General features: G+C 37.7%; 1 protein-coding gene and 1 non-coding gene across 6 annotated transcripts; one reads left to right on the forward strand and one right to left on the reverse strand.

The window, feature by feature from the left end:
* The first annotated feature begins 28,100 nt into the window (after positions 1-28,100).
* On the forward strand, positions 28,101-28,207 carry LOC116473970 (U6 spliceosomal RNA). The gene has a single exon (XR_004249523.1). It is a non-coding gene; the product is annotated as a U6 spliceosomal RNA (small nuclear RNA).
* Positions 28,208-29,840: 1,633 nt separating this feature from the next.
* Positions 29,841-108,504, reverse strand: SUCO (SUN domain containing ossification factor). Of its 5 annotated transcripts, none has more exons than XR_009214513.1 (25): positions 108,002-108,206; positions 89,881-89,995; positions 87,845-87,955; positions 85,199-85,353; positions 83,775-83,912; positions 83,399-83,549; positions 72,058-72,181; positions 71,025-71,149; positions 70,468-70,535; positions 67,860-67,967; positions 66,196-66,301; positions 64,213-64,233; positions 63,953-64,008; positions 63,384-63,475; positions 62,510-62,575; positions 56,692-56,760; positions 55,823-55,913; positions 51,829-52,995; positions 50,688-50,775; positions 41,579-41,683; positions 39,547-39,701; positions 38,979-39,070; positions 38,615-38,705; positions 32,868-32,923; positions 31,767-31,847 (listed from the first exon to the last, which is right to left on the reverse strand). XR_009214513.1 is itself a non-coding variant. In XM_032160967.2 (24 exons), the coding sequence occupies exons 1-24, from the start codon at positions 108,061-108,063 to the stop codon at positions 31,404-31,406; spliced, it is 3,765 nt and encodes a 1,254-aa protein (XP_032016858.1). In that variant the 5' UTR covers positions 108,064-108,504; the 3' UTR covers positions 29,841-31,403. The 5 variants fall into 5 exon arrangements, 3 of the variants coding, with proteins under 3 accessions (XP_032016858.1, XP_058298598.1, XP_058298599.1); XR_009214514.1 differs by having other exon boundaries at positions 31,772-31,847; positions 32,868-32,920; XM_032160967.2 differs by lacking the exon at positions 38,615-38,705 and having other exon boundaries at positions 29,841-31,847; positions 108,002-108,504.
* Between the last annotated feature and the right edge of the window lie 35,675 nt (positions 108,505-144,179).

A 144,179-nucleotide genomic window follows, 5' to 3' on the forward strand; every position in this document is an offset into this window, starting at 1 on the left:
AGCAAGCACTTCTCTGGCTCCTGTGTCAAGTGTGTGTGTGTGTGTGTGTGTGTGTGTGTGTGTGTGCATGCATGCATGTGTGACCCCCTGCAGATTCCTGCTCCTTCTCCCTGTGCTCAGGTTACTCAGCACCAGACTCAGGGCAGAGGAGGGGGCTGGAGAGAATCACGGGACAGAGAATAAAGACACAGATAAGGACCTAGTAACTGTGGTCACTAAAGCGGTTTCATTTCCCCAACACTGCTTCAGTAGATTCTGTTTCAGCTCCTGCTCCACACACAGGAGGGGGGGCAGCGAGATGGGTGGGACATGGAGGAAGTGGTTAGAGGAGCAACAGGAGATGCTTCCTTTTGCAGAAGGCCTGGGGGCAGAAGCTAGGCACAATGACCTCTCCCTCCAAATATCTCTCCTGCCCAACAGCCCCTTTCTTTGGTTCACAGACACATCTTTTCTGTGTTCTCAATTTTTTCTCAATTTCCTACATCTACATACTGTTTTATTTCTTGGAGGGAAATCCGTGTGTTCAGACATAAGAGTCAGAACTAGAAGTAATTTTAGCACTCAGCCATCTATGCACTCATTCATTCGTTCATTCTGTGTATCTACCACGTGTCCCTCTGCTAGGCATGGACCCTGCCCCCAGGTCTCAACAATGTGATCATCCACCATCACTTCCTCGACATTCAGTTGGAAATCTGAGATGGAACGACCTTCCCAAACTGTACTGGACATCGTGGTTGGCAGCCTGCCATTTCCAATAATGAAATGCCTCAGAGCAAACAAGAAAAGATTAAATATTAAATATGTTTGGTTTAGAGATTTCCTGTGCACAGATGTCGCTCATTCCCTGCCTCATGTTCTCTGTGCTTCATGCATTCAGGGGATGATCGGATCATGGTTGGTGGGCAGCTTCATGCCACAAGGTCAGAGATACTGATAGTTGGTTGACAGTGTTCCAGACACTAAGTGTGGTCCCTACTGGGTCTGAAGATATCCACGTCCTAATGATATCTCTTGTCCTGAAGGAAGGGTTGAACATTATTGTCTCTCAAACTCCCCTTCCTGAATCAAGCAGAAAGTTTTGGGTTGTTTTTTTTTTAACCCGTACAGCATTTAAGCTTCCCCACCTAGAAATATAGGCTATAACTCAGATTATTATGGATTTGCCTATCAGCTAAAAATCAAACTCTTTAGAAAAAAGATAGACTACACTAGAGGGAGAGTATCCAGTGCAAACTATAATATGAAAGAGGAGAAAACTGAGGCCCAGGAAAACAGTGAATTACCCAGGCTCATTCAGTTGTGAGTGGCAGGGCCAGAGTCAAAACCTCCATTCGCCCAGCATCAGTCAAGGCCAGGCACTCACCACAGAAGCACAAACCCTGGCTGCCCTGGAGATAGGAATCAAACAATATGAAAATGTACTTCTATCCAGATAAATCTATGATGTCATTTTGCTCTTAGATAATTGATCTTAGAAACTATACATTTGTCCTCAGCTGGACATAGCATAGCAGAGACTATGCTTCTTGATTCTCTGAACTGAGGGAAAAAAAATGATATTTGCCCTCCTCAAGAAAATATCCAACTTTTTAAAACCTGCTTCTTAAGGCATGAGGAGGGGTCTGGGGAGGGGGAGAACCAATTTCAGGAGTCCAGCCCTTAAAACATGGAGAGAAATGAGTGTTTCTATATGAACACTCTTAAATTTTATTTTATTTTTTTGAGATGGAGTCTCGCTCTGTTGCCCAGGCTGGAGTGCAGTGGCATGATCTCAGCTCACCGGAACCTCCACCTCCTGGGTTCAAGCAATTCTCCTGCTTCAGTCTCCTGAGTAGTTGGGACTACAGGCATGTGCCACCACACCTGGCTGATTTTTTTGTATTTTTAGTACAGACGGGGGTTTCACCATGCTGGTCAGGTTGGTCTTGAACTCCTGACCTCAAAAGATCCACCTTCCTCGGCCTCCCAAAGTGCTGGGATCCCAGTCATGAGCCACCGCGCCTGGCTGAACACTCTTAAACTCACATAGCAGAGTTCTTGTGGAGTGACTGCACTTGGCCATTGTAGTGTAAATTTGCCCTGCAACCATCACCCCATTTTTGCTAACAATTGTCCAATTTTCATTGAGCAACCACCTGTGCTTCCCCCCGTTCGTGGTTCAGTTGCAGCTGGTCCCACTGCTCCAGGCATAAGCACAGAATCCAGCTTGCTTCATTAAAGCCACGAGTCTCGTCAGCCCCATTGACTAGATTATGGATGGTCCAATGCCCCATCTGACTGTTTCTGAGTAGCTCTGGGACCTTTGCTGAAGCTACTGGGAAAGAAGTGCTTTTGCTCTGCTGGGCTTGGCTGGTCATCCACATGGGAGTGTCTACAGATGGCAGAGCTGAAAGATGCACAAAGACAGATTCGTGGATATCACCTGAGTATCTGATTCCAACTGGACCTTAATCTGGGAAATCCATCACTAAATTTTTTACGTTGTAGAAGTCAGAATTTTTTTTTTTTTTCAGTGTAAGCCTATTTGAGTTGGGTTTCTGTCATTTGCAACCAAAAGAGACCTAATATACCTTCAACAAGGACATTGAGTAGATGCTTAAAGAGAATAAGAGTTTCAGTTAAAGGGCAATGAAAACTGCCTAAGTCCTGCCAGCTCCTGAGAAGAGGAAAGGTTAACTTCACCCAAATGGGGGCCCTGGCCCTAAGTAGGGTGCTTTAGTGGGAGAACAGAGCTTACCAGGAGACAAGAGCTCATCCCGGGCTGACCTCTAGTTCCCCACCCACCTAACATTCCACTGAGTTTCAGTGTGAGAATATGAAACTGCTTTTGTTGAGGTTTCACCTCCTCTGACTCCCACAATGCTTTCCAGGTCCCCAGAATATAATTTTGCAATTAGAGGTACCCCTAAATGCCTGAAATTAGAGTTCATCACCACTATGTTTTCTCTCTTGCTAAAACCCAAGTTTCCATCATTTATGATGGACATCCCGATCTCAAAGTCCTTCTTTCCCTGCCTTCATCCAGCACAAACAGGGCACACTTCAGTCCTTTCACAAAACACAGCATTAAGCCTTCATGACTTGCTAGAAATCCTACTTTCTGAGTAGAAGCCTTCATTTCTTATTGTCTCTCCTGGGTGATTTTCTGCTAACCTTCAGTCCCTCTTCCCTCCCTGGAGTTTGGGGGAAGGTCAGTGGTGTAAATTATAGACTGATAAGCCCCTGCAAAGCCAAGCAACCTAATCAACCATTCCACCAATCCTTCCTGAGCACCAGGCACCAGGTACCATTGTGGGGATATAATGAAATGGAAAATATTCCTTGTCCTCAAGGATGTTACACAGCTACCAGTGGTGGAAAGATTGTCTGTAGCTCTCAGACGGTAAAATAGCTATAAAGTCCTTGGGAAGTCTAAGCATAACACGTTTCTGAAGCTCATGCCACGCCGTGTGCTCTACCAACATGACCCAATCTGTTTGAAATGTTTAGGCAATCTGCCTGGAAATCTTCCTAGCACGTGGCCAGTGCAGGTCATCAAGTCACCAGGAGTGGGCAAGGGAATGGTGCAAAGCTAAGAGCTCTTTGGTTCTACCATGGATCATTGAGTTCCTGTGACATAAAGCTCTACACTAACTGCTTCAGGGAGGCAAAGAGGAACAAGTCAGTCTAGGAACCCTGATTGTCCACGGTCAGAAAAACAGCACTGTAGCTGAGAAGTTCTTATGTAACAGTAACTACGTTAAAAAGAGAAAGTGCGAGAAACACTTTAAGAAGACTCCAAATTAGTATTGTGTTAAAGAAGAGAGATGGCATATTTAGACTGGAGAAGGAGGAAAGAACAGAGTTGGGAGCTGAGGAAATATTTCACGGAGAAGGCTGAATTAGACATGGGGCTTAAAGAATTATTATCTCCATTTATTTTAGCTTTATTTTTAAACAAATAACAACAACAAAACCTTTGGGCCCATTTTATTGAAAGTATCATATGAAGCAAATTACCAATTAAAGAGAAATGGTCAATCTGGTAAGTGACCCGAATCCTCGTTGCTAAGTTTGCTGAGAACCCTCTGGGCATTCCTGCCAGCCTGGCTTAGTCTGCTCATGGAGCTGCAACCACAACAGACCATCCTGTTCCACAACCAGCCCTCCCTGAAAAGGCAAGGCACACACATGCTATGCCCTTGGGCGGGTATTTCTCCACAGCCAACCTTCCAGGGCACAAGCTTCACAGGAAGTCACCCGCCGCCCAAGGCTGCTCCTGTCCTCGAGCAGGATTCTACCCTGGTTACTTTCCTTTGGAGAGGCTCTGACATAACGAAAATCAGGGTTTCCAGAGATGAGGCAGATCAGAGACTGATCTGCCCACAGCACTCTGCGGTCTGGGCTCAAGAGCTCAAGCGTTCCAGAATGCAGTGGAACATGTGTGTACTCCACCAAGCAACAGAAATTCAGCCGTCATCTTGTTCCATAGGGCAGCAACATGCAGGGCAGAGGAAGAACCACTCCCAGGTCTTCTAGAAAACCAAGCCGGCCTCAGGCACACTCACAGGGATCTCAGAATGTTAGACAAAGGAGGCTTCACCCACCGGCAGCCCAGGCAGCAGAAGCCAGACAGAACCACAGCACACAGAAAGTCAAAGATACTGAGTAGATATAGAGCAGTGCCAGGAGTAGATTTTAGTGTTTGATTTTTGTCGATTATAAGTGTGCATCCTGTTTATCTGCCTACTGAAATGCATAGAGATAAGTCCCAGCCTGTAGATATAAAGGACGAGTTTCACCTTTTTTCATGCATGAGTGTGTGTATGAATATGCAAACAGAATGAGTGTATTGATGTCTCACAACCAGGTAAAGTTAGCCTGGGTTTCCGTGACTCACTGAAAATGTAAGACAACATTTCACACTCATGAATAACCAGCCCCCAAACCAAAGGACACAAACCATGTCCTTTTACTTGGTTTTCAAATAACCTCATGCATAGTTTTGTGCTTTGAGAGCAGGGGAAATAATCTTTCTTATTGGAAAAGGAAAAGGAAAAAAAACAGAGGGCAGGAGAATTCTTCTCCCACCAAGCAGCTCCTTCCTTGAAGATCTTTCCAAAGAGACTGTTCCTTTAGTCAACAAATATCCATGAAAATTTAAGAATACGCAGAAACCCTCAATTTACTCACTATCTAGTGGAGGATATGGAAAAGTAACTATAAACTTAAAAAAACAGTTATAACCATATGGTAAGAGTAGACACAAGTACCTTACAAGCAAGGAGGGTGGTCATCAATTTCATACTTGCAGGATCACAGGTGTCAGAGGTTGTGACCCTCAAGCTAGGCCCCCAGGTGATATGATAGGTAGAAGGCAGTTAAGCTGAAAGGAAAAAGAGTCATTCAAGGCAGATAGGAGAGGATGAAAAGAGAGCAAGATATGTTGTGCAACCTGCCAGCTAGGGTTCACCTGGCTTTATTTTTCTCTATGGTACTTAGTGCCATCTGATATTTTACACAATTCTTTGTTTATTGTCTATCTCCAACTACAGTGTAAGCCCCCTGAGGACAGGGACTTTGTTTTGCTCTCTGCTACATCCCCAGAACATAGAACAGACTTGGTACGTAGGAGGAATTAATAAATACTTGCTGAATGCACAAATGTTAGAGAGGAGTGAGAAATGAGGCTGGACTGCCAGGCAAGGTAGGCCCCGCAGGTCATGAGGGCCTTGTGTGCTGTGCTAATGTGTGTGGATGTTACCTTGGAGATCTAGAACAGTGTTCACAAGCTAGCAGCCCACAAGCTAAACACAGAAGTGTTTTGTTTGACCAGTATCAGGTTTTTCATATTAAGATATTTTGCATAAAAACCCAGGTTACCAAATTTCCTTTAAAAATTCAGAGGATGCAGTAACAAGGGGCCTGTAGTCTCGTAAGGCAAAGTCAGCTGGTGCTGAGCAGTAAGTGCCCCTTTAATAACACCTGTGTTCTTCAGTCCAGCACAGTCTGCCCCAGCCCCAGTTGTCTTGCATCAGGCCTTCCTCGCTCATAATCATCTGCCAGTTCTATGTAGATAAATGAGTTTGCAACCTCTAGCCTAGGTTCAGAATGTCTGGTTTAAAAATTCCACCATGATAATGAGTCTCCAAAACACCCCCCCACAATGAGTCATGCCTTCCAGTGTATTTATGCCCTCCCACAGTGAATGTGAGCTGCTCCTGTGTAACTAATAGAATGCAAAGGAAGTGACGCTGTGGGGCTTCCAAGGATAGCTCATGGGAAGGCAGACATCACACAAGAAGTCTGACTATCCTGAGGCCTCCATGCTGTGAGGAAGTCCAAGCTAACAATCTGGAGACACCACGCAGAGAAAGAGAGTGAGATGCCCTGCCAGTCCCCAAGGGTTCAAGCCATCCCATCTGAGACGCCAGATATGGGAAACCCATCTTGGACACCCAGGCCAGAAGCCATCTACCTGCAACCATTCACAACCATATGGGAGACCCCAAGAGAGAATTACTCAGCTGAGCCCATTCAATCCACAGAACCATGATAAATAATAGTAAATTGATTTAAACCACTTCCTTTTTGGTAGATCATTACACAGCAATAGATTACCAAAACACCTACATTACCATTTATGAACTGTGTGGTCTTCTGCAAATTATTCAGCATTTTAAGCTTAAATTTCCTCATCTTTCAAGTAAGGATCATAATATCACTGCCCACAGAGTTTTTTGAAATTAATGAATGAGATCATGAATAGAATGTACTTAGCTGTGAAGCTAGAACAAATATGATCGATGAATTAGAAGTGCTCAATAATGGTTAATCATTATTTTACTTTGAGTCTCATTATTATTGTTATTGAAGTTTGTCTAGTGAGTAGCACATCTCAAAACCAGCATGCAGAAAAGGAAGAAGAGGGGAGAAGAGGCTAGGAAGATCAATCTCAAGGAGGGTATCCAGGAGAAGACAGTTCTCAGTGTGGTGGGTATGACTTGATATCCCAGACTCCAGAGAGCCTGGCAATTGTCTATTTCACCCATTTTGGTGCTCTGTAGTAAGCATTCTGGAAGCTCCTATAAAGTCACAATTCATTAATTTGTAACTTATTAAAAATATTTATACAGCACAGATTATATATGTCAGGCATTGTACTAGGTGCTGGGGATACCAGTGAACAAAGATCCCTGCCTTCATGCAGCTTACATTCTAATGTTTATCAAACAAATAAAGAAGTAAAATAGAAAGTATGGCAGATGGTGCTAAGTGATAGATGCAGGAGGAAGATAAGGGGGAGTGTCCCTGAAGAATCTCTAACTGGCCTATGCACTGGGAGAACAGGGTGGGGACCCCGGGGAAGTTCCTGCCATTTGCAGTGGGGAGGAGCCTGGCCTCTTCAGCTCCTGTGTGTGGCCTAGAATCAGTCTGTGAGGTGGGGGCCTGTTAGCAAGAACCCTTCTTGCTTTGCTGGGAGCTTTTTTTTTTTCTTTTTTCCTTCTCGCCCAATAAATTCTGTTCCCCTCACCCAATGCGTCCGCATGCCTAACTTTTCGTGGTTATGTGACAAGGATCCGGTTTTAGCAGAATGAAGGAGCAAAGTTCTGCAAATAAGTACAATTAAAAAATAAATAAATAAATAAATAAGGGCGATAATGAGTGTGGGGTGAAGGAAACTGGATTGTAATTGTAAGTCAAGGACGTCTTCCCTGCTCATGGTGGAAAATGAAAGCAGTATCTGGGTGGGGAGGGACCATCACTTAGGCATATAGAAGGATCCAAACATATAATGGAGCTCATACTGTTATACCTAGTGATTATCAGTGACACTAATGGATATATATGTTTTCTCCCAATGATTCTATAAGGCAAATGTCGTATGTTATTCTTAATTTACTCAGTCACTTTTTTATCCTATTGTGCTGTATTTCTCTTTAAGCAATTTTAAATTCTTTTTGGAAGAGGCAAGACAATGTATTAATCAAGTGAAATTGGATTAAGTAATAAACAATTCCATAATCTCATCAGTTTAACATAACAATAACATATGCCTGACATATACAATCCGTGCTATATGAATATTTTTAATATTATAAATCAATAAATTGTGATTTGATAGGAGCTTTCAGAATCTTTAGTACAGAACACCAAAATGAAGTAAATAGCTAGTTCTCTGCCTTCCTGGAGTTTGGTATATCAAGTCATACCCACCACAGTGAGAACTGTCTTCTCCTGGAAACCCTCCTTGAGGTTGATCTGTCTATCACAAACATTAACAATAGTGTATTTTTTGTTCACACCAAGTCCATACTGGGTGGGCTCAACAGTGCCTTCATTTAGGGACCCTGACCAGCTGAGGCTCCACCGTCTACATTGCCAATCACTGCAGCAGAGAGAAGGAAAGATGGAAAATTGGCATCAGCTCTTTAATGCTTCTCCTGGAAGGGACAAAAGTCTTCACCTCTGCTCACATTTTATTGACTAGAGCAGGACATAGGTGTGATCATCCTCAATGCCTAAATGGAAAAAAAAAAGATATTGATGAATAGCTTAATGTCTATCTTTTTTATTTTGTTTATTTATTTTTGAGATGGAGTCTCACTCTGTTGCCCAGGCTGGAGTTCAATGGTGTGATCTCGGCTCACTGCAACTTCCGCCTCCTGGGTTCAAGCAATTCTCCTGCCTCAGCCTCCCAAGTAGCTGGGATTACCGGCACCCGCCACCATGCCCAGATAATTTTTGTATTTTTAGTAGAGATGGAGTTTCACCATGTTGGTCAGGGTAGTCTAGAATTCCTGACCTCAGGTGATCCACCCACCTCGCATCCCAAAGTGCTGGGATTACAGGTGTGAGCCACCACGCCCGGCCTAGTTTATCCTAGGTGGATAAGTGAATAAACAGAGATGATAGATAATAATAAATGATAGATAATTGATAGAAAGATATATGATTGGATAGATAAAAGAAAGGGAAACTGAGTCTTAGAAATGGTAGATAATTTGTCCACAATCATACAGTCTGTAAGTAGCTGAGTCAAGATCAGAACACAGATCTGTCTGGATTTCAAACTGGTCGTAGTGACAGAGTTCGTGGACTCCATAATGCTGAACAGAGTTCCTTGATACCAGGTTAGACGTTAGAAAATAAATGTGCCTTTCTGACTGTGTTAGGTTTATCTTTGAATTTTGTTTTCATGAAGCACGGTTTGAAGAACTCTTGCCCTTTTTTTTCATTAAATTAAAACCCTATCATTATTCAACTACTCTAGAGAGTACCTCACCCAGGTGAGACTGAATGTTCCACGAGAGCATAGTTTGAGAATTGCCATAATTAAAGCCTCACTCCGAAGCATTTTCCAACACCAACAGCTGGATTCTCCAAACATCAACTGGGTGTCCAACAATTCTATTCAATTTTGACACTAACTGCCCAGAGTTAGTGCAGACTGCACAGCTTAAGGGCCCAGTGCCACAAGACTATCCCTACTTCAGATGCCAGTCACAAGCCCTAGACCTCTTGTACTTCTGGCCAACCGGTTGTCAATTGGGGGCTCCTATGATCCCCTCTTCAGGTTCAATAATTTGCTCAAATGGCTTATAAACCTCAAGGAAACACTTTTCTTATGTTTGCCAGTTTATTATCATTTTACAAAGGATACTAACGAACAGCCAGATAACGAGGTTCATAGAGTGAGGTTCAGAAGGGCCTCCAGGGCAGGAGCTTCTGTCTCCATAGAGCTGGACTGTACCACCATCCTGGCACGTGGAAGGTTTTACCAGCCCAGAAGCTCTGCAAACCCTGTCATTTAGTGGTTTTCCAGTATTTAGGCATAATTGATTAAATCATAGGCCACTGGTGTTTAGCTCAGTCTCTAGTCCCTTTCCCCACTCCAGAGGTCTGGAGGTGGGGCTAGAATTTCAAACCCTCTCTGTATTTGTCTTCCTTGTGACCAGCCTCCATCCTGAAGCTACCTTAGTGTCCCGGAGCCACCAGTCATCATTAGCATACAAAAGACATTCTTATTACTCTGGATATTCCAAGGGTTATAGGAGCTTGTGCCAGGCAGGAACTAGGAAAAGACCAAAAATTTTTTAAAAATTGTATCACATTCACCATGCTCAGACTAATTTTATTCCAGAATATTTAGAACTTATAGCTCTGAATGGAGAGACAGTAAGCAGCTTTCAAGAAATGGATAATAGAAGGAATGTGAGACATCGGAAAGAAACAATCATCCTCAGTATTTTATTTTATTTTATTTTATTTATTATTATTTTTTTGCAACAGAGTCTTGCTCTGTCGCCCAGGCTGGAGTGCAGTGGCTTGAACTCTGCTCACTGCAACCTCCACCTCCTGGGTTCAAGCAATTCTCCTGCCTCAATCTCCCAAGTAGCTGGGACTACAGGCGCCTACCACCGTACCCAGCTATTTTTTTTTTTTTTTTTGTATTTTTAGTAGAGACGGGATTTTACCATGTTGGCCAGCCTGGTCTCGAACTCCTGACCTCGGGTGATCCACCCACCTCTGCCTCCCAAAGTGCTGGGATTACAGTTGTGAGCCACCGCACCCAGCATCCTCAGTATTTTAGAAGTTGTTCAACTGAATAGATTCTGGAAATGACTAAAACTTAGCATCAATATTTGAATGAGTTTTAATAGATAGTGTGTTCACATCTTCAATGTGGAGTCCTGATAAGTAAGCAACAAGGAAGAAGGGGCCCCAGGTGGGGGAAGGCCCCAAGTGGGGAAGAACAACGAACAATTGTTCTAAGAGCTGGCTAATCACGCCTGTAATCCCAGCACTTTGGGAGGCTGAGGCAGGTGGATCACAAGGTCAGGAGATCGAGACCATCCTGGCCAATATGGTGAAACCCCGTCTCTATTAAAATATAAAAAGTAGCTGGGTGTGGTGGTGCGTGCCTGTAATCCCAGGTACTCAGGAGACTGAGGCAGGAGAATCACTTGGACCTGGGAGTGGAGTTTGCAGTGAGCCAGTATCACGCCACTGCACTCCAGCCTGGTGACGGAGCAAGACTCCATCTCAAACAAACAAACAAACAAACAAAAAAACGCTAATCACAAACAACAGGATTAGTGCCCTTGTAAGAAGAGGCCAGCTAGCTAGCTCTATTTCTGTCATATGTGGTCACAGCAAGAAGCCAGCCATCTATAGACCAGAACTCAACCCTGCTGACACCCTGATCTCAGACTTCCAACCTTCAGAATTGTGAGAAGTAAATGTTTGCTGTTTAAGCCACCCAGTTTATGGTACCTTGTTATAGCACCCTGAGCTAGACATTACCTTTCTAAAATGAAAACATTTTAAAATTCTGAAACACATTTGTTCCCACAGGCTTGAATCAGAAACAGTGACCTAGATTATTATAATCTTTTCCATTGATGGAATTTTCCAGATATTTTGCCCACTGAACCAGCTTGAGAACTGTTATTCTATTCCTTGTAATGATGCCTTTCTTACCTTCCCAGGCTGATATGGGACATGATTATTCTTCCTGCTGTCTGTTATCAGTGAATTATGTCACTTTTCCTGTGTCCTTCTCTCTTATTTATCTTCCTCTATTAAAACACTGTACTCTTTTAGTTTTACCATCTGTGGACGGCTTAAATGTTAGATAGCTCAGTGGAGGGTCAATGTGACGACTCTTGCATCTGCACCCAGATCTTTCTCCAGAATCCAGGATGAATCAGGTCACATGAACGAATTGAAGATGGTAAATGTGGAGGAATTTATTGCCAATAAAAGTGCCTCTCAGTGGGATGGCGAACTGGAAAGGGGATGGAGTGGGAAGGTAGTCTTCTCCTGGAGTTCAGCCGTCCCCAGCCAAACTCTTCTCCAAGGTCCCACTGTCAAGCTGTTCCTCTGAAGTCAAGCTGCTTCTCTCCAATGTTCGGCTGCTTCTCTTCTCTCCTTCTCTGCCACTCTGCCATTCTGCCAGTGGAGCCTGGGTTTTTTATGAGTACAGGATGGGGAGCAAGGTGGGCCAGGTTGGTTTTAGAAAAGGCAGCATTCAGGGGGGAAATGAGGAATAGATGTTCTCACTTTGGGCAGCAGGTCCAGGCTTGAGGGTGGGGTTTTGCCAGGGACCCCACCCTTTTCTGCCTAGTATTTCTCTAGTGTTGCCTCCTGTCTGTATCAGTGTCACTCTTCTGTGTTCCTGCATAAAACTTCCCACTCCTGGACAAGTTCTGTTTGTATCTGAGCTAGTATAGAAATGTGGGCCTCTGAGGATGTTGGCTTCCCATTTCTTCCTCATTGAATCCTTTGTGACTTATTGCCAGAATTTTGAAAACAGCCAGATTAAAAAAAAAAAAAAGTCTCTAGTGTGATTTTTGCTGTGTCCTGCAGGTCTCTCTTTAGGGATATGTGATGCAACACCAAAGGGAGGCCTAATCGGTGTTTTTCTCTCACCCTCCATTCCCCTACCAAAAAAGGAAGCAAGATCTTGAAACACATTGTATTAAACTAGGGGTTTTAAGCCTGTTTGGGAGTGAAAGAGCCTTTCCTTAAATTGATGAAAGACTCCAAGAAAGATAAGACTTTTGGAAAAAACTTCTACAAAAATAAGAACAAATGGAAACGTTTGCAAAGAATTTCAAGTTTCTCAGATACTCTCTGCTTAGCCCAGATTAAGATCTTCCATTCTAGACTGCTGATTCTCAAAGAGGCCCTTGTAACAGTAAGAGAAATCTAACGTAACTGACTCCGTCTTGTTTCTAACCTCACAAGCTGACTGCCTTTGCTCATCCCTGCATGTAGGCCAAGCTAACTATGGCAGGAATTTAGTTTATAGTTCAAAGCAAGGATGAAAATAGTCCCTTTCCAAAACTAAGCTTCCAAGGAGATAAGGAGGGTGTATGCACAAGTAACAATGTTATGCCAAGATTTATAGGAGCACTGTGACCTGAACAAAGACAAATAACTTTTGCAACCTCCTTGGACTCCAGCAGATGCTCGGGTGTCTGTGGTCACGAGTCACCTCCTGACTTTAACGTCCCCTTGTTCCCCCTTCCCCAACATAAAAAGAAGCTTGAGATGTATGCCTTTTAAGATGGTTCTTTAGGATATTAGTCCATCTTCTTGGCTTGCTGGGTCTCCAAAATAATAAGTAAATAAAGTCTCCTAAAAAAATAAAGTCTCTTTCCTTGCCCCAACACATTGTCTCTTGACTAACTGGCTGTCATGCGGTGAGCAATACCAGCTTTGGATGCGACTACACCCTGAGAGGTTCCTCAGATCCCTGGGCAGTTATGTTCAAATTCTATACTACATTCCCCTCCCACGCTGAGACACAGACCTGGCACCATCATCTGGGAAACCTTTCCAATAACGAGAAATGGATTCAACATGTGTCCTCAGTCTCATGTTACTCAAGGGAAATAATTCCCCTGGGTGGGCTACACCTTTCATCTGAAATCTTTTTTCTATAAGAGACAGTTACCATGGAAGAGGGAAATTGTCCGGAGATAAATACCTATCAGGATGAATCTTGTCCTTGATTCAGACTTTTGAACTTAAGCTCCCTGGTCACTTGTATCTTTAGTTTCCTCCTTGTCAATTATTAAATGATTTAAAACTAAGATCTTCTCATATTTACTTTGGATTTTTTCTATGTGCTCTATGGAGAAAAGCAATGAAGCAAGAGAGGAAGTGACTCACTTCTCTCCACTCCTTACCCAAAAGAAATTTAAAATTCCTAGGGTACCCATAGATTTTAGGAACAGAAGTTAATTCGGTCGATTAGCCCAGAATACAACCAATAAGGATCCCATAAGGATCCACGACCACAGCCAAAGACTGCTCCCCTCGCCATCATCTCAATTATAAGCCATCATCTCAAACATGGACACAGGGAAGGCTAGAGAGTAATTGGAAGCCTCATACCTACCAAACCCCATGAGCAGAAAAACTCAAGATGGTGGCTCAGAAATTACATCTTCGTATGCTGAGAGAAAGCCAAGAAGAGATATAAAAATCTGATGACTTTCACCTTAGAAAAGAAGCTGAAACCCATTTGGTCAATGACCAATTGTCACTATGAAGCTCACTGCATTTTATGCCTCTGAGCTTCTACAGACTCTTTCTGGAAAAAAAATGTCCTCCTGTTGCCTACTCCTAACTCCTACCCATCCCTGACAATGTTCCTCACCACTGTTTCTGTCACCTGGTAAACTCCTGCTTGTTTTTCAAGACATGCCTCAAGAGGCAGTTTCTCTGTGAAACCTGCCCTCCCCTGGTGGAATTATACCCTTCTTGTTCCTATAGTTTTAATCATATCACTGCTAGAGCATTTAAACATGATATTATAGTAGTGGCTATTTGTTTGCATTTCTTGGTCCACTCTCCTCACTAGATTATAAGTTCCTGAGATTAGGGACTGTGTTTTATCCATGTCACATAACACCTAAAACAGCTCTGCCTGAAGCGCCAGCATTTGGTCAAGGTGAAGCTTCAAAACTGCAAATGCAGATATTAGGTTGGTGCAAAAGTGATTGCGGTTTTTCCATTGAAAGTAATGGCAAAAACTGCAATTACTTTTTCACCAACCTAATATTAATATTTCAGACAAAGATCTCCAATAATTTATTGATTATGACTTTTAGCTGAATTATGCATATCTTTTGGCATTAGTCGAGGGCTTCAATTTTTCAGGAACCTCTCAGTTCTAATCAGGAGGAGAGACAGATAAGTAAATTGTCGTTATAATGATAGTATGATTAAATGTTAGAATAGAGGCATTTTGGGGATGATGAAGATAGCTAGAACATTTTTTTCTAAATGTGTATTTAGTCTTTGTCTGAAAGTTATGAGATTTTTTTCCTGAAAGGCGTGTGTGTGCACAAACGTGTGTGTGTCCATGTGGACTTGTCCACACAGCACTCACAGGAGATGGAAGCAGGCCCAGGTAAAGCAGGAGGGCAGGTAGTCCTGACCTCCCTTCTCAGGCCATCATGAAGGAAAATGGAGAAGGCTTGAAACAGTCCAGCATGACCTGAACTGGGCCTCCTGCTCCCCAACCCCCAACTCAGTGGGGGGAATGTATTATTGGGAGAATGTATTATTGGACTATGAGGATTTTAAAGGAGTGAGTTGAGCTGCTGAGGAAAAGTTTTGAAATGGGTCAAGCAATAAAAGATTTTCTCAGGCCCTTTTTTGAACTCAGGGCACTAAATCAGTTGCAAATGATTTGGCAGTTACTAGGCCCCACAGAGATTCCCAGGACCTATAAAACACAGTGAAAGCCACATGATTACAAACATGGGGAGAAATTAGCTCACCTAAATACCAGTGGAAGTTTGTACATCTGTAACTCCTATTACATGAGGCATGAAATGTATAAACAATTAATGTTCTTCAGTGGAAATTCTAGGGACAATAAATCATTTAATCACATTTTATTTAAGGAATTATCTTTTACTTATGTTACTACTCTTCATTAAAAATTACAGAATGGAATTCATAACCACTTCCATACAAATTCGTGACCACTTTTCAAAAATGAATTAACTGATAATCTCTGTCAGAAATGACAGTCCATGGATCAGTTTGCAGAGTCACCATAAGACTGACTAAATCTAATTAGCACCAAACGCAAAGAGGTTTACTAAATGTTCACAAATAGCCAGCAGAGACGGCTCTAAATTGATCTAGACCATAGAAAAGAAAATTAGCACTCTAAAATGCCCCGTTCTATTTATCTGATACAATTGTAACTAGGCAGACAACAATGTGCTTCAGCTAGCCTCCGATAGGCAATGTGGCCCTGTGGCAAATATTTTAGTTACTGCTGAGCAACTTGATAAGCTCAGTTGCTCTGGGACACAAAGACATATGGACCTGAGCTGACAAAGCACCTGTGAGTGGTGTTCTGGGGTTTTAGGGGGAGATCAGAGACTCTAAGGGTAAAGAGAGCCACAGCTTCCGTTCTCTGCTGTGTTCATAGTTGTTATTTTTAAATCAAGCCTCTTTGATCTGATGTATATTAGCATCTCATGCTCCCTCAAATCAATATTCTGTTTCATGTGGGGATTTTGAGTCATTTTTGTACTTTCTGTTTTAAACTTCCATAAACCCCAATAAATAAGAATTCTGATTGCCTACTCCTGGGGTGGGAAGACTTTTCTTTACTGTGAATATAAATCCTGTTCATTTCTCCTGATTGATGCCTGGACTTTAGAACTTGACAGTATAGAGACTTCCTGACCCCTTAAGGCTGAGAGCTGTGGCAGACTCTGCCTAATCAATAGTGTTCATAAAGTATTTATTTTGCCTCATGGAACAAAGCACCTCTTTGAAAGAACTTTTATATTCCTATCTGATGACTACATGCTATATGTATTCTCAGCACCTTTCCCCTAAATTGGACATTGTTTCTTAAAACTTCCTGTTTATCTTAAAGAACACTCTTTAGACTTCCAATTTCCTGGACTAAATCATTTTTAAAAAAATTTTTTTCCATTAAGAAATTTGGTACCCATAATCTGTTCAAAGATCATTATGACTTTTTTCCAAAGTTCTATTAAAAAGTATGCTTTGGGAGGTTTTTGGCTAATGTTTTTTAAAAGTACACTCAGAGGACAGATACTAAGTGCAGCATTCTGTCCCAAATAGGTATCAAAAGTATAAAGTTAATGCATTTCTGAGTTCTAGGTCTCACCAGGCTGTGACTACAAAATAAGGACTTTATGGGACAAGTTCCACTGGCTTAATGCCAGAAATTGGTGCTTCTGCAAAGCGTCCCACCTTCTGAATTCCTCAGTCATCAGATAGGAATATAAAAGTTCTTTCAAAGAGGAAATTCCTCAGAGGGCTGTCCCAGATATTCTCAGATAGCGTCCCGTCATGTCTCCACCAGGAGGTGTTACAGCACGGTGGTTCAGGGCTTGGGCGCTGAGGTCAGACAAATGGGGTTTGGATCCCACCTCTTTCACTTCTTAACTTTGTTACCTCATTATGTTTCAGTTTACCTATTTTTAAACTGAGACAACAACAGCATATATATACATATGTGTGTGTGTGTGTGTGTGTGTGTGTTGTTAAATAGGAGAATACACATACAGTGCTTTAGCATTGTCTCAGCACACAGTACTACTTCTGTCAGATGGGAGGCTTTTGGCTGCAAGAAACACAAAACCCAACTGAGGATGGCTTAAACATAATAAGGATCTATTCTTCCATTTAACAAGGAGTCTCAAGGTGGAGTGGCTCCAGGATGGCTTGATTCAGTGACTCAGTAATGTCATAAGGCACTTCTTTTGCCACTCTGCAGTCTTCACCACGTCAACCTTCCTCAGACAGGCTTCTGTCATACGTGAGAGATTTACACATATCATCCAGACAAGAAATTGTCCAGAAAGGGAAAAAGGTCCATCTTTTACTACAGCTTGCTTTATAAAGAGTGAAGAAACCTTTCTCAAAAACATGCTTCTCCACAGAATTCTCTACTTATCATTGGCTAGAATTGTACCACAGGCCCATGCCTAAGACAATCACTGGTAAGGAGAATAGATTTACAGTGATTGACATAAATCAACCAAGATTTACCCCGATGTAGGAATAAGATCACTTCCCCCAGGAATATGTGCCCCCTGACGTTGGGAGAAAAAGCAACACAGGGGACTGGTATCTGAATCCCACCTGGAAAATGTAAAAGTTGAGAGAGAGGCTTGCTTACTACTCTGATGGCATAGACAGTTTGCTATCATGTTGGAATTGGACAGCATTCCTAGAGTTAGTGGGCCAAGAATGCATGTTTTCTGGAGACAAAATATAAATGGCACATGAGAGCCATTTGGCAGAGATTGGATTGGGTGCATGAAGGAGCAATAAGGACACAGCAGAAAGAAACTAGAGGTATTGCTGGATCCTTGGAGCTGGGTAAGAATATCTGATAAGCCAGAGACTAGTATTTCATCCATATCAAGGGAACATAGGTGAGAAAATCTGAGTAAGAGAGTTCATGAGGAAACCCTCAAGAGTATCCATGAAGGAAAAATTCATTTTTAAATGTCTGCTAGACAGAAAGACATGAGCCTCCAGAGAGCCTGAAGCCATCTTATGACAGCACAAGTCAAATTGGAATCCTCTTGCTCCCTTTACTTCTCTTTTCTTCTACTCCAATTCTGGAGGTATCTGAAACTTCAGTGAGCAAGCGAGAGGACAAAGAGTGGACAAAGAAGCAAGAAGATGTCAGCCATACTCACCCAGGTGTCGAATCTGCCTCAGGTCTTAACCTGGGAACAGCAGAGTAGCTCTAAATCATGAAACAGAAAGTTTAGGTTTTATCTCGGATTGCATATTCATTTTTTTCTTTTCTTGAGATGGATTTTCGCTCTGTCACCCAGGCTGGAGTGAAGTGGCGCAATCTCGGCTCACCGCAACTTCTGCCCCTGGGTTCAAGCAATTCTCTTGCCTCAGCCTCCCGAGTTGCTGGGATTATAGGTGCCCGGCTAATTTTTTCATATTTTTAGTAGTGGTTTCACCATATTGGCCAGGCTGGTCTCGAACTCCTGACCTCAGGTGATCCACCCACCTCGGCCTCTCAAAGTGCTAGGATTACAGGCATGAGCCACCATGCCTTGCCTGGGACTGCATATTCTAAAAGGTAATTTGAGACTGCTTCGTAACTTACAGTGAGTGCCCAGAGCAATAATGAGGTCCACCTAATTTTTTCTCTAGAAGCAAAGGCAGAATTATTAAAAGTAACTGCAGTTTTTGCCATTACTTTCAATGTATACATATATGTATATTATATATACATTACTATATATTATTAAATATATAGTAATTAATTTTATAGAATATTACTTTTAATTGCAAAAACCATAATTAAGTTTGCCCCAACCTATTACTATATATAATTAAATATATATAGTAATTATATACTATGTATATTTAAATATTACAATGTTACTACATATACATATTACATATATATACTATAAAATATATACTATAATACACATATTACATATATGTGTATATATTACTATATAATTAAATATAGTAATTAAATATATACTATATATTTACATATTACTATATATTACATATATGTATATATACACTATAAAATATATACCATATATACATATTACATATGTGTATACCTACTAGTATATATAGACATATGTATAAATATATACTATATATAAATAAATATAGTATATAATTAAATTATATATACATATATACTATAATTATACTATATATAATTACATATATGTATACATAACTAAATATATAGTATATAATTAAAATAAATTATAAGTTATGCAGATATATAGATTTAATTATATATAGCAATATATAATTAAATTAAATGTATAATTAAATATATCATATTAATATAGTTTACATTGATATTAAAATGATAAATTATATATTATAAAATAATTATTATATATTATAGAATAATAATAAATAATTATATATTATGGAATTGTATATCATTAAATATATGTATAGTTATATATAACTAAGAATGGCAGATATATATGTATTACTATATATTTAACATATGTAATAACTATTTACAGATGTATACATATGTATATTCATATAAACAGGTAATTAAACGCAATAATTAAAACAGCATTGGCAAAGAAAAAGATACAAAGATCAATGGAACAGAAAAGGAAATCCTGAAGCCTGAGACATAAAAATAGGAACGATAAGCATAGGAAGTGGGTGAATAGAGAGTAGAGGTTCTGGAATTGAACCTTGAGGCAGTCCAATATGAAAAGAGATGAGAACAAGGGACCAAAAAGGAGTCGCCATTGTTGTATAAGGGAAACTGCAGTGTCCTGGAAGTCAAGTAAAAAGGGTGTTGCAGCAAGGGAATGATCAGCTAAGTTAAATGCTGCTGATGGGTCAAGTAAGATGAGAACTGAGAACTCTTCACTGGTTTTAGTAACATAAGATCACTGATGCTCTTGACAAGGGCAGTTTCAGTAGCGGTGAGACTGATGGCCTGATTGGGGTGAGTTCAGGAAAAAATGTTGGCCGGGCGCGGTGGCTCACGCCTGTAATCCCAGCACTTTGGGAGGCCGAGGTGGGCAGATCACGAGGTCAGGAGATCGAGACCACGGTGAAATCCCGTCTCTACCAAAAAAGTACAAAAAATTAGCCGGGCGTGGTGGCAGGCGCCTGTAGTCCCAGCTACTCGGGAGGCTGAGGCAGGAGAATGGCGTGAACCTGGGAGGCGGAGCTTGCAGTGAGCTGAGATTGTGCCACTGCGCTCCAGCCTGGGCGAAAGAGTGAGACTCTGTCTCCAAAAAAAAAAAAAAAAAAAAAAAAAAGTTAAGAAATCAATGGTGAGGGCTACCATCTCTTTTGAGGAGTTTTGCTATAAAATGGAGCAGAGAAATAGGCAGTAGCTGGTGGGAAAAGTGGAATCAAAGGGTTCATAATGGGCGGAAGTAACAGCATATTAGTATGCTGATTAGAGAGACCTATTTGAAGGGAAAAAAAGATGCTGCAGGAGAGAACAAAATGAGGCAATGTCCTCAGACAGGTTAAATGAAGAATGAAATTGAGGACTAAACTCTGACATGTTTTTCCTATCTTGCCAAATTCCTACCTAAGGGACCTGGGGAGTCACACGCTGCAGGCCATAAAGTCTCATCAGAGGGGTTTTATTTAACCCAGTAGTAGGTGGCCTGCTTTCCAACCTGGCTCTGGCATTACATCACATTACAAGGAAAGAAATCAAAATGTTTTAACCCCAATTATATTTTCTTGTCATATCTTGAAATTGCCCTGCAAAGTTGTCTCTTGTGGGAAAAATCTACATTCTGTAGAGAATCTGTTTTTGCTTTTTTTCCAGATCCAGGAGATAATTAACTAAAAGTCAGACACCTTTTAGGTTCAATAGAAAACATTTTACAACCTATTATCTCTGAAGCCTGCTAACTAAAATCTTCCTCTGCACAATAAAACTTTGTTCTCCACAATTCTTTATCTTAGCCCAAACATTTCCTTTCTATTGATCTCAGGTCCTTAGACAAACTCAACCAATTGTCAACCAGAAAATTTTAAAATTTACCTGTGGCCTGGAAGCTCCTGCTTTGAGTAGTCCTTCCTTTCTGAACCAAACTAATGTATATCTTGGATGTATTTGATGTCTCATGTCTCTCCAAATTATGTAAAATTGGACTGTGCCCTAATCACCTTGGGCACATGTTCTCAGGACCTCCTGAGGGCTGTGTCACCGGCCAAGGTAAGTCATATTTGGCTCAGAAAAAATCTCTTCAAATATTTTACATAGTTGGACTCTTTTTTGTTGACACAATCTAGTTCACAAGTAGAGCATTGGCGTCCAGGAGACAGCTACAGGAGCAAAGACAGATAATATGAACAGAAGTTGGTAGGTGGGAGCTTGTGAGAAGATCTTTAATTACTTCTGCATTTTCTCAGTGAAATAGGAAGGTCATCAGCTGACAGTAGGAACAGGGAGATGTGTGTGTTTTGAGGAGAAAGTTTGAAATAGTTCAGGAGAATCAATAAATGCACTAGAAAAATGTAGTAAAATTGCCAGCTGCAGTAAGGGCCTACTTGAGATAACTGTCATGAATTGATGTGAGAAGAGTCATGGCAATTCTCCCTGGTCATCTTGAGCTTTGTGAACAGAAGTGTGCAGCAGCAGAAAGCAGGATTTAACCAAGATTTTGCTTTTCTCAGCAATATATCAAGACAAGAGATAGCAAGGTAGTTGAAAATATATGAAAAAGAGCAGTTTTAAGGACTGACCATGGAATTCAATCTGGGTAAGAAGAGTAAGGACTTCAAGGGAATGAGGGAGGGTGCAAAAGTGGTATTGTAGGACTTTCCTTAGTTCAGCTAAAAATGGGGTCCTTGTCACATGACCATGAGAGATTAGGCTCGCAGACACATTGAAGGGTGAGAAAAATGGAATTTACTGGGTGAAAAGGAAAAAAAGGGAAACAGGGACTCTCAGCAAAGCAAGAGTCCTGCTACCCAGTTTCCCACCTCACAGATTCAACCCCATGTTCCACCTCAGAACAGGAGAAGCCCGTCTCCTCCCTACAGCAAAGGGCATGAACTTCTGTGGCTCCACCTCATTCTCCCAGTTCACAAGCTGGTTGGAGTTTCTCTGGGGACCCCTTTATACTTGGCTGTTTCATTCCTCTCTCTAAAGAAACATATCCAAGTGTCTTTAGAATAAGGATAAGGACAAAGACCAATCCTAACTGCTTCCTGCTGACAGGGGGCACTGTTTTGGGGAAAATGACAGTCAGCACTCCCTCAGAGACCTAAAGGTTCTCAGCAGAAGGGGCCATCATCCAAGGCTCCAGTTGCATGACTGTTTGGAGTTTGATGACCTGAAGGCAAGAAGAGACAAACCAGGTCATTAGAAAACATGTATTAAAATGAGAAAAGCTGGGGGTAAGGACAGCTCAAAAATCCCGAGGACTTTTACCATTTTGCCAGCATGTTGGGCTCCTGGGTTCCCTTCCCCTGAGCACAATCCTAAGCCAACCAGTTTAAGGTTTGGGAAATTAACTTTTCCCAGTTCGGAGGATGCATCCAAGGGGAGTGTCCCATAGTATGGAGACACAATTACCTATCAGTGAAGAGAGGACAGAGGAGGAAAAAAGAAGAAGGTGTTTTTTTCAAAGGAGATTCAGGATGCATTTGAAAGGGATACAGACTGAAGATGAATGGCTACCCATCTAGAAAGAGGGGAGCAGGCATCCCTTGTTATGAGAAGTCAGGGACCCCAAACAGAGGGACCAGCTGAAGCTGTGGCAGAAGAACATAAATTGTGAAGATTTCTTGGACATTTATCACTTCCCAAAATTAATACTTTTATAATTTCTTATGCCTGTCTTTACTGCAGTCTCTGAACATAAGTTGTGAAGATTTCATGGACATTTATCACTTCCCCAAACAATACTCTTTATAATTTTTTTATGCCTGTCTTTAATCTCTTAATCCCATCATCTTCGTAAGCTGAGGATGTATGTCACCTCAGGACCCTGTGATGATTGAGTTAACTGTACAAATTGTTTGTAAAACATGTGTGTTTGAACAATATGAAATCAGTGCACCCTGAAAAAGAACAGAATAACAACGATTTTTCAGGGAACAAGGAAAGATAACCATAAGGTCTGACTGCCTGCAAGGTCGGGCAGAATAGAGCCATATTTTTCTTCTCACAGAGAGCCTATAGATGGACGTGTGAGTAGGAGAAATATCACTAAATTCTTTTCCCAGCAAGGAATATTAATAATTGATAACCCTAGGGAAGGAATGCATTCCCAGGGGTAGGTTATAAATGACCACTCTGGGAATGTCTGTCTTACGCAGTTGAGATAAGGGATGAAATATGCCCTGGTCTCCTGCAGTGCCCTCAGGCTTACTAGGATTGGGATATTCCAGCCTGGTGAATTCTAGTCAGACAGGTTGTCTACTCTCAAACCCTGTTTCCTGTTAAGATGTTTATCAAGACAATGCGTGTCCAGTGGGACATGGACCCTCATCAGTAATTCTAATTTCACCCTTGCTTTGTGATCTTGCTCTGCTCTTTTGCCTTGTGATCTTTTATTGCCCTTTGAAGCATGTGATCTCTGTGACCCACTCCCTATTCGTACACCCCTCCCCTTTTGAAATCCCTAATAAAAACTTTCTGGTTTTGCAGCTTGGGGTCGCCATCACAGTCCTACCAATATGTGATGGCACCCCCGGAGGCCCAGCTGTAAAATTTCTCTCTTTCTCTTCATTTCTCAGACCAGCCGACTCTTACGGAAAATAGAAAAGAATCTATGTTGAAATATTGGGGGCTGGTTCCCCCGATAATCCCTGGTTCCTCTCTCTTCCTAGCAGATACTCAAGGTACGTGAGGGAGAGTAGGAAGAACATCCTCTTTCTTTCTCTGTCCTTGCAGCCCCAAGTCCCAGTGACCTTGGCAGGTGCCATGATGAGTGCCAAATGGCTTATACCCATGAAGCAGGGAGGGCCTAGAGAATAGAAATTATCTGCTCTTACCTATGTCTCTTTCCCCCTGCTGTCAGTAGCCTTGGCATTCCCTAGACCTCATTTTTGCCAGTGATACTAGCATGACCTTTACCTGTGAAACAGGAGGCTTGTCTTAATCAGCAGGAATCAGCCATGCTCGCCTGTGCTCTGCCTTTTAATTTCCATTAACATCTGCCTCTGGATCACTTAGATCCAGTTTTCTTTCCTAGGTATCCAAAGCTTAGAATTGACAAAATTTTTTGGGACAAAATTATGGGTCTTGGTGGGGTTGGGGGGTGGTGCATGGACTTCTTATCAATAAACCGAACGCTAAGGTGAAACTGTGGAACTGAGTCTTCCTCCAACAAGGAAGAGAAAAGGATGTCTTGTGACACATTCAGATGACTGGTAGCTAGTTATGCTTGCTAAGATTTGGGTGCATGGTGCTTGGCTTTGGTTAGCTCCCTTAGTCTTACTTTCCCAAAAGGAAACCTCTGAGTGATGGACATCCTATTTATTCCCAACACCTGGCAGCATTTGCAGGATAATTGCTCAAAACTAGAATATTGATCCAGACTTCTACATTACCCATCCCTTTTGTTCTTTCTGAGCTGCAGCAGGAGATTGCTGGTTGGTTCACAGGAGCAAGGAGGGTTAGTCTAAAATGTAGGCGAAAACCTAAAAACAACTAATGAGCTTATAATTTAATGACAAATGTATGAGTTTTGAAACATAATTTATCTCTCTCCAGTCCTCATTTTTGTTAAAAAAAAATCATGGTAGGACTGAATTATTTGCAATAGATTTTAATCTTATACTTGGCCTGATTACTTGCATAAAGTGCAACAAGAATAATTATTTCTACACAGGACTTTTGGATTGGCTTTGATGGAACTCTATTCTGCAAGGAATCTCAGATAAGACCTTTTAAAGTCAAGCCCAGCCAGGGGTTTGTATTCCCAAACACCTGTTAGTTGGGTGATCCTCTCCTCTTAAGGTCCCAAGATAAACTTGGAGCTCCTAGGCCTGTTAGAAAGTGACATTCTTTATGGACCACAGGTCAGGAACCCTGTAGAGAGACTGTGTAGATGAGTGTATGAGGCCAGTTTTTTCCCCAAGGGGCTGTTATCAGCTCTGCAAGTCAGGCTTGATTCCTTAAAGGGAAGCATACACTTCCAGTCAAAGCATTGGTAAAACAACCAGTTTCTCCAATTGCATCCTATTGCAAAAGAAAAATGGATTCTTATTGCGCTGATCCAAACAACTATATTGCCATAAATTAAGAATACTCACAGATGGTTTCCAAATTCTAGAAGAACCACGAAGAGAGAAACAAACATGCTCCAAATTTTGTTCACAGGAGTATACCTTACTCAATTATTAATGGCCATAAATAGTTCAAAGTAAGTTTCCTCAACTCTGAAAAACAAAACAAAGATCAGCAACATTTCAAGCCAAAGTAAAAAAGATTTGCTTCAGTTCCCTGAGTTCAGTCCATTTAGTTATTGATTTGCTTGATATTCATGAACATTTCAGCTCTTCATGAGTCCTGTACATTTTTCATTTATTCCAATGTCACAGTCTCCAAAGTTATCAAAAACCTGTGTTTGGGGTCACCTGTCTATAGTTCTATAGCTTATTATAAACTGTCTTTTGAAAAAGATTAGAACAAAACAACAATTGTCTATGAATAACAAAATGTCCAGGGTAGTTACAGTTAGAAACATGATTGACAAAGAAGTTTGGTTATCTCCATGGTTTACAATAACTTAACATAATCTTAATTATGATTGATAGCATATACTTAGACATTAGAATTTTAGGAATCTCATACGGTTTTGGAACATATATTAGTATCATTCACCAAAATATAACCTGAAGAAGATTGAACATCCTTTTGTCAATCCCATGTACCTAAACATGTAAAATAATCCTGTTTACCTCTCTTTTCTGAACACTCCAGAGGCCCTCTGATACATCCAAAAAGCCAGGTGTCAGGAAAGAAAATTTTGAAACTGAAGTTTGATTTTAAGAAGCCTGTTAAATATGTTAGCAGTTTAAAACACCTGATGTTATGAAATAGAATAGGAGTTGGGGATGGAATATGGATCCAGAAAAAAGAATGTTACAAGTCATGTGAGGCTTCTTGTGGTTATAAAATTAACAAGAATCTAAGACATGAAATTCACCTTAATGGTTTTGAGGCACAGAGTTGGCAAGACTTTATACTGGGCAGTAGAAAGGGGTGGCAACATCTTTGCAGGAGCTCTGCAGAGCTCTGGGATGCCCTACTGACCCTCATGATGACAAAACTGAGGGGTGGTCTTTCTCAGAGTATACTGGACTCACAACTCCCTACTGACCTTTCAAATGGTGGTGATGATGGAGAAAGGCTGGAGATGATGGAAGTCTTACACCAAGCATAATGAGCTCCTTTCTTGACCTCTGCTGATAGATGTACAGAAACCAAGGATCAGAACCCTAAGCATCTGAAAACTGATGGCTTATATTTAGTGTGTACTATGCCAGGTATATGACAGTTATTAGCACTCTTGATCCTCAAGGCAACCCTTTGAAATAGGTGCACTTATCTTCATTTACAGGTGAGAAACCTCAGGTTTAATGAGACTGTGATTTATCCAATGCCGTACCCAGTAAGAGGTGGATAGCAAATATGAAAACAGGCAGTCTGATTTTAAAGCACTTTCTTTTGAGACAGGGTCTCACTCTGTTGCCTAGGCTGGAGTGCAGTGGTACAATCACAGCTCACTGCAACCTCAAACTCCTGGGCTCAAGTGGTCCTCCTGCTTCAGCCTCCTGAATAGCTAGGACAACAGGCACGGACCACCATGCTCAGCTTATTTATTTATTTATTTATTTATTTATTTATTTATTTACAGAGTCTCACTCTGTTGCCCACCATGCCCAGCTTTTATTTATTTAGAGACAGTCTTGCTCTGTTGCCCAGGCTGGAGTGCAGTGGCACGATCTTGGCTCACTGCAACCTCCACTTCCCAGGTTCAAGCAATTCTCCTGCCTCAGCCTCCCGAGTAGCTGGGATTACAGGTGCATGCCACCATGCCTGGCTAATATTTGTATTTTTTTTAGTAGAGATGGAGTTTCACCATGTTGGCCAGGCTGGTCTTGAACTCCTGACCTTGTGATCCACCCACCTCAGCCTCCCAAATGCTGGGATTACAGGCATGAGCCACCATGCCCGGCCATGCCCAGCTTATTTTTAAAAAACTTTTTGTGGAGATGGGGTCTTGATATGTTGTCTAGGCTAGTCTTGAACTCCCAGCCTCAAGTGATCCTCCCATCTTGGCCTCCCAACGTGCTGGGAATACAAGTATGAGCCACTGTGCCCAGTCAGCACCTGCTCTTAAACTGTGTAATATACCATTTCCCTGGGGAGCTGGCTATTTTAAACTATCCTGGGATTAAAACTTGCTCTTTATTCACTTTTTAAAAAATCATCAATACTTATGTTTGCTCAAAAGTCTTTACAAGTGTTATAAGGCATTTGTTTGGGTTTTAGTATTTGGTGATCTGTCAAAAAATATGACGCAGATGTGGTAGCCCAGGCTATATGACTTCAAAATAGCAGTAATAAATTCTGTTGTAAGCAAATATTTGAAAGATTATTTTTTTTTGAGGTGGAGTTTTGTTCTTGTCACCCATGCTGGAGTGCAGTGGTGCGATCTCAGCTCACTGCAACCTCCGCCTCCTGGGTTCAAGGGATTCTCCCACCTCAGCCTCCCGAGTAGCTGGGATTACAGGTGTGCACCACCACACTTGGCTAATTTTTCTATTTTTAGTACAGATGGGGTTTCACCATGTTTGCAAAGCTAGTCTCGAACTCCTGACCTCAAATGATCCACCTGCCTCAGCCTCCCAAAATGCTGGGATTATAGGCGTGAGCCACCACACCCAGCCTGAAAGATTAATTTTTAAAGTAATAGATTAAGTGGAGTGTAATGCAGAGGTTATTGCTCCAACAGGATATTTTAAAGAATGTGTTAATTATAAATACTCGTGGATTGGGATAAAATTTCAGTGACAACATCAACACATCACTCAGAAAAAGCTCTTCCTGCTCACTTGGGCAGCTCATCCAGCTCACTTGGGCAGCTCATCCACTAAAACTGGGATGATTCAGAGAAAGTAAGTATGGACCTTGCACAAGGACAGTATTCAAAGTCAGGAAGTAGTCAATTTTTTTTAGACACTAAATAGACAATACAACCAAATGAACCTTGAATGGACCCTGGACCAAAATAAACAAATGAGGGCAACTGAAGAAATCTGACTATAAACTGTGTATTAGATATTATGGAGTTATTTTCTTACATATTATACAGGTATTATGGTCACATAAGTGAATGTCCTTACTTTAGGAAAAAATATGCTACAGTATTTAGGGGCAAAGGGTCATAATGTCCCAACTTGCTTACAAATGGCTCACCAAAAAATGTGTTTCTTTATATATATATACATAACACACATACATATCTGTATACATACATGTATACATATAACACACATATACATATAAAACACATACACATAAAGAAAACTAAAAAGATTAGCAATTGGTGAATCTGGGCAAAGGTACATGGTGTTCAACTTAACTACAGATTTGAAAATTTTAAATCAATCAGTTGAAGAAAAGCAGTATTTCTAAGTTGTCCTGTTGTGTGATTTTGAATAGACTTATCCAATTACATTAACAAATATAAGCTTATATCTATCTCATGTTCATGCCTACGTTTGTATATCCAAACTGAGGACACATCTAAAAATGGAAAAATAAGCAGCAAGGTAAGGGAAGCACAGTAACTGGAGACAGAATCAAAAATGGTTGCCGCTGGGAAGCAAGAAATCTTTGGTGGAGAAAGGTGGGTGGTACTGGTAGTGTGTGTGTGTGTGTGTGTGTGTGTGTGTGTGTGTGTGTGTGTGTGGTGTGTGTGTGTGTGTGTGTGTGTGTGTGTGTGTGTGTGTGTGTGTGTAATGGTACAGAATAGAGAACTGTTTTCTGTTCTTTATAAGCCTTATAAAACTAATTTCTCAAATTATATGTATGCATAACTTTTTTTTTTGAGACAGTCTCACTCTGTCACCCACGCTGGAGTGCAGTGGTACAATCTCAGCTCACTGCAACCTCTGCCTCCCAGGTTCAAGCAATTCTCCTGCCTCAGCTTCCTGAGTAGCTGGGACTACAGGCATGTGCTACCATGCCCGGCTACTTTTTTTTTTATTTTTATTAGTGACAGGTTTTCACCATGTTGGTCAGGCTGGTCTCGAACTCCTCAAATGATCCCCCTGCCTCGGCCTCCCAAAGTGTTAGGATTATAGGCGTGAGCCACAACTTTAATGTTTTTAAAAATTCAATTAAAAGAATTGTTTTACTTTGCATCCTTGTCCTTACCAATCCCCTAGTTTCCTTTTATTTCATACTGTTTTAATGCTTTACTTAACATTAGAAGAAACAAAACGAGGTTGATCATCAGGGAACACTAAAAATCCCACTGGATAAATATCTATATATTTTTTGCTTAATAGGCACAAATACATTTTCCCTTCTTAAGTTTTTTTTCTCATGTAGTTATGTGAGAGAGGAAAAAATAAACCCCATGTTGCAAAATGTTATGCTGTATTTAGATATGAAAAACTGAAATTTTGATAGTATAGGGAGTAAAATGTTTATGTAAAAGTACCATCATTTTGTAGTTGGCTGAAATGTGATCAAATTGAATGGAATGCTGCTATATTTAGCTTTAAAAGTGGCAAAAACTTAAATCTCTGCTCAAAGATTAATTTCTGAGTTCTCTTTTAAAAGACAGAAGAGCCAGTAATTAATAAAGACAAGTGTTCAGATTTATTTGGAAATTCACAGTTTCTAATGGCACTACAGCTCCGTAGTTACATATTGAAAATTCTCTTCCCATAACACACAGATCACATAATTTCTCACTGTATCTCTGCTCTCATCTGGACCCTCTTTTCAAGGGGCTTCTATAAAATCAGGCCCTCTTGCTCTGAATAGCTAATTGTGCAGACAGGAAAGAAATTTAAATCTTCTAAAACACGCTGTTAACCTAAAGCAGCAACTTAAACAAAGAAGGCTTTAAATAAATCACATTACAAACAATACCCAAGAAAGGTATTAGACAGGTTTAAAAAGTTATTACTACTAAAAGTGCTCAATAAGTTATAACTTAAACATTACAACACAAAATGGTCAATTCTCTCCCTTTCAAAAAGAAACATGTTCCACTTTCATTCATTACTGCACAATCACACTAAGAAATCATTTTATTCAAATACAGTTGCTGCCAATTATTTTTTAAAGATAAAAAAAAAGACAGAGACATAGACATCACATATGTATTACCTCTGCACATTTGTAGCCAATACAAAGCAAACATCAAGGAATAATAATCCCTTTAGACTTAACCAATTAGATTAAGCTTGACAAACTCAGTAACTGGATCTGTGCGTATGTACGCAGGCAGTGATTATATCATGAGACTTGTACTAATTGGCCAAACCTTCGTATTTTATATTCATACTAATAAAAACAGTGAAAGTTTGGAGGATTAGTGTTTATTGTGTATGTTTAAAATGTAAGCTAAAGAAAACCTTCACAAATGGTCGTGTTTAAAAGGTGAATTTGTCAAAAATTTGTTTGCATATGTCAGTTGTTTGCAAAAAAAGATCCTGTAGGGTTTTTTCCTCATTGAGTTAGTAACTAAGTAAGAAGTAATCCAGTCTGATAAGTGAAAATAACAAGAGCATCACCATCTACCTAACAGAACAGACTTAAAAATTCCATTAAGTGTTCATTTCCAGTGAGTTTGTTACACAAAGATCCAGTTGGCAAGTCTTTAGGATCTTTAGACTGTCTGACCCATACTGCTGAGCTTCAGGCACAGACCCCCTCAAAGCATCGTAGTGTTTGCAGCTTCAAAAACCTAACAAAGTTATAAAAGAAATCAAATAACAGAAAAAGTTATCCCTCCTCTTCCAGTGGCATTATAAATAGACAAAAGGCACATAAATATGGGAAGGTGCAAGAAATAGGAACAAAGCTAAAGGAAGAGGTTTAGGCTTTCATTCCTATCCCACCTAAGGAACTGGGCTTCCAAATTACTTTTGTCCCAGTAATTAATCTTGTGAAAAAACATCTTTATAAAATGTCTACCATTGTCCTTATAGGAAGTGATCAGCTTTGTAAAACTGTAGCTCATTAACCAAGATTGACACAATCCCATCTACTTTTTAAAAAGGCAGAAACCATAATTTCTGAATGCCTTTCCCATTAATATTTTCTCCCTCCCCCAAACCCTTCAAATACCAGACTGTTCTTCAAAGAACAACAACAAAAAAAGTCTTCAGTATGAAAAGTTCAATTAATTTTAGATATGTCCCGAGACTGCTGTAACACCAAATGTTCCCACGGTGATCTCTTTGTTTCCTTTGATTATGTCATGCAGGCTCGGCAATGATCCCGACTTAGTCTGTATTAGAGTTTTTATCAATTTTCCTTGGTCTTGGACTTTAGATCGCCTTCGTTTTAAAGCCCTCTTCTCAGTTTTTGTCTTTTGAGACTGTCCATTGCACAGACTTGTGCAAGCTGAAATGCCACAAAAATAGGACTCTTCTGACTGTGATGAAGTTTCTGAGCTTCCTTCAGATGGAGGACCTTTATAAGAAGAGTGATAAACTTCTCCCATATTAGAAAAATCTCTCTGGTTCGTAAAGGGCTTTCTTCCTTTTATGTCTCCGTTGGCTATGGGGTGCAATGGTTCTGCAGGCTTTATGGTCTCAATTTTTTCAATTTTGTACTTGCAGCGCTTCTTCTACAACACAAGTAAAAGAAAAGTTAGTAATGATACTTCCCATAGTAACCTTATCAAACACCTAGAGAGCTGAGCTAATAGAGAAGTGCCACCTCCTGGTGAAAAGTAAAACAGTATTATAAACAGCACAGAACACATACATTGTTATGTTCTATATAGATACTACCATCACCTTCCCATTTTGTAAATACTACTGAATCAAAACTCTTTAAATTGCTTACCTGCTATCTATGAATATAGGTTTAGGGAGTGATACTAATATCTGAATACCTACTAACTGCCAGATAGCATACAGGTTGCTTTCATGTATTATGGCAGCTATTAACCCTGAAAGGTCGGTATTTTATCCTTGATTCTTAAATGAGAAAAGCAAGGTTCAGATGTTTGGTTCTTTGCCCAGGTAACAATGTAGTAAGCAGCCAGGTTGAGAATGAATCTTAGGCTATTTGCCTACAAAGCTCAAGTTCTTTCACCTAGACGAAATTACTACTAACTAAAATTAGTATAACTTAATTTGAAAGGCAAAATGAAAAAGCAAAGACTTTGAAGCCAAAAAATCCTAAGTACATTCTGAGTTGCTGTTTTCTCATTAAAAAAAAAAAAAAAAGAGGATAACATCATCTTCAGGTTGTGGTGAGGATTAGAGGAATGGTGCATGCTCTGTGCTTGGCATGCATTTGGTAATAAATAATGACAATCATCCAAGGATCAACAAATGCTTTTTGTGAAGGGTCAGACAGTAAATAATTTAGGCTTTGCAGGTCACACATTTTCTCTCTTGCATGCTGTTCTGTTTCATTACTCTTTAAAAATGAGAAAACCTATCTGCTCATGGCCCATATGGCCTGTGGGTCACAGCTTGCTGACCTCTGTTAATATTTATTTACAACATTATCATGATAGAAAATAAACATTCCGTTAAGGACTACTTAAAGGTAATAACCTTAAACCTTTCAACTTCTTTTCTTCATTTATTATCACAAAACATAGCAATAAACTTAAAAAGAAATAAACAATTACCTTCTTTTCTGGAGAAAACTTGAGGGGTTCTACAATGTACAAATCATTTGGGTCTACTGTAAGTAAAAAAAAAAAAAGCAGATGTAAAATGTAAAGTGGATTTGGTGGATTTGCTATAATTAAACACTGAAATAAGAAAAATCATTCCTTATTATCCTCTAGTAATAGAACCAATGAATTTGTATCAGGTTAACTATATATTTATGTATTTTAAATTAGTAAGCAAAAAGAGGCAAGATGGAAGATTATATAATTCCTATACCCGACTGGTCATCTTCAAATAACTATACTTCCTTAAGTTGTTAACTAGCAGCTGGTTATCAACCAATACAATAAGGATCTTTCTTTGGGCCCAGTCTCACTCTTTTACCTGATAAGAAAAGTAACATTCCTGGGTAAGCTCACACCAAACCTGCACATCATTTGAATATTTCCCTAAAAGACTAGCCTCTAAACTGTGTCACAAAGGTAGATTAACAATGTGCAACAAGTAGTCGTGACCATGTTTGGAAGCCAGTTAGAGAAATAAACACAAAAAGAGATCCAAGATATTTTTCTCTGTTTATTACTATGATCAAAACTATGAAATCCAAATCTAAAAACAGCTTGAACATGCAATAAATATCACTAAGCAATAATGAATGAACACTTCTGGCATAGTGAGTAAATTAGATTTATTAGTTTTAGCCTAAAGTTTCTAAGGTTTCATTACTCTAAGCAGATTCAAGATATATCCCTACCCCACCCTGACACTGACAAAATAGACACACATTTTTTTTTTTTAATTTATTATTATACTTTAGGTTTTAGGGTACATATGCACAATGTGCAGGTTTGTTACATATGTATCCATGTGCCACGTTGATTTCCTGCACCCATTAACTCGATAGACACACATTTTTAAAAGACAGGCTATGAGACTTTAGTCCTATTCAATTCACTAAACAATTTAAGGTCTGACAGAGACAAAAGCTTACACATAGCAAATTCACTATAGAAGCTCTACACATTTGGGAAATTTATTACTACAATTCAACCAATTATAATTTTTTACATTATATTTCAGAGATTTATTGAAAAAGTCATCAAATATATGAAAATATCAAAACATCCCTCTAAACAGTCATTTCTATCAGATTACTAATCTTAATTTACTTTCTTTAAAAATGATGTCTATTTCTAGAAACAGTTATGTTATTCAGATCAACCTCTACAATGAAAGCAACTAAGTAATGATAGTTTGTTTTTTTAAAAAAAATCACTAAAAGCATTGAAAAGCTGCCAAGAAAGTAATCCCTAGGCTAAAACTGAAAGAAAAGTGGGAACCTGGACAGTCAAGTGGAAGACAAAAGTCATTTTTGCCCTGAAAACATTTGCCAACACAAGAATATATGAACTTTGGTTCTGATGGTATCGTAAGGGAATGGATCAGAAATCAGGTCCTAGGGCCCACCCAAAGTTTAGTGTAATAAGATACCATCTCCCTGTGTACAGTAAACTGAGACTCCAAAGGACTATATCCTCAGGGAAAGAATGAAGCCATGCATGAACTTGCAGTCCAAATTATCATCACCTGGTGGCCCAACAAACCACAAGTCATGAATGTAAGGTATTACACAAATGTAACACACATACAAATTCCGTCTCAAATAAGAACCTATATTCTAGGCCTCAAATTATCCCTACAAATAACTTTGCAAAGAGAAAAAGTAGCACACAAAGACACAACACACCCTGAGTAAGAGCTTACAAAGACAATGAACAGACTCCCCAAAATTTAAGATATTAGATTTATCAAGCACAAACTATAAAGACAATTATGCTTAATATGTCTAGAAAATAAGCTTGAAAATATCTGCAGGAAACATATAACAAGGAAAATACAGACCTGGATTATTAAAAAATACAAAAAGAACTCCTGGAAATGGAAAAAATAACTGAAATTGAAAACCCAATGAATAAATTTAGTAACAGTAAGACTGCTGGCCTGGAAGCACATCAGAAGATATCATCCAAAATACAGCATAAAAAGTCAAAAAGGTGGAATGTTTACAAGACAGGGAAGATACACGGAGAAGTAATATGTTTAATTAAATATGAGAATCTAAAAGAGACTGGGGCACAGGGAATATCTGAGAGGAAAAAATAATGGTTGAGAATTTCTCAATATCAATAAAAGAAATCTACAAATCCAGAGCTCCAAAGAGCCTCACGAATCTCAAAATGATAACGAAAAAGAAGAGGAGAATATTTCAGTTTTAACTAATGACAAATGAAAGCTCTGAAGAATAAAAAAATTAGTAAATGTGGGGTAAATTTAAATGAACATTAAGTGTAAAAAGAAATACCTTGCTGAGTTAAAATTAAGCAGAAAGAATAGAATTAAAATATACAAGAACAGTAACATAAATAGGGCTTGGGACAAATAAGAGTTTTAAGATCTATGTATTGTTCAGGAGAAGATACAAGTATTGATGAACCTGAGACTTTGGCAAACATTAATACTTGTGACCTCTAGGGTAACTAGAACAGAACCAGTACACAACTTCCAACATAATGGCAGTAAAAGGGAATATTTACTTCCTCCCCAATAAAAAATCTTAATGAAAGCATGGAAGGGGAAAAAAAAGAAAAAATAAAAAGGGATACGCCTATCTAATTTTTATAACCCTTACATACCAAAATCCAACATGAGAAAATATTACATGCCAATCTTATTCATATAGATGCAAAATTCTTAAATATCTAACAAAATTATGTAGAAATAATATATACAATACAAAATTCACACACATATATCATGACCAACTGGTATTAAAAATGCAATATAAGTTTAACATTAGAAAATCAAATATAATTCATGTTTATAACATTAAAAATGGAAATATAATATAAAAAATCTATAAAATACCTATGACAATAGGTAACACATAATGACAAAATACATAATAAAAAATCCACATAACATCTATGACAAATATAATCTTAGCAGTAAAACACTGTAAGCTTTCCCTTTGGAACAAGGCAAAGATGCCTGCCAATCACTTTTATTTAACATTGCTGAAAACGCAAGCTAACACAGTTAAGAAAGCAAAGGAAATAAAAGCTCTAAGGACTGCAAAGGAAAAAACAAAACTGTCTTTGTTCTCAGTATATGTACCTGTATTCATTGAAAATCCAAAATAATCTGCAAGTGAACTAGTAAAACGACATTGCTTATATAGAAAGCTCACCCTAAAATTCACATAAAATCTCAAGGGACCTCAAATAAGGAAAATAATTTTAAAAAGAATGAAGTTAGATAACAAACACTTCCAGACTTCAAAACACATTACAAAGGTATAGTAATCAAAGTGGTAGAGTACTGGCATAAACACAGACAAATACACCAATGGCACAAAATAAAGAACACAGAGATAAGCCCTCATGTACATGGTCAACTCATTTTTAAGAAGGGTGCCAAGACCACTCAATGGGAAAAGGACAGTCTCTTCAACAAATGGTGCTGGAAAAACTGAATATTCACATTCAAAAGAATGAAACTGGACCCTTATCTTATACTATACACAAAAATTAACACAAAATAGATTAAAGACATAAATCTATGAAAGTCTTAGAAGAAAACAGGGGAAAAGCTTCATGACCTTGAACTTGACAATGATTTCTTGGATATGACCCAAAAGTACAGGCAACAAAAACGCAATAGACAAATGGGACTTCGTTGAACTTAAAAACTGTACATCCAAGGACACAATCAAAACAGTGAAAAAGCAACCTAAAGGATGAAAGAAAATATTCGTAAATCATATTATCTAATGGGGGTTATAATCTAGAATGGAGGTTATAAAGAATTCCCTGAACTTAAAAACAAAAAAATCAAACAATCCAACTAAAAAATGAGCAAAGAGATAGTTGTATACCCCTGAACAGCACTACTCACACAACAGCCAAGAGGGGAAGCAATCCAAATGTCCACTTACAGATGAATGGATAATGGAAATGAGGTATATAAATACAATGGATGGAATATTATTCACCCTTTAATAGGAGTAAAATTCTGTCACATGCTATAATACAGATGAACTTTGAGGACATTATGTTGAGTGAAATAAGCCAATCACAGAAAGACAAATAGTGTATGAGTCCACTTATATGGGGTATCTGAAGTAGTTGAATTCACAGAAACAGAAAATAGAATAGTGGTTGCCAGGGACTGAGGGAGGGAGAAAAGCGGAATTGGTTAATGGATACAGACTTCAGGTTTGCAAGACGAAAACATTCGGAAGATCTGTTTCACAACAATGTAAATATACTTACTACTAATGAACTGTGCACTTAAAAACTGTTAAAATGATAAATTTTATGTGCTTTTTATCACAATAAGAAAAAGACATGGTCTCTCCCACAGAGCTTAGAAGTGAAAATAAGGCAAGTATAAATAGGTAAAATCAAAGCATACTATGATAAATGCCATAACAAGAGAACTTATCAAACAATAGAAGAAATAAATGAATTAACTATTGGTAGAATCAGGACTAAAGTCAATCTCCTACTACTCTACTCAACTTTCTTTACTGGTAAAGATACACCAAGATGACACTGTTGTTTAAAACAGAAGTAATTCTATTATCAGGTGCAAAAAGCTACTCTGTTTGGACCTAAAAAATTGGATGAAGAGAAGAGAAATAGTAAGATAGTCATGACATCACTTAAGACTAGAAATGCTGAGAAGTAAAAATCTAACGTATTTCCTAATTCCATGGGTATACCTCAAATAAGGAATGTTTAGAATATGGAGTAACTGTAACTCTCAAATGCAGCTGATAGAAGGGCAAATTCATATAACAGTGTGGAAAACTGTATGACAGTATTTACTAAAGCTGAACACACACATACCCTATGATCCACCAATCCCATTTCCAGTGTATACCCAACAGAAATGCACAGGTGTTTACCAAAAGTATGTAACAACCTCAAAATGAAAATAATCTAAATGTAAATGAATAATGTACAGTATACCTATATAATGGAATACTATAAGGAACGAAAATAAACAAATGACTATAGTCAATGGCATGGTGAATCTCACAATGGTTAGACATCAAAATACTGGCTACTCTGGGAAAGGATGGGCAGTGACTAAAAGAGCACAAGGAAGTTTTTGAGATGCTAATGTTCTACTTCTTCATATAGGTGTTATTTGCACAGCTACTGTATTCAGTTTGTGAAAATTCATTATGTTTTACATATAATTATACTTAAATTAAAAATTTCATGTATAAAAAGACATATCAACCAAAAGAAAAAGAAAAAAGCAAGGAAGAAGAGATTTACTAGCTTTAAGTAAACACACGTAATGGGTTAAGTCTGTAAAGTTTTGTGATAATAATAAACCAGTGAAGCCCAGGAATGATTACTTGAATAATTTAATCAATTGAAACATGCTACTCAGTTACTAAATCCTACAACCAACGATTATTAAGAAAGCACTCCTAAATAAAATATGTAATTAATTTAGTTATGTTAATATTAGTATGAAAACAAATTTCTAATTCTATTAATATGCATTAATTACAAGATACTGAAATAGGAATATATCCACTCAGTACACATCCATTCATTTAAATGTAAGTATTTATTTAGTGTTAGACAATGGAACCTAATTATAGGTTCTGGGGCTAAAAGAGACCAGATTTTTGTTCAGAAAGTGCCTCATAGTCCTAAACTAGAGACAAAAGGGGTCCTACCTGTGTAAGAAGAGGAGGCAGAAAAGCACAGGATGCTATGGGAGCACATTCAGGTTTTCCATATCTGTTGAACTTTCTCAAACATCCCTTTCTAAAAAGAAATACTTCTAAACAGGAGCATGTGCAAACAAAGCTACCAACTGCTAATTAAACTAAGCCCCCCTCCCTACCCTCTGGGCTTTTAGGAACAAAGACAGATATAAAATGCGAAAATCATAAAGTGGCTTTGACACAGCACAAAAACAAAGGCTACTTGCATCCATTTTTTGTTGCAGATGGTCATGAACACAACACTGACATTATATTTATGCCAGAAGCTAGTTCCATGTTTATATATACATATTATATATCCACAAAAATCTACCTTCTTTGCCAGTTAACTGTAGAGACTTGGATCTCATGAGTGGGAATGAAGTTCTTCTTTTCAAATTCATATCATCATAGGAAGAGAAACACCTAACACATTAAGAAAAATACATATTGGTTACAATGAGTAAAGTACATATAGTTTACTCTTTTGTTGAGGCTACACAGAGGTTATTGAGAGCTGTACATACCACATGGGACTAATTCTAACACTCCAGTTATTGCTAATACAGGTGAAAAAAAAATTTAGAGATCTTTGTCTACAAGGTACTGTATTAAAATATGTATTCTCTTCTTCCTTTGAATTCTACACTTAAGCATCCTTCTCAACCAAATATTTCAGGGGTTTCATGCACTTACTATTAGTGTTTTCTCTATTATAGTCTACCGGACCAGGTTAGGCATAGGACCATCTTACTATCAAATGATGTTTTTAATGTTTTGGTTTCAAGATAATCATATAGGGAAAGAAATTACCTCAGTCTCCCTTTATTTGCTTAAAATTTCTCAAAAATATATAAAGCATAGTAAAAAAATAAAATTGTGAAATATAATGCTGACATTACCTTTTAGGGCTTGGATACTGATTACTTTTAGGAAGTTTTGAAATATAATCTCCATCAAATTGAGAAGTATTTCGACAACGCTGCATACAAAGCATCAGTCCCAAGACAACACAAAGAACCAAAGATATGACAAGATAGCTTTGTCGATCTGAAACCTGAGATGAGAAGAGGGTTAAATAATAATCACAGGAAATCATATTAGGAAAAATATAAGGGTATCTAAAATTCAAAGGACCAATCATTTTAAGTATTTTGTTAATGTGCTTCAAAGACCAGAAATGCAGGGCATGCTCTTTGAAAATAAACCATGACATTAAAAAAAAAAAAATTCTTTGCAGCATTCCAATTCTTTCTATAGGAGTGAAACCTATGGAAAAGTTTTAGAAATAAAACAACAAATATATTTACACCTTGATCTATCTCACCAATTGTTAACATTTTGTGACACTTGGTTTGTCTTTCCATTTACACTATCTCCTCCTCAGAGAGAAAAAATAATTGTGCCTTTACCCAGTCTTTCCCATCTTATAAAATGAACTATCAACCACCCAGTTATGTAAGCCCAAAACTTAGAGATCAACCTTAATTTCTCAAGGCTTATCTTTCTACAACTTACAAATATTCTGAATTCCATAAGTTTACACTATTCTCCACTCTTAAAATCCTACTCTAAGTCAACACCACCTCATCCAGGCTACTGAAATTACTTTTTCTTTTTTTTTTTTTTTTTGAGACAGAGCCTTGCTCTGTTGCCCAGGCTGGAATGCAGTGGTGTGACCTTGGCCTACTGCAACCTCCACCTCCTAGGTTCAAGTAATTCTCCTGCCTTGGCCTCCCAAGTTGCTGGGATTACGGGCACATGCCACCACACCGGCTAATTTTCTTGTATTTTTAGAAGAGATGGCGTTTCATCATGTTGGTGAGGCTGGTCTCCACCTCCTGACCTCGAGTGATCTGACCGCCCGGGCCTTCCAAAGCGCTGGGATTACAGGCAAAAGCCATCATGCCTGGCCTGCAATTACGTTTTAATTGGTTTCCTGTCTGCTTCTGCTCCTGCTGTTCCCCAACAGGCAATTCTCCACAGAGCAACAAATGGAGAGTTTCTCAAAGTGCTAAGCATTAATGACATGACCATATCACTTCTTAATACTTTCCAATGATACAATGATTCAAATAAAATTCAAACTCTAAATTGTCTATGAAGTCCTACATGACCAGGCCTCTGCCAATATCTTGAACCCATTTCTCAGCTTCACTTTTCTCACTCACTCTGCTCCAGCCATACCAGCTTGCTTTCTGCTCTCAAACACATTACACTGTTTCTACTCTCCAGTCCTTTGCCCTAGCTCTGCTAGAAACAGGTTTGTTATCATTCCAGGCAATGTGTGGCTGCTAACTGCTCTTGAGTACTTAGTTGTAATACCACCTCCTCAGATAAGCCTTCCAAGATCACTCTAACCAAAGCAGCATCCCTTACTGCCACCACCCTACGCACACACACACATTTAATTTTCTTCATAGTACGTATCACTAGGAGAAATTATCATCTATTTATTTATTTACTAAATGTATTCTATCCCTCCCCCACGTCATAAACCCTGTGAGGCCAGGGACTATTAACTACCATATGCCACAACCTAGGAGTGTACAGCTCACACTTCGCATACACTAGATGCTCAATAAAAAGTTTTTAAATCAATGAAATTTTTGCTTTGTTAAGGAACTTTATAAGCCTTTTTGAATTGAAAATGAAGTATGTGTTGCTACTATCAATGTTTACAAAAGGCCTGCTAGAAGTTTTATGCCTATATTATAGGTATGGCCTAAATTATGAAAGCTATATTTTACAAAAGACTATGATAATATATTTTCAAAACTTAAAAATGCCATACTCTGGTTTTTGAAAAAGTTCACTACAAATGACAATTTTGTTTGGTCAAAGTTTTAGGTACCATGTTCATGTTAACAAGCCTGGCTTTATGACAACCTCTATACATGCACTGGGTCTCACAATACCAGCAATAACAATTACCTCCCGTTTCAATTCTGCTACTGTTGCTGATAAATTTGAAACAAGCTGTGTCATGTTGGTCAGCTGTGCCTGTAGCAACTGGATGGCTTCAGTTTGCCGCTGATCCTATGATAAAGGAATTTATTTTTTTTAATATTAACTACAAACTATTAACGTTATAAATTGAAGTCAAATAATCTAAAAAAAACCATTAAGTTATTCCAAAACAAATGTATTAATAGGAATCTCAATGAGTAAGTAAACTTTGAACAGAAATTTTAGAAATAAGCAAAACACTTGAAGTATTTGGGACTGTGTCTAAACCTCCCCAACAAGAATTATTATTTATTTATTTTTGCCACTCACTGCTACAATGTGAAATAGTGTATAACAGAATTTGACAAAATTACTTTTCAAATTAACATGTGTTCCATATATAAAAACTAGCATATAACCAGAAGTATTTAAAAAGTCAGTGTTTTTAAAGCAAAGCAGTTGGCACAAAGACAAATTGAAAATTTTCTGAAGAATGTTTTTGGTTATAAAGTAGGCTCAAAACCAAGTTTTAAAAATTTCCTTCATAGCATATTATGTTGGAACTTAGGATAGTACATAGTGAAATATCCATAATTGTTCATCCAACCAATGGTAAAATATCACCAATGAAAGAAATGCATCAAAAATGCCTATCTTTCCATTTATTTTAAGTAGCACTGAATTTTAGAAACTTTTATAATCAAAAAAGATGTCTTATTTATAATATAGTTTGTATGCATACTTTAGGGAATTCTACATCACAATCATAGTTACAACCCTGTATTAGGGAGACTTTAACTGAAAAATTGAACTTTTTTTTTTTTTTGAGACGGAGTCTCGCTCTGTCACCCAGGCTGGAGTGCAGTGGCAAAATCTCAGCTCACTGCAAGCTCCGCCTCCTGGGTTCATGGCATTCTCCTGCCTCAGCCTCCCGAGTAGCTGGGACTACAGGCGCCTGCCACTATGCCTGGCTAATTATTTGTATTTTTAGTAGAGACGGGGTTTCACCATGTTAGCCAGGATGGTCGAAAATTTGAACTTTTAATAAAGTTAGGGAGGAGGAAACGAGGGCAGTCAAGGAAATCTAAAATTCTTTTAGGACCCTATATGAAATATCTACATAACTATTTATTATTCTAGACCTAAGTTTTTCATATTTTCATTCAAAAAACTCTTTAAAAATGCTGTGTACCTGTGTGTGTGTGGGGGTGGTGTATAAAACCGTAACAAAATATTTCACTTACTTCCCTTACTGTGATCCACTATGGTACTTTCTATCCTACTTCATCTTTCCAAAATGCTAAATGTGACGTTTTAAATTGTTTCTTTTGAATCCTGACTTACATTTGACTCTGATAAATTCAAGACAGTTATAAACATTTAAAGGACAAACTATTAAAGTTAGTAAGTTAATTAACACTTCTAATCAGGATTAACTTCCAATACTATTAATATACAACATTGTTGAAAAGTACTTACATAAGTCTTTGAGATACAAGACATAGATGTTACATATCAGCAAAGAGAAAATACAGAGGAAGGGGCATTCGTATTCAAACTAATGAAAGCTAAATAACACACTGTGTTCATGAGTCAGAAGCCTTAATATTAAGATGACAATTATGCAAATTAATCTATAAATTCATCAACACAATCCCAATCAAGATTCAATTTTTTTTTTTGGTAGAGATTAACAAGCTGAGCCTAAAATCCATACAGAAATGCAAAAAACTACTACAGCCAAAACAATCTTGTAAAAGAATAAAATTGGAGGACTTAACATTACCTGACTAAAAATGTTAACATAAAGCTACAACAAACATAACATTGTGTTATTACCTTAAAGATAGACAAGCAGATCAATAGAACAAAAGCACAGAAACAGACCTACATATATATGGTTAACTGATTTTTATCAAATGTACAAAGGAAATTCTGTGGAGAAAGGAGACTCATTCCAACAAATGATTCTAGAACAAATGGATGTCTATATGCTTTGCTCTTCTGACTCTGACTTTCCAAAAAGAACTTTGATCCATACCCTGTAACACATAAAAGTTAACTCAAAATGAATCATGGGCCTAATACAAAACTAAAACTATTAAGCTTCTAGAAAAAACAAAGGAAAAAATCTTTGTGATTTTGCGTTAGGCAAAGATTTCATAGGGCAAAGAGAAAACTGATACATTGGGCTTCAACAAATCAAAAACTTCCTGCTCTTCAAACCACACTGTAAAGAGAATAAGAAAACAAGTAATGGATGGGGAGAAAATATTCACAAAGCGTATCTCCAATTTATAACGCGCCACGAACAGGAGAGTAAGATGCGCCTAACAAAACTCTGCAGTATAAGGCCTCCTCACTTCACCATCCCCGAGTCCCAAACAACCTTCTAGAAAAGTGTAAAATTTCTTTATTATGTGATAACACACACATCACACTAGAGGTGCAATACTGAAATAGTTCCCTTAAAATCAACATGATAGGGGAATGGTCATAATTACCAGTCCTATTGTACCACTATATGGCTCTAGCCAAGAGATAGGGGGAAAAAAAAAAGGTATGACAATCAAAAAGAAGAAACAAAGCTGTTCTTACTTGCAGTCAATAAGATTATCTACATTAAAAAAATACACACAAAAAAAGTTTTAGAGTTTAACAAAGTTGCAGGAAAGTCCTCTATGTTTTTATTTAATACATACACACAATGTACTATGAATAATGCTCAAGAAAACTTTCTCAGAAGGTTCCAAGATGGCCGAATAGGAACAGCTCCAGTCTACAGCTCCCAGCATCAGCGACGCAGAAGACGGGTGATTTCTGCATTACCAACTGAGGTACTGGGTTCATCTCACTGGGGCTTGTTGGACACTGGGTGCAGCCCATGGAGTGTGAGCTGAAGCAGGGGGGGGGGCATCGCCATACCCCGGAAGTGCAAGGGGTCGGGGAATTCCCTTTCCTAGCCAAGGGAAGCCATGACAGACGGTACCTGGAAAATCGAGACACTCCCACCCTAATACTGTGCTTTTCCAACGGTCTTAGCAAACAGCACACCAGGAGATTATATCCCGCGCCTGGCTCGGAGGGTCCCATGCCCACAGAGCCTCGCTCACTGCTAGCACAGCAGTCTGAGGTTGAACTGCAAGGCAGCAGCGAGGCTAGGGGAGGGGCATCTGCCATTGCTGAGGCTTGAGTAGGTAAACAAAGCGGCCAGGAAGCTTGAACTGGGTGGAGCCCACTGCAGCTCAAGGAGGCCTGCGTCCTCTGTAGACTCCATCTCTGGGGGCAGGACATAGCTGAACAAAAGGCAGCAGAAATTTCTGCAGACTTAAACGTCCCTGTCTGACAGCTTTGAAGAGAGTAGTGGTTCTCCCAGCACGGAGTTTGAGATCTGAGAGCGGACAGACTGCCTCCTCAAGTGGGTCCCTGACCCCTGTGTAGCCTAACTGGGAGGCACCTTGCAGTAGGGGCCGACTGACACCTCATATGGCCAGGTGTACCTCTGAGACAAAGCTTTCAGAGGAAGGATCAGGCAGCAACATTTGCCGTTCTGCAATATTTGCTGTTCTGCAGCCTCCGCTGGTGATACCCAGGCAAACAGGGTTTGGAGTGGACCTCCAGCAAACTCCAACAGACCTGCAGCTGAGGGTCCTGACTGTGAGAAAGAAAAGTACCAAACAGGAAGGACATCCCACCAAAACCCCTTCTGTATGTTACCATCATCAAAGACCAAAGGAAGATAAAACCACAAAGATGGGGAGAAACCAGAGCAGAAAAGCTGAAAAAACAAAAAATCAGAGCGCCTCTTCTCCTCCAAAGGAACACAGCTCCTCGCCAGAAACGGAACAAAGCTGGACGGAGAATGACTTTGACAAGTACACAGAAGTAGACTTCAGACGATTGGTAATAACAAACTTCTCTGAGCTAAAGGAGGATGTTCGAACCCATCACAAAGAAGCTAAAAATCTTGAAAAAAGATTAGACAAATGGCTAACTAGAATAAACAGCATAGAGAAGACGTTAATTGACCTGATGGAGCTGAAAACCATGGCACGAGAACTATGTGACTCATGCAGCACAAGCTTCAGCAGACAATTCAATCAAGTGGAAGAAAGGGTATCAGTGATTGAAGATCAAATGATTGAAATGAAGCAAGAAGAGAAGTTTACAGAAAAAAAGAGTAAAAAGAAATGAACAAGGACTCCCAAGAAATATGGGCCTATGTGAAAAGACCAAATCTACGTTTGAATGGTGTACCTGAAAGTGACGGGGAAAATGGAACCAAGTTGGAAAACACTCTGCAAGGCATTATCCACGAGAACTTCCCCAATCTAGCAAGGCAGACCAACATTCAAATTCAGGAATTACACAGAACACCACAAAGATACTCCTCCAGCAGAGCAACTCCAAGACACATAATTGTCAGATTCACCAAAGTCGAAATGAAGGAAAAAATTTTAAGGGCGGCCAGAGAGAAAGGTCGGGTTACCCACAAAGGGAAGCCCATCAGACTAACAGCTGATCTCTTGGCAGAACTATACAAGTCAGAAGAGAGTAGGGGCCAATATTCAACATTCTTAAAGAAAAGAATTTTCAACCCAGAACTTCATATCCAGCCAAACTAAGCTTCATAAGTGAAGGAGAAATAAAATCCTTTACAGACAAGCAAATGTGAGATTTTGTCACCACCAGGCCTGCCTTACAAGAGCTCCTGAAGGAAGCATTAAAAGTGGAAAGGAACGATTGGTACCAGCCACTGCAAAAACATGCCAAATTGTAAAGACCATCGAGGCTAGGAAGAAACTGCACCAACTAACGAGCAAAATAACCAGCTAACATCATAATGACAGGATCAAATTCACATATAACAATATTAACCTTAAATGTGAATGGGCTAAATGCTCCAATTAAAAGACAAAGACTGGCAAATTGGATAACAAGTCAAGACCCATCAGTGTGCTGTATTCAGGAGACCCATCTCACGTGCAGAGACACACACAGGCTCAAAATAAAGGGATGGAGGAAGATCTGCCAAACAAATGGAAAACAAAAAAAAAGCAGGGGTACAATCATAGTCTCTGATAAAACAGACTTTAAACCAACAAAGATCAAAAGAGACAAAGAAGGCCATTACATAATGGTAAAGGGATCAATTCAACAAGAAGAGCTAACTATCCTAAATACATATATGCACCCAATACAGGAGCACCCAGATTCATGAAGCAAGTCCTAAGAGACCTACAATGTACAATGAGATTCAGACTTCCATACAATAATAATGGGAGACTTTAACACCCCACTGTCAACATTAGACAGATCAACAAGACAGAAAGTTAACAACGATATCCAGGACTTGAACTCAGCTCTGCACTGAGCCAACTTAACAGACATCTACAGGACTCTCCACTCTAAATCAACAAAATATACATTCTTCTCAGCACCACAAAATTATTCCAAAATTGACCACATAGCTGGAAGTAAAGCACTCCTCAGCAAATGTAAAAGAACAGAAATTATAACAAACTGGCTCTCAGACCACAGTGCAATCAAATTAGAACTCAGGATTAAGAAACTCACTCAAAGCCACTCAACTACATGGAAACTGAACAATCTGCTCCTGAATGACTACTGGGTACATAATGAAATGAAGGCAGAAATAAAGATGTTCTTTGAAACCAATGAGAACAAAGACACAACATACCAGAATCTCTGGGACACATTTAAAGCAGTGTGTAGAGGGAAATTTATAGCACTAAATGCCCACAAGAGAAAGCAGAAAAGATCTAAAATTGACACCCTAACATCACAATTAAAAGAACTAGAGAAGCAAGAGCAAATCATTCAAAAGCTAGCAGAAGGCAAGAAATAACTAAAATCAGAGCAGAACTGAAGGAGACAGAGACACAAAAAACCCTTCAAAAAAAAAATCAATGAATCCAGGAGCTGGTTTTTTGAAAAGATCAACAAAATTGATAGACCACTAGCAAGACTAATAAAGAAGAAAAGAGAGAAGAATCAAATAGACACAATAAAAAATGATAAAGGGGATATCACCAACAATCCCACATAAATACAAACTATCATCAGAGAATACTATAAACACCTCTATGCAAATAAACTAGAAAATCCAGAAGAAATGGATAAATTCCTGGACACATACACCCTCCCAAGACTAAACCAGGAAGAAGTTGAATCCCTGAATAGACCAATAACAGGCTCTGAAATTGAGGCAATAATTAATAGCCTACCAACTAAAAAGAGTCCAGGACCAGATAGATTCACAGACGAATTTCACCAGAGGTACAAAGAGGAGCTGGTACCATTCCTTCTGAAATTATTCCAAACAATAGAAAAAGAGGGAATCCTCCCTAACTCATTTCATGAGGACAGCATCATTCTGATACCAAAGCCTGGCGGAGACACAACAAAAAAAGAGAATTTTAGACCAATATCCCTGATGAACATCGATGCAAAAATCCTCAATAAAATACTGGCAAACCGAATCCAGCAGCACATCAAAAAGCTTACCCACCATGATCAAGTTGGCTTCATCCCTGGGATGCAAGGCTGGTTCAACACGTGGAAATCAATGAATGTAATCCATCATATAAACAGAACCAAAGACAAAAATCACATGATTAACTCAACAGATGCAGAAAAGGCCTTTGACAAAATTCAACAGCCCTTCATGCTAAAAATCTCTCAATTAACTAGGTATTGATGGGATGTAGCTCAAAATAATAAGAGCTATCTATGACAAACCCACAGCCAATATCATACTGAATGGACAAAAACTGGAAGCATTCCCTTTGAAAACTGGCACAAGACAGGGATGCCCTCTCTCACCCCTCCTATTCAACATAGTCCTGGAAGTTCTGGCCAGAGCAATCATGCAGTAGAAAGAAATAAAGGTTATTCAATTAGAAAAAGAGGAAGTCAAATTGCCCCTGTTTGCAGATAACATGACTGTATATTTAGAAAACCCCACTGTCTCAGCCCAAAATCTCCTTAAGCTGATAAGCAACTTCAGCAAAGTCTCAGGATACAAAATCAACATGCAAAAATCACAAGCATTCCTATACACCAATAACAGACAGAGAGCCAAACCATGAGCAAACCCCCATTCACAACTGCTTCAAAGAGAATAAAATACCTAGGAATCCAACTTACAAGGGATGTGAAGGAACTCTTCAAGAACTACAAACCACTGCTGAACGAAATAAAGGAAGACACAAACAAATGGAAGAACATCCCGTGTTCATGGATAGAAAGAACCAATATCGTGAAAATGGCCATATTGCTCAAGGTAATTTATAGATTCAATGCCATCCCCATCACGCTACCAATGATTTTCTTCACGGAACTGGAAAAAACTACTTTAAAGTTCATACGGAACCAAAAAAGAGCTCACATTGCCAAGTCAATCCTAAGCAAAAAGAACAAAGCTGGAGGCATCATGCTACCTGACTTCAAACTATACTACAAGGTTACAGTAACCAAAACAGCATGGTAATGGTACCAAAACAGAGATATAGACCAATGGAACAGAACAGAACCCTCAGAAATAATACCACACATCTACAACCATCTGATCTTTGACAAACCTGACAAAAACAAGAAATGGGGAAATGATTCCCTATTTAATAAATGGTGCTGGGAAAACTGGCTAGCCATATGTAGAAAGCTGAAACTGGATCCCTTCTTTACACCTTATACAAAAATTAATTCAAGATGGATTAAAGACTTATATGTTAGACCTAAAACCATAAAAACTCTAAAAGAAAACCTAGGCAATACCATTCAGGACACAGGCATGGGCAAGGACTTCATGACTAAAACACCAAAAGCAATGGCAACAAAAGCTAAAATTGACAAATGGGGTCTAATTATACTAAAGAGCTTCTGCACAGCAAAAGAAACTACCATCAGAGTGAAAAGGCAACCTACAGAATGGGAGAAAATTTTTGCAATCTACCCATCTGACAAAGGGCTAATATCCAGAATCTATGAAGAACTTAAATTTACAAGAAAAAATCAAACAACTCCATCAAAGAGTAGGTGAAGGATATGAACAGACACTTCTCAAAAGAAGACATTTATGCAGCCAACAGACACATAAGAAAATGCTCATCATCACTGGCCATCAGAGAAATGCAAATCAAAACCACAATGAGATACCATCTCACACCAGTTAGAATGGCCATCATTAAAAAGTCAGGAAACAACAGGTGCTGGAGAGGATGTGGAGAAATAGGAACACTGTTACACTGCTGGTTGGACTGTAAACTAGTTCAAGCATTGTGGAAGACAGCGTGGCGATTCCTCAGAGATCTAGAACTAGAAATACCATTTGACCCAGCAATCCCATTACTGGGTATATACCCAAAGGATTATAAATCATGCTGCTATAAAGACACATGCACACATATGTTTATTGTGGCACTGTTCACAATAGCAAAGACTTGGAACCAACCCAAATGTCTAACAATGATAGACTGGATTAAGAAAATGTGGCACATATACACCATGCAATACTATGCAGCCATAAAAAATGATGAGTTCATGTCCTTTGTAGGGACATGGATGAAGCTGGAAACCATCATTCTGAGCAAACTATTGCAAGGATAGAAAACCAAACACTGCATGTTCTCACTCATAGGTGGGAACTGAACAATGAGAATACTTGGACACAGGGTGAGGAACATCACACTCCGGGGCCTGTTGTGGGGTGGGGGGAGGGGGGAGGGATAGCATTAGGAGATATACCTAATATAAATGACTAGTTAATGGGTACAGCAGCAGCACACCAATATGGCACATGTATACATATGTAACAAACCTGCACGTTGTGCACATGTACCCTAGAACTTAAAAGTATAATTTAAAAAAATTAAATAAATCTTTCTCTAGAGACGATAATGATGCTAATAGCTATGTAACTTTCCAAACATGACATCAAATTAATATAACAGGCTTAAACACCAGCCAGCAGGGGGATAAAGTGAAACTACAATACTTATCCTTTACCAGTGAGATCCTACAGAATTCAGTCGAAATTTATATAAAAAGTAAATAAGGGATGTAGAAGACCAACCTGCTCCTCTGCTATTCTTGAAGTATTCTGAAGTTTCACAATTGTTTTATTGAAAGCCTTTTGCATTTCTTCCATTTGTTTTCGGTACCTATGGAGTAAGAATTGGTTTAAATCAGCTTTAATTTCTTACTTATTCCACTTAGTAATGGAAACATACTTCTGATTTTGATATATGAGACAAATCTGTTTTTCTTAAAGTGATTCTTATTCAGGCCTATGCAATACAATTCTATTTATCTTCTGCTATGTAAAATTTAGTAATTTCTGTGGTTCCCTTGGGATGCAGATGGAGGTAGGGAAAAGTAAGAGCAGGTATGGGGTAGCTAAGTGGGCATGTCACACATGAACACACACACACACGATTAGCCAATTAATTCTATGTATGGATTAGAAAAATCTCCTACTTCAGATATAAGACTGCCTTGGTGACACCTTACTAGTGGCATTTCAATTTAAGAGATGTAAGAAAAGGTGGTGTTTCAGGAACTCTGGACACTTGTGCCTAGATGTTTGCAAAACGTTGGTAAAGAAGCCCTAAGGACAGACAATGGACACACAAAGGATAAAAAAAAGAGTAAACAGGTTTAAAAAGCCAGGCCTGGTGTCTTAATGAATTGGCACTGTCTCTGGCACTTAAAAGCAGAAATTATTACAACTAGAACTAGGATGCCGAGACCTGTTTAAAAGAGAGCAAACTGCAAATGTGCCCAATCATCCAGCTCAGTCCATCCCTGTCTTCACTTATCTAAACTCTTAAGTGATATCTGGTCAAATTCCACTAAAAGCTTTAAGGTCTATATACAATCATTTTTTTCCATGAGCCCTCTGGGAATCAAGCAGAAAAAATGGCTAAAGTTTAGCAACAGAAAAAAGGTGAAAGTGAGTATAGATAATTCAAACTTGTTGCCAGCCTAATAAAAGTGTTTTGTCACTGGAAAGTACTTTTAAAATTAAAAACAAAAAATCAATTCATAAGTCACTGATCAGCATTCAAGTAGCTTTCTTTCTCTCTCTCGCTAAATTGTGCTTACCTCTATTATATCATGAGATAATTAAATCCTCTCCTGTAATCACAGGTCATACTCTATGCTGCTTAACTCACTGTGTGAAGCTGACTGTGCTAATTAATAATAAAGCTTACCTTTGGCTAAGCTCCTCCAGATAGCGACCACTGAGAGACATGTTAACTTCTAAGGCTTTAATACGATTATTAAGTCTCATAAATACTGACTCCTTTTGGTTTGATCCATGTACAAGATTTCCATTAGCATATCCTAGATCTGTAGAATTTTGCAATTCAGCATAAAAATCTGTAGCTGTCCTCTGTAACCCTCTCAAAAGGGCATCTTCTGGAGACTGTTCTTCTTCTTTTACTTCAGGTAATGAAGAAGAATCCACAACAGAAATCAAAGTTTGCTTTGCTGTGTCAGCTATATTCATTTTGGCTTCCCCATCTTCATTGTCGGGTACAGTGGCTGTATTTATTGGTGGCACTATTGTTTCAGACAGCTTTGTGAAAATTTGCATGGAGTTCACATCTTCTTTTATAATATTATCCATTAACTCATTAACTTTATTTGTTTCATAGGTAATAGATGGTTTCTCTATAGAACTAAAGCTCTCAGATTTTTGTTGTGCTTCATTATCGCTCTCAACAGAACTGTCTTGGGGAATTACTTGTGATGGTATATGTCCTGCCTCATATTCAACAGACTCAGATACTTCTATTTTAGGCAAGGGATTGCTTTCTGGGGTAATATCTAAAAGAAGAGACTGAGAAAGAGTTTGAGAATGGCTTGGTTCAAGTTCAACTGCATCTACAGTGTGATTCACCAAGTCATCTTGGTGCATACTACTACTTAAATCACCCAGAACAACAGTTTCAGCTTCCCTTTCTATATTCTTATTTTCCAATTCTCCACTCAGAGGTTGAAATACTGAAACATCTACTGATTCTGCAGGAAACAGTAAGGGTGGTTGAGCTGACACAAGATAATCTTTTCCTTTACTCAAAGCAGTTCGGCTGCGTTGCCGATAAAGAGCAACTCTAACTGAACACCATTTATATATGTATTCCGAAAAACTAGAAATACAACAAATTGTGGTCAGTTCACTGCAAAATATTTGTGTCTCTGACTCAAACCAGGGTGATGATTCATCTTCCTGTTCACCGCTGCCCAGAAGGGTCACTGTAGATGGACTTGCCTCCTCTTCCTCCTCTTGAACTAACTGTACAATGGGACTCTCTTTTGGAGTATCTGGTGTTGACGGCTCCATGTCATGTGTGTGTACTTCAGTGATTACATACCTAGAAATACATATATCATAATTATAAATCACTTACTTAGAAGTCTAAAGTTGAAATATGTTAAAGAAAAATAAATATCTATACAGAAGATAAAAGGTTGGAAATATAGAAGAAATTTAAGTTGTTTTTGGATAAATGTTTCACCTACAAAACATTTTTATTATAAAAACAAATACTGCTCAGAAATGATAACAGAAATACTATGTATCAAGTGACTAGCCAGATGACTCAAACCACCATATTTACCATATCAAACTTGCTTTCTTTTAATCTGTTTAAGAATTGTTTCTAAGTGAATACTTCCATTCACTGAATGTAGTGTTCCTTTCCTCTCATAAATATTCACTGAATCTTTACAAGCTTCACTATCCCTTACACATCAGAAATTAAGCCAACTAAGAGCTAGCTTAATAAGCTAGCTTAAATAAGGTCCAGAGCTAAAACTAGAATCTAGGATTCTTAATATTTATGAGTGCACTTTGTACTTGAATACCCTATTTTCAAAAGGCAGCTAGGTTTCTCAAACTTAATTTTTCTAAGAATGATTTGAGGAACTCCAATGCAGCATTACACACACACGCACACACACACCTACACACATAGGATTATCTACTTTAAGGACAAGAAACGTATCTCCCTTCCTAAAATAATTTTGCTATAATCTAGGCTAATCTTCTATTATTAAAAGCCAAATACCTAACCACTTTAATAACAATTCTGGCTTCTGATATGCTAATAGTGCTGCTATTAAACTACGAGTGCCACTATTAATATTCTATCCCATTTTGAGGCTTTGGAGTATGCATGTGGCATACAGGAGAGTGGGGGGATGAAGCTTATGGGGACAGTGTTATAAATTATAATGCTTGTGATTCCTTCCAAGATAAAGACAGTTAATTACTGGGTGTAGCCTTATACATAAAAGGTCCAATATGAAAAAAATATGGTAATTTAAATACCAAAAATAATTATGCTTAAACACACATTTTCCCATTCTGAAAAATTACTAAGCATGCCAGGAAATGTCTTCAAATAAAGACTAATGTCACAATAGCAGACAGAAGAAAGTAATAAAATAGTATCTATGAGGTGGACTTTCATTTTGGTAGCAAAACAGTAAATGGACCAAATTAAAACATAATTAGACTACACTTCGGTAAATAAAAAGATATTTATAGCCATATATATTTAGTCTCTAATAATATTTCTTACATATTCAGATAATATATTGCTTTTCTACCAAATAATTTATGACAGTAAAAACAAGTAATGTCTGAAGAAGGGGAGAAAGAAAAATTAAATTGAGTTTGGTAAAAAATACTGAATATAGATGTTATATCCCATCTATACACACTGTAATCAGAAATATACTTTAAAATTTTTTTTCTCAAATTCACATGGCAAAACCTACTAAAACCTAGGAAAAGAAAACAAGTCGGCTTTCCATAACTTTAACAGTGACATCCTATCATGGATTCCTTCATTTTCACATATTTGCTTCAAAAGATTGCTTCAAAAGCATTAAAAAGAATTTAAGACAAACATGAAGAAATACTGAATAAGAAATTATGCAAACATATCTATTAAAAATACGGAAAAATAAAAACTGCTACATTAGCCTGTGACTATAGCTTTCAAGAAATATTCCTATCTACTTGTGCATATATGTGTATGAAAGTGTGTACCTATATATAAAAAACCAAATTAGTTTTATTTAGTTTTGAAACATATGACACAGCCTGTTGTTAACTGAAGAAACCTAGTTACAAAATCAGGAACAGCAATCACAGCTCCACATAATTAGAAACACCAAGAATGTCTCTATCCCCAATAGATTTCTTAGGTCCTTTTAGGAATCAATAACACATATGCTATATTTTCTAATTACCCAATAAATATCTCCAGTAACTTTCAGGATTAACACAGGATAATATAATTTTCTCACTATGCTTTTCAAAGCATCAAAATCTCATTTTTGAAATAGTATAGTTCTCATGAGTTGCAGTTCAAAGCATACCCACTGCAGGTCTCATTACATACTATCTTGAACTAAGTGGTTCGTATTCAAATATCTTATACTCTTTAAGTAGAGTTGTTCTAAGATAAAGGACTTGCAAAGTTTTGTAGGGAGTGTATTTAATGAAATATACATAAATTAAGTCTACAATAACTACCTGATTATCCAAATCATTATAAGCTTATTATTTATTATAGGTAAGAAGTAGAGGTACCAACAAAAGTAACCACCTCTGGCAGAAAAGACAAAAAATGAGTATATATTATATCTATTACCTATTTAGATACATCCCTGCCCAAAGTGTCCCCACTGCAACCTGGGGAAAGGCCTACATGATTCAGAGAAATGGAACAGTTAAGAGCTTGCTGTGTGGCAAACACATTATTCAAGAACCACTGGTCTAGGTATTTTGGTAGCTTTCTAGGGATACCACAGATCAATGCTTTTAAACTTGAACTTAATAAAAAAAGGGCGGGGCCTTTAAAATTTGTCCTCAAGCCTATACCTGCAGAGTAAGGTCAATTATTTGCAATATGGAAAAGAGTCACTGTTGTGAATAATGAAAGTAATATATAATACCCCGCCCCCCGCAAAAAAAAGTTTGATCTGAATTATATTCCCAGTATGCATACACACTAATGGGAAAAAGCAACTCAAAGATTTTCTAAGTGGCCACAGAATGCTATCCTATGATTCAGAGCTCTCTATAGGTAATCATTTCACACACAAATCACAAGTTCCTTTTTTTATACTAATATACTTATCTCTCCATTGCAATAAAATTCTATTTAATATCACATTATAACTTACTCAGGAGATGGAACAGGAGTTGAAACAGGAGTTGATTCAGGCATTTTAGGTGCAGCTGTGGCAGTGGCATTCTCAGATATACTTTTATTTCCTATTTTAAGGAAGATGCCCAATGTTGAGTTCAATTTTAAAAGCTGTACCATGAAAATATTTTACTAAAACAAATTTCTTGGAAGAGAAGAAAGCCAAATAGGTTTGCTACTGCAGATTTTTTCTTAAAAAAAAATCAAAGTTCTTTTAGGAAGAAATGATCATATAAGATCACAACAAGTAATATATATCGTTTCTCAATTTCTCAGATAATTAAAGCAAGTCAGATGACTATGAATGTTGTGTAACCTTACGTGATTAATATGCCTTCTAGATACTGAAAGAGTTGTTACAGAGAATGAGAGGAAATAAATGAGTCATTTTAAGTGTTCACTTGGATCTAAGCATTTTTTAAAAAACAAAAAGGCAAGACTGTTTCTTCTTGCCAAAAATATTGTTATTTGCCATTCTCTAAGGAAAAGATGGCTTTCTAAATCAAGTAGCTATTTAACACATAAAAGAATAACATACTTAAAGTACCATTAGGACATCAAAATCTCGGTAAAGAGATAAGGAATAAAATCATTGCTATTAATATTAGAGCTAGGAGAAGTCAAAAGGCAAATTCATAAGTTTTATATAGACAGTATTCTTTTACAAAACAGAACTTGTGAAATTCAAATAAACAATGAATAATAAAGATTGGTAAGTTCCTCTGAATTATTTCTATATTTCTAAATGTAAACAATCAAATTTTCTTAACTCATTACTTGATTTTCCTACATATAAGGACCCCTGGAGTACCAGCTATTTAAAAGACCCATAAAATGATTAGGTACCTTCTGTCAGGTCTTCAGTTTTTGCTCCCAGAATATTAGCGGCAATATTCACCATATTTAGAATGGCATCTGAAACAAAATTCAATCAGAAAAAGTACCAAATACCTAAATATTCTAATATAAATTAATATCAGATAGTCAAAAAATCATTTAGAATGATCTTTTTCATTTTTTGACTGGTTACTTTTGTATTCACCTCACAACTAAAGTCCAATATAGGACACAAATAAATTTTAGCCAAAAGTGTAAAGCATGTATCTAAATTTTTATGTTCAAAAGGAATTTTATATTTAAATATCCTTTTCTCTTTGGAGACGGAGTCTTGCTCTGTTGCCCAGGCTGGAGTGCAGTGGTGCAATCTCGGCTCACTGCAACAACCTCTGCCTCCCAGGTTCAAGCAATTCCTCTGCCTCAGCCTCCCGAGTAGCTGGGACTACAGGCACATGCCGCCACATCCAGCTAATTTTTTGTATTTTAGTAGAGACAGGGTTTCACTGTGTTGCCCAGGCTGCTCTCGAACTCCTGAGCTCAGGAAATCTGCCCACCGCAGCCTCTCAAAGTGCTAGGATTACAGCCATGAGCCACGGCGCCTGGCCTTAAATATACTTTTCTTGTAAAACTTCCTTAGACACTTTACCAAAACACTGTCTTCAGCATATTATAAATTCAATATAACTCAACATACAGTCTGTACTGGGACAGGAAAAAAAATGTGATAACCAAAATTCTTATTTTACAGAAAAACCTATTTTTCTTTAAAAATTCTCTACAGTTTAAAATTTTAAAAAAGTGTAAAAAAGCAAATGCTTTTACTACATTATGTGATTATCACAGGTAAAAACAAAACAGAGATTATCCAAAAGAAGCAGAAAATATTTTCAACGATTAGCCTATCATATCTATGGTAATATGGTTAAATTCTAAATTGATATTGCATAGAATCAAAGATGACTTTAAAAAACTCATTGGCCCAAACAGCAACCTTTTTAAATCATAAAGCATACAAATTCTTCAGTTAACTGGTTGGGGACAGGTATGGGGCAGATTAATGAAGTCAAGGTCATAAAACAAAGTGTTGTAAAAAGCAATTTGCATACCTGCTAACCCTGCTTCTCTTTTGAAGGAGGATATTTACATGAAAAAAGTGGTACAAACCTCAGTATCTACAGATATATTTATACATGAGCATAAGAAAATATCAGAACTCCATAAAAAATTGGTACTGGGAATAGAAGACCTTCCTTCCAGTAACGTGATGTAATTTCAAGTGAAATTAACTTTCATTCCCAGTCTAACCTTTGAAATTCCACTAAAATTTAATTCTTTGGTATCAGATACTCCTACTATTAAAATACTAAGATCTGGCAGGGGCTACATATTAATCATCATACATTATTTCTGTCTTAATCTCCCTTCCTAAAGCGATCCAGAGTATTCATCACATTTCCAATAAAAACCAGAGATGTGAAAAGTAGAAAAGGATCTAAGAGAGAAAAATCTACATCAGGAAGGTTGCAAGTAAACCAAAGACTGCTGCCTGGAGCTCATCCTGTAAATACATGCTTTAGGATGGGAGAAAGTAGTAGCATATGTCAAACTGCTTTAAAGTGATAGCTAGGAATCAGCTATAATGTTGATCTTCAAGAAATTATGAGTGTATACGCTGAAAGTCAACAAAGCAGTGGTACTTTGTTTCTAATCATTACTGTAACACACAAAGGCTCGATATTTGCCATTTTAAAATGTTTAAGTAACATTTTTAATATTGCCCTTTGACCTGGCAAACTGATAAACAGAAGTGGCCTTGATTCTTACTTAAGCTAAAGAGATGCTACGGTATGAGATAACAAAAATGGAAACTCCGTATTCCCTCATAAACCAAGATGAAGTCTGGAATGGAAACTGTTATTTCCTCATACACCCTTTATAATGCCAACCAATACTCCAATATTATTTATGATCCCCCACCTACACTGCCACCTACAGTCAAAACTGACTGCTTCACAAAACTCAAATTGTGCCATCAACAGTTTATATACTTTGTGTTTCAAAGTGAGATCTTATATGAGATTTCAAATTTTTTGACATTCATTATTAAATAATTCAAGAAGATAATGTGTTAATCTGTGTAAAGAAAGTAGCTTTACAGTATTATTTCTGAACCTAAATTTTAACACCAGTACCTACAATAAAGAAGATCCTTCTATTTACCCTTTTAAAATATTATTTATTATCATCATTTCAGGAAACTTGGTAACAAAAGCAAAATTTAGCAAATTTCTTCTCAGCCCATTTAACCTAAAATAATTTTCCCATGTTTACAGAACATTGCCTAATGTATCTTTTTTGTCTTTTGAGAGAAAGCAGAATTGTGAATATTCTATTCTATTTTCAATTTGTATCCAAACACGTGATAGTTTGATAGTTTGTATACACCATGATTATCTGGCCATTAAAAAACTTTCAGAATAGACTAAAATAACATCTTTGAATATAATTGCCAAACTAGAGATAAAAATCCCTAATTTCTCCTGGATTAGTCAACTTTTAAATTTTTGAATTGGGCAACTTATCCATCCCACCTCATTCCTTTAGGAATAAAATGCTCCTAATATTTGGTCCTAAAGACCAAACATCTCCATATTATTTACTCAGTCTTCAGTGCTCCAATGGCTCTTTTTGATAAAGAAAACAAACATTTGTCCAGGCTGCTGAAGTTGAAGAGTTTATATGATACAACAGAAGATAAACCAACAAAAAAAGACTTCCTCCTATGTATACTATCTCTGAAGCATGCCCACATTTTCTAGGAAAATGGTCCATTCTAGGATCTACTTTTTTCCACAAAAAATACTTGACTTAAAAAGTAAAAACTACATTTTCTCTTAAACATGCACATGCACCTATCTCCCTTTAGCAGATACGGTGATTTTAACAGAAACAAAAACCACATTATTTAAGAGCAAAGGCAGACCTGCACCAATATCAAAGTAGGCAGAGAGGTCTGGCAAATTCACATGACAAAGAATAAGAAAATCAGAGTGATATGGAGAAATCTTGTTGATGTAAAAGATTTAAATGTTTTAGTTCAAGAATGTAAACAAAAGAATCAGGAAGGCATACACACAAAGCCAAGAATGCTGCTCTAAGATAACAGCTTCTCCCTTTTCAGCAGTTAAGTAAATTATATAATATCAAGAATGTTTAAATATGCAATGTGCATGCTCTTTGACATCCAACTCTCAGCACAGACAAAGTATTGTGGTGACATATTTCCTATAACTACTAACTACTTCAGATCAAAAAGAAAAAGGAGTTTCTATTAAGATTAAAGACAAAGAATTCTAGCTTGTGGATACTATGTGCACATTAAAAACAAGAAAAAAACTAGCTTCAAAATGGGCTAATTTCAAGCTAATTTAGAAAGCAGTGATGATTATAGTCAAACTCAAGACATTCTTGTGAAAAAGACCAGTTCTTTGAATCAGAACTACTGAAGTTCTAATTCCACTTTATTATTTACTTCTTCAAGTTATACCACCTTGGAGGCTATAGCTAATTCAGTCCCAAACTTCAGAGAAGAGTAGAAGGACACAGATACAGAAGGCAGCAGTGTTAGGCCAAGTCTATAAAGTTTTATGACAATAAAGTCTTATCACTCAGCTCTTACTACCTCTCTTGTTCTAAAACTTCAGGTGGTGGAGATCATTTTAAATCTCATTTTAGAGACTCAGCTGACATCCTCCCACCCATCTTATCTCACTGTATAAATTATTTCAATACCTAGAACACTGGAAGATAACCTTGCCCTCCCAGAAATCTGTAAAAGGAAAATTAAGTGATATACCTTCAAGGAGAAAGATCCAAACAGAAGTATCTAAACAAGATTCTATGTTTAATTAATTGATATACTGATCAGAGACATGAATACAAACAGGGAAATGTCTTCCCCTGATATATGATTAGGTTTTTGTTTTCTTGTTTTTTTTTTTTTTTGAGACAGAGTCTCACTCTGTCCCCCAGGCTGGAGTGCAGTAGTGCGATCTCAACTCACAGCAACCTCCGCCTCCCGGGTTCAAGCGATTCCCCTGCCTCAGCCTCCGGAGTAGCTGGGATTATAGGCACACGCCACCATGCTTGGCTAATTTTTGTATTTTTAGTAGAGACAGGGTTTCACCATGTTGGCCAGGCTGGTCTCAAACTCCTGACCTCAGGTCATCCGCCTATCTCGGCCTCCCAAAATACTGGGATTACAAGCATGAGCCACTGTGCCTGGCCTATGGTTAGGTTTTAATGGCATCTAGAAGTTAACCACATAGGAAGATACACCAAGAAAATCCAGAATGTCAACACACTTTTCCTTTATCTGAAACTACAGTAAGACATTATTTCCTTAAGGTGTCCTCTTTTTTCCAGTACCTACCAGAAGCTAGAGATCTTTTAGTCCAGGGCCGTTTTCTGACCCCATAAAATAACGATGCTTCCTCAGAGCTAATTCAACATTACTGAGCTACATAAATGGCAGAATAATGACCACTATGTAACATATAAAATGCAAATTAAGGGAAACAAAAACATTAATATTCAGACAGATATGACATTTCTTTCACTCCTAAAAAATTACATCACATAGCAGTGAATAAGACTTATTTTTATATCAATAACTAGATAGCTAGGAATCCTATTTAAAAGTAATCACCAATATCTAGAAAGTCAGAAGCCTAGCAATAAAGTAAAACAAAATATACTGAACTGATATGTAATAAAGTTGAATATTACTTTGTAATCATGGAAGATTTTCCTTCTACAGGTATTTTTAACACTCTTTTTCCCACCCCCTAAAAAGTCCACTGAAGTCTATACTCTTCTATGGAGGGGGAAAAAGGCAAGGAAGGCAGGAAGAGAAAGAAAAGAAAGGAAAGAAAGAAAAGGCTAGAAGGAGAGATGAAAGAGGTAGTTTTAACTCTATATACTGTGGCTACACAAAATATCAACCTAAGTATTTAGACTACTGGTTGAATAGCTAAAAAACTTACAAAGTCAATGTTCACAGACGGTGGAATTCAAGCAATTCAATTCACTAAGAGCAAAAAGTAACAAGCGCACACAACTAGTCTTCTATTTTACTAAGATTTGTTTTTATTAAAAATTCGATTAATAATTTTCAAATAAAAAGAAAACTATTTCTAGTTAATTTTACATTTTTCAGAAATAATCAAAAACATCATTGAAATATACCTACACAGAATCTAACCATGAAAAATAAAGTGTCAGTCAGGTAATGGTCTTTCAGTAGTCTCCTTAGTGAGCCTACCACTAGGTTGGGATTCTATTTTGGAATAACAACGAACTAAATCACTAGTATATCTTATTCATTGTTTCTTAGTTTACAAAGAGTATATTATTACTAGTATTCTTATTGGTATTCATTATCATGGTAGGAGCACCCTTTTATATTTTGTAACTAAATGGCAAACTAACCATATCCATAGATTAACTGTGGTATGACTGTTTTAATAATTCTTTCCCCAAGAAAATCCATAGCCCTTTCTTCACTATAAGGAATCTGCCCCAAAATGTGAGCGCCTAATTAGAGTAGAAGAAACACCTTTATTACAATTGCATTTGTCTCTCTCCTCTTTCTTTTCATATATTCTTATCGCATTTCTATAAAAATGCTTTTCAAAAGACAGTATCTTTTATTTCAACTCAAAGTTCGACACTGGGAGAATTCTCCTCAACCATACCATGACAAAATGTCCATGTGTGTCAGAATGAAAAAGTAGTAGACCGAATAGAAAATCCTCAAAATACTTACTTGTAGCAGAACCAAGGAGATTTTTTGAGGATTTATCCTCTCCAGTATTATAATCCAGTGGATAATCTGTTTAAAAAAGAAAATAAAAGTAATTATGCTGAGATCTAGCTCCAATGATAACATATTTAAAAGCTCAAATTATGTCCTGTCAAAGTCAGCTGACATTTAAAACATTTTATAATAAATATGAATCATATATCTAAAACATGTTCACAAAAGGCATGTAAGATTAAGAAACCATTTAACAAACAAATATAAATCAAGGAAAATAACTGTAATGCTTACCAAAATTTTAACCACATTTATAAGACTTTTTAATTCAAGCTTTCAATATACTTTACCAACTCTTAAGTCAATGTCTTCATTTCACTCTTGAGAAAATTTAGATTGTTCAAACAATAGTTTAAGACGTCTTAAAATAAGGACTTAAAGAGGAAATGGAGAGTGTCATAAAACTTTCCTCTAACTCTTTAGAGTCACAGGATTTCTCAATGGCTCACAGGAGGCCAAAATGTGCTTGCTCTTAGGCTCATGGGAGATCACAGGCATTAAAGCTCATTTCTACTATTTCAGTATCTTGTGAGTTTAACAGATTTTTGGCCCTGGCATAGGGATACAATCATAATTTATACCATTAATGTTATAGAAGGGAGTTTCAGTTACAAATAAGTGATAGATAAGCTTGGAAAGCAATACAAACACAAAGCAATCATATTAGAAAACAGATTTAAGTTGATTAGAGTTAAAAACAACAAAACAAAAGCCTGAAGACAACAGTCATATTGATTTAAGTAATCTATACTCCCCCATTACTATTCGATTTTTAAAAAGTAAAAAACATATACCTAACAGTCATCTGTTTGATGTCACTTACCATAGTCCTCATCAAATAGTTCCTGGCGTTCTGAGTGATACTGGGAATCGGCAATTTCTTCATATTCTTCCACCATGCTAGTGCCAAATACCCTATCAACAACAATTTCATTAAAGACTTCCAAAACAAAACACTCGTTAAGACTAATCTCTTCACAATAAATGACAAACATCAACTTTGGTCATATTTTGAGGGCCACTGGCTTTTGGACTCAAAAATAATGGCTGCTCCTTACATTTAAGTCATCTACTGTTTCAATTAAAATGTAAAACTAATCTATTTAAGGCATTTAAATGGATGAGTTTTTATATCAGTCTAAAATGTTTCTGTGTATTATCATCATAGCAAAATAGCAAGCAAGTTAAAACAAATATACAAAATGAGGTTTATTTTTAAAAGAGGATACTTTGACATTTTTCCAAAATGCATTCAGAAGAAAGTTTTCATAGTTTTTATTTCTATGGTATTAACTCACGTAAGAGAAAATTATTTATTCACTTTAAATATATCGAAAATTTTGTATATCAATTTTTTAAAAAGCACTCAATAAATCTTTTGTTCTACATTACCTGATAAGGCTTAATGGACAAAAGTGCTCTGATCCAAAATGTGATAGCAACTCAACCTAAAGAACAAAAGCACATAAAATGGGAAGCCAGCAGAGAGCATGTAAGATTATCTAACAATATACTCAGTTTTTTCATTATAACATTTCTAAACATTTCTATAAAGTCCTTATTTTCCCCAAAATCAATACTTGTAAAGTTTTTGTAATGCATTAATATGCCATGCTCTGTTATTTAATAGTGCAAAAGAGAAGGTTGCTAACCTTTATGTACTTGATGAACATCTGAAGCAAGAGAAAGGAAAAGAAAAATCAGTTCCAAAGTCGAGACATCATGCAATAAGCAACTTTAAATATTTGTAAATTATGTTGTGTAAAGTATAGAAAGTAACGTCATGTGATGGATAACACTGTAGTATTCTTAATTCCTTGCAGAAATAAAAGCAATGATTTAAATTTTTGCCATCACAACCTGAGAGTATAATCTAAATGATTGCAATGAAATAAATTAACTTTAAGGTTATAAATTAACTAATCTACAAGCCATTGCTGTTATTTTATATAGCTGTTAGATGGAAAGCATTCTAAAAGCAATTAATAAACAGTATCTGGAAACAATCTTTTACTTTAAGTATTACAGACATGTATCAAGTATATATCCATATATGAATTTATATATTGATACATATGCACATATACATATATATTCTACACATATACATATTAACAGTCCATTATGAAATGATATTTATACTTGTATATTATATACAACTTATTTCAGGGAAAGTATCAATTTCTGGTATGCTATGTTATTTCAAGTACAACTTACAGAAGTGGAAGATATATACCAACTGGCCTTTCAAATGTATGCTATTAAAAAGTAGTAGATTTGGGTGCAGTTATTTTAAGATAAGGAACATCCAGGTAAAAAACTTATATAACATTATTACTATAAAATGAAAATCAGAAAGTAATTTTTCTCTGCTTTTCATGAGCTGTAAGTAAATGTTTCTTGCTTTTAGACTAAATTCTACCAAAGAGGGTTTTTTATAAAACTAATATTTAAAATGCTGTATAGTCTCCCACCATAAAAGGAACAAGGTGGAAAGTTTTATAAGGCATTTTTTATGTTTCCAATAAAATATCCTTCCATTATTAACAAACTAGATGGTACAAGGAGTAATTTTCTAAATTATTTCATTTGAGTTGTCTTACTTGCAAAATACAATTTTATCACCTAGCAAATGATTTTTAACGTTTTTGCCTCTTCAGAGTAAAGAAAGTGTACTGTATAAAAAATTAAGTAATTGTTTCAGTACTCATTTTAAAAGGAATTGAAAACGTTCCTTAATTTTTTTGAATAATTTTGAATTATTAACTGAGAATATCAACTTTATTTTAAAAATAGAATTTAGCATTTTTATACTGAGATTAAGAATACTACAAGTTTACCTATTTATATAAGTCAATTTAAAACATGCTTTAAAAAGAGACGGTAAAATCACAGAAGACAAATTAGGTAGCTATAAGTTCTCACATTTAAAGAAGAAAGGATAGAAATTAGAACTGCTGCCATTCCAAAAATGTCATAATATTAATTCAATAGTACTTCAAGGTATGGCTACAATTTTAAAGAAAAAAAAGAGGGAAGGAAGGAGTAAGAACTTTCCCTATTTTGTTTAACCCAATTCAAAAGTGATCATTTTACTTGATTAGTTCGTAGAAGCAGCAGTGGAAATACAGAACATCAGTGTTTAAAACTCTATTTTATTTGCAACTGGTACTTGGACACAGAATATTTCATTTGGCTATACAAAGACAAAAGCTGTAACAATGCCAAATAAGTGGACATTAAAGATGAAATGATCTAAGAATCAGAGCCTAATAAGAAATTACACCTGCTTTAAAGACTTCAGTGACCAGCAATGGTTTCAGTTTCAAAATAGAAAGAAATATACTATGAAGATGACATTTTGCATAAAGACTCAAAAAACTTAAATAGTTATAATTTGGAATTTTATCAGGGCCATAAATAACAAAAAACTGGCCTAGGCTTCCAGCAATGCAAAAGGGAATGTAGCAATATTTGACTCATGAAATAATATACCCAAGTAAGAATTATCTACTAAGTGGTATAGTGTAGTCTATTTCTTAACTTTTCTGATTTCTAAAAAGATGAGGTGTATAAAGTGTGAATAACATGTATATTTTCATTATAGAACATAGTCCTCTATGTGTAAACATTACCTTGACATATTTTGCATACATCTGTTCATCTAAAGGGAAACTCTGTACATTCCGCTCATCTCTACCATGAAAAGTACCCAGCTTAATCCACTTATTTGTTGGATATCTAAAAAATATAAGAAATGTTCTTTTTTAAAAATTATAAACCTCATATTGAGAGGTTCTATCATATTTTCAAAATATAATTTTTTTCCTTTCCAGGTGAACACACTGACTTAACAGTTTAATACATAAATACATACATTTAATACATTTTCTTTTCCAACTGAACTGACGGGTTTCTCTTTACCAGGAAAGAATGCCTTGAAAAATCACACCATTAACAAAAAGTAAGACCAGTACCACTTCTTGGGGTTTGGGAAGAGGTTTTATAACAGAAAATCACCAAGAGACTGCCTTGGAAGAAGGTGGCACAGCTCTTCACATACTGACATGTGTGTAATAATGTAAAGTATAAATACAAGTACTGGTGGAAAGAGAATGGGAAGAAAAAATTTTTAAAACCACATCTGAGTTTGACGTATCAGTTCCCCTTTAAAGGAGACTTTAGTATTTAATATAAAAGTCTAACCTTTAAAGGAGACTTTAGTATTTAATACAAAAGTCTGAAACTATTATATCTGTTTACTGAAACATTATAAGAACTCCTCAAAATAATGAGCCCTCTCGCCACATTAAAAAAATACACTTTATCAGAGCTATGTATGTCTATTTGACATATAAGAAAATTGCAGCTGAGAGAAAAAGAAGTGAACTGAGCAAGGGTAGTGGCAGAATAACAGAATTCTCAAGAGGTCTTGAGAACCAATTTCAAAAACTGTATATATGCAATGCTGAGTGTGAGGTGGAGGAAGAAACATCAAGGAAAACCCTTAATGATCAATGACAAAATAACAGTTCCATAAACAAACAGCATCCTACATGGCATATCGTGGACACTCAAAAAGCATTTATGAAATGATTTAACACCTCTGTTGAACAAAAAATAATGTGTACACATTAAAAATGATATGTGTAAAAGACAAAAGAGTATTTCCAGGATGTAAAAGTATGTATTTTTATAGAATTAATAAATAAGTGCATAGTAAAGACTGGAAGAAATATATTGAAATGCTAATAAGGGCTATCTCTGGTTGACAAAATGCAGTTCTATTCCAAATTCCTCACAACATGTTTATTTCTTTTATAATCACACATGTACAAAAAAAGTTTTAGAATATATTTTAATAAAAATATACTTCATAATATAAAATAAAGCACCTACACATGTATGTTTTTGATAACTTCTAAAAGAAATGTTTAGAAGAAGGACAGCATAATGACTGAAAGTGAGGACTTTGAAGTCAGAGTTGTAGTTCTGAATCTTGGTTCTCAAACTCACAAGTCATGTGACCTGGGCAAGCTACTTAATCTCCCCTTTTCTGTTTCCGCACATTATAAGAGAATAGTATCATATGGTTATGTTTAAAGCATATGAGCTAATGAAGGTAAAAGGTAAGTGATTAACAAAAGCCTACAATACAGTCGTATTATTGTTGTTATTACAAACTGACCTTTAAAAAATAAATGGACTGAAGTCAAAACAGTGACCCACTTTTTTGTTTTTGTTTTTTTTTTTTTCAAAGATCTAACATAGACCCTAAGGAAACAGCTTTAGAATTTACCTGTCACTGATAGAAACCAGAAAATCTTTAGGAGTAGAAGAAAATAATTCATAATTTGCAATATCAAGCTGTTTTACTTGAATTGGTTCACAAAGTTCAATAACAAACCTTCAAAAAGAACAAAAGACAATTACTTAAACCAATCAAAATAACAGTTCATATTAAATATGACATTAACAGTTTCCATAAATTAGACTACCATTAAAAGTTACACATTAAAATGTTAAGAGGAGGGTATGTAGCCTTAGTTGTCTATAAGAAGCATCTTTATATACTTCCCAAAGGATACCATTAGTGGGGGGAAAAAAACCTGTAAATAAAACAATATTGATTTTGCTCCATCATGTTTTTTTAAAAATTCTTTTTTGCCACATTTTCTTAATCCAGTCTATCATTGTTGGACATTTGGGTTGGTTTCAAGTCTTTGCTATTGTGAATAGTGCCGCAATAAACATACGTGTGCATGTGTCTTTATAGCAGCATGATTTATAGTCCTTTGGGTATATACCCAGTAATGGGATGGCTGGGTCAAATGGTATTTCTAGTTCTAGATCCCTGAGGAATCGCCACACTGACTTCCACAATGGTTGAACTAGTTTACAGTCCCACCAACAGTGTAAAAGTGTTCCTATTTCTCCACATCCTATCCAGCACCTGTTGTTTCCTGACTTTTTAATGATCGCCATTCTAACTGGTGTGAGATGGTATCTCATTGTGGTTTTGATTTGCATTTCTCTGATGGCCAGTGATGATGAGCGTTTTTTCATGTGTTTTTTGGCTGCATAAATGTCTTCTTTTGAGAAATGTCTGTTCATGTCCTTTGCCCACTTTTTGATGGGGTTGTTTTTTTCTTGTAAATTTGTTTGAGTTCACTGTAGATTCTGGATATTAGACCTTTGTCAGATGAGTGGGTTGCGAAAATTTTCTCCCATGGAATACTATGCAGCCATAAAAAATGATGAGTTCATGTCCTTTGTAGGGACATAGATGAAACTGGAAACCATCATTCTCAGTAAACTATCGCAAGGCCAAAAAGCAAACACCGCATGTTCTCACTCATAGGTGGGAAGTGAACAATGAGAACACATGGACACAGGAAGGGGAACATCACACTCCAGGGACTGTTGTGGGGTGGGGATGGGGGGAGGGACAGCATTAGGAGATATACCTAATGCTAAATGACGAGTTAATGGGTGCAGCACACCAACATGGCACATGGATACATATGTAACAAACCTGCACATTGTGCACATGTACCCTAAAACTTAAAAGTATAATAATTTTTAAAAAAAATTAAAAAAAAAACAAAAAAAATTCTTTTTTTAGATAACATTCATTCTTGGAGAAGGGATGACTTTCTTAAGAACAGACAGTGATAGTGTGAAATGACTAGTCTAGAGGATAGTTTGGCATATACATTGTCTTAAAAAGTTATCATAGTCTTCGATTTAGTTCTTAGAAATTTATCTTAAGGATTCAAGGCTTCAGATGTCCACCTTTGTACATATATTTTGCTATATCGAAGCACACACAGTCTATAAGGGCAGGGGGGAAAATCAACTTAAATATTTAGCAAAGAGAATTAATAAATTATGGTTCATCCAGACAATGAAATACTAAGCAGCCATTAAAACTGGTACCAAAATCTATCATTTCATTTACATAAAAAATCTAGAGACTGTAAACTAATTTATAGTAACAGAAAGCAGATCTGTAATTGCTGTGGGGGAAGAGAGTTTGAGAGAAATTACAAAGAGGTATGATGAAACTTTTGGGAATGATGGATATGGTTGTTATCTTTATTGTGGTGATGGCTTCACAGATACATAAATGTCAAAACTTACCAAATTATACACTTTGACATGTAGTTTATTGTGCATGCAATTTACTGTATGTCAACTATACCCCAATAAAGCTGTCTTTTTTTAAATGATGCTAAGATTTACATTTATTAACATGGAAAGATGCCAAAAATATTGCTGCTTAGGAAAAAATTAAAAGTATGGTTCCATGTGCATAATATAAAACTGTATATAGCACGGAATTGGGGGAAAATACTCATGACATCTAACACTCTGGGTATACATAGCACTGGATGGCCTACTTATAGATAAATGAATGCTCCAGGCTTATGTTCCACCCCTACTCTCATTGTATCTTTCTTCTTGTAATATCTAACAGTCACCCAGAAGAAACATATTCCTTTTTAGCACTGCCCCCTTATTCTTACAGTTCCTGAATACCTCTGCCTCATTCATCTGCCACTTCCTATTAATTCTTCAAGATTCAGCTCAGGAATTACCTCTTCCAGGAAGCCTTCTCTCATCTCCTCTTGCAGTTACGCATCATCACTCTTTCAATAACACTCTTTCAACAGTACTTTTTATACCATTTCATAATTGTTTAACCAGATCTGCCATTTTTTGCTTTTTGTGACCTCCTCAAAAGGAAAGGAAGGCATTTTGTCCTCAGTTTTGCATAGTATCAGTACTAATCAATCATAAAAGCTTATTAAATATTATATAAATTAATCTAACCCTAATGTAAAAGCTTAACATAATATGCATATATATGTAGAATGTACTTTTTAAAATTGTATATTACTCACCAAATTTTAGTGCTGCAAGGATTCAACATATAAAGATCCATATTTTCTATAAGAATAGCAGATGTGCTCTATTTTAAAAAGAGGAAAGGAAACAAATTACTTAAGGAATAATGAAGAAAGTATTTATTTTAACTTTAAAGTTTTCTGGGACTTCTGTATTTTTAGATCTTAAGTACACCTAAGACTTTAAAACACTCACTTGGGAAAAAAGCATAAAAGTGGCTAAGATTCACCATTCCCGGCAACAGCATTAAATTAGTGTTACAATGATACATTTAAAATTCAATGCCTGTTACTTTAAAGAAAAAATAATATTTTAGTTATTTCCTTTTTAAAATTTCATACGGGTTTTAAAAGTTAAAAAATGCAGGGTAAAATATATTGGCCAATATAAATAAGAATTCATACAAGATAATGTTTTGAAAAGCATATTCTGCTTTTATTAGTGAATAACGAAAATATCCCACATTAAAATATAGTTCCCAGTAAACAAATGCCTATATTTTAAACAGTCGTTAATTTCCTATATATAAAAAATTTTATATTTAAGCACCTACCTTGGCTTCTGGATTAGCTGCTAGAATTTTGGCACCACATTCTACTGAGGCATAATTATTTCGATTTTTCTGGACCTTTTTGGTGGCATGTGAACCTCCATTAGAAGATGCATGCATTGACTGACCTGCAGACAAACCTTATTATAAATATATATATATATATTTGATGGTTATGACTGAAAATACCTCTAGCAACACTGATCTCAATAGCAATAAGCTGTCTTCTAGAAAAGAATAGGTTTTAACACTTGAGAGAATATTTTAAAAATTCATAAAAAAATCAAAGTGCTCCACCTCAATAGGTTTAAAATATCCCCCAAAACCAAATTAACTACAAAATTCTACATTACTTATGTCTAAGTAATATAACTCAGAAAATGAAGCTTGTCCATGAGAATCAAAGCTTTCTGTATTTATATCTATTATAAACATCTATTAAGGATGTATTTTTTAAATTATTTTATTGGTTTTTTTTTTTTAAGCTCTGGGGTACACGCACAAGACGTGCAGGTTTGTTATATAGGTAAACATGTGCCATGGTGGTGTGCTGCACCTAACAACCCATCACACAGGGAATAAATTAACTATAATTTTAGTCACCCTCCTCTCCCTCATAACATAAGCAAGCTTTTCTTTAGGTATGTTCTTGAAACATCATATGTAAAACACCTTTTGGTAAGTTAAAGAATATTTTAAACCCAAGGATTTTATGCAAGTTCTTTCTGAGTTCCATATGAATTTTAAAATAGTTTCCATGCCTCAATTTTCCTTGTATTGTGATGAAAATCACTGCTATGCCTTATTTTATGCTCACTTAATAATTTACAAGAATAGATTTTAATTAAAACTAAAACTGTATGTAATTATATACAGGTATATGATATATGGATGGATCAACAGCAACTTGGTTTCACCTTTAAAAAGTTTTCAAAAGTAAGTTTTATTTTGTTTTACCAATCAAAAAAAGGAAGCATATTAAAACTACACCATAAACTTAAAAAAAAAAGTTTAAAGAACTCAAATACTTCCTTACTTTTTTCTTTTTCTACTTCCATAACTTTCTTCTTCCATTCATCAAATGTTGGTATATCTTCTGGATCTTTGGGACTTGCTACTGATGTAGGGTCAATGTCTCCTGGTTTTGTATAATCAGAGCTCTGAAAGAAACACCAAAAAATAAGAAGACTTCAACTTTCAAATAATACAAATAAATTTTAGAAATAAATACAAATGTTTCTGTTAAACTAAAGTTCCAATTTATAATGAATGATTATATTTTGAAAAAATAAAAAACGTAAAAAGAAAGGTTTTGGTTTACTTAAAAGTTGAATTTCTCTTGAGATAATTTAAACATTCTATTTAGGATGTGTTCCTTCACTTGTTAGTGATATAAGCATAGGTCGTTGAAAAAAATAATTATATAAAACCCTAAAGCAAACAATTACTCATATATAGCCTGTACAAATGAATAAATTGTATACTTGCCATGCATCCACCCTAAAATATAAGTTAATATATCCATTAAAGGAAGCTAAATAATTTTAGATGTTTTAATATTATTTCCACAATATCCTTAAAAAGACATACTGTGTACACAAAAATTTTAAGGCAAATTAAAAAATCTAAATGTGAAAAAACAAAACTTTACATTTTAGAAGAAAATTTAAAAATCTTTATAAATCATGTTAACAAGATGCAGAATGCATAAATCATTTTTAAAAGCTGATACATTTGGCTAGGTTAACCATAAACAACATGGAAGAATAAGTCACACACTGACAGAAGTATCTGCAATACATTCAGTCAACAAAGAATTATTATCAAGTATAAAGAGTATCAGCAAATCAAATAAGGGGATGGGGTGGGTGGGAAGCAAAGAATAAAATCAATAAATTTGCAAAAAGAAACACAATTTCAGTAATAATCATGGAATCCAAATGAAAGCCTGAGATACCATATAAATCAGTGGTCCACAACCTTTCTGAAATCAGGGACCAGTTTCATGGAAAACAATTTTCCCATGGATGGGGCAGGGAGATGGTTTTGGGATGAAACTGTTCCATCTTAGATCATAAGGCATTAGATTCTCATAAGGAGTGCACAACCTAGATCCCTCATATGTGCAATTCACAATAGGGTTTGCACTCATATAAGATTCTAATGCCACCACTGATATGACAGGAGGCAGAATTCAGGCAATAATGCTTGCTTACCCCCCGCTCACCACCTGTAGTGCAGCCTGGTTCCTAACAGGCCATGGACTGGTGCTGGTCTGTGGCCTGGGGGTTGGGGCATGCTGACATAAATTATACAAATCTAATGGACTTTAAAGTGTGATAGTCTGTGGCCAAGTGTGAAATATCTGTTGAGCCAAGAGAAATCTATGCTAAAAGGAGTTTAAAATTTAACAATATTAAGATGTGCATAATCCCTAAATACACCCCATGTATAAATCTAAGTGAAAACACTCATGTGTGTCCAAAAGATATGCATACAAATATTCATTAGAGCATTGCTTTTAATACCAAAAATAATAACCTAAATATCCACTAAATGAGGAATGGATGAACTGCAGTAGTCACTATACACAGAGCAGTGGAAACAATGAACAAATCTCAAAAACAATGTTGAATAAAATGTTACTTAAGGCAAGAACGTCATTTATATTAAACTATGCCATATAATAATATATATTGTTTATACTTATTTGAAAAGCTCTAAAACTAAACAAAAACAACACTAAATTCAAGACAGTGGTTATATTTGAAGACAAGAGAAGGAATACTGGGGAAGGGCACAGAATGCTGTGACTTCTGTTCCTCTTAAACTGAATAATGAATACACAGACATTTATTCCATTAATGAATAATTTCTGTATTCCTAAAACAAAGTTTGGATGTGTTCATTAACACTATCTTGAGAAGTGTACAAAATCTATTAGGAAACTCTGGTAAACAATACAAGTCTCATTTAGTTTATATTTGCTACATAAGAGCATGCTTTTGAGCACTAACATGAAATATCCATAACTTCTGGGACTATTTCTTTTTTTCTTCAAAAGAAGTAGAGCCATTTCCAAATCTCCCTTTAGGAAGACAGCAATTTGGTCCCCACCCAACTTCCATCTTAGAGTGTGTTACAGAACAAGTTGATTTACTAAATGAAGTGTATGGCTATTTAAAACAATACATGGCAGAAAAAGATAAAAGAGCTAGTATTACCACTAATTTAATTTTTTCAATTAGATAATAAAAATCTAGTTTGAATATAAGGAAGGAGACAGGACTCAACTGACTCCGGAGGCAGGGCTCTGACACCGAACCATATGGATGAACACATAAAACAGGTCAGGAGCACTTTCCATAAGACATGACCACCAGCATGCCTTGTCAGTTTAGCATTGCCATGGCAACACCTGGAAGTTACCACCCCTTTCCATGATAAGGATCCAGCAACCTGGAAGTTACCACCATTTTCCTAGAAATTTCTGCATAAACCACCCCTTAATTTGCATATAATTAAAAGTGGGTATAAATATGACTGCAGAACTGCCTCTAAGTTGCTACTGTAGGCACCCTGCCTGTGGGGTAGCCCTGTTCCTCAAAGAGCAGTACTTCTGCTGCTGCTGTATACAGTCACTTCAATAAAAGTTGCTGTTTAACACCACCAGCTTGCCCTTGAATTCTTTCCTAGGTGAAGCGAAGAACCCTCCTGGGCTAAGCCCCAATTTGGGGGCTTCCTTGTCCTGAACCATCTGGTGACCACGAAGGGATGAAGAAAGCAAAGATGGCAGCGACTGGAGGAGAGGCAAGATGATGCAACAGCAGAGATGGAGAGAAGGTGATTGGCAAGAGCCAATGGGAGATGGCAGTCAGAGAAACAGTGAGAAAACAGCAAGGGACAACAAGAGACAGCAGTTAACAAGACAGCAAGAGATGGCAGTGGGTAAGATGGGCAGAGAGGTAACTAAGCAGAGCTGTAACACCTGAGCTCTAACACTAATCAAAGGCTCTTTTGAGAGCCATCATTTTCCCTGGCAGATAGCACAGCTGAGCAGACGAGCAAGTGGCCATAGTGCCACTGCCTCATATGGGACCCACTGCTCTGACAGGCAGCCCAGTAGGTTACCAGCCCCTGTGCTAGCCCCTCCCACTGCAGCAGCTGAGCCCACTCTAGATGAGGGAACCTGGAGAGACCTTCACTCAAATCCCATGTGGAAGATCAGTCACATTTTGGCTTCTGTGGATGGGTGTGTCCCCTCTACCACCCCCCATAATATCAGGTAAGCTAGGGAATAAAAGCCTTTGGCTAAGTGGTCAGTTAAAAGTCCCCATCGTTAGTGTGCCCTGAAACACATCCTGAGCACCTCTTCCACTGGTCCTTGCCCTTCTATTTCATTATTCCACCAGTCATTTCATTTTCAATCCTAAAATGTGTGCAGTCTTATTGTTTGCTTTTAACTTTCTGTTAACTGTGTGTGGGCAATTGTTTAAGGTGGGACACTTAGTTGTGAGAGGTTCCCCCAGTGTGTTGACTCTGGGACACCAGAGTCACATTCTGTGACCTCAACTCAGTCGTGGGACACTGTTGGCTGCACCCGGGGTGCACTAGTGTTTTTGGCATTGGTGAGGGGACCCTCATTGGCTGAAATGCAGGCACTCTGGGTTTTCAGCATTGGTATTATAGACTGCACCCCAGATGCGCTGGGGTTTTTGGCATTGACATTCCCTTTAGGACTGTGGGTTATAGCCCCTTTCCCTAGGGGAATATTAGTCTTGCCCCTTTCTGTCCTAAAGTTAGAAGTATTATTTTCCTAACAGCCAGTTGCAACCCCTTCTTGGGAGCTGTGTTATAACTGCTTTGCTTGTAACTGCCCCTCTTGGTCAAAGGAATTGGGAGTTCACAGGCTCCTGACCTCAAATGGACAGCCATCTACAGCAGTCAACAAGTGGCTACCTATTTACTCAGTGTCTCCGCTACCAGGTAGGTTCTCCAGCAAGTCAGGGCCTCTGAGGTCTCCCCTTTGGCAACCTTTTCCTAGGTAAATTACTTATGTGCATAGGCTTTAAAATGATTAAAATGGCATGAGAATAGAAAGAACAGAACAGAATAGAATAGGATTGAGCTTATTGTACGGTATAAAATCTAAAAATGGTAAAATGGTTCTCATCTATAAAATTCTGATGTCTGGTAGGCAGTTCAGGATTTCTTGCTAGGTTTACATAAATGTGCTAAAGAAATGTATTTTTTATTGGGAAAAAAGTTTTGTTTAATTTGGAAGTTACTAAAAGGGAAGTTCAAAATATAAGGAAACCATTAGGTAGAAAAGAGAGACATAAAGAATGTTATGGATACAAAATGTTTTCTCTTTGTTTTGCAAAGGATATAAAAAAAGAGTAATTTCATATGAGGGAGAAATCTTACATAGTAAATCCTTGTCCTAAAGTAAAATGTCTGGTTATTCAAGAAAGAGGTAGTACAGGACAACATATTAGTCCATTCTCACACTGCTATAAAGAACAACCTGAGATTGGGTAATTTACGAAAAAAAAAAGGTTTAACTGACTCACAGTTCTGCAGGCTGTACAGGAAACACAGTTGAGGAGGCCTCAGCAAATTTACAATCATGGTGGAAGAGTGAAGGGGAAGCAAGCACCTTCTACACAAGGTGGCGCAGGAGGAAGAGAATGAAGGGGGAAGTGCAACACACTTTTAAACAACCAGATCACGTGAGAACTCATTCATTACCAAGGCCCTGGGCAGCTCCACCCCTGTGGTTCTGCAGGGTAGAGCTCCCATAATGGCTTTCAGGAGCTGGTGTTGAGTGCCTGCAACTTTTCAAGGTGCACGGTGCAAGCAGTTGGTGGATCTAACATTCTGGGGTCTGGAGGATGGTGGCCCTCTTCTTACAGCTCCACTAGGCAGTGCCCCAGTGGGGATGCTGGGGGTTGGGGGTTCCCACCCCATATTTCCCCTCTGCACTGCCCTTGTAGAGGTTCTCCATGAGGGCTCTGTCCCTGCAGCAGACTTCTGCCTGGACATCCAGACATTTCCATACATCCTCTGAAATCTAGGCAGAAGTCCCCAAACCTCAACTCATGCCCTTTTTGCACTCATAGGCCCAATACCACACGGAAGCTGCAAAGGCTTAGGGCTTGCACCCTTTGAAGCAATGGCCTGATCTGTACCTTTGCCCCTTTCAACCACAGCTGAAGCTGGAGCAGCTGAGATGCAGCGTGCCATGTCCCGAGGCTGCACAGAGCAGCAGGACCCTGGACCTGGCCCATGCAACCATTTTTCCCTCTTAAGCCTCCTGGCCTGTGATGGGAGGGGCTGCCATGAAGGTGTCTGAAATGCCCTAAAAGCATTTCCCCCACTTTCTTGGCTATTAACATTTGGCTCCTCTTTACTTATGCAAATTTCTGCAGGCTTGAATCCCTCCCCAGTAAATGGGTTTTTCTTTTCTACCACATAGTCAGGCTGCAAATTTTCCAAACTTTTATACTCTGCTTCCCTTTTAAATATAAGTTCCAGTTTTAGGCCATTTCTTTGTTAATGCAAATGAGCACAGGCTTTTAGAAGTAGCCAAGCCACATCTTGAATACTTTACTGCTTGGAAATTTCTTCTGCCAGATACCCTAAATCATCTCTCTCAAGTTCAAAGTTCCACAGATCCTTAAAGCAGAGGCACAATGCCACCAGGCTCTTTGCTAAATCACAGCAAGAGGCGCCTCTGCTCAAATTCCCAATGAGTTCCTCATCTCCATCTGAAACCACCTCAGCCTGAATTTCACTGTGCGTATCACTATCAGTATTCTGGTCAAAACCATTCTACAAGTCTCTAGGAAGTTCCAAACTTTCTGTTATCTTCCTGTCTTCTGAGCCCTCCAAACTGTCCAACCTCTGCCCATTTCCCAGTTCCAAAGTCACCTCCATATTTTCAAGTGTCTTTTTAACAATGCCCTACTTCTCTGGTACCAATTTTCTGTATTAGTCTGTTCTCACACTGCTATAAAGAACTACTTGAAACTGGGTGTTTTACGAAGAAAAGAGGTTTAATTTCTAATTGACTCACAGTTTCTTAGGTTGTACGGGAAGCATGGTTGGGGAGGGCTCAGGAAACTTACAATCACAGCAGAAGGGCAAAGGGGAAGCAAGTACCTTCTTTACATAGCAGTGCAGGAGGAAGAGAGTGAAAGGGTAAGCACTACACACTTTTAAACTAGATCTCGTGAGAAGTCACTCACTGTCACAAGAACAGCAAGGGGAAATTCCACCCCCACAATTCAATCACCTCCCATCTGGCCGCTCCTCTAACATGTGGGGATTACAACTCAACATGAGATTTGGGTGGGGACACAGAGCTAAACCACATCAGACAAGTAAGAAAATTCAAGCATGTTGCAGAGGGTCTGTGTTATGTCATGACAAGGTTCATAAAGGAGACTTTTATAAAATAAATTTTGTGTATGATTAAACTTGGTATAATTAAAAGGAAATTGTTTACAACACACTTTCTAAAGAATGGTGTAACCGGGTGTACTGGCTCACACCTGTAATCCCAGCACTTTGGGAGGCTGAGGTGGGTGGATCACGAGGTCAAGAAATCGAGACCATATTGGCCATGGCCAACATGGTGAAACCCCGTCTCTACTAAAAATACAAAAATTAGCTGGGCATGGTGGTGCACGCCTGTAGTCCCAGCTACGGGAGGCTGAGGCAAGAGAATCACTTGAACCCAGGAGGCGGAGGTTGCAGTGAGCAGAGATCACACCACTGCACTCCAGATTGGCAACAGAACAAGATTCCGTCTCAAAAAAAAAGAATGGTCTACATGTTAAAACCCAATTTTCTTAAAATGTGAATTTGCTAAATTACCAGAAATTTTGCTTTTCAATCTTGTAATCTATTCTTTTGAAAGCTTCTCATATTCATTTAACTCTTTTAGCTTTTTTTGTCAGCTCCTGTGAGTTTTTCTCCTCCAACTACAACTGCCGTCGTGGCCTGAGGCTAAAATGTTTAGTCTTAGAGAGAGGTCAGTGGGAGCAGTGTTTTCTTCCAGTATAGCTTAATTCTATGGTGGTGTTTTTTTATTGATGTGTAACTTATTTTGGCTTTTGGTTTTGACTCTTATATTGCTTAGAAGTGTTTAGGGGACTGGTAGGTGCCTGCCCAAATCCATTCCCTTTGGCCAGGAAGGGAGCATCTGTTCAGTCTGTTGGGGGGTTATGGATTTTGATTTTTGTTTTGTATTCCTCCTTGTTGTCAGAAGGTGTTGGATGCGATGTTTATGGCAAAGATTTTATTTTCTCCTGTGCCGATGCTGAGATAGTATGCTGCCTGCCCCAGGTCAATTGTGTCCCTTGGTGGGAACCCTGTGGCCAGGGGACTTGGAGTCAGGGGACTTGTAGCCAGGGGATGTTCTGGGCCAGACAAGAGTAGAGGTGAGTGGGTACTCATTGGTCCTTGAACCCTTTTGAGCAGTGGGGGAGCAAAATAGCGTAATACTTCTTTTCGATCACTTTAGACAACCTCCTAGGAAACACTCTCTTGTCCTTGTTGGGTGTAGAGGCCATGCCAAGGCCCAACCACAGACATCATGTTGTCACTATTAATCTTGTTTGCTCTCCCAATTACCCTGAGCTAGTGTGGGTAGAAACATAATTCTACAGTAAATATTTCAAAAATTGTAGCATCAGGGCACCACCTTCATGGTTGCTAGATTCATCATCAACATCCCCAGGATAAAGATTTCAATCTTCTGGCTTATCCAAAAAATCTCACAAACATTCCCCACAGACCTCCTAACTAACCACAGCAATCCTGAAATACCCAAACCCTTACTTGATAAGTGGAACGAACTCCCCCCACTGAACAAAATCCACCTGAACCTCCCCACCATTACCTGGACCTGGGAAGTTGGGTATGTATACCTCCAGTGCACTCATGATCCTACCTTCTGCACCTTTTATGTTAATGACACTAAAGCAGAAGTTTCCCTGCAATGCTCTGAATACAACTCTAGCTGCAAAGATACCAATGCTGCACTGAGGTAAATGGGATTCCACTTGAAAGCAAGGAGACCATATATGGTGGCTTCTCCTGGATTAGAATATACAGGGGAAAAACAACTATCTAGTCTGGGAAGGTGGCTGTGCCACCCTCTTTCAGAAAACAAAGATTGTTCAACCACCCCCATTAGAATGGGGGAAAGTATCTCTATAGACTCAAGTTGGCAACAAAGAATAAAGATCACACCCCATAGTCTCCATTTGTGCCCCAATTCAGCTCATTTTTCTTTGTGGCCATGAATGGGAAGAAGTCACACCCCATAAACTGCTGACTCCCCAGGTAGTCATCTGTTTTTTGTTTTTTAATTCTGAATAGTTAAAAGTCAACATCTGCTCTTTTAGGAGTAGCTTTCTCTTATGTATCAAAACTTGGAACTGAGGTGAATATATGTTAGCCACTCTTGCCCCTTCAGGGGTCACGGTCATAATAACACCAGAAGTAAATGAGCAATAGGATTAATTCTGGTAGGAATCAGGGCAGCAGTACCCTTGGATGGCTTTGCTTAAAGTGAACCCTAAACAACTTGACTCAAACCCTAGAATCCTTAGCCACCAACACAGGTCATGCACTAAAGAGAATTCAAGAGTCCCTAGACTCTTTGGCAAATGTATTTCTCAGTAACAGACTAGCATTGGACTATTTACTAGCTGAACAAGGTAGAGTATGTGTAGTTATTGATAAATCCTGCTGCACATATATGAACAACTTCAGACAGGTTGAGATTAACATTCAAAAGATCTATGAGTAAACTACCTGATTACAGATATAACCAGGGCACGTACTGCAACTATATCTGGTCAACTATCAAAAGTGCCTTTGCAAGTCTCAACTGGCTTTTACCTACCTCTTCTAGGACCTTTGAAGGCTGTCTTGATACTAATTTTTGGTCCTTGCTTGTTTAACCTCTTAGTAAAGTTTTGTCTTAGATTACGACAGTTCCAGGTAAAGACAATGTTAGCACAAGGCTTCCAACTCATCCTGTCTCTGGGCCCGTTATCAGTTATCCAGAGATTTTCACTTATCTGGTGCTAGACAGGGCCTACACTGTAAACTCAGCAGGAAGCAGTTACAGAAGATGGATCTCTGTCCTTGTGCAGCCTTCTTAAGATTAAGGAGGAGTATCCAATCTCTGAGGGGAGAATGAGGTAGGGAGGTGGGATTCAATTCTGGAGGCAGGTCTTGGACATCAGATCAAATTGAGCTAAAACAGGTCCCAGACGGAAGCAAATTTCTGTAAGCCAAGCCCACCAATGTGCTACGTCTGTTTACCACTGCCACAGCAACACCTGGAAGTTATCACCTCTTTCCGTGGCAACACCCAAAAGTTACCACCCCTTCCCATAACAACTGCCTGACAACCCAGAAGTTACCACTTTTTCCTAGAAATTGCTGCATAAACTACCCTTTAATTTGCATATAATTAAAACTGTATATAAGCATGACTGCAGAACTGCTTCTGAGCTGCTACTCTGGGCACAGTGCTTATGGGGTAGCCCTACTCCACAAAGAGCAGTACCTCTGCTGCTGCTGCTGTACACTGCCGCTTCAATTAAAGTCGCTGTTTAATACCACTGGCTTGCCCTTGAATTCTTTCCTGGGCTAAGCCAAGACCCCCCCCCCCCCCACCCGCCCCCCACCCCCCGCTAAGCACTAATTTTGGAGCTTGCCTGTCCTGCATCAGATACATTGAGAAAATAAACAAGAAACATACACTTATAAAAATTTACCTAGCTGAGATACTAACAAAGTAAAGCTCAAATACAAAAATTGCAACAAAAAGAACATACATTTACCCTTTGAAGCCCAGCCAAAGAAATCACTATATCCTCCTAGCAACAAATAAGAGACCAAATACAATAAAAATCACTTTGTATTGCACTGTCTATAAACGATACAATAAAATCAGTTTGTAAACATTCTCTGTTTAAGTACCGCAATCAGTGTCTCACAGATCCTTGAAATAAGAGGCTAGCACAAGGCATCAGAAAGCAAATTCTCTCCCACTCACACAAACTTAACGGGGCAGAGTTATTCTGAAGTGGATACTACATAAAACTACTGGCTATTACTCATAATGTGCTCATTATCTGCCATGATTTTTCTGGGATACTAATTCATTTAGAAAGTAATTAATACAGTTAATTAAAATTCTACTCTTTTGCCGATTAGCATAGACTCACAAACAGTTTAAGTCTCTTAGATAATAAAGAAATTTCAGTCTGCTAAGAAGAACAAGCAAATCTAGGACAAAGTTAGCTGCCATGCTTGAATTTTACATTTGACATTATTATAAATACCTTCAAAGATGTGTTTTAATGTTTGTCTAATTTTATTCATGGATATGATTATCTGACAACTCAACTTTAACATATGCGTGATTTGGTATCACTGAGAAAAGTAGTTCCTTCAAGATGTTAGACTATGAAATGCTGAGCTCCTATATTTGTAAGAAACATCATCAGAACAGTTGGTCCCGTGATAGTGAAAGTCTCCAGAATGAAGTTTAGTCGTTAAGTGAAGATTCACTGAAAATACGTGAAAAAGAAAGCAGAGAACAAAAGATCCCCAAATTAAAGAGGAATAAATATGGATGTGGTAGTCAGCACACTGAACCACTCTTGGACCCTATTTATTTTTGTTTTTGTTAAATTTATGGATATACTTCATCTCTGTAACTTAGTTACTGCTTACCTGAGGGAAGTTTAAATTGCTGTGTTGATACTACTTCAAGAAATTCTACAATACATGAAGTCAAGGTAGAACTCAGAAGGAGAAAAGAAAGTAAAACTGTTCCACTGTGATAAGCCCTGTCTTAATTATAAGAATCACACTCTAAAATATAAGGTGGTCTGGTTGTATTTTGCACACAAATAATGAAAGGTAAAATGTTCCATTAAAATAGTTCTGATTGAAGAGCCTAAATTTAACCTTGTATTATTAACTTATATTCTGAAGATAATTACATGTAATTAGTCATACCTTCTTCTAGATAGCTTTCTAAGAAGCTGATTAAATAAGGACTTTACGTATCTGGTATCAAACAGCTGTGGGTGGCACAAAATCATTTAATAATATATAACCAAAGAGAGTTCACACTTGAAACAACTTTATGTAATAAACACTATATTGGAAACAGAATCACTTGCTCTCAGGGAACACAGTTCGTGTTAGTTCCACATGTTATTGTCTACTTAATCTCCCTGATTTTATGACAAATATAGTTAGCAAATTATTATGAGCTTAGCTAATAACAAAAATGCATTACATAAAGAAGTAAGAGATAGTGCAAGTTATATACCTACCTCATTTTTTAAATTATCTGAAGCATTCAATGCAGATTTTGGATCACTACCACCCTGTTCAGTAGCTGAAACTTTTGATTCAAATTCTGATTTTGTTATCTTTCCTTTACCATGTGAAGATGATACATTTTCTATATGCTGGCCAACAAGGCTGTTTAAAACCAAAAGATATATTAAATAAACAGATTTTACTGGATAACAAATTCTATACAATCTAAATTCCTTTAAACTCATGCACAAAGTAAACCAAGGAAGAAACACAGAGATCAGCTTCCTCTCAATCAAAGTGGAATTTAACACACACCAAAGTCCATTCAAACAGGACACTGCTGTTATTACAGAATCATAAGAAGGACAAACAACTGCTCCTACCCACCTGTCAGGTGGACTGACAAAGGAAGGTTGTTCAATTGGAGCACTAGCATCAAGGGCCTCACCAACATCACAATCAGTTTCAGACTGCTCGGTTTCACTTGGTTTGGCTATCGGAATAGTACCAGATTTTTCTATTTCACTAAAAAAAGAAACAAGAAACATAATCTGGTAATTAAATAAACTTGAAGTAATATACATTAAAAACACTATTAGTGATTTCCAAAACATAATGTAAACCAAAGAAAGAAAATTTTAAATCATGTAAAGTCAATCGCTGACTTGATCTGTTATTGTCCTCAGCTTCTAAATAACTACTTACCAAATACGAGGATAATATTTGGTCTTTCAAAAATAAGATTTTTAAAAATTACTTATTCTCAATGTATCTTCTCTAAAGTTTAATTTCCAACATTACTATATTAATTCTACCAGCATTAAAGTTGTTACTTATGGGATCCTTCAAAAGTCATTATCTCAAGGCATTTCACTAAAATTTTAAGGTGTTCTTAGAATTTCATTTTTAAAATATAAACCTTCATATTTTTCCCTGCCTCACCTCCATTTCATTAACGTCATTTTTAATATAATGAAAGTACAGAACTCACTCTTCAGATATATAGTATCTAGCCTTAAATTCCTCCTGAATCATTTAAATTTAAACGTGTAAATACTATCATTATTTCTCAACATGTCTTCTGTTCCCTGGCCCGTACTGAGACAAGCTCCTAAATGGTAACCATAATATCTTGTGCAACTCCTTCAACCCAGGCCCTTACATTCTTGAGAAGCAAGGGTGATATTAACTGACACATTTATCCTATGTACCAGTTATTCTTCTTGCACTTTATTTATATTAACTCATTTGATAAAGGAAATGCTTAATGTAGTATTAAGAGAAGGACATTTTGTTTTGTTCTTTGGACTGCTGCAGGAAGGAGCTAGGAGAAGCACATAACAAATTTTCTAAATTAAGGATCACTTAAACCTAAACACTCTGAATATTTATTACCGAGTTTGAAAAAGGTAGCGATTCACACGAAGACATACAAATGAATGAAATGACAGTGATACTTAATGGAAATGAATAACCTGACATTTGAGTTGATAATTATAGGGAAGATAATTCAGATAAGCACTGTTTCCTAAGTAGAACCTTACTTTCCTTAGACTATATAGAGATTTCACATCTGGGATCTATCAACTTCATTGAGTTAGTTAGCTAAATAAACTTGTTATAAAATCATTACATTCAAAACACACAAAGGCATGCACACATACGCACACAAAACACAAGCCCTGTAATTTAGGTCTGCTATATAGCCTAAACTTCAAACTTGAGTATCAAGCTGCTTTATCTTTTAAGGAAATTTTTCTATCACTAACTAAGGAGATTCTTTTTTGTGTTTGTTTTTTGTAATGACTTACTCAAGCTTTGAGATTGGAGTGATTTCTGAGGTAGATGAGCTGGAAATATTTTCAACAGTTTCACTGTCCACAACTGCATTAGAAGACTCTTCATGCAAATCAACTGTAGGGAGTGTCTCCACCACCGGTGGACTTAACTTTTTTGACTCTGTATTCTGTTTAAAAAAACAAGTCAGCTAAATTAAATGTTGAGATTAATATAACATCTCTTTAGCAGAATGGGCATTTATGGAAAGCATTTCTGAAAAATGACAATATAAAAAACGTTCCAAAAAAAGTACTTTTATAAAAATCCTTTCTTCCAATATTACCGCCCTAAGGAATATATTTCATATGAAAATACAGGCCCTAAGCATTTTTCATGGCATTTCATAAACTAGGAAAGAACTTTCTCCCTACCTATTTCCTACTTTGCATCAGGACCTACAGAGATTTCCCTCTTCTCTAATTGATGAATTATAATAGCAACAAAGAAACCCTATGGACATGTACAAAACAGTACAATACATAGTTCTTGACCCTGAGCAGTTTAGGAAATAATGTGTATCAATAAGCAACAATACAAGGTATGTTCAAGTAACACCGTGAAGCAATAAATGATTCTTGCTGCTCCTTCAGTCTTGAATGCCCTGGGCCTTTCAGTCCTCCAAAACACAATGTGAAATCTACCTAACACCTGTTCATATTTGAAAACCTCTATCAGCACCTCCTCCTCCAAGACCAACCCTAAACAGAATTAACTACTCCCTTTCCTCTATGCCTCCAGTGTTCTCTGTACACTTTTATCACTGCATCTATAAAAACTCAATTGCCATTATTCATGTCTCCCTCTCTTCTTCAACTATTCTATAAATGTCCTCAGTAAGAACTATGTTCTCTTGATCCTCATATTCCCAGTGTCTAGCACAGTACCTAGCAGATAGTAGGTGTTTAAATGCTCAATAAATGAATATCAAGTGAGAGGTACTCATGTTCAGCTCAAGGAAAAAGAAACTAAGGACTATTATGAATTGGAAGAGCTAGGCATTAAAGAAAAGGAGGGCCAGTACAAGAGCAGAAAAAAATATCAAGGCATGCAGTCCGGAGAATAGAAAGTATGATCATTTGGGGAATTATTTACATTGAGAAATTCACAAAAAAATATAAATAGTCATCTGCACTTTTATGCTGGAGGCCTTGAGAAAATGACTACTGCCTTATTATCAAATACTATATTACCATATGAACGTGTATTCAAAATTTAAAAATGAGATACTTTACATGCTTTTTTTTTTTTTGAGACAGAGTCTCACTCTGTCGCCCAGGCTGGAGTGCAGTGGCATGATCTCGACTCACTGCAACCTCCGCCTCCTGGGTTCAAGCGATTCTCCTGCCTTAGCCTCCTGAGTAGCTGAGACTACAGGTGTGCACCACCACACCTGGCTAATCTTTGTATTTTTGGTAGAGACAGGGTTTCACCATGTTGGCCAGGCTGGTCTTGAACTCCTGACCTCAGGTGATCCACTGTGCCTGGCCTACATGCTATTTTTCAATTAAGTCTTCAAAATCCAATGTGTATTTTACACTTACAGTAAATTTCAATTTGGACTAGCCACATTTCAAGTGCTTAACGGCCACATGTGGCTAGTGGCTACTGTAATGAACAATATAGGTATACAAGACATGGTAAGCACTCGGAAGTATTTGAGTGCAACTACATCATAATAAAAGTTTTATGAATAACGGTAGGAGTGTTCAGGATAGTCATACAATTGTAAGGGCTACAAGTATCACTTTTCTCTTACTCCTATGCATAAACCCTTGACAAATGTCTTCCAGAATCCAATAAGATGAAACTAATTCTATTGCTTTAGATAACTCAGTAAGTTATAAAATAGCTCTGGCTCTTGCAAAAAGTACAAGGTTAAAAAATAAAAAATGAAAAAAAAAATAGCCAAGGCTGTATTTGTTTAAAAAGAAAGAATTCTCCCTCACTCTTGAGTTGAAATGTATGTTCTTTTTTTAATATTCGAGATTTTAGTTTTTCCTTAGTCTTCCTGCCTACAGATCAAATATCCCCAGTTCCTTCAGCCATTACTGATATTACACGGTTTCCAGATACCTCAGCATTCTGATCACTTTATGGTGTATATATTCTAGTTTTTAGTATTTTTCATAAAGTCTGGTGCACAAAATAATATTCAGAATGTAATATGAGAGAAAAAGGGAAAAAACATATTTTGACCTATTATCTATTCATACCCACAATAAGTGGAAATCTTGGTTATCAAAATACTCTGTGTTCTACATAAAAATACTTCCTTTTGTTCCAAGTGATTCGGGTTAGAAAAAAATTTCCTAACAACTGAAAATCTGAAGAGACAAAATACATCATAATGAACCAAAATAGAACCAAGGAAGAAATGAGGATTTATACTCCAACTTTTACTACCAAGAGATTAGTCACATTTATTATTATTATTATCTGTAATTTTACATGTTCTCAAAAGTAGTACTATTAGCAGGTAAGTAATCTTAAGTCCAATTACAGAGTACCTCAAAGTGAAAAAACTAACAATACACACACAATACAGTGACCAGAGGTTTTCAATCTTGTGAAGTAGTTTGAAATGACATATTATTAAAAATCAAAGCAACATAGCTTACTTGCACATCCACAATAGAATCGTCTTTTAATTTTTGTTCTTTTGGAGAAATAGGTAAATTTGAACCTGATTTTCCCAATGATTCAGCATTGATAGGTCCGTCTCTTTCATCCTATATAACAACAACAACAACAACAATCACCTGATAAAACTGTTTTACACAACAGTTATAAAGCAATATGAAGACCATTTTTTTTCCATACTTTAAAACCAAAAAACTGACTTGTGTATTTGACTCTAATTAATTTCATTTGTTTACAGGATTATTGTCTATTTCCTTGAATCCCCTCATTGCTACAACACTTAAAATGTGCAATACACCAGTTCAAGAACTTCATTTGATTTCTTAATAAGCATTTTAAGGCCGGGCGCAGTGGCTCACGCTTGTAATCCCAGCACTTTGGGAGGCCGAGGCGGGCGGATCACGAGGTCAGGAGATCGAGACCACGGTGAAACCCCGTCTCTACTAAAAATACAAAAAAAAGTAGCCGGGCGTGGTGGCGGGCGCCTGTAGTCCCAGCTACTCGGAGAGGCTGAGGCAGGAGAATGGCGTGAACCCGGGAGGCGGAGCTTGCAGTGAGCCGAGATTGTGCCACTGCACTCCAGCCTGGGCGACAGAGCAAGACTCCGTCTCAAAAAAAAAAAAAAAAAGCATTTTAGTCTTGCTGTCCAGCACCGTTTTAAGCACCTAGTAAAACTCCAATAAATATGACAAATGCAGGTATATAAAGCTCTTTCATCTCTTTTTTGATACACATTCAAGTTAGAATTTCTAATACCTTTATGCCTTCTAGAGTGTAACTTTCATAAAAGTTTATATTCAATCTTTGTTTACCTGAGCCTATCTAGCTCATACTAGGTATCTAAATGTTTACTGAAAGAACATGCTTTCCCCCTTAATGCTTTGCTTAAATTCACTTTTATGACATTTGTTTGCAAAATGCTTCATCAAAAAGGGGATTAAATAAAAATCTTATATACTGTGTGGGTGAAAATATAAAATTGTAGTTTTTTTTGAGATATGCGGCAAGTCTTCAAAATTTTAAACGCTCCATCCCAGAAATATATCCAACATAACTTAAATTTAAATATACCACTCTAAATATGCCAAAAAACCCCTCAAGTATGTAATTGTAAGTATGTGTTGATACACACACCCACACGTGTGCACATATGGCAGGGAACAAAATGCAAAAGTTTGTCAATAAAGAACAACTGATAAATAATGTCTATATAACAAGATTAAAATGCAGCCATTCAGAATATATCAACATGAAAAGATGATATATGAGCTATCACTGGAGGGGAAAGGGGATGTCAATTTGTAATATATTTATACGATATTTTCATGGAAATAAAAATATTAATTTGTGGACATATATAAAGGTGTTATCTATACCCACAGAACAAGGTCCGAACATTTTCACGAGAAATAGTAAACTGTTGTTCCTTTGCGGAAAGGAATGAGACATAATAAATATTTTATATCAATATAAATTACTTCAGCAATTTTAAATAAATACACTGAAGTTAAAGGCAAAAGCCAAATCAAGTCAATACTCTCCATTTATCATTTAGAATGGTAAAATAATACATGTTTTAAGACCATGAGGTTTTTTGAAGTCTTTATATTTACTGCACCGAATTACATAAAACAAACTACAAAGCCACTGAGTGTAGATTCTCCCTGGAATACTCATTTCTAACAGTTTTTATTTGCAAAATTGGGGTTTCTTTAAAAACTCTATTACAGATCATTAAAAACAAATCACTCATTTTCAGCTCTCTGAACATGCACTACCCTATACTATAGGACTAAGGATGTTACAAAATTCCAAATACAAGCAACAAGAATAAACATATAAATATCTCTAAGCCATCATAATTTAAGAATTACCTGAGTAATAGCAAAGAAAAATACGAATCTCCACCAAAAATTATGGCATAGCATTTTTGAAATTACTTTTATTCTGAATGTTTTCAGACACTCTCAGAAACCTGACACACAAATTATAATGTTAACTTTATTTAAGGCACCTTTTTCTGGAATTGTACATCTTCATTTTCTAGTGCGCAGTTGTCATCTTGAGAGTAATATGATGACGCTGAAGCTGAAGAACTCTCTTTACAACATACACGCCAGCTGGGAAGCCTGTAAAACACCCACCACCACCAACAACAAACAGAAAAAGAGAAAGAGAAAGAAAGAAGAAAAGTTGTTAATTCAACGTATTTCCATATGGGCTAGAATTTGAGGCGATAAACAGACAGATGGTTCCTATCCTAATACCTTCTAACAATTTAATGATGAAAATCAATACGCATAAGAAAAACATAAACATTATTATCAGCATTCCAAGTAAGACATTATGAATTCCATGAAGGTACAACAGGAAAGTCTTCACCAGAAGCAGTATCTGGTAATTATCACACAAGGAACACAGAAAGCTGTCAAATAGCTAACCTCCTCAGAAAGTACCACCAGTTCTTATAAATTCTAACAAATATTTAAGAACAGATAATCCTGAAGTCACCTCAACTGTTTAAAGGCATAGAAGCTTCCAAATTATTGTTGCATAGAGAACCTAACAGTGATATCAAAAACTAACAGAAATAGCACACACATAAATGAATACTAGAGGTTAATAATACTTATGAAATAACATGCAAAACTTATCAAGAAAACAATAAAAAACAAAGTCTCTAGGAACACACCAAAGGAGAAATATACCACAATTATTATCAAGTAGAGTTCAACTCTGACATTCAAAACTAGTCCAATATGATAAAATCAACTTGATTTGCTATGCAAAAATATCAAGGAAAAATATCTTATGATTATATCCATAGCCACTGAAAAAATCTGATAAACTTATACATCCATCAATGTTTTAAGAATCAATAATGAAACAGGAATAATTATATATTTAACATGGAAAATACGTATGTAATACATAAAACTAAAAGTCAGTATTATACTTACTGAGGAAACCTAAAAAGACACCTATATAGATCTGAAATAAGACAAGAATGTCCATTTTCATTAGCATTACAAAACATGAAGATAAAAGAGGCATAAAAATGGAAAAGACAGTAAAATTATCTGTGTAGTTCCAAATAATGAGTGTATCTGCATTAACTGCAGATGAGTTTACATAATTGGAAAATTCAAAAGAATCACCTATTAAAAGAAGTCCCAGATATAAAAATTGTATTCCCAAGTATAAAATTAAGAAGCAAATCAACACTCTCTCAAACCATAACAAGTACTCATTTACGATAGAAACAATAACGTGTCCAGATAGAAACTTCGCAAGAAATCTTCTAGTAAGTAGAACTGTTTGAAATTGCCAATATTTGACAATCCTTTTACTTGGAAAAAGTGTCAATTTCACAATTCAAAATAATATATCGGGGTAGTTTGAAAACCACATACTGAGGTGGTAAAAAGGGAGACTTTTTATATAAAAAGCCAGAAATAGTGAAGAATATTCTTATATGAGGGGCTAGATCTATATGAAACTATAGTAATTACTGCAATATGATACTGAGATAACAGAGGCAAAGGAAACCCCCAGGGTGACTAGAAAGACAAATCCCAGGAATATAGCTGTAAACAGGGAATAGAGGGCAATCAGTCTAGGTTAGTTTATCAGAAGCACCCAAATAACACCAGAAGAAATGGAATGCCTAGGTTTAAAAGACAGACTTTGGGGATTTAATCTTTTCTTAAACCTACTGCTTTCATTTTAGAAACTGTATTTCTATTTTTTTTTTTTCCCCTGAAGGAAGGTTTTCAACTTGAATGTATGGTGACAAGTTTTTCTTGTTGTGGCAACCTACGATCTTTAATATTTCTAGGCATCCTGCCATTTTAAGGGTGTATGTTACAACTATGTGTTTCAAAAAATAACGGTTAAGTGTTAGGGTAAAAGAGAAATCAATTCATTCTTACTAAAAAGAACAGGAGAGGGACTCAGGAAAAATTTTCTAAAGGATATAGCAACTGAAGAGCCAAGGAAGATTTCATTAAGAAAGCAGAAAACATTCTTTATTGTGCCAAGGGAGATTTCATTACAGAAGAAAGCATTCTTTAATGTGAAAGTGATTGGAAAAAAAAACACCTTTTTAAAATGATATCCAATGGCTTGCAATGACAGCTTTTATATCTGCCTAACGCAGAATTACTGAACCAGCTATCTTTAACAATTGTTTTTATCATACTATCAAATCTTGCAAAACAATACAATAATGAATTCCAGAAAGACACATTAATGTGCAATAAAGAATATGCTAATATGCAAATGAGCCAAGCCTAATAATTGCAAAGAAGGAGTCTGCAATTATTAGGCTTGGCTAATAAAACTAAACTGGAGTCTGTCACTTTCAAATGAATTGTTTCCCTCTGAGTTTTAATGAAGAAACTTTACAAGCACGTAAGATTACCCAGTAAGTACCAATTATTATGTTAGGAAACATTAGGGGTAATTTTCAACTCATTTAAAAATTTGAGTAAGTATATACAGTTTTAAGAAAATATAAAAACAACAAAGTAGCCATTTTAATTAACACAGAAACCAAACAAGATGGAAAACATTATGTTATTAAGACAGCGATTTATTATCTATGAGTAAAAAGAAGAAAGAATTACAAATATATATACACCTAACAATGTAGAAAATATACTACAACCACTGGCAAAGCTACAGGTGGAAAGAGAATAATCAAAAATTACGGTGGCCTATTTTAAATTACCTCACAAAATAACAGATTAAGTGGACAAAATGATATTTACATTCCATGTAAGAAGCTCAATCAAAGATACAGAATTTTATACCACATATAAATTAAAACATTCTTCTCAAGGACACGTGGAATATTTCCCAAATACCGATAGTAAACTAAAGCCTCAAAAGAAGCCCCAAATTCCAAAAACTCAAGCTCTAAAAGATTATATTCTCCAACCATGCTGCAACAAAATTTGAAATAACAGAAAGACAGCTAACAATATCCCAAGCCTGGAAGCAAGAAATATGTAGCAAAATAATCCTTAGGTTAAAGAGGAAACATTATGAAATAATCAGCAGAAGACTACCAATCAAAATTGGTGGGATGTAGATAAGACAATAGCAGGAAAACAATGCTTCTGAATACATTAAGACAAATGCTGAAAACCAAAGAACTAATCATTCAACTCAAAAAGATAAAAGAGAGTACAAATGCAAAGAAACAAGGAAGGATATACGGACAGGCATTGCTAAAATAGAGAACAAAAAACAGCAAAGAAAATTAAGAAAATCAAACGTTGGTTCTTTGAAGAAAGTATTAGACAAACTTCTGGCAAAACCAATAAAGGGAAGACAGTAATGGAAATTAACACAATATGGAATAAAAAGAAAAAATAACCACAGAGGAAACATTTTTTAAATTATAAAATATTATAAACTATATATAACAATATATTTGAAAACAGGAGAAATGGATAAATTTCTAGAAAAATAGCAAAACTGGCATAAGGAATGGAAAAAACTGATAACAGACTGATAAATAAACTTGAATGGATCTATCAACTTCTCACACACAGGAGAAAATTCAAACCATTTTTAAATTTTTTTTGGAAATAATTTCAAATTTCAGAAGAGTAGGCAGCATAGTACAAAAAAAAAATCTACAAATGCCTTAGCTGTCAATCCATTGTTAATATTTTACTTAATTTGTTCCATTATTTGTCATTTGCCCATGCTCACTCATCCTCCCTCTCTCCCTCTGTTCCCTCTTTCCCAGTAACTTACCTCTAAAATACTGTGATATCTATTTCCACAGAACAGGGATATTCTCTTGCATAACTACAATACAGCTATCAACTTCAGTAAATGTTACATTGACACAAAAATTTACTGTCCACATTGCAATTTTGTCAATTAATCCAATAATGTCTTTTTTAGAATTCCTTTCTCCAGTACGGAATTTAATCTATGATCATGTCCTGCATTTGTCATGTCTATTCAGTATCATTTAACTTGGAACAGTTCTGAAGCTTTATTTTATGCAGCACTAACATTTTTGAAGGTTACAGTCCCTTTTCTTTTTAAATAGTATGGTTCTTATGTGAGATTTGTCTGATGTATTATGATGACCAGATTCAGATTAGGTATTCTCAGTCAGAATCCTTCATTGTGTCTTTCTCAGGATATTATAGTGATGTTGTGACTTTCTCAGGATATTGTATCGAAAACCATATAATATCCATCTGTTTCAGCAGTTGCAATTCTACTTTTAGGTACTTCTCAACAGCAATGAAAACTATGTCTACAAAAAGACTTGTACAAGAATGTCCATAGTAGTTTTTACTCCTAATAGCGAAAACCTGGAAGCAGCCCACATAACCACTAACAGAAGAATAAACAAACTGTAGTACATTCATACAGTATACTACTACTCAGCAATAAAAAGGAACTAATTAACGACAAAGGAAACAAAATGGGTAAATCTCAGACATTACATTGAGTAAAAGAAGTCAAACACATGAGCAAATACTGTATAACTCCATTTAGATGATGTTCCAGAATTGGCAAAACTAATCCATGGTGACAGAAATCAGACCACTATTTTCCTCTGGGGGATTCACCAGAAAGGGACATGATAGAACTTTCTGGGGTGATGAGAATATTCTATATCTTGAGGGGGTGTGAGTTACAAAGGTGTATGCACATGTCAAAACTGATCCAACTATACAGTTAAGATCTGTGCATTTCGCTGTACATAAATCTATTTATTTACTTTGAGACAGGGTCTCACTCTGTCACCCAGGCTGGGGTGCAGTGGTGCAATCTCAGCTCACTGCGGCCTCCCCCTTCCCGGGCTCAAGTGATCCTTCCACCTCAACCTCCAGAATAGCTGGGACTACAGGCAAGCACCAAAATGTCTGGCTAATTTTTGTATTTTTGGAAGAGATGGGGTTTTGCCATGTTGCCCAGGCTAGTCTCGAACTCCATCCGACTTGGCCTCCCAAAGTGCTGGGATTACAGGTGTGAGCCACTGTGCCTGGCCTATACAGGTTTTATTACTTGTTCAAGATCCTGTAACTAATAAGTGAGGGACCAGGGGTTAAAACTTGGATTTTTTTGACTCTGAAGCCTGTGCCTCTTAGCCACTACTATATGGCCTTCACATTTATCACTTGTTGCCACTATGAAAATCATGAAGTAGTTAATCAGAACTTCTCTTTTGTGATAGTTGTTTTATTTTTGTATTATGCTGTATCTAGCCTTGACCAGTATCACCAATTCTTGAGTGAATTAACAGTGTTATCTTCTTATCTTTCTTTTCATTTATCTGTTGGCTAGAAAATATTAAACATGAAACGTAGCAATATGGAAAAATCCAACAATTTGGAGAGAGATCTAAGTTTGCAAGGTGAGTGATGGGCAACTTAATAGCTTCAGTTTCCTTATTTGTAAAAATTAGATTAATACTTTAATCCAAGAGTATGGACAAATTTAAGAGGAGACCAGGAGTCGGAGACCAGCCTGGGGCAACAAGGCAAAACCCCATCTCTATAAAACATACAAAAATTAGCCAGGCATGGTGGCGCACACCTCTGGTCCCAGCTACTCAGGAGGTTGAGGTGGAAGGAGAATCACCAGTGCCCAAGGAGGTCAAGGCTGCAGTGAGTGGTGATCATGCTGCTGTACTCCAGCCTGGGGGACAAAGCGAGACCCCGCCAGAAAGAAAAGAAAGAAAGAAAGAAAAGAAAGAAAGAAAGCCAGCCTGTATGCCTCAACTCAGTATCAACATTGTAAAATGGACTTATTAGGAGGAACTGAAATAAATGTATATGCTATGCTTAGCCTGGCACAGAATATGCACTGAAATGTCAGTTATTATCAGCCACTACCTTTTCTATCTACTTTCACTTATCAAATTTCACAGTAGTTCATACTTGTAATCTCAATTTTTTCACCTTCTATTTAGTCCTCAGCCTGCTGAAATCTAGTTTCTGCCCTCATTGTACCACTGAGACTAGTATGGTGTGGCAGAAGTTAGCTTTTTTTTATTTCCCTGCTGCATGTGGTACCTCTGACTGCTGTTTTAACTTAAACCATCTCCTCTTTGACTTGTCAAATTACACACTTCTGCTTTTCATCTCACGCTGATTCTTGTTTCTGAGTCTCCTTTGATATGCTGCTTCTGTTCACTATTTAAATTCTGATGCTCCAAGGGTTTGGTTCTGAACTCTTCCCTTTATATTCTACATAGCAGACTTACCTACTCTCATGGTTTTTAGTTGACAGCTACTGAAACTTTTATCTTCAGCCCTTATCTTTTCCTAACTGGTCCATTCCTTAAAACCCTTCTGTGATACCCTACATTAATGTTGAGGATAAGTAAAGCTCATTTAAAAGTTGCGTCTCTCTTCCTTCATATTCCAAGATATCTCAAAAACATCTAAATCCAAAACTGAATACACTAGCTTCCTTTTCCAAATCTCTTCCTCCCATATCCTTGATCCCACCATCTGGTACTGCTATCTACCCAGTCCTCAAACTAGAAACCTGAAAAACACCTGTGATTACTCCTTTGCCTTCACCCTCCCTCAACCATCTTGTTTATTCTACTCTAAATTTCTTTAAATCATTTCTCAATCCCCATTCTGACTGCCTTGACTCAAGCCCTTATCTGTTACCTAGAGCAACCTCCTAATAGATCTCCCTAATTCCTAACTTGCTACGTCTGCAAATCAACCATTCACACTTCTGCCAAAAATCTAACAGTAAATTATCACACTACCATTCCCCTGCTTAAGATCTTTTACAGACTCCATTAACTACATGACAAAATGCACGCTTCTCCCCACATGCTATTTAAAAATCTCTAAAATTCTACTAAGTCTTCAGCTTCATATTTCCTGCCACTCTCCCTGCCTTTCACTTTATGCTTCAGCGATGCAGAGCTACCTGTAATAGTTCCTTGAACACAGACTGTGCTGTCTCATGTCTCTGGCTCATGCTGTTCCCTCTTTCAAGAATGTTCTGTACCTGCTCCCACTCCCACTATCTAAAACATAACTCAATACATATAATTCTTCTCTCTTGGGGCAAGAAACTAGAAAGGGTCTAAAATATTTTCCTGATTTCCACAATCTGGGGTTGGTGGGAGGCCCGCTCTAAATTCCCACAGCCCTTTGGCTATCTCTACTTGAGCACATACACACTGAAATTAAATTAACTGTTTATTTTTGTTTCTCACATAAGACTAAGCAACTCCAAGGCAGAGAATATACTGCCCTGTTACCAGCATGATGATCTATTGAGCTCCTACTTTGAACTATGAATTGGAAAAGCTTTTTCAGAGCTTTAAAAAGAAGAATGAGAAAACACTTCGTGGTAAAAGAAATAACTAAACTAGGCAATAAAGATTGCTTCTTAAACATAAATTCAAAACTAATCCCTTGTACAGAAATATAGTGCCAGCCACTTAATTAGTGCAGTATGGTTAAAGTTAACAGTGAAAATTGTAGTTTTTGAATATTACTTCCTGGATATCTGAAAAAATTTACAGAAATCCTGTAAGTATTGAGAAACTTGTGGAAAATGGGTGAATAATGTGGAAGCCATTTTGGTCAAACATTGGTAATAAAACAAGACCAAAAGATCACCAGGCCTCTAGTGACTTTGCTTAAGCAACCTAGTTTCTCTCCATCACAATGTTTTATTAAAAGACAGATATTCTTTTAAACCACGTATCAGTCTGGAGCTCTTTTAAGGTTGCTTCTCTTCTGCTTGGTCTATCTGTTAATAGGTAAGAGCATACTAGGCCTCTTTCTACTTGCAGTTTTTATTCTATTTGGCAACATCAACAGTCCATAGTCAAATCACATGCAATTGTACAGCTTAGCTGAGAAAGTTCTATGTTCTAGTGCCTGTTTCTAATTAAACCTTTGCATTTCAGTAGTTCTGACTTTTAATCTTCACTCTGATGTAGGATTGGGTCTTAAATTCTCTTAGCTTAATATTCCACATATCAAATTCTATTAGAAAATTGTTTCACTGAACTGGCCTATAATTTCATTGATCCAACATAGAGAAGCACTTAGTAAACAAATGTGATATGTTCTGTTTTTATATCCTACCATTATAACCTACCATTAGAAATTCAGCCAATACAATTTGTCCTCTAAGATGCTGGAAATAATCATGCCCTATACTTGATAATAATATATTTTCAGAAATTGGGTATGGTGTATTTAGCCTCTAAAACACAAGCGACAGTAGTTTTGTTACCTTAATTTTCAATTAGAAACTACAAAAATATAGTCCTCAAATAAATTACTACCAGGCCAACATATCAGTCATGCTAAAACAAAGTCTCTATTAGGAAAAGTAGAAAATAAAGCTACAACAGTAGGTGTGGGTCAGACTGCAAGCATTTAAAAATTATCAAGGTTTAAAGTTTTATCCTTCAAGGAGCTTCTGAAAGATATTTCATCAGGGAATTGACATAATCAAAGCTGCATGTAAGACATATCCAATGGCACTGTGTAAAATGGGTTGCAGCATACAAGTATGAAGCCACTCTACATGTTAACTTTTTTTTTTAAGTACTCTTCAACCTCTCCTGGCTACCAAACGTGTGGAATTCATGCCTACCAGCTCTCCAAATATCTTCTATTCTCCACTCCCAAAAGCTATTAATCACTTCCCTCTTCTGAAAAGTTTCTCAGTTTTCAAGCTCTCCAAACTCATCTAAGACATTTTATATTGTTGACCACTCAAATGACTTCCTTAAATCTCTTTCCATCTATCCTTTCCAGTTTCCTCCTTTCTTTCAGAGCTTTACTATGCTTGGCACCTTTCTTATTCTGTTTCAAAAGTCCAATGTTCTCTTTCAAAAATGATTCCCTCTATGACAGCGGTCCCCAACCTTTTGGCACCAGAGACCAGTTTCATGGAAGACAACTTTGCCATGGATAGGGTAGGGGGGCATTAGATTCTCATAAGGAGCACACAACCTAGATCCCTTGTGTGTGTGGTTCATAGTAGGGTTCATGCTCCTATGAGAATCTAATTCTGCTGCTAATCTGACAGGAGGTGGAGCTCAGGCAGTAATGCTCACTCACCTGCTGTTCACCTCCTGTTGTGAGGTCAGGGTCCTAACAGACCACGGACCAGTACCGGTCTGGGGACCTCTGCTTTATAAGGATAACTCCAGGCCATTTTTTTTTTCTTTTTTTTCTTTTTTTGAGATGGAGTTCCGCTCTTGTTGACCAGGCTGGAGTGCAGTGGCACGATCTTGGCTCACCACAACCTCTGCCTCCCAGGTTCAAGTGATTCTCCTGCCTCAGCCTCCCAAGTAGCTGGGATTACAGGCATGCGCTACCATGCCCGGCTAATTTTCTATTTTTTCAGTAGAGACGGGGTTTCTCCATGTTGGTCAGGCTGGTCTCAAACTCCTAACCTCAGGTGATCCGCCAGTCTCGACCTCCCAAAGTGCTGGGATTCCAGGCATGAGCCACCGCACCTGGCACTCCAGGCCAAATTTTATCTGCATTCAAGTCTGCATTTTTAAATGCCCATAAAATGTCTCCACTTGGATATTCCATTCACCTCCAATAACAGCTCCTTCCCCTTCCAAGCCCTTTGCCAACTCTTCCACTTCTTTCTGACCACCACCAATTCTTCTAGCTGCCCAAGTTAAAACAAACAAGCAAACAAACAGAAAACAAACAAAAAACGCTTAACATTTCTTTTCTCATTGAACTTTATTTCACAGATTCATAATTTTAGGCCCTAGAATGTACTCTCAGTGACAGTGTGTTCCGAGAAAGCAGTTACTTTGTTTTGTCCACCAGAATCCTGTATAGGATACAGCACACAGAAGCCTAAGTAAGTATCTCTTAGCATTGAGATGGATAACAGTAAGGGGATGTTGAACAGAGTTTGGTTAGAGGCAAACTAAAATCCAGTTATTGAGAATCCTAGCCTAATGCTGTTATCTGCTGCACTGCACTGCACTACTGCCAGCTTGCCAATCTTTCACAAAATCAAATCATTTACCTCCTCAAAAATCTCTATTTATTGTACCCTCTTCTTTATTTCTACTGCCAAGATGAAGTCCTTCTTATGATAAGCCTCAATTACTCCAAGGGCTTTTTAGCCTGGTCATCCCTTGGGATCCAGAAGGGGTTGGATCCAGGATCCGAAGATACCAAAATCTGAGAATGCTCAAGTCTCTTACATAAAACGGCATTTGCATATCACCTATGCATGTCCTCCCATATAAATATCTAGAGGTGATTTAAAATATCTAGAGATGATTTAAAACATCTATGCATATCCTTCCATATAAATATCCAGAGGTGATTTAAAACCTAACACTACGTAAATGCTATGTAATAGCTGTTATACAACATTGTTTTTATTTGTATTTTTATTGTTGTATTGTTATTTTTATTGTTTTTAAAACATATTTTCAACCTGAGGTTGGCTGAATCTGTGAATGTGGAAAGCCAACTGTATTCATCCCTCTAAGTCTCTTTCCTCTAAAAAAAAAATCTAGCACAATTATGTCAAAATAATGTTCTCACAACACCACTTCTCTTGCTGAATCTTTATTATCTAATTCTTTGGACTGGCTTGCAAAATCTACCACAATCTCTGAAATCTCTCTCTTTCTCCTCAGGCTTTTCTGTTTACTACCACTCTTACCCATATCAACTAGATTATCTCTTCTATTCATAACTCTTTTTCTCCGTGACAATTAAGTGCCATCTACCCACTGCAAGCAGGCAGACAGACATACACATGCACACACAAAGAAATAGCCATTATTCATGTTATCAACACCAGTACATCTTATTTCAGCTCATGAAGCTCCTGTTTGCACAGAAGCAGAGTTTATAAACCACATATTTCCCTTAAACCCAAGTCAAGCCTTCCTTGAGAACTCTAGCCCTCATTTTCTCCTCTTAAGCACTTACTATGCAGTTCAGTTTTATGTGTGTGTTGTTTATTAACATTCAAATCAGATATCTTAGAATGTTAGACATACAAAAAATAAACTGAGTTCACCTAATACAGTAATACAGACTTGAATGCATAAAAGAGTATCACAAACTTACTGACAAAATCTACAAGGTAAGAATCCTAGGTATGTGTATTTCTTTTAAAAGTTTCATGGACAATTCCAATGTCCATTCCTTCCTAGGCTAATCCAGGCATCCACATTTTCAGATGAAAAAAACTGACACTTTGCCAGAAAAAATTATTAACTAGAAAAAGTGAAGAAACTTGCCCAAGACCATCTACCAGCCAACTGGCAGCACAGCATACTGGTTAAGAGAACACAGGCTTAGAATCTGGCCTTCTTAGGTTCTGGCTCTGTTGCTTCCTGGCTATAAGAACTTGGGCAAGCTGTAAGAACTTAACTTCTTTGTGCCCACCTTTCTTCATCTTTAAAATGGATTGTCTGCCTTAAAACATCTATACAGAGAATAAAATAATTTAATATATATTACATTGAATAGTATTTAGTACTTAGAAGAGAAACAATCACTCAATAAATGATCATATTAATAATGCAAAGAAAGAACTACAACCAAGCTCTGACACAGTTTTATGCCTTTCACACTACACCACTGTCTGTATTGTAACAAGTAGCTTATATACAGAGCTCAAGTCTCACAATTCTTCTGTATCTTTCATCACACCAAATACATTGTGAATAATCAAATAATATTTAAGTGGATTTATAAATTCCCATTTTTAACTCTGAAACCTAGGCCATCTTATTTCTACTCAACACATTACCAAAGTATCTAGAGTCAATGAATAACTTATACAGTAGTGCTTACTACCAGTGAGGCACTGTTCTTAGCCTTTACATGTTTTTTCTCCAGTAGATTACAAACGCTATATAATAATACAAAATTAGCTTAGTACCTATGAACCACATTAATGTTACAGAATACTTTCTAATACAGCTAGGTGTCACTTTCATGTAAAATATAAAATAATTTTAACTAGCAATTAATTATAAAGTCCTAAATAAAACCAAATCTTCTTTCAAAAAAAAACTTGCATTTATTAAACAAATTCATCCCAAAGGATTAACACTCTTATACTGCAAATATTCAAAAGCAATTTCCTATTCCCTTGTGACATGTACAATTTGACTTTTAAATTAGTCTAAAATATGGCCTTGAAAAACAGATAACATACAACTGGCACTAAAGTATAATCTAAAACACGTAGATAAGTTTCAAGAGATTTCATCTCTTTCCAGTTATGTATAAACTTACTAAACAAAAGCATCATGTACATATAGGTGTTTCTATTTGAAGATGACTTGAGAATAATAAAGCACTTAAATTTTTGTAAGTTTCCCTTTCATTATAAGCATAACAATATTAATTATACACATTGATTCATTTCTCCAGACTGTTGAGAAAAGTGAAAGAGTAATGTGCAAGTTCATGAACAAATGAAAAATGAAATAACCAATGCTCAAAAGAGCTAATACCTTTTATTTTTTCCATTGCCTGTCAACCCTACTGCCTGCTTCCATTCCAGTATATCCTCAAATGTTTAATAACAGAAAGGACCAACATGAAACACGTCATTTGCCATCTTTTATTGGACACAGTGTTCAAGTGTTATGCGAAGATGTCACACACCTTCTTTCACAGACCTTTTCCTATTAAGGCAAGCTGGCTTCATCTAACTTGTCTGAAGGGATCTGACACTGTATGACCCGACACCTTTTATAAATATAAATACCAGGTGCTTTCTTTGGAATATATATCCCAGAGCAAAGATAAACGTTTTTTCCTCAGTCTTTCACATTAAGTTCCACTAAAAAAATCATTTTTGTAAAGGTCATCTTTCATTGGTTTATTCAAGGAAAGAAAAAAAAAGGCATCAAATGATTTGGAGAAGTGGGATTATTTTATTATTTTATTTATTTCAAATATTATTCAGAAAAGAAATAGATTCCGGACCTTTAAAGTTAAGAAACAGAAGCAGAAACAAGCAAAAAAATTCCTCCAGATTTCCTGGGGAATTTTCAGAATGTTTTATCAATATGTTTCCAATATGCTCTATTCACCACCTCAAAAAAAGAAAAAACAGCTTATATATTGTTCTAGTTTTTAAATTTTTTTCTGCTCACTTATGCATATTAATAGACCAGCAATTATGAGAGAAAAAGCAAAAGGGTACAGAAATATAATCACAAACCAGGAAATAAACCTCTTAAATTGATAAAAACTGGTTTGACATACTCAGAAAAATTACTACTAAGGTCAAAAAGGCCAATATCTTGATTTAGACATCAACTCTCTTCTAGTGGGATCACGACTTAGGACCTCCTGCCTCCAAAGTATGTCCCCTACATTCCACTTTACCCTCCACAGCGATCTAATTAAAAGATCCATGTGACCTCATGCTCCTGTTCTCCAGCTTAAACTACTTCACTTGCTCATCCTCTGTCAGGTGGTTAGAATCAGAATTCATCTGCATGATAACCAAATCCCTTCAAAACCTAGCTCTAGCCTCCCTTCCCATCTCTCCTCACATACACTCACGCTCTAGATAACTGAGTAAGTGTTCTCTCTGCCTACAATAAAATTCTCTCATCGTGAACTATCCATCCTGCAGACCATTTTATGGATGAGAGCTGAGGTTCACAGAAGTAACTTGTCCAAAGACATAGTTAGTGACAGAACCATAAGTAGGATATGAATTCTTCCTTTGCTGTTCCTAAAGACCTTTCTAAGTACCTGTTATATTTACCAAATGTATGAGACTTGTTTAAATGTTAAGCTCTTCCCGAAAGTCTAAATATAAGCTTCTCCAAGATGATCCTTTGGGGTGAAGGAAGAATAGATTTGTTTAGTTTTAAAAAATAAGTTTTACTAGGATTAATGTAAGGATTCATACTTGGTCTGAAGGGTCAGATGGTCACACATCAAGAACTATTGGCAGAAACCCAGGGAAACAGTGGAAGTTCTACAAACAATGGGTTTTACTTACAGCACACCATGATTCACTGTGGTTTATGTTTGCCCAGTTAGGTAGACTTAGGAATTACTCAGTTTTAACTGAATTGACCCTCACAACATCGGGAAGCAGCTTTTTAAAAAATTCCTGCAAAGAATTTACTAATGCAAGCACAGCCAACAAGAAAACGACAGGGCTGACTCCTAAGTAGTTGAAGCTATTCCTCTTCTATACTATGACGTAAAATAATCTAGTAGGTCTCACTAAAATTAAAAAATTTAAAAATCACATAGCTCTCACTAAAAATTATTATTTTAATGAGAACAAAAGGTACCGTTAACAGAAATTATTTTTTTCTCATTTTTCTTAAATATCTAACTTGCATTAATTTATTACATACACTAATATACTATTACTATATTGGCACATGTATATAACTTATAAACAATTAAGGTCCATGCACAAGGTTTTACTAATTAGGGGACACACTCAGAATATCCACTAATTATGTTGTTTTCCTCTTTAGGGTGTTGCAACTTTCCCAGTTTGCCCAGGACTGAGGGAGTATGGTATAGGGTATAGGCTGAATAATGCGCCCCCCTCAAAGATGTCTGCATCCTAATCCCTAAATATGTTACCTTACATAGTAAAAGAGATTTTGCAGATGTGATTAAATTAAGGATTATCAGATAGGGAGATTATCCTGGAATGTCTGGGTGGACCCAATGTAATCACAATAGTCCTTATAAGAGGAAGAGGCAGGAGGACCAGTCATTAGTAGACATAAGGACTGAAAAAAAAGGTTGGAGTGCTGATGTGAGGAAGGGGCCACAGAATACAGGCAGCCTCTAGAAAAAGATTCTCCCCTCAGAGCCTCCAAAAAGAACCAGCCCAGTTGACATCTTAACTTTATTTAGCCCTGTGAGATATATCTTGGACTTCTCATCCACAGAATTGTAAGGTAATAAATGTGTGTTGTTTTAAGCCACTAAATTTGTGTCAATTTCCTACAGCAGGCATAAGAAACTAATGCAGGGAATTCCTAGGTTATGCGACTTCTGGTGTTAAAACCAAGACAAGCTGGTGACTCTCTATCTTGGATTTTCGGTGCTCATAAAAACATCTGGCACAGTAGGTATGAGAAAAAAATGTGGTTGAATAATGTTATGATGAAATATTTACATAATATGCTGTTACTGTGTTACAAAGATCTGTCATTTGTATTATTTCATCCTCCTAAGAACCCTGTGAAGTATGAATGGATCAATTTCCCCATTCTGAGGATATAACAACTAAGGTTCAAAGAAGTTACATAACATGTCAAAGAACACATATCTAGTAAATGATGGAGCCACATATATAAAATACAGGTCTTCTGACCTACAAAGGACTATGGTACTCAGGAGCCTGTGCTGCCTAGCTTCAAATTTAAGTTCCGAACCTTAACAGCTGCTTAAACTTAGCCAAGTTACTTAACCTCTCTACTTCCTCACATGTAAAATGCAAAAGGAAGTTAATAATAATACCTATCTTACAGGGTTCTTATAAAGATTAAAGCTGTTATTGTCAAGTAAACATCATGTGTCTGACACATAGATAGCTGTCAGTAAATATCAGCTATCACTGCTCTGTGCTGCAGCTATAGTGCATTTATGCCTAGAATACTCTACACTCCTTGATCAAAAATTATAAAGTATGCAAAAGGAAAAAACAGCAACAAAAATTAATAATGACATAGATGAAATGGTTTTTCTGTAAACATAATCTAAGGTTAGTACTCTAGGCTGGAAGACAAAAGCAGAGGGGAGACATAATCAAGATCTACAAAATTATGATAGTAAACATAATACAGTAATATTGGTAGCGTGAGAGGGGAAGCCTCACAAACTAGAATACTGTAGAACAGACATACAGCACTCAATGTACAAAACAGAAACGGATCACAAAATTTTGAGATAATTTGTGAATAACAAAAGAGACAAAAGTGGCTACTAAAAGGCACTCATCAACTCTTGCAAACGTTTTATCTAACCCCAGGACTTGTTGGTAGCCATTTCTGTTAAAGGGAATGGGGTTGTTGGGAAAAGAAATACCACACTGGATTATAGCAAAAGTTAGAAATCCATTAAGTGCCATTAATTCCAACTTGGCATGAAAGCAGAGCCTTCAAAAAAAAAAAAAACATACCCTTTGCCAATCATCATCAGGTACCACTCCTCTTCCCCAATCTCATTCATCGTCACCCTTCAAAAAAAACCTTTAAGCCTTAGTGTCCTATTTTAATGCCTTTTAATCGTTTTGCTAAAGAATAATTCAAATGTCTCTAAATTTGGCAGTCTAAACAAATCTCAAAATATACTAACCCAATAGTTTCTTAAGCTAAAGTTTCTTAAAATGTTCACACTCTTTTCTTAAACTCTCCACATCCATTTTCCTCACTAGGAGTTAAAAAACTTGACAGAAGTTTATTACTACTACTTTCAATACCAGGCCAACCGATTTGTTCCCTAACAGGGAAATTCATTAGCTCTTCACTAGAGCTAATGATTGGGTGAGAAAACATACTGAGGGTTAGCTTAATCAAAAGATAGCCAGAAATTCCCAAAAGAAATAGAAGCAGAGTTAACTTAAATTTACAAATGATTGTAAGAATCACATTCTATTGCTTGATTTCGTTTACACCATCCAATTAAAAAAAAAAAAAAAAAAGCCAGAGATACTGGTGTGTTTTTAAACTTGAATGAAAGTATTAACCTTTTCCTTATTAGCCATTTCAGAAACTTCTGATGAAGAATAACATGGTTTAAAGATGGGCAAGACCAAGAAGAATGAGGAAAGAAAATACACAGTCTACAAGTATAACTAGGCAGCTCCAGAAAGAGATGGAAATGAATACAAGCTTCAGTATCTACAAATTTAAATTTAAAATGAGGTGAGTGGATTTATCTCTTACAGGCGCTTCTCCGTACCCAACACAGTAAGTAGAAAGGGGAGGATTTTATTAAAAACGGGAGACAGGTATTAAAAGGATTCAGAATGAAAGGTAAGAAGTCAATTGTTTTTGTTCTCAAAAACTTCTATCATCCTTCCAATAAAAATCCCCCAGCCAGGCGAGTGTTTTCTTTTCCCCTTGTTTATGTATTATTTTATGTGAGCAACAACTCTACAATTTCAGTGTCTCTGGAATCCATTAGGCATCCATAAAAATGAAAATAGTGTTGGTGCTTTGCAGAAATAAGCAAAACAGGAAACTTAATTTCTATTTTAATATAACAAACAGCAAATCGCCTTGACTGAAGAAGCATCTTTTTAGTCATCAATTGTGACACATCTTTGAAGAAATTCCCTGGGAGGAAAGAATGGCTTTTCCAAGTACGGTGGCAGCAGTCCCTCGACTTACAAGCTTTCTCTGCTCCTCAAAAAACTCCAGAAGTGCCTGGGATTAACAGAAACTCCGTAAAACTTAAGGAGTGCTTTAGGGACAAAGCACTCTTCCCGCCTTCAAAATACAGTATTTACCTTCCCATCACTAAGGGACATTACCAAAAACTACTACACACATTACATCAAAGACACCCTCTCCACCAAACCAACTGAAAAAGTGCTTCATAACACACATACACACACGCCCCCCGAAGTTTCCAAAAACAGTGGCCCGAGTGTACTTGAGATCAAACACTGTGCGAGAAATGTCCAGAAGAACTACTGCTTACACATTACTCTTACCTTCATGACCACTCACGTTTTAAAATCTCACGTCCAGAACGCATCACATCCGACGTGCTTTATCCCCTTAGCACACTAAGAACGCAAAGACTGGCGGCAAATCGGAGCAACTTACTTACCATCAATCTGAACACCCACCCCAAACCCTGCACCGTCTCCAAGGGGTAGAGGAACTGAGTACAAAGGCACTTGGTGGTTCCCTCTACCTTGGCACCTCTTTTTCTCCCACTGAGTCTCTGTAAATTCCAAAATACACCATGAAAATCTCCGCACAGAGCACTACCAGACCAGTCGAGAAGTAATCGGTTTGTCCCTTCCACAGGGGCCTTGGAAACCCGGACCCTAAAAGCCAAGATGACTTGGGGGTGTGACCTGGGCTGCTCCCTCCCCTTTACTCCCCTCACTGGAACTCCCTTGTCGTCGCGGCTACTCACCAGACCAGAGAGCACAGAAAGAGGCAGGAGACCAGGGCCAAGGCCCGCCGATGCTTCTTCATCTTCTCCTCCTTCTTCCCCCTGCCAGAAGGCGGCACATCCTCCCGGCAGCCGCCACTGCCGAGGCCAAGATGGAGGAGCCGGAGCAGGAGCGCGAGGATGGGACCGATAGTCCTAAGGGCTATGGCGATGGCTGAGCGGCTCCTCAGTGGCTCGCGTCCTGGCAGCCCTCTCTGAGGGCCCCACAGCGGCGCGGACAGGGGCGCTTCACAGGACTCCGGGGACCGCCGCTGCTGCGGCCACCGGCTCGTCCACGCCCGCCTCCTGCAGCCGCCACTGCCGCCCCATATCCTCCCCGCCCGCCGGGGGCCTTGCTCCGTGAGGCCAGCGACCAACGGCCGCCGCGTACTCGCCTCTCAACAGCCAATCGCCGGCGGGGCCGCGACACCTCACACACCGCTGAGCTGGAAAGGGACGCGTCACCCACGTCCCGCGGCGCCCGCACCCCCACCAGCCTCTGCGCAGGCCACGCCCCCTTCGACGTCGCAGGCGGAGAAGCCGGAGGCAGGAGACCACAAAGCGCAGGAGCAGACGCGGTCGCCGCTCCGCCCGCCCCAGGTCCCGCCCACTTGCTGGCTCGCGTTCAGAAAGTCGGGAGGAGCACCGTGAGCCTCAGCATTCCCCCTTACAGCGGCCCGCCCCTCGTCCCGCGCGCGCTGAGTCCGCGCAAGGGCCTTTGGGAGTTGTAGTTTGCCTTCCAGAACCCGTTTTTCTCTTTCCCTGTCCCTCTTAGAATCCATGGTTTTGTTAGAGAAGTCTATAGTTTCGCTGCTCACCACGAGACTGATCAGCTTTGGAACTGTTGCACTGTTTTCCTCTTTTGAGCACAGTTCGTGGAATGGCCTAGAATGACGGGGGTAAGGGTTGTGAGGGAAGCTGCACTAATAAAATTTAAAGCCCTTTCCCTGTGTCAATGGACTGCCCCATTGAGCTAGATGTTGATTGGTAGATAGAAAGGGGCGTGCCAAGAATCCTCTCATCTGATTGGTTGCAGCGGAAAACCTTTCGCTTTTTCTTCAGCAAGAATTTCGACGCTTGCCGGGTTCCTCGTGCTTCGTTGGTTTTCGTTCTGTTGGTTTCGAACTTTGGGTTCTCTGCGATTGAGTTGGAAGGGAGGAGTTGTCCCCATTAGAGGAGCACCCACAGACGCTCCAAGTCCTGGGGTTCACCGAAAGTGGGGAAGGCAGTCGCTTACACTCACCTAAGAAGAGCAAAAAGTGACCACTTCTCAATACTAAGTAACGGGGCAGCATGCCCATTCCAAGTGTTTACGCCGCTGAGGGGACGGAGGCTGCAATGGTCTGTGCCTTGGAACATGGCATGTTTAGTGTGAAAAATGTTTAAAGGACGGGTTACTTATTGTTCATGTCTCCGTAGGGAAAAAACCCTCAGTAAAATGCCCACCTAACGCCTAATTTTGAGCCGCGGAATTTCCTTATGAACCTTCTAAGTTGAATTGGATGTTAATTATAGTCCCAAAGAACTGAATGATTTGACCCGCTCTGTAGTTCTTGGATATAAGTCAATTTGATGTTAGAGAAATTATACAAAGGGTGATAATTTTTGTTTTAAAGGAGTTCACCCTGAACTGCCTTTTCTGGCAGTAATTAGGTAACAGTTCCACTTATCTGCTGATGCCACTCTTAGTATATGACAATAAAATCCTTTCATCTGTCACCTATTGCGGGAAGCAAGTATTTATCTCACCCAAAAACAGTTTCAAACGATTAATATGCAAGTTTAAAAGAAAGTAGGGGCAATGAAAGGGTAGGGATAAATTGACATTCTTTACCATGTTAGACACCCTTTTCCTCTTACTCCAGGAACTTTTATTCAGGATAGGAAACAGCTGAGGTATCCCTCAGCTGATCCTCAGTACATCACAGCCAAAGAAGTTATATTAGAATATATGCTTATCTCAAATCTAGGAAGTTATCAAGCTACGTTGCCTAACCCTCTCATCCCAAACTCACAAACTCATCCACTTATTTTCCACCAAGTCCCTGCAATGATTTTTTGAAACATGCAAGTACAAATAATTTTACTTTTTTCTTTCTCTTTCTTTCCTTCCTTGACTGCCTGCCTGCCGTCCGTCCTTCCTTCCTTCCTTCCTTCCTTCCTTCCTTCCTTCCTTCCTTCCTTCCTTTTTCTCCTGCAATTGGAGCTTTATTAATACCCCTGTGGTAGGCTTTCCATTCACCTAATTATCATCCAATTATTAGCTTTTACTATTTCAATCTATAAATGTTCTTTTCTCTTTTTGCAGCTTCATTTCCATGGTTTCCTGTTAAGGTTTAATCCTTCAGTACTCCGAGCTTTTTCCATTTTTTTCTTGGGCAATTTTAATTTTCAACTATACTGTTGACTCCCAAACCTATATCCCAGCCTCTTTTCAAGTAGTTGCTGGACATATTATTCTATCACTTCCAATTTTACCTGCACAAAATAGAACTCATTTTCCCCATAAATTAGCTTCTTCACGTGACTTTCTATATTTGTGTTCATTCTTTCCTATTCTAAGACTTCAGATGAAATAAATAGAAGTTCCATAGAGCTGACCTTTAAGGAAATGGTAGACATTTTTCCACATATCTGTTAAATATAATGAGAAAAAGAAGAGAGAAAATTTTCTCACAACTCAATAGACAAGTATAAGAAAGTGAATAATAGTTATATAAAATAAAACTAGATGAATGTCACCATACTTAAAAGTATAACATATGCCAAAAATGGCAAGAAATAATATAGAAAAAGAGCATGTATAATGTATAATCTTTAATATATAATATTTAATTATATATATAATCTTTTAAGGCTTAGGCTAAGTAACCACCATCAACCACCCCTTAACTATAATACAGTAATTCTCAACCTGGGGCAGACTTCCCCCCAGGGTGAAATTGGCATTGTGTGAACACATTTTTTGCTTGTCACATTGGAGAAGTACTACTGGCATCTAGTGAGTAGAGGCCAGGGATGCTGTTTCACATCCTACAGTGCACAAGAAAGCCCTCCACAACAAAAATTATTTGGCCCAAAAAGTCAAAAGTGCCAAGGTTGAGAAACCCTACTATAACAGAATCTCCCAATTCAATAAAATCTATAAAGCACTGACCACACACAGGATAACTCGTTTGCCCTGCAGATCCTTGGATTATTCAGCAAGTCACTAGGGCCTAAACTGCACAATGAACATGAGTTCTCCCATTCCTAAAAGGGTGACTAAACCAGAAACTCTGGGCAGCTCAAGTCCCTGCCTTGATAAAGATCAGATACTCTGTTTGCTTATGGTAAAAGAGAACAAGCAGACCTTAGAAAAGGAACCAACCCCTTCTGGCTATCTCATTTGTTCTTTATCTCATATACAAATCATATTTAAGACACCCAAGAGAACTGTGTTGTCTAAGTTGGTGGTATTTCATGAGCAAGCTTTTACGTATTTTGATTTAGTTGAAAAATTACCTGCTCCTTTCAATATTACTGAGATCCTATATGCTGAGATCCTATATGTCTCAGAAGGATCTTAGAGACCAATGACATTTAGATGCTTCCAGAGTAAAAGTCAGTTAAAACAGAAGTTTCCTGGAAATCAGTCAAAGAAAGGTTGGGGAATGGAGAACAGACAAATAGACAATAAAAGAGACTAAATAAGATGGAAAAATGGTGAATGTGGCAATCAGCACTTAACATTTTAACCACATATAAAGTATAAACAGAACTTTTAAAACTGTTTGTCCCCCCGATCATCTTCTTTATATATATAAATATGTGTGTAGAATAGTATGTACCTTCTTTATTTAGTTACTACCTACCTGAAAAGAGCCTTAACTACTTAGCCGAATCTACCTTAACAGAGCACTGGTAATTTGGCCACTTCAGGAGGTAAAGGTAGAAATCAGAAGGAGTTAAGACATAGATTGCTTTATTAGTACAGTCTGAGAACTCAGTCTCTTGAGGGCGGGAAGATCACAGAGTGCAATGTTGGCATGCAGGGTTCTGTTTTTACTGCAAATAACAAAAGGTAAGATTTCCCTTTTTAAAAATTCTACTTTGTGATCCCAAATTCAGTCTTCTATCACTGAGTTAACATATGTGTATTTTGAAGATACACGAATTGAACAGGCTCATAATGGAATCAACTAGAGGAAGGGAATGATTACATGTGGGTAACAGAGAAGGAGACATCAAGGATGGTCCAATTTCTAAGAACGTATGTGCCATTATATGAGTAGGAAAGTCAGGAGTTGCAGATTTACAAGTTAAGAAGACTAGTATGGTTTTGGAAGCACAGTATTGAGGTTCTCGTGGAAGTATCTAGCAAGAATTTACAAGTACAAGATTCAAAATAAGGAGAGAAAGTAGCAACTGAAGCAGCATGTTGGGGATTGTAACTGATGTGTCCTTTAGTACCTCCTGTATAACGCTCTCAGATGAAGCTTCCTAAAACATTATCTTCCTCATGTCCTTTCTTTCATGCAAAAATCTCCTACAGGTCTGACATATTTGTGAAATAAAGTCAGGTAGGTAGTAACTAAATAAAGAAGGTATATGCTATTCTACACACATATTTATATATATAAAGAAGATGATCGGGGGGGACAAACAGTTTTAAAAGTTCTCTTTATGCTCTATATGTGGTTAAAATGTTAAGTGCTGATTGCCACATTCACCATTTTTCCATCTGACGTATTTAAATAAAGTCCTGCCTCCTTGACCTGGCATTCAAAGCTTTCCATAATCAAACCCAGTTGATGTAGTTCAAGCTTTATTTCCCACTGTTTTCTTTCATAACTCAACCTTCTCACCAGACCACACTGTTTGTTATGACCTGAAACACCTGTGCCTGCCCTCATGACACTGTTTTTATTTAATAGTCATTTGTTTCCCCAAGCAGTGAATAAATTCCTTATTGCAGAGAGATCATGTGTTTTATTGATGTATATCACACAGTGACTTTTTTTTTATTACAGAGGCCCAAGAAATAATTTTTTACTTTTTACTTATTTCTTTGTCTAGTCACCTTGAATTACAATTTGCCTTATAATTTAAATTCCTAGGAGTAGCAAGCCCTTAGGATGAGAACGTTTTATGCAATTGACTAGTTTAGAGCACCTAGCCAACTATCTCTCTATTAATTACCAAATTAGCTTCTTAGCATAACATTATTTGACTTATGTCTGAATAGATTTTCCTAGGCTCTAGTTACCCTAAGTAACCTGGAGAAATAAAGTGTTCAATAAATATTTTTTGAGCTTTTTTTGTATTAAAGATGCTGAGACAGATATTTGCTCCAGGAAACCTTTAGTGTTCTGGCGGGGAGTCTTAATCTTCTGAACTGCACCCTTTTGGTAGTTTGGTGAAACCCTTTTCAGAATGTTTATAAAGGTATAAAATAAAACACATAGATTACAAAGGAAACCAATTGTAGGGAAATACAGTTATTAAAATATTACAAAGCAAATTTGTGATCTAATAAGGTGTGGTTTTTCATTAATGCATAAATAACAAGGTCTAACAGCAGGTCTCCTAATGTCAATAATTCCAAAATGGTGATGAGTATAAGAGATATTCCAAGATACCTACAATATGCATAATGTGATATGAAAATATCTGTGATTAATATTGGTGACAAAGTTGTAGATATGGCCAGTACTACCACAGTTTGTTACCTACATTCACAATAAAATCAAATTCTAAGTTTCAGTAGAGGTTAGGAGAATAGAGATACAATTATTATTCCATCCATGGACCTGTGAATTATATACATGGATCCCAACTAAGAAGTCCTGCAAAAGAGCAATGTTTTTTAAACTGTGGGGTCGCAATTCATTAGAGAGTCAAGAAATAAATCTTGAAGGAATCCGGCAGCACTTTTTAAAAACTAAAAGACAATAATTTAGAAAATATCAGAGTGTGTCTCAGCAAGAGAAAGTACTTTTGTGGGGCACTCTTATTTCAGTAATATAGGTGATGTGTATATACGTGTGTGTGTGTACTGTTATATATATATATATGCATACTAGGTTGCAATGTAAAATATATGTCTGGGTTTTTGTATTGTTTTGTTTTGTTTGTTTTTTGTTTGTTTTTTTGAGACAGATTCTTGCTCTGTCACCCAGGCTGGAGTGCAGTGGCACGATCTCGGCTCACTGCAACCTCTGCCTCCCAGGTTCAAGCATTTCTCCTGCCTCAGCCTCCGGAGTAGCTGGGATTACAGGTACACATCACCACACCTGGCTAATTTTTGTATTTTTAATAGAGACGGGGTTTTGCCATGTTGGCCAGGCTGGTCTTGAGCTCCTGAGCTCAAGTGATCTGCCCACCTCTGTCTCCCAAAGTGCTGGGATTACAGGAGTGAGCCACCATGCCCTGCCAAATATATGTCTTAAAGTGAGTTACAGTCAAAATAATGTGAAAGCCACTGCTCTAGGGGAAATGAAATACATAAGATGTATGGAATAAATGCCTCCAATAATATGAATTGTGAGTTTCACAAGATTTTAGAGGAAAAGGAAATTACCTTTTTGTGAGGAAATTTTCAAAGACTTAAAAGAGGCAGATATGATGTGGTTCTTTAAAAATAAGTTTGATTTTCATAGAGATATGAAGAGAAGGTATTTCAGGTATAGGGAACGGTAAGCACTAGAATCCAATTCAAAACTATTTTACAACCCTTATATGCCTTCTAATTTTAATTTACTTGACACTTATTTGGTATTCTGTATTTGAAATAGTGAAGGTGAGCTCTAATCAAATAAAATAAACAGGTATTTTTTAAACACATAAAATACTTCACTATAGGTACTGTGGGGATTTTTTTAAAAAGCGTTAGAGATATTATTTTCTATGAAACAAAGTATTCAAGAACATTAAAATAACAAAATGTGGTACAAATACAAAGTGATCAAAGTTCAAGATAATTAAATTGGTGTAAAGATAATATATTCATTGCACAGATGCAATTACTTTTACTCACAAAACCCCATAAAACAACAGAAAAGAGTCTGTTTGTTTGTTCGTTAGTACCCAGGCTGCAAGGATGGGAGATCAGGCGAGAGGGCCATAAGAAAAAAACCTTGAAGCTGGAAAGCAGGTAAGTAAGAAATGCTTCCTAACATGATGATATGCTGATCTGACAAGCCTAGTTTACCACCTTTAATAATCCTGGCATAATTAATAATAGTACCAACTTTTACTTTTGTAGGAGTGGAAAAGATGTGATATTTTTACCCCTCGTAAGAGTCACGGCTGACACTCCTATAACAAAAGACTGGTTAACGAAGGAGAAGCATAACAAATTTACTTAATCAAGAAGTTTTACTTGACACAGGAAACTTCAGAAATGAACACACAAAGACCTAGGTAAAACTGTCCATTTTTATGCTTAGATTCAATGAATAACGGACAGCCATGTAGAAATGTAACTGGACAAAAATGGTATATAATAATAGTAGATATTGTCTAATGGCATGATCATGTCTAATGGTAATAAACTGAGAGGGGAAAACCCAACAAGGACTGTCTGTTCAGATTCTTCTTGGCCTCTCTGTGTAGCATTTCTTCCTTCTGGGTATAGGGCATGACCTCTTTTGGAATGATAGTCTTATAATCTACAATCAGACATGGTAGGCCTATAACCGACTATCAGATATGGTAGGTCAGATAACTTCTTTATGGCCAGCTGCTACACAAAAAAGCAGGAGAAGATTAGAGTAATATTTCTGGGTTTTATGAGTAGCTTTAGGGAAGAGGAGCTCTAGTTTTCATGACCTGCCTCAGGGAAGGAGAGGCAAGAGACAGGAGGGCACAGAGAGACTTTGCCCTGAGTCCTTCCAATTTCCTTTAGTTCAAAGTACTCAGCATGCCAAGGCTTCATACTTTAGGGTATCATTTCCTGAGCCCCAGTACTTTCAAATGTGTTTTAGTTTGAACAATAAATAACATGGTCAACCTCAATACAAACAGACATGAGAAAACTGAACCTTAATTTAGCAATGAGAAATGGCAAAATTGATTCAATATGACATGCAGAATCCCCAAAAAGCTCATTCAGGAAATAGCAGCACCAAGTCCAGCTGGCAGTAAGATTAAAGGTATATGTGTTTGGGGCCCAGCACAGTGGCTCACACCCATAATCCTAGCACTTTGGGAGGCCGCACTGGGTGGATCACTTGAGGTCAAGAGTTTGAGACCAGCCTGGCCAACATGGCGAAACCCTGTCTCTAATAAAAATATAAAAATTAGCCAGGCACGGTGGCACACACCTGTAGACCTAGCTACTCCAGGGGCTGAGGCATGACAATCGCTGGAACCCAGGAGGCGGAGGTTGCAATGAGCTGAGATCATACCACTGCACTCCAGCCAGGGCAACAGAGCAAGACCTTGTCTCAATAATAATAATAATATAATAAATAATAAATTAAGGTATGTGTGTTTGGTGCTTGTGGTGGTAGGAGGTGATTGCAAATTAAGAACTATCAGATACCCTCCCCAACTCTACATGGCTAGATGACTGTCCTTACCCTATCCCCAGCAAAAGACTATAGATTTATTATCAGGGGAGAAAAAGATAAAGTCTGGACTTGGGAATGCCAAGCATAGTTTACGGCAGGGGTACCATGCAAAAAAGTAAGTGCATTTTTGTGACAACTAGAGATTTGAATAAGAACTGGGCATTAAGTGATAAAAATTATTGTTATTTTTTCTTAAATATGACAATATTATATGTGCTTATGTAGGAAATGTTCTTATTTTTGAGGAGATATGTGCTGAAATATTTAAGAGTGAAGTCCACGATGATAACCTAGCTTCAAAAGTTTAGAGAGGAAGAGAACAGCTATGGCAAACTGTTAACAATTGTTGAATATAGATGGAGGATACAGGGGTAGTTGTTGTGCTATTCTTTCAACTCTTCTGTATGTTTGAAGTTTTTATAATAGCAATTTTGTGGGAAGAAATGAATGAGGACATATTTGAAGCTGAGACCTCAGGTGTCTTTCTGCATCAGCAGCCATTCTCTCTCTCTAGGGAGAGGATTGGAAGAATCTTCTCTGAGAAATCTGATCATTCCAAGAGGAAATAAATAAAAGATGACTGATATCTGACTTTTCCCAACCAGTTCACCCTACAAGGAAGGTCATAGTCAAGGCCTTACCATATACTCAGAGCATCCACTCAGCATTTTAGTGCTCCACTCTTAAAAAGGAACAGGTAACTAATGATTACCAGGCATGAGAAAAATGCTCTCACATGACGGATGGAGATGAATATTCATAAATAGGAAAATGAAAAAAAAACAATTTGGAGAATAATAAAAATGATACATTGAGAGAGAAACAAAAAATTCTAACATTACCAGATACTGCCACCCTATAATAGAAGCAGGATACTATAAGAAAGGGACCTGTCGAGAACAGCAACAATCATCAAAAAAAAGTCTTGTAAAGCAAAGCTATGAAAGAAGAAAGAAAAAATCAATAGAAGAATTAGAAAATAAAGTCAAAGAAATCATCAGAAAGTGGCCAAAAAGACAAGAGACTAATCCAGGAGGTCTAGTATACATATACTAGAAAGAAAGGAGAGAAAACAGAGGTGAGAAAATAAATATTTTTCCAGACATTTTCCTAGATTTGAAAAATCTAAGTTTCCAAACTGAAACTTATACATCCTAGTCTAAATGCCTAGCACAGTGGGACTGTGCCTCAGTTGACATTAAGGCACATCACTGTGATATTTTGGAAACACTAGAGAAAGAGATCACAGAAGTTTTAGAATTAGGAGAAAAAGATCACACATTCAAAGAACCAGAAATCAGAACCATTTCAGACCTCTCATTTACACAGGAAGTCGAAAGATAGTGGAGTAATAATGTCTTTCAAACACTGTAGGAAGATTATTTCCAACCAAGAATTCTATGCTCAACTAAACTATCAATCGTCAGGGGCAATAAAGACATTGTGAGACACGCAAGACCCCAAGAAATTTACCTGCTGTGTGGGCCATTTCTCATGAAAGGAGATCTTGCTCTACGAAAACAAGGGAAGAATCTAAAAAAGAGAAAGTCATGTGATACAGGAAACAAGCAATCCAATACAGAGAAAAGAGGTGATGAGAATCCCTGGGGTGATAGTGAACAAAGAACCCAGCATAATAACTGAATATCAAGCATAGGAGGCAGCCTGATTGCAGCAGTGGGAGACACTGGGAGAGACCTCTTCAGGAAAATCACATCAATAGAATATCTGCTGCATCTGAGCATATCGAGGGCTAATGTACAGAATTGTGAAAAGTTACTAGAATTCGTGAGAAATACTGTCTTAGTCTGTTTGGGCTGCTATAATAAAATACCATAAACTGGGTAGATTATAAACAACAGATACTTATTTCTGACAGTTCTGGAGGCTGGGAGGTCTAAGATCAAGGCACCAGTCTAATATCTCACCACTGTGATGAGAGCCCACTTTCTCATGCATAGACAGCACTTTCTTGCTGTGTCGTTATAGGGTGGAAGGGGTGAAAAGTCTCTCTTGGGCTTGGGCCTCTTTTATAAGGATACTAACCCTACTTATGAGGGCTTTGAGCTCATGATGCAATCACCTCCCAAAGACCCCATCCCCAAATACTACCACCTTGAAGGGAAAGATTTTAACATATAAATTTGGGGGAACACAAACATTCAGACCTTCGCAGCAAGCACTTAGAAAACTAAGAAAAAACAAAAACAATTTAGAAAACAGAGCTATGCAGGAAAAGTTCATCTGTGAATGGTATTTACATAATCTTCATAATATATACACTGAAAATTAATCAAAATCATTATGTAAAATCATAATCAGGAAGATGAGGGGATAGGAAAGATTATAAGTCTCTGGTTGGGGTTATTGATCAGAGAAAAGGAAAAAAAGCAAAATCTCAACTTCCATAACAGAATGTCAATAATGCCTAAAATTAAAAAATGCAAAAACAGAATAACAACACGTTATTTGGGACATGGAGGTGAATATCAAAATAGTTGGCTCGTAAGAGGTGAAAGCAGTTGCCTTTTAAGCAGGGATAAATAGAAGGAGGTGATAGGGAACTGCTATTTTTCATAACAAATCTTTTTAGAATTATATGGTTCTTGTGTATGCATATAACTGAATTTTTTTAAATTTAAGATGTTATAGTTATCATGATGTTTGTGATTTGCAGCCAAATATGTCTGTATTTTTTATACTTTTTTCTATTGCATTCATCTATACCTCTATTACTGAATATATGGAGCAAAGAATATTGTTTGTTATAGTGTATAGATTTTGCAATTCTTCCATTCAGTCACTAGACTTCAAAATCTAAAGAGAATGCAAGAAAATAATATTTGGCTTTTTGAAAAAGAAATAGAGATGTGAAGCAAAGGATGAATATTTTCCTATGGATTATTTTTCTATTTTAGAATATAAAAGTATACTAGAACGCTCCCTGTAGTACCTGCTTTCAGAACTATTTAATGTACAAAATAAATTCTTTTCCTTGCCTTACATTTTCTTCTTTTCTCTGTTATTTATATGCATATTTTAGAACTATCTATTGATTCTATAAAGTTAAGCATTTACCTGGACAATTAAGGAAAACTTACTTTACCACAGTTATTCAGACATTATCCTGGTTTGAGGCCTGAATTGTAAAGATCATTATATGGATCAAATAATTTCTTCTCTTCATTTTGCACAGGAAGGTGATGTGATATTAGAGCGTGTCAGTCTGTAAATGGATCTGCATGAAATGATATTCAAGGTAAACAGATATTGAGGAGTCTTTGCAGTTTCTTTTGGTTACACAACTTTCATTTAGTTACACTTAAATGAATCAAACAATTTAATTGAAACTCGGGAAAATCTGTTCCATAAGAAAGCATTAAACATTAATCATTTCACATCACCAAATAATTAATGAAGCGTAACAGTGATGCTTCTAGGGAAAGTTAGTAACTGTTGAGAATAAACATTTTTATTTAAAGTTTCTGAAGGCCAGCTCAAAAGCCACTTTCTCCAAAGGGTCTTTCCCTCTTGCAGAGCCCTCCATTGCAATCCCTCCACTCTGTGAACCTCCATAGTATGGATTATCACATTGTAACTTACACTTTAGTTACTATGCCCTTCCCTGGGAGAGTGGAAACATCTCATCACCCACAAACTTTGCATTATCCCTGGCACAAAGGAGGCAATTAACGAAGCCTGACTATGAGAATGACAGTGATGATGATGACAATGATTCAAGAAGTGGGAAATTTAAATTTCTAGAGCACCTTCTAAACACAGAATTAGAGCCTTTATGTGTATTCTTTAATTTAAAACCAAAACTAGAAAAAAAACCCTACAAGTAAACAATACAATCCTCATTATATTATATATGAGCTAGAACATTAAAATCTGACATTTCGGAAACTTTTGGCCTTTATTAGGACTGTCAGTAGTTCTAGTCCCATCCTCCAAACTGAAAAGAAAATGTATACTCCAAGATGTTTAAAAGAAAAATAAAATGCTTATTATTAAAGATAGGAATGAGGTTTAAAAAAAGATTTTTGATAACTCTTAAGTAGAATTTAGAATCCTGGATTAAGTTTAAAATAATTTTGGTTAATTTTAAGCATTGTATGTTTTTTGTTTTTTAGAGACAAGGTCTCACTCTGTTGCACAGGTTGGAGTTCAGTGGCATGATCACGGCTCACTGCAGCCTCCATCTCCTCGGCTTGATTGATCCTCCCACCCTGGCCTCCCAAGTAGCTGGAACTACAGGTGCAAACCACCATGCCCAGCTAATTAAAAAAATTTTTTTTTTTTGTAGAGATGAGGCTCTCACTATGTTGCCTAGGCTCATCTCGAACTCCTGGGCTCAAGTAATCTGCTCACCTCGGCTGCCCAAAGTTCTGGGATTACAAGCATAAGCCACCTGCCTGGCCGAATGTTTTTACTTTTATTTTTCCCAGAGCTTACTTATCAGCTTAAAATTTTAATATGATGCATATATTTGCATAATTGCAATGAACTCTATCTGCTTTTCAGTCAGAGACTTATATTTGCTGGAAATATCTTGATAAATGGGCAGAATATTTTGAATTAATTTTATATTGTATTTATCTGCAATGTTGCCAATGTAGGTACAGTCAATTTGTAAAAGGTACATAAGGCATCTGTGAGGTGTTTTTTTCCTTTTTTTTTATTTTACTCATGCAAGTATTTCTTTGTATTTTCATTCTTCTTTGATCAATTGTAATTTCTCCTAAATAGCAATTTCCCTAATTTTCCTTAAGATAGAATCTCCCGTAAAAGTATAGCTTCTTCAGCTTACCCTAGAACCTCAGAACTAGCATCTCCAGAAGGACCCTGAAATCTCTACTTAGTAGGTAGCTTTTACTGTCAAATAAGTTTGGAAACTGCTCTAAAACATTCTTTCCCAGGCTCCTAGAGCCATTAATTTTACAAAAGGAAATAAAACATTTCCATTGTACTGTACTCAAAATGTGGTTGCAGAAAAAGTAGGTAAACATTATTTCTATTCTAATTTCATTCAATGTTCAAGTTGTATCACTACTCATTAATTGACAGCTCACATTTCCATTTTAGGGTGAAAAAGTAAGATATGTTGTATAATTATTCTGGGAATGATAACATCTGATATTTCAAACAATAATAATATCTATATAATTATTCTGCTGTGACTCCCTTGCCCCATCAAGTAAATTCTCTGAAGCCAGTTTCTCATTTTTTTTTAACTATTTCTCACAGGCCCAAAAGAGGTCTATAATAGATTTAAAACACGTTTATTGAGTTGAAACAAATTAAATTGTGAAGGCGGAAAGGAAATGATAATTATATTGGCACAACTTTTTCATTATGTTATTGCTTAGAGATCATTCTATCTTCCATCTATCAAGATCCAACTGCTATCACTCAAGATTCCACATGGGAAAGGAAGAGAATACAGAAGCTCTTTCCACCAATCCTCCCTCCCTTAATGAACTCACATTTCTTCTTTCTCTGCTCTTTTTCCAAGCTCACTCTATTGACTCTGTTTTATCCATCCACACCCAAGTAATGGCTTTATATCTGTATTCACAATATATAAGCTAGAGTGAAAACCTCAGTGAGGCAGAGAGATTCTCTCAGCAGAGCTTTCTGGTCTTGGTCAGAACATTAATAAAATAAATAAGCCAGCCCCAGGCTATAAGCTAAGCCATTTCAATAATGAAGGTGGAACCTTTCTTTTTCTAGTGGGAAAGTAACTTGAAGCAAATACATGCTATCCTGAATCAAGGGGTCTTTCTCTGCCATCTAAAGTAGCTCTGGGCCTAAAACGCTGTGGTTCATCAGGCCATACAGCATCAAACACCTGTGTAGCAGATACTAAATATTTGTTGAAGAAAAGGAAAATTGGAAAGGAAGGAAAAAAAAGGAAGGTTTTATCATTTTATTAAAAGTATTATCTGTAATTTTTAATATAATATTATACTTTCAATGTTTATTTCAAAGTTCTTTCATCTGAAAACCACAAGTTATCAATAGTCATAAGTTTGACATGTGTGGCTATGAATATATATAAATATGAATATATAACATGAATATCTTTAGGATTTCATCTGGAAAAAGTATTGTAAGGTCTACAATTTTTCCATTATCTAATCACAAACATGTCTTTGTTATAGAAGCAAAATTGAGTCCTCAAATGGCTTTTTCACATTCCTGTTGTTTACAGAGTATGTAATTACTACAGTCTAGGGATATATATGTAAAGTATTAGGAAACAAAGGTAAAAAAGAAATAAAGGAACTTGGGGTTTGTTGTGTTGAAGTCTTCGGTGTATGTGCAGACTGCAGGATGGCACAGGGACTGTCGGAAACTGTTCTAATATGAAGAAGCTAGAACTTTCAGGAAAAGGCTGGAGAGTTGAAGGGAGAACAGTATAAGCTATTCAGTTTTTTTTGTTTTGGTCAAGAGGATACAGCTGGAGCCCAAAGTAGCAGCACTTATTAAGTTAAATGCAATTTCCTGAACATGTTGGTATTTTGGGTGTAGAATCTGTATGTGCCTGTTTATATGTGTAGTGAGTAGTCTCTCCAAATTAAAAAGATGGTTTAAAAATACCAAATTAGAGTTGGAGAGGTCTTGGTGCATTTCTAGCATCTATAAGACTAACCACTGTAGGATGAAAGCCACAATGGAGTGAGGGATATCTAGTATGTGAGCAGACTAGTGAAAATGGGTTTCTGTAAGACACATGATCAATACTGGAAGGTGACATTTTATTTTCATCACTTTTCTCTATCTATTCTCTCTGTATTCATCACCTCTTCTCCAGACTCTCTCAGCCATGTGTCTGTTTGCCTTCAGCTTCTTCACCAAAACACACACGTGTACGTGCACAAACACACACACACTTTTTCAAAGTCTGATAAGTTTTATCAAGAGCATCACATTTGGTTTCAGACACAGTATGTTTTCATTATGGAGATTAACTCTCACCTGACACAAGATAAGCGCAACAGGTGTTCAGAGGAGAAAGAGGGATGGAGTAAGCTGAGCTGCTCAAGGAAGATAAAGAGGGAGATGCACCTAGGACTGGGCCTCAAAATATAGATGCATTTTCACTAGCAGAGGGGGCATGTGTATGTGCCTATTAAGTTTAAGGGATGGGGTGGCACTTTCCAGGCAGTGGGAAGGGAATACAAACCAAGACGTGTAGACAGGGTCCCATTTAATAAGGGAAAAGATGGATGTTCAATTTACCTTGAGACAAGGCTATGTGTGTGTGTGTGTGTGTGTGTGTGTGTGTATATATGTATACATATATATTTTATATATGTGTGTATATATATGTATACATATATATTTTATATATGTGTGTATATGTATACATACATATATTTTATATATGTGTGTATATATGTATACATACATATATATTTTATATATACATATATATTTAATACATATATACATATATACATATATATTTTATATATGTCTGTATACAGACATATATATTTATATATGTATACAGACATATATTTTATATATGTATAAAGACATATATATTTTATATATCTGTATACAGACATATATATTTTATATATATACACATATCGGGGGTTGTAGGAGGCAAAAGTGAAAAAGAAGTGAAAAGGTAGTTTGGGAAAGATTACAGAAGACCTTAAATGCTCTGTTAAGATCACCCATCACCACCACCCCTTCTGACACACACACACACACACACACACACACACACACACATACACACACATATGCATGTGTGCTGCTCTTTCACTTGTCCAAGGATGGAACTTCTCCAAATTGTTTCTATTTCCTTCCAGCAAGAAACCAATACAGATTCTCAGCCTTAATCTTGAAAAAAAAAAATCACCAAATGAATCTCTCACCTCCTGAAGCCTAACAGATGATTACTGTGCTGGAGAACTAATTTCCCTACTGAATGAACAGTTTATCTTGGAGAAGAAATTGGTCACCAGAGAACCAGGAAACCCAAAAGAACCTTCTGAGGTCATCAGAACATATAGATATTATTTCTTTAATATTCTCACAACATTAAAAACCTGTCCAGATAAATTGATATAGACAGGGAAGGAGGAAGAATATGACCAAGGAATAGGGAGAGACAAAAAGAGGAGTAATGGAGGGAGCTGGGGCAACGAGAAGAGGGAGTGAATAAAGAACATGTCAAGCCCTCTAGCTTTGTATTTATCATGGAGACCCTCATGAAGCCACTTCTCTGTCTCCCTGCATATTCTGAGAAAAACAATCTTCGAAGGATTGGTCTATAGTAGAAGGAAGCCTAATGAACAGTGGAAGAGATACTGCTATGTCTTTTTTGTTTTTCGTTGCTTTTGCAGGCAGCAGTAGATATATAGTTTTGTATGTGACATTTTATTTTATTTTATTTTATTATTTTATTTAGACGGAGTCTCGCTCTGTCACCCAGGCTGGAGTGCAGTAGCAAGATCTCGGCTCACTGCAACCTCTGCCTTCCAGGTTCAAGCTATTATCCTGCCTCAGCCTCCTGAGTAGCTGGGATTACAGGCGTGCACCACCACGCCCGGCTAATTTTTGTATTTTTAGTAGAGATGGGATTTCACCATGTTGGTCAGGCTGGTCTCCAACTCCTGACCTCATGATCCACCTGCCTCAGCCTCCCAAAGTGCTGGGATTACAGGCACCAGCCACCGCACCCGGCCTTTTTTTTTTTTTTTTTTTTTCCCTTAAAAAAGAGGGATTTGTTTATAAATGTAAAAAGCTAAAAGCTGGATTATGATAGGAGCAATGGATTGATAAAAATAACATATTATAGGAAATAGGGCCTAGTCTCATGCCTTCCTGTTGCAGTTGCTTAAGACACTGAAAATACATTATCAGGAAGCAGTCCCTGGGTTCTTCCTTTTGGACCAGAAATGACTGGTGAGAGCCAGGGATAGAGAGAAATAGTTCCTCCTTAGCATATTTGCATTATTATTAGTATATTTGTTTGAACATCCAAGCACTATCAGGGAGTGCATAGAAGGACAAACACTGTGCAATTGTACTGCCAAGGGCCACAGTCTTACAACATAAACCATAAGATCAGCCACTGCAACTCTTACAAACTGTCATTTATAAGAAGAGACCATGGGAGTCAAAGTGATACACTCTAACAACAGTGATGTCCCCAGGAAGAGAATACACAAAAAATGAAATTAACTTTATTATTAGGGAGATGTGTTTAAGGATAGTTGATTTTTCCTGTTTAATAATTCACTTGATATTTCTATTTTAAAGTTAAAAATACCAACATGTGTCCATCCAATGTTTCCCTAAAATAATTTTGTATTTGCCAAAGGACATTTCATGTGAAGCTGGCAAATAGCATATTGATTAGGACAGACTGTGTAGAAAGAACACTTATCTTCAGGCCCCATATGGCTACATGATCCTTTGATATTATCAGTGTGTCTTGGAGCTTCTTCCAAGACACAGCTGTCTTCAAACACATGCTACCTAGGGCTTTTGTTGAGTAAATATTTTCCCTGGGAGCAGGGAAATAGCCCACACCTATACACCCTGCAATTCAAACCTGCTGTGTTTCAGCTTTCACACCTTTCTGCAACACAGAAAACTTGCTTACATTACAAAAATCACCTGGACACACATACATTGACATGGGAAAGAACAGGTGGTTTTATGTCATGCCTCATGACTACTGAAATTATGGGTGGATTTATTATCTATTGTTTCTATGCAGACTACATAATTTTTGTTCATAAAACTAAAATTAACAAAGAAAGAGTATTTTTCTCCCGCTGCTTTTCAGTATCTGAATGTCAATGCTGCTCATTGACTCTGATAAAATGAAGACAGTGCAGTCAGTGGAAGAGACACAAAGTATTGTATCAGAAAAGACCTGAACTAGAATGCCAGAACTCCAGAATCTCATTCACCACTTATGTGACCTTAGGTAATGTTCTTAATTTCTCTAAGACTCTGTAAAATTGTAATCACCCTATGGGTTCACCTTGCCTGCTGCCTAGACAGAGCCAATTTATCATGACAGGGGAATTGCAACAGAGAAGAGTAATTCACGCAGAGCCGAATGTGCAGGAGACTAGAGTTTTACTATTACTCAAATCAGTCTCCCTGAGCATTCAGGGATCTGAGTTGTTAAGGACAGCTTGGTGGGTGTGGGGAAGCCAGTGGGCCCCCAAATCAGATGAGACAGTTTATCCATCTGGGTGGTGCACTTGATGGTGCCAGTTTATCCATTAAGTGCAGGGTCAGCAAAATATCTCAAGCATTGGTCTCAGGCTTTACAATAATGATTTTTATCCCCAGGGGAAATTTGGGAAGGGTCAGAATCTTGTAGCCTCCAGCTGCATGACTCCTAAACCATAATTTCTAATCTTTTGACTAACTTGTTAGTCCTGCAAAGGCACTCTGGTCCCCAGGCAAGAAGGGGGTTTGTTTTGAGAAAGGGCTGTTATCATCTTTGTCTCAACCTATAAAATAACTTCCTCCCCAAATTAGTTCAGCATACACCCAGGAATGAACAAGGACAGCTTGGAGGTTAGAAGCAAGATGAAATTGATAAGGTCAGATCTCTTTCACTGTCTCAGTTATAATTTTGCAGTGGCAGTTTCAAACTGAGAATAATGAGACTCCTCTGGAGTTGAAGTGAGAATCGAAAGAGGTAATAGTAGTATCCAGCAAAGTGCCCAGCACCAAGTAGTCATTTAGTAAATATTGAATCTGGATGTTCACTAAATGTTCAGAATCAGTTGAATGTGAATCTGAATCAATGGAGTAGAAGAGAACATGAAATGCTTGAAAAACATCCATTAGGACTATTTTTAGTCCTGTAAGCAGTTCAGGTGGTTGAAGAATATGTTTGGTGTGTTGTGTTCTATTAATCTGGAGATCAATAGTAAAGTTCCCTCGTATGACGTTTTCTCAGTAATGAATCTAATCTTTTCAGTATCCCTGGCTAAGGTCTGCACATAATAAATTTGACATAAATATGGTTCTTTTAAGTCTGTATTTCCTTCCTTCCTTGTACACATATTTCCAAAATTCTACTTAAAATGATAGTGTCCTTACCTTCCACTTTACTTCTAAGTATTCACTAATTACTTTTGCAAACTCCTTTCATTAACGATGAGAAAAATATCCTTAAGCTGTGTGAACTATGACAATACATTTTGAATATTTAAAGCTGAGAGAGACAAATTAAACAAATGATGTCTATGTTTTAGAATGTCTAAATGTCTATATTCTTCCTCAGGGCTGGACACGAAGCAAGTCCTCCCTTAAATCAGCCATGAAAGATGAAATGATAGCACAAAAGCTTGTGTCAGCAGACCAGGTGGAGCTGAAGTTTCCTATTCCTCAGCTCATTCATTGTGACTCTGTAGGCGGGGTTCTCACTGAGATCACCATGAATAATCCAGATGAAGACAGGCCTGTAGCAAGCAGAGTCTTGCTGGCCAAATAAATTTATTATGAATATTTTCCTAGTACCTTATGTGAAGTAGAGGGAAGCTGACTCTTGAGGATATATCCAGAAATAACCAGAGGTACTCCTGAGGATGTACCCAGAAATACCCAGACATACTCTTAAGAATGTACCCAGAAATGTGAACACCTAATCACATACTGCTATTTGTTTATGAAAAATAAAATTGGAGAACTAATTACAACCAAAACCAACTCCAATTTTTAACACAATAGTTAGAATAACTTAGCATGGAGATTGGTAAAAGGATCTATATCTACTATTGCTTCTGACTCACAAAGATATGAGTCAATTTTCTAATGCCTTTGTGTTTCACTTTTCGCATCTGTGAGAGAAGTGACTACACTTAGGTAGTAGATTTTTATTATTTGTTTCTGGCCATCACCAGTTTTCTTGAGACTGGACATTCCCTGTACTTTCTGGGGTTTGGATTTGTGAGACAAGGCAATCATTTTTTGCCTAAGCTAGTTCAAGTTGAGCTTCTGACCTTTGGAATCAAATGAGTTCCAACTGACATGCCCTAACTCTTCAGAGATGACAGAAGAATATAATTTTTCAGATGAAAGGAGCAACATAATATTTTACATAATAGAGTAGTGACATAAATTGTTTTTTATTATTTAATCAGTTTCTAGAAAATAATTAGAAATGACAAGCAATGCTTTTGTTGACTTTACTTGACAGGATGCATAACTCATAAAAAGAGTAACCAAATATTTGTTAACAACTGACTTCCTCTATGAAATCTAAGTTATAAAACTATTTCAAACAACATTATTTCCTAATCTTCAAACCCAATGATTATTTTCTTCCTTTTCTTATGTCTCAAGTTAACTTACCCAACTGTGTTTGTAATCAGAGCCCTTTTTGGTTCCTTGGGAAATTTTATCCCATCAATTCCAAGTTTCCTATCAATTAGAACTTGTTTTTTTGTATCTTCAACCTCCGTCTCTACTGCTCTCTTCCCATCTGGTCACATGTATTATTTTATCTTTCCTGTCTTAATTTAAAAATGTCACCCTAAGAGCGAGACTCCATCTCAAAAAAAAAAAAAGTCACCCTAACTTCATTTTCCTTGTAAGATAAAGATAAAACTATTTTTTCCTCCGACTCAAATAAACCCCTAAAAAGAAGGAGAGGCACAATAACCTAGTAGTCAAAAATGTTGCACAAACCTGAACTTGAATTTGAACTTCATCAGTTCCAGATTATCAGTAATGTAACGTTGTAAATCAACTTGTGTAAGTTACTATTCAGTCTGTGTTGCAATTTGCTCATCTTTAAGATGCGGATAATATTATACCTGCATCCCAAGTGTTCAGTGGAATACTAGACACACAACTAAACCTCTCCGATAAACACTAGCTGTCATTATCATCATTATTATTATAACCTCATCTCCATTTCTTTATTAGCTGCCATTGTTCTTTATGTATTGCACTCCATCTTTTCTCCTCTCATTCTTCTTAGCTCAACATTTTTAATTAATAAACCTAACTCCTCAATTGTTCAACATTACTCTTCAGCATTTGGCCTAGTAAATCACCATCTCCTTTTTTGAATCTCACCCCTTCTTTGACTTTTCCTGTTCTTTTCCTAGCCCTTTAAATTCTTCTCTGTTTCTTGACTAGTTCTATTTCCTTCTTTAATGGGAGCTTTATGCAGTTGATTTATTGGTTCTTTTCCTCTGTGGAGAGCAGGGCCATTGAGTCGTTGGATCCAGAGCCCAAGTGCTAATGAAGTGTATTGTGCGGGGAAAGGTTTGGACTATGGGGTTCTCACCAAGAAAGCCAGGTCTTGTGTGGTGCCCAAAGATGCAGTGGAGTAAAGGACTATAAGGGGCGCTAGAAGAAGGTCAAGGACAAGTCTTCATCCATTCAGTATTCAATATTATGACACTTAGTTTTGGGCCAGATTATAATTAGACACTATAAAAGAAGATTTAAATTTGATAAAACATTTATCAGAAATTCAACATTCATCTAAATGTTAGCTTTTTATAATCATTAGACTACTTTTATAGTATAGTATAGTAATTAGTAACATAATTGCTGCAATAGCTAATTTCTTGAGTCCACATCATGATCTGCCATCCTTCTTTCCTTACAAATTCCCCTGAAGTTGTCCAGCTGTTTCTCTTATTTTCCAGTGTTCTCTCTATAATTTTATTTCTTCTTCATGTCTCATTGCAACTTTGATTATTGTCTCCTTAAGGATTCTTAAAATCTGAACATGAGAAACTTCACATTGAGAAAGTGTGAGAATGAGATCCAAGCTATCCGCAAAGCAGGCAAGGAACTCCATTTTTCTGGAAGATCTGTCGTTTAGCTCTGTAGGAAATGAGGCCTGATGCATCTCATCAGGTGATTAGAGTAATTTTTCAGTATTTGTTCAAATATATCTTCTAATGTTTTGAATTAATCTTGATTAATCTTGACTTGAATTAATCTTGATTCTGATATAATTAACTAATAAAGATCTATAGGTTGGGCATGGTGGCTCATGCCTATAATCCCAGCACTTTGGAAGGCTGGGACAGGAGGATCACTTGAGTCCAGCAGTTCAAGATCAGCCTAGGTAACATGGGAAATCCTATCTCTACAAAAAATAAAAAAGCTAGCCAGTCATGGTGGCATGCACCTGAAGTCCTAGGTACCCAGTTGGGTGAGGGGAGGGAAGGGTGGGCTGAGGTGAGAGGATCACCTGAGCTTGGGAGGCCGAGGCTGTGGTAAAGCTGTGATTGTGCCACTATACTCCAGCCTGGGCAATAGAGTGAGACCTTGTCTCAGGAAAAAAAAAAAAAAGAAAGAAAAAGCTATATTTTTCCATTGTCTGTCTTGTGAACTATTCCTCCCTGACCTCTACTAAGAGGTCATCTCCCTTGTGCAATATTCCTTGAACACAGGTTTGCCTTTTCTTTACTTTTCTTTTTTTTTTTTTTTTTTTTTTTTGAGATGGAGTCTCACTCTATCGCTCATGCTGGAGTGCAGTGGCATGACCTTGGCTCACTGCAACCTCCGCCTCCTGGGTTCAAGCAATTCTCCTGTCTCAGCCTCCAAAGTAGCTGGGACTACAGGTGCACACCACCACACCCAGCTTTTTTTTTTTTTTTTTTTGTATTTTTAGTAGAGATGGGGTTTCACCATGTTGGCCAGGCTGCTCTTGAACTCCTGACTGCAGGTGATCCACCCGCTTTGGCCTCCCAAAGTGCTGACATTACAGGCATGAGCCACTGCGCCAGGCTCCTGCTTTTTTCATCTTTGAAGTCCAATATCTTTCATGAGTTAGACACCTAGGCAGAAACAGGGAAATACGCTGCAAAGATTCTGATAAAACCTGCTTCTGTTGTAATAAAGGCTAACGATCCACTGAGACTCAGACTCCCGGGGATGGTTAACCGATGAAAGCACATAATTTACCTCTTCTTCCTCTTTCCTCACAGCGATTGGCCAGAGCAGTGCAGCCTCCTTCGCATCACTTCCCTCTCTCTGAACATGGTCTCTGTGAACTGGGATTTTGGAAGTGGACCTGCGAGATTGATTACTGGGTACAGAGAAAATGCAGTATCTACATTTTCAGTTCTCATTGTTTCATTTGATCCTTTATACTATCAAATGAGGCAGGTAGATTAGATATAACCACATTTCATAAACAAAGAAATCTAGAGTTTAAAAAGGTCAAGATGGTTCTGTAAGATTATTCTGATAGTGGCTAAAAAATTTCTCTGACAGTGGCAATCAGGTCTTCAGACTTATATCCAATCACATGCAATTCCCATGCTCATGGATTTTTAGGGTATTATTCTACATAGTGTAATAGTAACAATACCCTATTATAATGAGTATCATGTAACAATATTACTCTATGTGGTGTCAGTGTGTAACGGTGATGTTTTACTTTTACAAATGTAAAGTACTTATATATGTATTATCTAGTTTTAATTCAGGAATAAATCACTAAGACTCTAAGCCCCCCATTCCAGTCAGGAGGCAATCTTTCTACTAAGTAGACCTGCTTACCTGATGTATTCATTCTGCACCTCAGAAATTGCCTTGTTATTTTCCTAAAATTGTAGGTGAGCTTCTTTTATTATGAGGAATATATTTGTATCCAAGATTTACAGCAGCAATTTGATCCTCTAAGTAGGCAATCTCAGTGGTTGGATGTATTCTGGTTAAAAATGAATCAAATGACTTTTAAAGTGAAAATTCCCATGTTAAAACCATAAACTTCTCCAGTAGACGATAACTCCCCTTGAGTAAATAAATGTCTTATGTATCTATATTCTTAGCTCCATAGTACTCTGCCTGGTACATACTACATATTCAATAAATGTTGAGTAAATAAACGAATGGCTTTTGTCATCTTCTTCTTCTTTTTTTTTTTGAGATGGAGTCTCACTGTGTCACTCAGGCTGGACTATAGTTGTGTGATCTCAGCTCACTGCAACCTCCACCTCCTGGGTTCAAGTGATTCTCCTGCCTCAGCCTCCCAAGTAGCTGGGACTACAGGCACCCACCACCATGCCCAGCTAATTTTTGTATTATTATTATTATTTTTTAGTAGAGACAGGGCTTCACCATGTTGGTCAGGCTGGTCTTGAACTCCTGACCTCAGGTGATCCGCATGCCTTGGCCTCCCAAAATGCTGGGATTACAGGCATGTGCCACCACATCTGCCTGATTTTACTCATCTTCTATAAAGATCTACTCTACAGATCCACCAGTCAACTACCAAGCAGCTTCCAAGCTTGGGGTTTTGCCATTGCCTGTAGTCCTAGGGCACAAATTTATTACAGTAAAGCCCACAGAGATACAAGGGCAATCTCAGGGGGCATTAGATTAGTACACTAAGAAAAGTGTAATCTTCAACAGAGACCATGGCCACAAATCCACTTAGTCCCAATTCTGACTAGAAAACATGTAACATCTAAATCCACAGATATTCAAGGGAAGTAGCCTACCAATAGAGAAAGCTAGAGATAGAAGACAAGCACTATGGTAACTGGCATGCTCTGACATTATGTACTTTCTGCCTGAGAAAAATTGGGTAGTTTTAGGTGACATATCACCTTTTATTCTGCAAGGGGGAAACTGGCACTTTCATGAGTTGTGTTAGGACCCATTTGTGTTTAATCTCAGTGGAAGTCAGTACTCAAAAGGAGGCCTGGGCTTCAGCTAAGATGTGAAATCCAAATTCTATGAAAATCAACAAATGCATTTCTTTTTTTAGGGAGAATTTTCCCGAAGGAACAGGAAGAAACAGTCTCTTATTTAACTGCTCAGAAAGGAGGCTTAAAAAAGATACTAGTTCCTTGGAGTCTGTCCTCTACAGATGAGAACCACTGCCTGGGAGGCAAGGAGAATTCTGAGGAGTTGCCAGACTCTAGTTCAGATACTGCCTCTAATCAGCCTGTGGCCAGGGGTGGGTTAATAGCCTCTTCTTAGGTATATCCTTTCCATCAAAAGTAGCCTGTTCTTTCCTCCCGCTCCAACAGAGAAACTGCTTCCAACTAGTTCTGAGTCCAGACCTATTTTCTAAACAGTAACTGCCTAGCTGGGAGGCTTAGCTCATACTGGAGACCACTTGTTTATTGTGCAAATAAGGCCAAGCTATTTGTCTAAGGCAAATCCCTTTGAGGGAGTTCTGGGGAGTAAATACAATTTATTCGTGTCCGTTTCTTCATTGGATGCTTGACCTGCTTTATAGAGCTCTCTCTCCCAATAACAGCCCAGTCAAATTTTATCCCATGTATTTATAAACAAGTTACAGAATATTCTCTTGCAGCTGCCCTTGAATTGTCTTTTTACTTCAGGCTTAACTGATCCTCCCAAATGGATATCCAGAGCCAAGAAATATATATTGAAATTATCAGGACCAAGATAAATCTGGCTGAAATGGCCATTTATTGCCATTCATCCATTGATTCATCAAACACATTGTTGAGCACCTACTAAAAGCTACTGCATTCCAGGCACTAGGTGCTGGATGCTAGAGCTACAGAGACGAAAGATGCAGTCCCTGCCCTCAAGCTGTGCCCAGCCAAATGGGAGGCTTCAGGATGTAGTGGGGAAAATCACAGACTTAAAGTCACACTGATCTGTGTTCTAATCTTGATCCTGCCTCTTATTAACTATGCAAATGTATGCAAAACCTCTCTAAAGTTTATCTTCCACATCTATATGATGGAAATAATAGTCCTACTTCACAAGCTTGATGTGAGAATTAATGACATATAGTACCTGGAACATAGTAAGCACTCAGTAGATGACATCTATGTTGTTGTTGTCATCATCATCCTGGGGACAGCCACATGAATTAACAATTACAATATTGCATGTGACATATGAGGATGGAAGAGGGTACTATAAGAACATAGTCTGCAATGGTGATGAGGAAGAAGACTTACAAGAGGAAGGGAATTGATACCAACCTGAGCCCAGAAGGATGAGTAGCAGAAAGTTAGGCATGAGAAGGGCATTCTAAGAAGGCAGAACAATAGCACATACAAAAGCCTGGGGTGGGGAGGGAGAAACAGGCACTTTCAGGAAATTTCAAGTAGTTCATTGTGTCTAGATCTTGGGATATGTGTAGGGAAGTATTGGGAGGACTACCAAGGAAGGGAGGGACCATGCTGTCATCTTGGCAATGGCCACAGGGCCCTGCACTGCTGCTCTTTCTCTACTACCCTCCTGACCTAAATAACCAGATTATCCCATGTCTCATAGAGACCATCTCTCTCCACCTTAGGCTTTAGAGATATGGGCTGCTTATTTCCATTTTATGTTTCTTCCTATGCCAGCCACTATAGGTGTCATAAGGGAGGAGCAGGGCTCTTATATATTCTTTAGGAGTTTCTGCCGAGAAGTGTGACCTATACTCCAACGTCATAGCAGGCTGTAAGTTTATTCAACTTCATAAAGTGCTCTCTCAGGTAGGAGGGCTTTATGTCTAGTAAGAACATGAAGAGAAAATTAAGTAACAACTGGTGTTCAACTACTGCAGAAACCATTCCTATGGCCAGAGTCTGTTTTTCTCAGTGATGGCTTTGACCTAGATACAGCTTGGAAGGAGAAGCTTTAAAGTTGCTGCTGTGTCCTGTAGGCAGGTTCAGTCAAATCAAGTTGACAAGCACTAATTGAGCATGTATCTTGTGTCTAGGACTCTGCCAGGCACTGCAGAGAAAGACTAAAGCAGTGGACTGAGTCTCAAAGAGTTTACCTGTCGAGGTCTGAGTTCATGGTTACATAGCCAGTAGGCCCAGCAGAACTGGAAACTGAGGTCTGCAGGACTCGAGTTCACACTCTTTCTGCTATGTTATTGTGCCCTTTTGGTATTAGGCACAGATAATTTGGTTCAGGGACAGCTAGGAAGTAAAGTACAAGCCATGACCAATCACAACACTGTATGTCTTGTTGACTTAACATGAATGAGCCTGGCACAATAGAAATCTTCATTTGATCGATGAAAGGAATATCGACTGGCCTTGCAAAGCATGAAGAGGTACAATATGACCAGGAATCGCTTGGCAAGCTCAGCTGACCCTGAAGGGGTCAAAGTTTGGGCTGCCATTCAACACGGCTCTGGACATAGGAGAAACCTTAGTTAACCCTCACATTTGCCCTCAAAGTAAAATGGTCTCCAAGAAGCACTTGGGCAGGAAGTCCAGTCTGTTACAGTGGGCTGTGGAGAACCAAAGGCAAGAAGTAGCTTTAGTTGAGAAGGTTTGTGGGCCATTCTGTTGCCTTCGCTGGATTTGGTCATTGGTATCTGCGATTATGTATCGTGCCTTATTGGTGTTGGGGTTAGAGGATGAGGCAGAAACAGCACTAAGAGACAGATAAGTGAAATTCAAAGGCAAAAAACTTTGATCGATTAATGGAATCAACCTATATTAGTCTAGAAATGTCAAAGTCCTCTATATATGTCAAAGTCCTCTAAAGGATGTTGTACCTTTAGAAACAAAGATTGCATTTTAGGCATCAGTGAGTGATACCTGTAACATCAAAAGAGAATATACAATCCATTTGCCTTACCAAGGGACAAAGTGGAGATATGGCTTTAAATTCAGTCACTTTTAGTGGCTAGAAGAGATAAACACCTATAGAGTTACACAGAATGGAAATTGGGACCCTCTCTACACATTAGCAAGGAAAATTGGCCCTAGAAAAGGTAGCCTAAATGGAGTGACTACACTTCAGACCAAGAACACCAGCAGGCTCACTACAGGGATGTGGAAATAAGAGTCTCACTGCCTCTATCTTGGTTTTACTACCTATGTAATGGAGATAATGATACTTCCCTTTAGCTGCCTCACAGAATTTGTTGAGAAGATGAATAATGCAGCATTTTAACATGCTTTGAGACCCTTGAAAGCTGGCTTTTTTAAGTGCTGGGTGTGATATTATCATTATCATTATTACCTTATCACTTTATCTTTGCAGAAAATGATGCTTGGAAAAGCTTGCTGGTCATTTTGATATCAATTTCTGGCCAACTTCTTCTTCTCTAATTTCTTTCCATGCTGATGGACATTAAGCCAATTTAACCATCCACTCAATCTCCCTAGTGTATCATGCACATCCTGACCTTTGATTCTCTGCTCATATCATGTCCTCTGCGTGTTCTTCCTCTTCATCTTTCTAAATCCAGCCCTTTTCTCAAGCCCTTGGGGAAGCTGGGGAGGCAAGGACTGAGTCTCCGAGTGCATCCCATTCAAGCCCAATCAGGTTGGCAACTGCTAGACTTTGCATCAGGTCATTTTAAAGGTCATCAAACTGAAATATAACTTGTACACTCTTCAATTTGATTTTGATAGAGAATTATTTCCTCTGTCTTGCTTCTCTGTGCAACAGTCAGAATTGAAACTGTGTATAACATGTACATTATTGTGATAGTAATGGGCTGGCTTTGCAGTGACCAAACTTTAGAAGAATGGATGATCTTTTGGATGTGGGTAATAGCTGCTGAAAAGTGGAGAGGTTGTCTGAACTACCTTCTTCTTCCTGATGTTAGATAATACCTTGGTTTATAGTAACTCAATAAGTTTGCAAGAGCCCATTTTATTCCAATGTAACTAAATCTCAACTTGGACTTATGAGCAATAAAGTAATCTAACATTAATAGGACAAAAGTTATCTCCTCAAAGCTAGCTTTTCAGTTACTATCAATGGACTTACCCCAAAATGTCCCCCAGATTTCTATATGACCCTTTCTATATTACACAGGCTCCCATATGCAAGGTGATTCCCAAACAGCACACTTCAGGGTCCTGAGCCTGAGCTAACTGTCGTCACACTATCCTTTATAGGATTTGTTTTTGGTTCTGGTTTCATGATTTGGAAACATTTACTTTGGCTATGTCCATGTGTCAATGAAGCTTCTGCAGTTCATTGTCCTGCACACACTCTTGCTCCCTATATTCCTTGTTTCCATGTGTTCCTTGTCCGCATGGAGGGTGGTATAGTATGAGCTGCTGCAGGCAGCTTGGATGGTTTTTTACTCCCTCAGAAGAAGGTGACCTTTGAGTTAGTGTCCTAATGTGGTTATAAAAGGTGTCTCAAATTTGTCTATTGCATTTAGAGGAAACTTCCAGCCATTACCTAGAAGTGTTAAGAAAGGATCACTCAAGTCAGCTTTGTATTAAGGACAGATATAAAAGCGGTAGACCAGAATGAGGCATGGAGAAGCTGGTCCTCCATCATGCTCTCCATCTATTAAAATCCTACTCTTCTTCCAAGATCCTTATCATCCCTAACTAAACTGATTTCCCTCACCTCTGTATTTCTGTGCACTTAATACTCTTCTTGTGACATTTACCAAATTAGCTGTGTCACCAATAATTTAGCATTATGTTAATAATCAAGAAAACTTTGCATTTACGTGATGTTTTAAGGTATATGAAGTTTCACAACACGTACTATTTCATTTGACCCTCACAACTTCTTAGAAAAATTTGTTACCTCTGTAAAACTTATTTTCTTCCTCTGTAGAAAGGAGTTATTTCACTCTCTCTTAAAATAATTAGAAAATGCGTTTATTTTGTCAGTCTGGGAAAAAATACTCATTCAAATTAAGCCTAGCAAAATCATGTAATCAAATAATGCTCTTAGGGTCATTGTGAGGAGTAAATGAGCTAAGGGATGTGAAAACTGATTTGCGAAGTGCAAAGGCACATCTAGATGCAGAACCACAAAGGCCCTAAGGTTTCTGGTATTTGCGACTGGGTGCCAAAACAGAGATTTGAAGCAATACGTGACAGGGAGAAGATTTACCTGTTCTAAATCTTCTAGATTTAGAATCTAGAAGATAAATGAACCCTAATCTATCAGAAGAGTATTTGATATGGCATTTATCTGTATAACTGGTCAAACTTAGGGGCTGGTGCTCAGGGAAAAATGTCAGTCCTAGTAGGTGTGAAAGTCAATGGAATGTAGGCAGTAAGTGAAGAAAGGAGTGTGAATAACACCAATGGAAGAGAATGCAGTATGAAAAGAAGCCCAAGAGAGCCCTTGGGATGGAGTCTCTTGGGAAAGGAAAGGAGTTGGCTGAGGAGAAGCTGAACTGGCAAGAAAAGCAAAGGAAGAAATTCCAAGTTGGATACTAGATGTCAAATGAAAGGAAATGAAATTTTGGAATAGAAGCTTAAGAGGCCATTGCGAACTTTCAATATTCTAGTGGGTTGAGGAGTGAAAGGGACATGAGAAAATGGAAACAGTTAGTGGAAAGCTTGCATTGCAGTCTGTCCTTTTGAAAAAATTGGTGACGAAAGGAAACAGAAGATTGGATAGTAGCTTTGGGAAGAAAGAAATAGGACCAAGGAAATGAAAGAAAGAATAATAGCTAAGGCTTAGTAATTATTTAGGTCAAATATCAAACACATAGCACTTATAGTATGCCAGGCACTGTTCTAAGTAGTTTATGAAAATTAATTCCATCCTCATCACTACCCTATGAAATAGTTATTATTATTATCCCCATTTTACAGATGAGGAAACTGAGGCATAGAGTGGTTAAGTAAATTTCCCAAAGCCACATAGCAACAACAGAACTGGTAATTAAACTATAGGCAATCCAGTTCAAGAGTCTAGGTTTTAATTCATTTACCTTTCCTTTTATAATAATTTTGTAGTAGCCAAACCATTGAGGAAGAAGTATCAAGACTTTTTCTTATTTTTAATGAGAAAGATTTCAATTCACTTGGATACTAAGAAGAAGGAGCCAGCACCCTAAAAGATGAATAAGAATTTCTGGGTAATAGAATAAGATCCCAGAGCATATGAGTGGCTATGGTGGGAAAGTATAAATAACGCAGTTGGTCTTGGGCAAGAATTAGTAATAATTCTCTCTTAAACAGGAGGAAGATGGTGAAAATAGAGATTTAATTTTGAGGTTTTGAGAAGGAAAGATGAGCAAATTCATCCCAGATGGATGCTAGTAAAGTTTCTGCTGAGAGATATTGGAGGAGTGGTTCAGGGCTTGAGTAGAAAAAGCTGTAGCTTCCTAAAATGGAATGAGGAGTCAGCTTTTACCAAATTGCACTGAGAGCTGACTGAGGCCACCTGTATTATGGTATGATTACTAAATACCTCCTGTATTCAAAGCCATATGCTGGGATCTTAGCCTCCATTTGTCACAGCTTTTAATCAGTTGAGAAAGATATAGAAGAAGCACTTAGGAAACAATGGAAGACAAGATCAAATATCACTTGTGTGGCTTAATGCTTTTCATGGAGCTCAGAGAAGGGAGCAGAGGAGTTGGGGAAAGGGTGTAGCTTGAGCTGGTCCTTAAAGATCAGGAGAATTTGGGGGATAGCATTGAAGGCACAATTTTTGGTGGTGGAGAAAGTGAGAGGAACAGAAGAATTGAAGGAAGAGAGGCAGGCATTAAGAGGTACTACTGGGGCCAGGCACAGTGGCCCATGCTGTGAGGCAGCATTTTGGGAGGCCAAGGCTGGAGGCCAGGAGTTTGAGATCAGCCTGGGCAACATAGTGAGACCCCCATCTCTTATTTAATAAAGAAAAGGAGGCACTCTTGGTAAAAGCATAGGGACTAGGGGCCAGGAGCGCAGTAATAATTCAGGCCAAAAGATAATCCTACCCAATGACCCACACCTGATTTGGATCCCCTCAGACCCCACCATCAGTCTTCTTAGCTACTTCACCCTGCCTTGCTTTTCTCCATAGCAATAATCACTTCCTACTACACGGTATTAAACTTATTTTATTTATATTTCCTAGAATGTAGGCACTGTGAGGGCAGGAATAATTGTTTGAATCACTAGTGTATCTCCTAGGTCTACATCAAGCTTGGCTTATAAAAGGCTCTCAGTAAAGATCTGCTTGAACAAATACAGCAGCGGTGTCAGGGGTTACCTGGGGTCCCTCCAGCATAGGCTCAGGAATTTTTGGCTCACAACCGGCTGTGAAGAAAAGCCTGACCTAGACAGAAGTGACAGCCTGCTTCTCAAACAGAAGCTCTTTAATACCCAGGTGACAATAAAGCTCTCAAAAACTAAAGGCAAGGAAGGGTTCCCCTAGAACTGGAGACTGAGGAAGGCTTCCCTGAGGAAGTAGGGGAGAAAGTGTTTAAGAACTGGTGGATTTTAAGCTAATTGATCGGAATGATTTAAGTCCTTTAATCATACTAAGGGCTTTACAGGGGCTGCATCAGCCCTGCTAAAAGGGACCATTTATTCCAGAGTCCTCTCCTAGGGAAGGAGCATTTCCTCAGATCTTGGTCCAGGTAACAAGGGCCCCTTGTATTTTTACCAGTTTTTAAAGACTGTCCAATAGGGAAAAAATAATTTTTGCTCCACATATTAAAGTTTAAAATTGGCCTCAAAGTGGGAAACAAAGCACATATTGCTCAGAGGCCAAGAGTTACATGTCTGAGCAGTGCCCAGTGATGGAGCTGATCCACGGTTGGTATTCATTGTTCAGAAAGCATTCACAGTGATCATGGGTCTGGGTCCTGTGCCCATCTCGAGCTGCTAGTTCCTTCAGGCATTAGCAGAGTCATATAAATGAATCAGCCCCTCTGTGAAGGGGTAACTCCGTTTTCCTGTTCTGTAAAATGAGTATGAGAGTCCTCACTTGCTCTCCATAGCCCCACGTCTGCAGAAGGAAGGAAATCTGCTCTCACCTGTGAACACCTTGTGTTCCATAAAAAGAGAACATTTGCTATTCGTCAGTGGTACTGCTGTTTTGAAAGCCTATTGGCTACTCGTCAGGAGAGGTCATTTGTCAGGAGAGGTGAGCTGGCAATTTTCTGAGAACCTTGGCATATGCCTGCAATTTCCCAGGCAGAGGCCTGTTGGCTTTTAATTTTCTTCCCCCAGAGAAAACCAGAAAGGTCCCCACCCCCCAACTTTGTAAAATACCCAGGAGGAAAGACTCAGTAAGAAGCCTCTGATTGCCTGCTAGGAAAGGGTAGGCAGGTGGGGAAAACCTGGTTATACCTGTCAACCCAGCCTCCTCAGCTGAAATGGCAGTCATGAAGAGAAATGCCCCTCCCTCCAGCCAGAATGCACTTGGTGACAATTTCCTATTGAGAAGAGAGGCAGCTGGGACTTGAGCCAAACTCCCTGATGCCGGGGCAGCTCTGCAAGAACTGGGTGCCTGCTTGAGCTCTAGTCTCAGTCAGGGTTGATATAACAGTGCTGGAGGGCTAGACTTTGATACCTGTCTCAGGATGCTCCCTGGCAAAGGCTTGCATGTGTCATTGTCACCTGACTGATAAGTAAGGCGAAAGTGTCAAACTCCAGTCCAGAAGACTGATGTGGCAGTGTTTGCCTGAGGCAGCACTGGAGAGTCAGTCTAGCCCCAGGATCAACAGAAGGACTTGGGTTTCTCACCCCATTCTCCTCCCCACTCTCCCTCACTTCCTCACCTCCTGCAGTGGACACGAACTCTGCTGAAGAGGCAGAATTACCTGGTGAGGACTGATCTATACAAACAATACCTGGGTTCCAACCAGCTCCACCACTTGGTAGCTGTTTGTTTTTTGGCAAATTACTTAACATTTTTTTTTTTTTTTTTTTTTTTTGAGACAGAGTCTCTCTCTGTCGTCCAGGCTGGAGTGCGATGGCGCCATCTTGGCTCACTGTAACCTCTGCCTCCCTGGTTCAAGTGATTCTCCTGTCTCAGCCTCCCGAGTAGCTGGGATTACAGGCTACCAAGCCTGCCACCAAGCCCGGCTAATTTTTGTATTTTTAGTAGAGATAGGGTTTCACCATGTTGGCCAGGCTGGTCTCGAACTCCTGACCTCAGGTGATCTGTCCACCTCAGCCTCCCAACGTGCTGGGATTACAGGCGTGAGCCACCGTGCCCGGCCTACTTAAGTTTTATGTGCTTTAATTTCCTTAAATCCATCTGTAATAGAAGGATGAAAATAATGATACCTACTCCAAGTTCTAAGAGAATTAAAACAATGAGCACATGCACAGTGAATAGTGCCTGGCACAGGGGCTGTACTCGATTAATGGCAGTATTAGGTAATAACAATGATACTCCTTGCAGCCCTCTGAAGGTTGCAGCTGCAGGCTGAGCCTGGCGGAAGTAGCGTGGAATATCAAGTTGCTAAAGAAAGTTGTTTAGCAACTTTCATGGGCCAACCCTTCCCCTTCCCTGATCTTGAGAAAACTGTATTACTTTTGTGTCTTTATAAAATTCAGAATTGTTCTCTGACATTGTAGCTATCTCAGCTCACCTCACCCAGTTTATAAAGCTACAGTTGCCTTGGCCATACCGCTGCCCACCTCCACAACATACAGACAACACTCCCCAGGGGGCAGGATTCATTTGGTCGCTTTCCTTTTAGCTTCTCTGGCCCTTAAATTATATTTCCAGGGAATTTGGGGAAAAAAATCAATAACCACCCCAAAAACCCAGGTACCAAATCTGTTTTCTCCATCTGTGACTTAGCATCTCAGAAAACGGAGGCCTCCATATAATGTGGCCATGAGGCCAAAGGTTAATTCACATTTCCAGACTGCCCACATTTCTAATAATTCACATTTGCAGCCCTCTGCTGCAAGACTGCCCTGTACCAAGCCCTTTCAAAACCTCTATCACCAACTTGGGTGAGGGATGGGTTGAAGAATATCATAATGCCATGGAAGCAACTTGAGAGCCATGTTCTGCTGTGGAGGCTGGGTGCATAGTAGATATAACAGTTAAAAGTTGACTCCAGTGCTTCTGGGATAGCAGTGGGCCTCTAAATCCCCTGGAGAATGCTTTAAAACATAGTATCCTGGGTCTCACCCCAGAGTTGGAGATTCAGTAGATCTGGGATGGAGCCTGGGAAGTTGCATTTATAACAAGTTCCTAGGGAAATGGGGAGGATGCTGCCAGGGGAGCACATTTTGAGAACGACTCATTTACACAAACTCAAGGGATTCTCCAGCTTCTCTCTAGCCACCCAAAGTCATTGGTTTCTTGTTACTCTTTAATTCTTTTGTGCAGCAGAGCAGCACAGCAAATAATGCTGCCATTAGGAGAGCAGGCTCTGGGGCCAGACTACCTGGGTTTGAATCTCGGCCTTATTTTACAAGCTGTGTGATCCTGGCCAAATTATTTAACTTCTCTGTGCCCCAGATTCCTCACAAAAACACATACTGATATTTTTCTGACTGCTTACTATGCACTAGGCATAGTTCCAATGTATTTACTATTAATTTTTTGATTCCTATAAGACTAAGAGGTAGGTGCTATTATCCCCAATTTACAGATGAAGGCATTGAGGCACATCGAGGCATAATAGTAAACACTTTATTACTGTGTAGATTAAATGAAATAATCCATGCTAAATTTTAGTTTGAGCTTATAAGAATGTTATTTACACTTACTATGGAAGCAAAGATTGTAAGGGCCTCTCCTTTCTTTTGAAAACTTTAAGGATTTTTCTAAGAGGATGAACCATTGTGCTTCCATCTGAGTCCTATGGACAGGATCTAGCAATCACATCTCACATCCTCTCCCCCATTTAGGTCCTCCCACAAGAGAAGGGTTTCTCCCTTGCAGACTTTCTGTCTCCAGAGAGCTGCCACAGTTCTAAGGGCCCCAGGGCATGTGTGGGTGGAGCAGTGGGA

The sequence above is a fragment of the Hylobates moloch genome, unplaced genomic scaffold (genome assembly GCF_009828535.3).
Source record: "Hylobates moloch isolate HMO894 unplaced genomic scaffold, HMol_V3 SCAFFOLD_8, whole genome shotgun sequence".
Taxonomy (NCBI): Eukaryota; Metazoa; Chordata; class Mammalia; order Primates; family Hylobatidae; genus Hylobates; species Hylobates moloch.

Coding starts and splice junctions, on each gene's coding strand:
- SUCO (XM_032160967.2), bottom strand. CDS start 108,063: ATGAAGAAGCATCGGCGGGCCTTGGCCCTGGTCTCCTGCCTCTTTCTG. Junction 63,476..63,952: donor TGTCCATTAAGCCTTATCAG/GTAATGTAGAAC, acceptor TGTTGTTGATAG/GGTATTTGGCACTAGCATGG. Junction 56,761..62,509: donor TCTCCTTGGTTCTGCTACAA/GTAAGTATTTTG, acceptor ATTTTGTTTCAG/ATGCCATTCTAAATATGGTG.